Below are 144179 nucleotides of genomic sequence, written 5' to 3' on the forward strand. Positions count from 1 at the left end.
TATCCGGATATGATGAAAGACATTCGGATATGAAGAAGGCTCATCCGGATACACTGACATTCAAAGCAGAAGCTATTCGGATATGTTGGAAGTATTTGGATATGAACTAGGACATCCGGATATGATTCTAGTCATCTGGATATCTCACTAATGCATTCAGATATAACTGGGAACTATTCGAATGAAAAATTTAACTTTTGAGGGAGGCATTTGGATATCAGGCAAGACATTCGGATATTATCTTGACCTTTCCGGATGTATAAACAAACCATCCGGATATCATACTCAAAAAACTTTAGATACATCCAGATACGATACAAGGTATCCGGATATTAGAACTAAGAGTAATAGAACTTGCAATCCAAAATGGATAAGGATTAATAAAACTTGCAATCCAAAATGGATAAGGATTAATGGAACTTGCAATCCAAAATGGATCAGGATTAATGGAACTTGCAATCCAAAATGGATGAGGATTAATAGAACTTGCAATCCAAAATGGATAATGATTAATGGAACTTGCAATCCAAAATGGATGAGAATTAATAGAACTTGCAATCCAAAATGGATAAGGATTAATAGAACTTGAAATCCAAAATGGATAAGGATTAATGGAACTTGCAATCCAAAATAGATAAGGATTAATAGAACTTGAAATCCACAATGAATAAGGATTAATGGAACTTGCAATCCAAAATGGATGAGGATTAATAGAACTTTCAATCCAATATGGATGAGGATTAATAGAACTTGCAATCCAAAATGGATAAGGATTAATGGAACTTGCAATCCAAAATGGATAAGGATTAATAGAACTGGCAATCCAAAATGGATAAGGAGTAATAGAACTTACTCATAACTTCACTGTTATACGCATATATATATATACGCCTCTGCTTACTGATATAAATCTGAAAACTACAACGAAGAACTGGAATAATCTGAAATCAAAACTGATATGAACCTGTAATGGAAGGGATTACAGGAAGAATACTTGCCTGATAGAACTCTCTGATCGAACCCTGGAGCGATCCTGAAGACTCTAGCAAGCCTCTGCTATCTCTTGGCCTTTTTGTTCTTCACACGGCGTGAAGAAAAGCTAAGCTAATGGGCTCTATATATAAACATAAAGTCCTAGATCTCTTTCCTTTTATAACTTGGAATCCATCTCCTAATTGAACTTGGAGACTCTCAAAACCTTCTCCTATTGGGACTAGGAGACTCTTAATCCAAATCCATCTCATACATGGATTCTCATTCTTCTTTAAATACATAGTCCCACTTAATTAATAATAATACAAAAATTATTATTAAAACTCTCAAATAATAATAAAACTCCAAAATTATCTTCATGCCCTTGCATTTAATCCACAAAATAAATGCCTTTTAAATGCTATTTAAATACTATTATCTCAATTAAAAATCACCAGTTTGCCACCTTGGCAAATTCTTTAACTCCAAAATTAAAAAGAAATAAATGCTATTCTTTTCCTTCAAAATCTCTAAATTGCCACATTAAATAATTAATTGGCAAAATCGCTTAATCAAATATTTCAACAATTAATTAAATCATTCTTGAATAAATACTGGGCCCTCTAATAGGTCGTTACATATCGTGAGGTTTTGTTCATGTAATACACTTTGACATATGTTAATTGATGGCTTGTGAGCCTATGAGATTGGATATTGATATTAAATTTATATGCACATTTGCATACTGGTACATGGTGGTAGATACATTTAACTTGGAATTGATTAAGTCTTCAATTGTGAAATTGTATACAACTGTTGAGTTATGGATTACTCTCTTTTGGTGTCACCTTATTCTTGGTTCTTGTTCACTGTTTATTATCCTAGAACTTGCTGTGCCTTGTGGCTCATTTGATCTTCTTTGCCATTCAAGGTAAAGGGAAGGCTATTATTGGGGGTGAGTCTAGTGGGATAAGGCCTAAGGATAGTGGTGTACGGGGACGCGTCCTAACTTGAAGATCCTATTTAGCATTTTGGTGAGGTTTGAGATGAAATGATTTTTATTTTGTTAGTTAACATTAGAGCCTCTTAATTATTTGGTATGGCCTTTGAGCCCCAAACTTGTGAGATACTGGAAGTGTAACCGAACCTTAATTTAGTTTTCGCTGCTAGTAATGAATTGAGTTGTTGTTTTATTATGGTTTATTTTGTATTATCTTTATGATGACCTTCTTTCGAATATCCTATACTAGCGGGAATATTCGAGAGTGGGCCCTTACAATTAGTGCAGGTGAGTGATTGTTAGTCTTGGTGCCCTAATGCTAGATTTAGATGGCATCTGACATTTATAATCATGGGACTAATGATGTAATTCTTGTAATATATATATATGACAAAATGTGTTTTCATATTTTGAGGTTATATCTTCATTCATAGCTCTCTAATCATTATATATGAATGAGTGCTTAGATTTCCTATTGAATGTCGTATTATTAACAATTAAGAATATCTGACAATTGACCTTTGTAATAAGGATATCTTAATGTTAATTCTCAGTCCTTAGACTTCTCAGATGGGGACTATGATTATTCGAGTACAAAATGACACATGGGATACTACCTTTGATTAGTATGAGATGTTAATGATAAAGGATGGTGAGTCGCATGCCATAATCCATGAGATGGATATAGTATACATGTGGGTAGGTATTAGTGGAACACTTACTGAATATGACACACGTTATAGATCACATGGCTGAGAGGATCTATGGTCTATCACAAGCTTTGATTCTATCCCTGGTCCTTTGACTGGAGGCAACATAGTTGTCTCATGTGTCGATGCCAGGGATTTTTCGTTGCCAAGAACCTTCCGATTTACGGGTGGGAGATGCACTGTGTGGTCATGTGTAGTGGCATATGGAGGCATGTGCTGTTGTACTTTTTGTATATTAGTTTTGATGATGAAAAACATATTTTGTTTAATCCCTAAGTCATGAGTCAAGGTTTTGTTTTCAACATAAATCAATTTCAATATCAAGTATTACTTTGTGAGAATGAAAACCAAATGAATTTCAAGTATCGAGATTTCAAAGTCATATTTTTTCTAAGTTTGGAAGGTTAACACCTTATAAGGAGACCTATAAGAAAATGTTTTCTTTTTAGAAAACTATCTCCCGGTATTTTGATATATAGTATTCATTGTTGTTAAAACGATTTTTAATGAATTTTTCAAGAAATGAAAAGTATGTATTTTAGAGGTGGTACTATTGCTAAATCTTGAGTTTGTACTAAAACCCAAATTCTACTTTCTTATTAATAAGAATTTTGATTTTCTAAATATTTTTATTGAATCCAAATAGGGGGTACTTTGTTATTTACATTTATGTATTAAAGTAAATGGAAGATAAAATATAAATTAAGGAAAATGAGGACATATTTCTAGATAAAATATGTTGTAATGTATTAGATTGAATTTTCTCTTGATTGGTCGACTAACAACATGCTCATTTACCTTTAAATCTTGACTTGGTAGACTAAAGCTATGGGATATGTTGACTAACAGTGTGTTTGTTTTTGCCTTGGTCAACTAACAGTATATATGTTATGGTCTTGGTCGAATAACCTTAAACCTTTGTCGACTAACAGTGCTTTTGATATGACTTGGTCGACTAACTCTTTGAGTCTGTCAACAAATGAGTAGCCTTGGTCGACTAATTGCCATGCCTATTTTTGTCTTGGTCGACTAAGTGCCTTGTTGTCTTTATGACTTGATTGACCAACCTATTTTCTCTGTCGACTAAGCTTGTTATTTTTTCTTCATTCTGTCGACTAAGTTTCTTTCGCAGAAAGCACAACGACTAGTTTTTCAAATCCGAATGGTCACAAATGGCTAGTTTTCTCTTAGATCTTGTGGGATGCCTATATATATAACTCAAGGATGATCAAGAAGAGGCTAATTTATGGGAACGAGTTGATCTAAAGAGTTCAAATCATTTTTACTCAAGCTTATAAAATTTATGCTTTCATTGTTGTATTGTTTTCTCTCCAAGGATTCGTTCTGTCATTGTAAAATTATTCTTAAGCCTTGTTTTCACTGTGAGAGAACTTGTAACTAAGAGTGTTAACTCTTAGCTTCTCTTTTTCATTTATACCACTCTTATTTTCCTAGCTTGTTGTGCTAGAGGACTTGCTCTTTGAAGCAAGGGGTTGAATTCCTAGCTAGGTGCTAGAGGGCTTGCTTGTATAAGCAAGATATTTGTAATTTTCTAATCTTAGACTAGAGGGCCTACATGGTTAAGTAGGAGGTTTTAGTGGATTGTTTGCAAAATCCTTAGTAAGGAGCTAAGGTAGTGGATTAGGCTTGGGTTAAGCCGAACCATTATAAATTCTTGTGTTCTTTTGTGCTTGCGTTCTTTGATCTATTTATCTTTCCAAGCATTTCATTATTTCTCACTTAGTTCACTTATTTATGTTTGCAAACTTATATTTGTCATTTTATATGCTTTACGTTTTTAAATCACTAAAACCTCAATTTGTATCAAAAAGTTTTTCAAGTTCAATTAAGTTTTTAATTCATCCAATTCAGCCTCCCTCTTGGTGTGTGCCATAACACTTCCCAGTTTGACAATTGGTATCAAAGCCTAACTCCTTATTTCAAGGTCTAACAACCTGAGGAGAGATCCATGGCTCTTAAAAAAGGTTATCCTATAAATGTGGCACCGTATTTTGATGGCTCATTCTATGATTTTTTGAGAAAAAGAATTTGTGTATTCATGACATCCATTGATTGTTATTTGTGGTATATTGTGGAAAAGGGCTTTGTTTTAAAACCAAAGATGGAATGGGATGATTGTGATAAAATGAATTTTTCTTTAAATATTAGAGCTATGCATATTTTACAGCATGCCCTAAGTGATGATATTTATGTTAAAGTTTCTAAGTGCTCTAGTGCTAAAGAGATATTGAATACTCTTGATTCAATTTATCTCTCTAACAAATCTTGTGAGCATGTTGATGAAAATTTACAGGTTGAAAATCCATTGAATAATCAACAAAGAGAGGATGAAGAAAGCTCTAATCCTATCTCGTGTTTCGTAGCTGAAGAAGAAGAGGAGGTAACCTCTACTTCTATTTATGTTATTGATGATAATGATGACAGTGAGAATGATTTTTCAAATGAAGAGCTATTGAATGCCTTTAATGATTTATACGTCAAATTTGAAAAGCTATGTTTGAAAAATAAAACTATTCAAGAGCAATTAGATTTACTGTCAACTGAATTGGAAGGTTTGAGATTAAAGAATGAATATTTGATTACTTCAAACAAAGAATTTTGAAAGGAAAATGTTTTAGAAGAATTTGAATTGAAATCCTCAAACAGTGCATTAAATGAGAAATCCATTTTAAAAGAGGAGATTTCAAATTCATGTGATCATGACAAAGGTATTCAAAATTCTTATTGTGAAAGAGCTAATGTCAAGAGTTCATATTCACACACCTCTCATGATATTAAATGTTTTTATTATGGTAAATTAGGTCACATTGCATTTTGTTATCCTTTTAAAAGGAAATCATCTAGTAGTCCTAATTTAAAATGGATTCCTAAGGGAACTAAGGTGTCTAATATTTCTCATATTAAACCCCAAGGATCCAAGCAAGTTTTGATACCTAAAAACTCTCATTTTAAGAGGAATGTGCACAAGGATAAGAAGCAAACAATCTTCATAAAATGGAAACAAAAATCCTTTGCTTCACATCCTAGTCATTGGTATCAATTTATAAACAAAAGTTTCATAACAAAGCAACCACATAAGCTTAAACAAATTTGGGTTCCTAAAGAGGAGCTTTATGCTAACATTGGTGAACCCAAAGTGGTTTGGGCACCAAAAGCTTGTGGATAGTTATTTGTGGAGGTTGCTTGACATCCAAATGAACTTTAAAGAGAAATTTTTATGAATGAGTCTAGCATGAAGGAAAAGGGGACGAAAAGAGATTCAACTCCAAAAGATGTATTGTCATCCAAGAGTAAGATTTTATTAAACAAAATCTTGGTGGTATGTTTCTATCCCTAACCTCTCTATGCTTATTAGTTTTTGGTGATAATGAATTATGAGTTTTCACTTTATGATATTGTTGAAAACTTGTATTTATTTCTAAAAATTAAGGGAGAAGTATAATGTTTTGATATATGCTTATGAGTAAAGGGAAAATAAAGTTTATTGATATATGCAAGAAATGCTTTCTTGATAGATGTTCCTAACTAGCATAAGTCAATTATGTGATAAGAGATATAAGTATGCTTTAATGCTAATTCATGTGAAGTATCTTGTCATAAAGCAAATGAAATGAAGATCATAGAAAATAGGATAGAAATTGTGCATAGACTTATTATCATCTAGTATAAGAGAAATGCCTAGTATCATTCATCTCCCATCTATTTATCTATGGCATAAAGAACTAAGTCATGCAAACATGAATATGCTTCTATAATCTATCCAAACATGATCTTGTTGAGAAATTGCCTAAAGCTTAAATATGAAAAATATTTGAGGCATCCATGAAAGGCTAACAAATAAGTATATCATTTAAACTTTCAAATAAAATCTCAACCTCTAGGTCTCTAATCTTAATCTATTTAGATTTCTTTAGACCTATAAGAACCCAAAAGCCTAAAGTAAAGAAAAAAAAAAGAAAAACATTATATCTTGTCATTATAGATGACTATTCTAGGTAATCTTGGGAAATATGTCTTGTATCTAAAAGTGTCATTTAAGTCATTTGAAATGTCTTGTGAGAGAATTCAAAAAGGACATAGGTATAAGCATTTTCAAAAATTAGAGGTGATCATTTAAGTAATTTTGAAATGAACAATTCATGCACTATTGTGAGGAAAATGGTGTTAATCATAATGCTTCTAGTGCTAGATCATCTTAACAAAATGAGGTAGTTGAAAAGAAAAATAGATCTTTACAAGAAATGGCTATAATTGTGCTATAGGACAAAATTCTGTTTTGGTCTAAGCCATTATCATCTCATGCTATATGTTGGAAAGGATTTCTATAAAGCTTATCTTAAAGAAAACCCCTATGGGTTATATAGAGAAAGGAAACCAAATATTTTATATTTTCATTTTTTTTTGGTAGTACATGTTTTATCTTTAACAATGGTAAAAACTCTTTAAGAAAATTTTGATGTTTAGAGAATAGGATCTACTTTAGGTTATTCCACTCAAAGTAAAGAATAAAAAATGTTTAACCCTTGTAGTAAAAGAATCAAATCAAGCTATAGTTGATGATGAGAGTGTTGGAGTTCCAAATTCTAATAAAGATTGTGACAATGAATTAGAAAAAAAATTGAAAAATTCTCATTAGAATCAAATTTATCAAATGATAATATGCTTAATTGCTTAATGAAGAAAATGTAGCTCATGAAAAGAGAAAATCATCATTTCTAAGAGAAAATATGTGCAAGATAATGAGATCATAGAAAATCTTTCTAGAGAAATTAGAACAAGATCTTCTCATTAGAAATAAGTGTTAATATGATGTCTGTATATCTCAAGAAGAGCCAAAAAGCATTAAAAAAGCCTTGAATGATGAAAATTGGATCATTTCCATGAAGAGCTAAATCAATTTGAAATAAATGAAATGTGGCAATTGGTTCCAAGACCTAAGGATCACCTAATCATAGTAACCAAAAGGGTTCTTATAAATAAAATTAGAATTAAATCTAGATTAGTAGCTCAAGGGTACAATCAAGAAAAATGAATCGATTATAATGAGACTTATGCCCTCGTAGCTAAGTTAGAAGCATTGAGAATATTGTTAGCGTTTGCATGCCACAAATCTTGTAAGTTTTATCAAAAGAAGTAAAGAGTGCCTCTTTAAATGGTTATGAGGAAGTGTATGTGGAACAACCTCCAAATCTTAAGAATCCTCAATATGAGAACCATGTGCTCAACTCACCAATGCACTATAGCATTTAAAACAAATCCCTAAGTCATGATATGAAAATCTAATGCAAAAGAGAACTTGAGATATGTATAAATATCAAGAAGATAAAGGAATATATATATCTTAAAGAGATCTTCTTAATAAATTCAATATTCATAAAAGCAAACCATTAGCCACCCCTATGAGTAGTGCATTGTACTTAGGCAAAGATGAGATAAGTCAAGTTATGAATAACAAATTATATGGAAGTATGATTGGATCATTGTTATAGTTGATAGAAAGTAGGTTGAACAGCATGTTTAGTATTTACCTATATGCTAGATTTCAATCTAATCCTAAGAAATCCCATCTTGAAGGCAATATAGCTGAAAGCAACACTAGTGGCTCATGCAATTTTTTTTAAGAAATTTCCTAGTGTCCTAGTTTAGAAGGAAGCAAAATACCATTCCATTCTCTTTCACTAAAGGTGAATATGTAGTTGCTCAAATCTTATGGATGAAACATCAAGGCTATGGCATAAAATCCCCAATATTCCAAATCAAATGTGCCAATACTAGTGCTATAGTCCCTAACAAAAAATCTGGTTTTCATGCTCAATATATTGAAATCAAGCTTCATTTCATAAGGGATCATGCTCAAAGAGAAAATATCACTGGAGTGTGCAAAGTTTGAACACTTTAGATTGTGTCTAAAATTGTTAGAAATTAAATTCTAGATAAATCCCTATCAATCTTTGAGTTCAAGTGTTTTTATTTGAAGAAGTTTCGAAACATCATATCTTCTATTTCGAAACACAATTTCCAAAGAGTTTTATTTCGAAACATATTGTTCTAAGTTTTGAAACCTTTGATTTCAAAGATAGATCAACCTTTCATTTCTCTCAAATCCATCACTGGTTGAATCAAAGAACAATGCTGTCAGACTCTTAGATCTTTAAATGATATATTTTGATGGCATATGGTATTCATGTCTTAAATCATTTACAATGCTATTTTTTTTTTTTTTTTGTATGAAATAGCTTGCTTATGTTTATAACAAATGAATACTTGAGTAAGAATTTTTACTTTATCTTTATTTTATTAAAGGATCATCTTGCTTCTTGAAGTAATCTATATGTAATGATCCTATGTGATTACAAGTATGGTTATATTTATCAAAAGACAAACATATGTTCTTAAAGCCTATCTTTAATGTCTCTTGCACGAAAAATCTACCATGATGTTAGTTATGCCATAACTTGTTTAGAGTTATACTTTTAGATGACCACTTATTTTTGAATATATGGAAAGTAAGTTCGTGTGGTTCATTCCTCAAATCTATGGCCATTGATATGTTTGTGAAAATATTTTGAATTGAGACAATTACTATTGCTTATATGAAAAATGTCTCTATGGCTAAAACCTCTCGTATAAGTTTAAGGGGGAGTTTTTTTTTTTCAAAGAAAGTCCTGTCTATTTACTTGAAATGATATATTTCACTCTTATATTGATCATTTGATCTATATGCCTCTTTTATGATGAATGTTATGCATTTGATCTAGCGCTTTGATTGTTTAAATATGAGTGATTACTTGAAAAGATATAGTTTGGCTCTAATATGATCATGAGTATGCAATATGGTATGAAATTTTATTTGGCATCTCATGGGAAAGATTTATGTATATGGCATGTGCTCAAAAATCTATCATGATGTGATTTATGTCATCTTAAGGAGTAGCTATGTGAAATCTTTTTTCATGTTTTATTTAAAAGTAAAGTTTTTTAAACTATTGTTGGGGGAGAGTTAAAAAGGGGGAGAAAGATTGTTTCTTTAAAAGAGGAGTCTCTTTTAAGACTTACCTTTTTGATTTATGACAAAAAGGGGGAGATAAATATATGAAATTGATTTCATATTTTCTCATCCTCAAAAAGGGGGAGATTGTTGTTGTACTTTTTGTATATTAGTTTTGATGATGAAAAACATATTTTGTTTAATCCCTAAGTCATGAGTCAAGGTTTTGTTTTCAACATAAATTAATTTCAATATCAAGTATTACTTTGTGAGAATGAAAACCAAATGAATTTCAAGTATCGAGATTTCAAAGTCATATTTTTTCTAAGTCTGGAAGGTTAGCACCTTATAAGGAGACCTATAAGAAAATATTTTCTTTTTAGAAAACTATCTCTCGATATTTTGAGATATAGTATTCATTGTTGTTAAACCAATTTTTAATGAATTTTTAGAGGTGGTACTATTGCTAAATCTTGAGTTTGTACTAAAACCCAAATTCTACTTTCTTATTAATAAAGATTTTGATTTTCTAGATATTTTTATCTTCCATTTACTTTAATACATAAATGTAAATAACAAAGTACCCTCTATTTGGATCCATTTACTTAAACTAAAGAAATATAAATATGTTGTAATGTATTAGATTGAATTTGCTCTTGATTGGTCGACTAACAATATGCTCATTTACCTTTAAATCTTGACTTGGTCGACTAAAGCTATGGGATCTGTCGACTAACAGTGTGTTTGTTTTTGCTTTAGTCGACTAACTATAGGCATTGGTCGACTAACGGTATATATGTTATGGTCTTGGTCGACTAACCTTAAACCTTGGTCGACTAGCAGTGCTTTTGATATGACTTGATCGACTAACTCTTTGAGTCTGTCGACAGATGGGTACCCTTGGTCGACTAACTACCATGCCTATTTTTGTCTTGGTCGACTAATTGCCTTATTGTCTTTATGACTTGGTTGACCAACCTATTTTCTCTGTTGACTAAGCTTGTTATTTTTTCTTGATTTTGTCGACTAACTATTTTCATCTGTCGACTAAGTTTCTTTCGCAGAAAGCACAATGGCTAGTTTTTCAAATCCCAACGGTCACAAATGGCTAGTTTTCTCTTAGATCTTGTGGGATGCCTATATATATAACTCAAGGATGATCAAGAAGAGGCTAATTTATGGGAACGATTTGATCTAAAGAGTTCAAATCTTTTTTACTCGAGCTTATAAAATTTGTACTTTCATTGTTGTATTTTTTTCTCTCCAAGGATTCGTTCTATCATTGTAAAATTATTCTTAAGCCTTGTTTTCATTGTGAGAGAATTTGTAACTAAGAGTGTTAACTCTTAGCTTCTCTCTTTCATTTGTATCACTCTTATTTTCCTAGCTTGTTGTGCTAGAGGACTTGCTCTTTGAAGCAAGGGGTTGAATTCCTTGCTAGGTGCTAGAGGGCTTGCTTGTATAAGCAAGATGTTTGTAATTTCCTAGTCTTGGACTAGAGGGCCTACTTGGTGAAGTAGGAGGTTTTAGTGGATTGTTTGCAAAATCCTTAGTGACGAGCTAAGGTAGTGGATTAGGCTTGGGTTAAGCCGAACCACTATAAATCCTTGTGTTCTTTTGTGCTTGCGTTCTTTGATCTATTTATCTTTCCAAGCATTTCATTATTTCTCACTTAGTTCACTTATTTATCTTTGCAAACTTATATTGTCATTTTATATGCTTTACATTTTTAAATCACTAAAACCTCAATTTGTATCAAAAAGTTTTTCAAGTTCAATTAAGTTTTTAAATCATCCAATTCACCCCCCTCTTAGTATGTGCCATAGCACTTCCCAGTCTAATAGCATGTGATTGCTAATGGAATCTATCGACCTCTAGCGTGAGGTGAACATCTTATGCGATCAGTGGAGGTCTTGATTATAGGAACCCCTGTCTAAGGTACACTTGATTGAAAAGTATTCTAATATCGAAAAATGTTCTGATGTGTCATCTCAATCTCACCACACTGATTCTAGCATAGTCATCGAGTTAGTGAGTTTGATCAGTTTATGACTCTCACTCGATCGGGATGATAACCCATTTCGTTTCAGGCCATAATCTCCCACATTCTCTCTATCTAGCACAAGGAGAGATTGGTGGGATTCGATCATTCACTGGAGGTGGACTTGATAGGCCCTCCGTAGTTTCGCGGGACGATTCAGTCTAATCGGAAGGAGATTCAGGAGCGATTTTTGGAGCAAGAGTTGATGCCTCGAGTGGATTTCAACCCTACATCGGCCTTCAATAGTTGAGAGGTAAAATAACTAAACCCCCTATGGCATGGTTTGGTTTCAATTTTCATATGAACATTGGAAACGGTTGCAAGGTGTTTTTCGATATTGTTTTCGCTGCTATCTTTGACGTTTTTGAAAAATATTTTTTAAAATAGTTAAACCCTTGCATTGGTACACCTCATAATAGCGTTCCTCATCAACAGGAGTATCAACATCAAGGACATAAAAACCATTACGTACTGTTATAACTCATTTTTATAAAATGAACAACTATTGTTTTTAAATAAAAATGAATATCCATCATTGTCTAAATAAGAAATAGAAAGTATATTCCTAGTCAAAATATGATTGTAGTTAATAGTTATATAACTCCAATACAAGCCCTGTGGGCAATATCAATAATTAGGTCCCTACAACTAATGGAACAACTCTTGATCCATTTCCCACGTGTAGGTATACTTATACTTCTCCCACTATTAATCTCCTCGTACTCCTAAGCCCCTGCACAGAAGTGCAAATATGAGCACTAAATCTAGTATCTAATATCCATGTGGACTAATCAGAAGTAGATAGATTAACTCCAATAACATAAATACCTGAAGTGCCCTGAGTAAAACTCTTCTTACTCTACAGCTCCTAGTTTGTTATAGTGGAAACAGACAACACCCTCCTTGCCCTTTTGGATTTTGGTCATCTGAACTCTTCCAAATAACGCTATGGAAGAACTCTTCTTCCTTTTGGCTTTTTTACTCTTGGGCTTACCCTTATGCGCCTTGGGCTCTTCAACTAAGAGTACAATTCCCTTGGCTTATTATCAATTTTGGGCTCGGCCTCCCATAGTATGGACAATAACTCTCCAATAGTCTCTTCCATAACTGTTAGGGAGGGATTGTAGCACCAAATCTAGGGTAAGTGTCTGCATTTATACCCAAGTTCAGCTCTGACATCCTGTCGATAAAACCTATCATCTTCATGACATGCTTCTCAATGGAGAATCCTTGAGCCTAGCCATGATCTCATAGGCGTCATAACTCTTATGTTGCCACTTATGCCCTGGGATCATGGTAGCCAAGGTGATACACCAAGTGATGATCATATCACCCTCGTGCGTCCTCCAGGCCTCATGTGCTACTATTTCCTCAATTGATGGTTTCACAAGAAGAGATCTCTCTATCGCATAGAAAATCTTATCATACGCGAGGACTATCCTCAAGATGATCTCCCAATCATAGAAATTAGTCTTGTTGAAGGTATTATTACACTCGAGTATCAATCTTATTGACATGTTTCCAGATATTCCAAATCAACAACCGAATATAGAGGTATTATTATAATCATATTGAATTACGAAATCGTAAATTGCAAGAAGTAACATTTTATGATTGCTGCCACTATTTTTTACTAGTTCACCACCCTCAGCACGTAACTCGAGAAATCTCGTTGGAAGATTTCCTAGTGGGCTAGGATCCCATCTTCTCTCGCACAACCTTGAGTGACTCAACAAATTGTGTTAGGATCAATTAGGTAGGTACTTGCTACCAATTGCATCTCCATGCAACTCCTAGATGCGTTGGGTTGACAACTCCTTGTCATGCACATCTCATGTGACCCCCAACCTTTGCCTCTGTACTCAGTGCGCCTTAAGTGACTCAACAAACCCACCTTTCTAGTTAAGTCGGACCCATCATTCAGGGACATCTCATGGCCCATGAAACATAAGTATCATAGGTGACACTTGACCTTGAGTGACTCAACAAATCAAGTGCCAGCTAGAAACCTAATGCCTCATAATAATGGAAGGCAAGTTGGATTAATATTAACGAGGGATTTATTATTTATTTATTTAGGTCTCATCACATGCAATTAATCAAATTAATAATGAATAATAAATGACTCAAATTGGTGTATGGTATGGATAACTATGGCTAGCCCCCTTGGGCCATAGAAAGGAAGCTAGTGGGTCAAACCTAGGTGAAGAATTATAATCTGATTCTCAAGAACATTCTTCAATCATTTGTTGGTCTTCGAATCTTGTCTTCAACTTGGCTCCATCTCTTGATCTTTAAACAAACTATAACTATCACTACTCTATTCTATTCTACATACATTATATAAAATCAGAAATCTCGAGTTATATTCAGGAGGAATGGGATGAGAACAGAATGTACATCAGAGTATAAGATAGGCAGGACATGCAGACCCTATTTTAAAAACCAAATTTGCAAGCATTCATTCCCAACATAAAATAAGTGGTCAATTCGATCCATACCATACACCCATGCAATCAATCTCATTGATTCATTCAAATTGAGTTAATTAATTGTTGCATCAATCTCATTGAAACGTTTTCAATAAATTGAAATTTGTATAATTTTTTTGAAAAACAAAATTGGTTCAATTGTATTTAGGCTTAGGCTCTATCCATTAGTCCAACTAACAAGGCTCAATAGGCCCTGGATCAACCAATACATGTCATACATGCACTAGTAGCCCAATAATTAATAAAATACCCAATTGACGGCCCTGGCTTGTTTCAATCACGACCCATAAGTGTCGAAAACTCATAAATTGGATTGAAAAAAAAATAAAAAATGTCAAATAATTTAGTCGGGCCTCACCCAAGGGCATGGAACACATTAGTCCATTTAAGGATCGGCCCGAGTGCTCGTTATGCACCCCAGGGAAGGGTCAAAACATTGCCCAAGGTAGCGGGAGGGGCCGCACAACTACTGGCCTCGCTTGTCGCATAAGGTGCTAGCAACCTAGGCCACAGTGGCCGCATGTAGGTCTGTTGTAGGTCCCTGGTCGCATGCACGGGTCCCGCATGGCTGCGACTTTCGACCCTCCTATGCATCTGTATGCACCTCGAATTCCCGTTTTGCCCTTTTCATGTCACATGATCATTTTACCCTTCAATAAGAAACGTTTTGCAATCCAAAAATACAAAAATACAATAATATTTATTAATTTCGCAACTATTAACATAATCGAATCCGCACGTATGGAACTGAAAAATTTCGACGATGGCTCTGATACCACTGAAAGTAAAGCAAGATCGCTATGAGGCAAGCAGCGTAGTTCAAAAATTTAAAACCTAGCCCCGATCCCGATGATTGGATTAACGTCGAAATCATAATATTCACATACAAAATAAAATAAATGTAACCTTTAGATTTTCGAGTCATTAGTAGATTCGAACCATCCAAGTGTCTGGCCTATAACTCGTGATACGCTGTAACCGTCCGTTGGCAAGGAGAGCAGAATAGGAGTGATAGCTCCTTCTCCTTTTTGCAGCTTGTGTATGGACGTAAAGAAGCTCCTGTTTCCTAACAATGCGGAATATAAATAGGAGAGAGTGAACGGCAATTTTTTTTCAACTCTGGAAAAACCACACAACCATTAGTTACTTTAGGTAACCCTTAAAGAAGTATTTATAAAGGAGCCCCCTAGGGTTTCTTAGACCCTAATGGATATGGATCGGCCCATTTATTCTAGTCCAACTAGAAACTTAATTAAATGGGTTTATTCTAGTTCGACTAGAAATTTAATTAAATAGCTAAATTCAATTATAAGTTTAAATAAAATATTTAGCTCAAATCTAATTCAAACCGAAATATAATATTTAATTTAAAATTTGACCCAAATACTTTATTTAACCCAAATATTAATTTAAGCACAATATATATTATTTCCTATTTGTCACTCCAACAAATAAAAAATTATTAAATTAAAAATTCCTTTCTAATTTAATCAATTACCATTTTAGAAAACTTTTTCCTTTATGACGATCCATTGTCATATTGATGTCATTACGTATATTTGTTCTTTTGTAGTGAGAACCTACGACAACACAACTTCTTGCCGAAATGTCCCACTTAACCGTAGGTCCGCTCTCCTGATTTAAGCCAGGAATCGTACCTATTGCTTATGACTCATGCCTACCCAATTATTCAGAAGGATTCATAATCTGTGAATAACTTTTCCCGAGCATGGTTACCATGTAATTCGATCCTCTAGTCAATGTATCTTCTGTGATCTCAAGTTTGGCGATGTGTTGCTTGATTACGATCACATGAGTTTTCTTCGGTCATCCGAATATCTTTACTTAATAGAAAGTGAATCAATAACTACTTATTGATCTCTTTCACCATGGCCATGGATTTAAAGTGAATATCCACCGAAGACACCTTAGATACATCATCCTTTATCAAAGGATAGACAAGTCCCATCTTGGTTATACACCTATCTTCATAAGGCCCACGATATGCCCAACGATCGCCCACGTGCAACTTTTGTCTAGGCCCATCGAAATGATGTCAAAGTATATCGGTCTTCTTATGAGATGACCATGATAACCTCAAATCCAAGGATTAGTTACACCTATCTCGTATGAGAATACCATCAACATATAATCAAAATGGATTCTCATGGCGAGTCATGTCCAGTGACATGTTCTCCAATATTGGTCACCTATGTACTTGTCTAGGCATCCCCATGCCTACAAGTGTGAGACCCCCATTGCTATCACATAGAAAAAACATAGCACATACAAGTCTTACCTCAATTGTCAATGTCCATTCTTGACATTGCTATGACTTGGGACATTTAATGATGTCTACAAATTGTGATGCATCATCTCACATCTTTATAGATTAATCATAGTATATATCATATAGACTTCTATCTAGTTTCATCCAGTCATTACAATAATAACAAGAAACTAATAGAACGACTTCTTGTGAAATTGAATAACTCTTTATTCAATAATAAATATGATTACAAATGTCAGTATACAATTTGCCCAATCTGATTGGGTCTAGAGCACCTACACTAACAGTTATCATGTGTGATCTATCTATTAGGAATTACGACCATGCAGCTTTCAATTCCGTCTAATTCCGATCCGTAGAGACGCAAGTACGATCTCCTCCAAGTTAGTCCACACGATCAATCCTTCCACAACGTCCTTAGTCGTGTTAGCAACCCTAGACATCTTTGAGAGAAATCAATTTTTCTTCACACGTTTTTAGCTTCTTAAGTGGCATATATATAGAGTTCAAAAAACCCTAATCACTCCATAGAAAACCCTAAACACTTTAGGCTTGACCCCTAATCACATTGGGTTAGCTCTCTCTTCTTTTATTTTAATTGTGGAATGTGCTCAATCTAAGTGTGTTACCCCTTAGGTCCACTATTAGACTAGATTTAAGCCATAATTCTATTGGGCTACATTGGGGCCCAACTCATTGGTTTAATTAAACACATCTCATGGGATTCTTAATTAAACTCTTTAATTAATAGTTTTAGAATTAATCAAATTAATTCTAAAATTCCTACATATCATGATTAATGTCTAGCAACATGCCATGAATACCTAGCCAATGATAAAAAACATGGACTTTTCAATTACAATTACTGTGTAGTAAAATTCTTTCATCAATCAATGTCCCGATTGAATTTAGGGTATGGTTATATGACGAAACACTAATCATTCAATAACTATGTATACATTCCAAATTTATGACTTGATAGGTGAAATCAAAACACCTTTTGATTTCCACCTCACCTTGGCAAGGATTTCCTCAATCATTAAACCATCGGAATACATAGGACATTCTCTCATCATGACGATAAGTGATGAATCTTGTATCGACATTCATAAGCGTTCATATGTAACAAGGCCACACCTAGTGATAGTTTGTCAATGACTGCATGATGTCTCAAGTCTAAGGATTAATCTACACAATTGCAGCATAAGAATTCCAATTCGACATTTAAACAATAACCATTAGGAATTCTGTAGCGGGTCAGTTTAGTGTACTTATTCTTATAATAAGCACCCACATTCTCCTGATTGAGCATGCATTATATGTGCTAGTTTATCTGAGTTATTAGTATCCATTCCTAATAACTCTATTTGAAAGTAAAGCAATATCGTTATAGGGTAAGCAGCGTAGTTCAAAATTTTTTTGAACCTTACCTTGATCCCAACGATTGGTTCAACATCAAAATCAAATCATTCACATACAAATAAAATAAATCTAACCTTTAGATTTTCGGGTCGTCCATGGATTCGAGTTGTCCAAGCATCTGGCCTCTAACTCGTGATATGCGGCACGTGTCCGTGGGCAAGAAGAGCGGAATAGAAGTGCTAGCTCCTTCTCCTTTTTACGGCTTGTGTATGGACGAAAAAAAAATGCCCACGTTTTAAATCGATGCCAAAAAGAAATGGGGAAGAGTGAATGTCATTCATTTTTCAACTCTTAAAAACTACACAACCAACCATTAATTTTGGGCAACCCATAAAGGGATATTTATGTTAGTGTAGGTGCTCTAGACCCAATCAAATTGGGCATGTTGTACACTGACAATTGTAATCATGTTTATTATTTGAATAAGGAGTTGTTCAAATTCACAAGAAGTAATTCTATTAGTTTCTTGTTATTATTGTAATAACCGAATGAAACTAGATAGAAGTCCATATGATGTATACTGTGATTAATCTGTAAAGATGTGAGATGATGCATCACAGTTTCTAGACATCATTAAACGTCCCAAGTCGTAACAATGTCAAGAATGGACATTGACAATTGCGGTAAGACTTGTATGTGCTATGTTTTTGCTATGTGATAGCAACGGGGGTCTCACACCCATAGGTATGGGGATGCCTAGACAAGTACATAGGTGACCGATGTTGGAGAACGTGTCACTGGACTTGACTCGCCATGAGAATCCATTTTGGTTATATGTTGATGGAATTCTCATACGAGATAGGTGTAACTAATCATTAGACCTGAGGTTGTCACGATCATCTCATAAGAAGACTGATATGCTTTGACATCGTTTCGATGGGCCTAGATAAAGGCTGCACGTGGGCGATCATTGGGCATACCGTGAGGCTTATGGAGATGGGTGCATAACCAAGATGAGACTTATCTATCCCTTGATAGAGGATGATGTATCTAAGGCGCCTTCGGTGGATATTCACTTTAAATCCATGGCCATGGTGAAAGAGATCAATAAGGAGTTATTGATTTACTTTCTAATTAAGTGAAGATATCCGGAAGACCGAAGAAAAAAAAAACTCATGTGATCGTTATCAAGCAACACATCGCCATACTTGAGATCACATAAGATACATTGACAAGAGGATCGAATTACACGGTAACCATGCTTGTGAAAAGTTATTTGCGGATTATGAATCCTTCTAAATAATTGGGTAGGCATGATGCCTTGCTAGAGGCCAATCTTGTCTTATGTGTTTGTACCGACACATTGCCAACATATTCGGAAGCCTAATGAGTCATACGCAATAGGCATGGTCCCTGGCTTAAACCAGGAGAGTGAACGTATGGTTAAGTGGGACACTTCAGCAAGAAGTTGTGCCGTCGTAGGTTCTCACGGAAAAAGAACAAATAGACGTAATGACGTCGATATGACGAGGAGTCGTCATAATGGAAAGAGTTTCCTAAAAATGGCAATTGATTAAATTAGGAAGGAGTTTCTAATTTAATAATTTTCTATTTGTTGAAGTGGCAAATAAGAAATAAAATATTTTTGGGCTTAACTTAATATTTGGACTAAATTAGATTTGGGCCAAATATTAAATTAAATATTATATTTGGACTAAAATGGATTTGGACCAAATATTAAAATAAATATTATATTTGGACTAAATTAGATTTGGGCCAAATATTAAATATTATATTTGGAGCAAATTAGATTTGGGCTAAATATTAAATATTATATTTGGGCTTGAATTAGATTTGGGCCAAAATATTTTATTTAAACCTATAAAAGGATTTGGGCCATTTAATTATATTTCTAGTTGGACTAGAATAAGCCCACTTAATATTCTAATTAAATTAGAATTAATGGGCTAGCCCAATCCATTAGGGTTTTAGAAACCCTAGGATATTTCACTATAAATATCCCTTTATGGGTTACCCAAAATAGTAATGATTTTTGGTGTCGTTTTTCAAGAGTTGAAAAACGTATTGCCGTTTACTCTTCCCCATTTCTTTTGGCATCAATACGAAACGAGGGCGTTCTTTTTCAGTCAATACACAAGCCATGCAAAGGAGAAAGAGCTAGCACTCCTATTCCGCTCTCCTTGCCAACGGACGCATGCTGCGTATCACAAGTTAGAGGTCGGACGCTTGGACGGCTCGAATCCGCGAACGACTCGATAATCTAAAGGTTAGATTTATTTATTTATTTGTGAATGATTTGATTTCGACGTTGATCCAATTGCCGGGATCAGGGTAAGGTTCAAAAATTTTGAACTACGCTGCTTGCCCCGTAGCGATCATGCTTTACTTTCAATTTATAGAGTAAATATTCTAGGGTTTCTTAAACCCTAATGGATTGGGTTAGCCTGTTAATCCTAGTTAAACTAGAATCTTAAGTGGGTTTATCCTAATCTAACTAGAAATATAATTAAGTGGCCTAAATCTATTTATAAAATATTTAGCCCAAATCTATTTTAAGCCCAAATATTTATTATTTAGTATTTGGTCCAAATCTAATTTAACCCAAATATAATATTTAATATTTGGCCAAAATCTAATTTAGTCCAAATATAATATTTTATTTAATATTTGGTCCAAATCCAATTTAGTCCAAATATTAACTTAAGCTAAAATATATTTTATTTCCTATTTGCTACTCTAACAAATAGAAAATTATTAAATTAAAAAACTCCTTTCTAATTTAATCAATTGCCATTTTAGGAAACTCTTTCCTTTATGACGACCTCTCGTCATATCGACGTCATTATGTCTATTTGTTCTTTTTTCGTGAGAACCTACGACGGCATAACTTCTTGCCGAAGTGTCCTAGTTAACCATACGTCACCTCTCCTAGTTTAAGCCAAAGACCGTCCCTATTGCGCATGACTCATTAGGCTTCCGAATATGTTAGCAATGTGTTGGTACGAACACATAAGACAAGATTGGAGCAAGGCGTCATGCCTACCAAATTATTCAGAAGGATTCATAATCTGTAAATAACCTTTCACGAGCATGGTTACCGTTTAATTCGATCCTCTCGTCAATGTATCTTATGTGATCTCAAGTATAGTGATGTGTTGCTTGATTACGATCACATAAGTTTTCTTCGGTCATCCGGATATCTTCACTTAATAGAAAGTGAATCAATAATTCCTTATTGATCTCTTTCACCATGGCCATGGATTTAAAGTGAATATCCACCGAAAGTACCTTAGATACATCATCCTCTATCAAGGGATAAATGAGTCTTATCTTGGGTATGCACCCATCTCCATAAGCCTCGCGATATGCCCAACGATCACTCACGTGCAACCTTTATCTAGGCCCATCGAAACGATGTCAAAGCATACTGGTCTTCTTACGAGATGAGCGTGATAACCTCAGGTCCAAGGATTAGTTAAACCCATCTTGTATGAGAATGCCATCAACATATAACCAAAATAGATTCTCATAGTGAATCATGTCCAGTGACATGTTCTATAACATTGGTCACCTATATACTTGTCTAGGCATCTCCATACCTATGGGTGTGAGACCCTCATTGCTATCACATAGCAAAAATATAGCACATACAAGTCTTACCGCAATTTTCAATGTCCATTCTTAACATTGCTATAACTTGGGACATTTAATGATGTTTTGAAACTGTGATGCATCATCTCACATCTTTATAGATTAATCACAGTATACATGATATGGATTTCTATCTAGTTTCATCCGGTCATTATAATAATAACAAGAAACTAATAGAACGACTTCTTTGTGAGATTGAATAACTCCTTATTCAATAATAAATATGATTGCAATTTTCAGTGTACAACATGCCCAATCCAATTGGGTCTAGAGCACTTACACTAACACTATGACTAGGAACATTTAAGATCAAGGCTTATAAGGAATATGTTTCATGATCGCCATCTCTATGCGTGACCATATTCCATGAGCCTATTTGATATATGGACTTTGTCAAGTATAGATCGCAATAAATAATGATGACAACCATCAACAACAAATAAAACATAATGCCTTGTAATGAAAATTGATTGAAGATAAAGAATGCCAATGTAAAGTATGATCAATTACATAAAATATAATTGGCTTGTAGGACATAACTCTAACACTATCACTATCACATGGGCCTGTGTAAGGGGGCTACCTTGTGCTTGTTTAACGGGGCTATCACGCCGGCCACTACTGCAGCCAGCCGTCCTACCTACTGCATGACCACCTCCAACGGTGGCCACCACCGTTGCCATCAGCTGGCCTCCCGTCCATAGCATGCACGTATAGCAGCATCGCGGTTGCCCAGCCTTCTTTTGTAGCCAACAACCATCTCCGACGCCCTTAGCTGCTTCGCTGTGACCACTGTTGACTGAATCCCTCGTCATTATAGCTCCGCTCGCTACTGTCTCCAGCACTGCCCGACCTTCATTGCCAAGCAACCATGGTAGCTGCTCGGCATTGCTACTATCATCGATCTCCCCAGTCGGCCACCGATCGACCATCTCCTCTCTCTCTCTTGCATTTGCTCTCTCCTCATCTCTGCTTCTCTCAGCCCAAGCTCTCTCTTGAGCCCTCTTTTCTCTCTTTGTTTTGATTTCAAAGAAAAGGGTCATTGTTGAAGACTTGACCCCCAATCCACTACATATATATATATATATTACACAAATTATACATTAATTCCTCATTAATTTTCTTAATTCCACCTAGAAAATTTTTTATTTGCACTTGGACCCTCCAAGGCCTTAAATTAATTATCATCAACCCATTAAACAACTTGATTTCTTTAAAATTAATAACCGACATTCACTCGGAAAGACCGATTTTATCCCTATGCCTGCACATGACCTTTATTCCACCCGAAAACACTTTAGGGTTGTCTCACACGCATTGGCCTTGCCTCGAGACGCTCGCCAATCTCATGCCATCTTTCCTAGACATCCAAGTCCTGGGGCATTCTTTGTTGTCAATTCGATAATTTTATTAAGTAATTTCTCCAAACCACTTTCTGGGCTCTCTGAACCCCTCAAGATCCTTCAAAAAGAATTGAAAATCTTATATTTTCCAACACCATGTAATACTGAGTATTACATCCCCCCGTGTTTTGATCTTGCAACCTGCCCTTAAACCTCCATCTTCTTAATAAAATTATGCAAGGAAACCCTAGACATCATATAACGTTTTATAATCTTCAAGGGGGATTATTGCTTCTCGGAAGTAATAGGATAAATCCCAAATGATAAATAATGCTTAGAGACATCCCTTGACCCCCCAGAGCTATGTCTGAATAGGCCCCCTAGAGGCCAAGAACCTGCTTTAGCAGCTCACCATAAGGCCAACCTTTTCTTGGAAGACTCCCTAGGTTGTTTAGTCCTCCAGGGGGGGATTCCTCTTAAACCCATTCGAGTGCTTACGACATGCATGCTCATCTCCAATGTTTGGTAAAATACTATGGCTAGTCCATTCCTTATTGGAAAAGGTATATCTATTTTATACTCATTGATGGCATCATTTATTTATTGCAATATTTTCCTCTTTGTATTGTCTTACGCATCGGAGGGCATACATGGGTGACGAGTCCCTGCGTGTCTTCTAAATTGTTCTTGTGAGTGCAGTTATGCCCCGAACACACAAAAGACTACTCTTAGATGGATTAATTTAGAATCCAAAATACCCCCAAGGGTATACTGGAAACTCTAGCCAGATAATTCGAGACTAACACTACTCGATGTACATTTCCACAAGCAGACACCTGCCAGCTGTTTGCTTCTCTTTGTCTTGACTCCAGCATGCCCGCATTACAAATTCTAATTGTTGTATTTTTGGCTACAACACTTGTATTTTTGAGGGACCCTTCGGTCTAATCGAAGAAGTTTTAGGAGTTATTTTTGAAGTAAGGAGTTCCTACTACCGGGAGGATTTCATCCTCTATAATGGCCTTTAAGTGTTGAAAAGTATTGTTGTGTCGTGGGAATCTGGGAGTAAGAAAATGAGAATTTTAAAAATAAAAATGAAAATTAGGATCACGGCAGTATGAGGCAAGCTGGTGGTAGGGTGCTCAAAAGCTTGCGACAGCTACTGCAAGCCTCGCCGCAAAATGATGGGCAAGGGACCTTACGACAAGCCCGCAAGCCCTTGTCGCAAGTGCCTTACTGCAAGCCCCCTACCATGAGCGCCTTGCGGCAAACCCGAAGGCCTCACGACACATTATGCATGGTTGCCTTTGTGGCACCCTAGGCCTTGTAGCAGGGCGCCTCTTCCAGGCGAGACTAAGAGCCTTATTTATCAAGCGCCATGTGTCGCACCAAGCATCCTTTAGAATCGTGCCCTATAAATACCCAGCTACAAGACATTGATGGGACTTTTGATTTTGATAAAATTTAGACACATTAACTATATTTTTACTATTTTCGTGAATGGTTATCTAAATCCGATACTAACTTAGGCATCAGAGGGTTGTCGCGGGCGAGGATTCCCGCGAGCTTTCTAACTCATTTCTGAGTATCAACAGGGTTAGATCCTTCAGGCAAGATCCTTGCAGTTAGATCATTGTGGAGAAGATACATCCTTGCGGCAAGATCCATGTGGTGATGATACATCCTTGCGGACAAATCCTTGTGGCGAGAGTCTCAAGATAAAGGAGCTTGAGGTAAGATCCTTGCGGTGAGATCCTTGTGGCGACGATACATCATCGCGGCAGGATAGATCCTTGTGGAAAAATCCTTGCTACGAGAGTCTTAAGGTAAAGGAGGTTGAGGCAAGATCCTTGTGGCGAAATCCTTACAACGAGACAGATTCTTGTGGAAAAATCCTTACAGCGAGAGTCTTTAGGAAAATGAGCTTGAGGCAAGATCCTTATGGCAAAATCCTTATGGTGAGACAGATCCTTATGGCAAAATCCTTGCAAACAAATCCTTGGGGCAAATACCCTTACGACGAGCATCCTTGTGGTAAACATCCTTGCAGCAACTTCTCTCATGACACCTTACTTCACCTGACAGAGAGCTCGAGTGGACCCCACATCATAAAATTTAAATTTTGTATTTTTGGCAACAACAATTTGGTGTCGTCTATGGGAAATGAAACTAAAAGCCAAATGTTTACGCAAGATGTCGAGAGGGTTGAGATCAACTGGTTTGGCAAACCCGCTTAACCCTACCCAAAGGAGTGGTCGTACCAGGACAGGAGACCCTAGCCAGGTACACCTTATGGTACCTAGACTTTTGGAAGATCACTTAGATGATGAGGTGCGCTTGGGAAACATTCCAATGCTCTAAGGAAATCAGACTACGAGATTAGGGGCTATGGAGCACTCCGAACAAGGGGAGGTACACGCCGTTGGATTGGGGAGATAAGTAGTAAGGCAAGGGAGGCAGGTCCTGCCCCTAATACCAACAAATTAGGAATAACACTCCCTAGGACAATCCTCAATTCCTCGAAGGAACCTAGCGGCAACTTCAATACCTCCAAGACCCTTGGGGTAGCTCCACTCACGGTCCCACTATTAGATTATGAACAACCATAGAAGAATTTTGAGGAGTTGAAGCACCAGAATGATAAGCTCAGTACAAACAATGAAGAGAGTATGAAAAAACTATAAGGGATTACTGCTCTTTTGCATGGATTGATGCCATTCATCCACATTCCCCACATGGGATAAACAGGTGTAGGGGGAGAACACTGGAGATCTCAAGACAACTCTCCGAGGGCCCCACGGCGAGGGATAAGGATGGGGACTCCCAGGCCTAATGACCAAGTCCCAAAAAGGGAAAACCTGAGGGAGAATTATGATAAGAGGCCAGGGAAATCCCCTATGTATGAAGAGATGGCAAAAAACACCCACTCAAAAGCTCTTTGCATCCCGTCTCCTTGCAAGAACGAATAAGAGAAAGAAATGCTCAAGGTATCTGACATCAAACGCCTCATAGAGGAAGTATTAGAGCAAAAACAAGTTGTGATGACGCCAAGGGAAGCGCCAAAGAGGGGTTCCCTGTGTTCAAAGAACTCTAAAGGCAACCGGTTCAACCAGGGTTCAAGATGTCGTAGCTCTCAGTGTACTTACAGAAAGAGGACCTCGAAAAGCACCTACAACACTTTGTGGCAATGGCTATGTTACATGGGTGGAATAAGGTCACCAGGTGCAGGGCTTTCCCACTCTCCCTGGCGAGACAAGCTCAATAGTGGTTCACTGAATTACCAGTAAGACATATCCAGTCATTTGAACAGTTAAAGAAAGAAATCCTAGAGGCTTTTTTTGCTTACATCCCGAAGAAGAAGAGTGTTATGTTCTTGATGAGCTTATAGTAGAGGCCCAGTGAATCCCTGAAGCAATATATCGAGTGGTTTAGAGCTGCAACGCAGGAAGTAAGGGACCTCCCTGTCAGGTTGGCGGCATTAGCCTTACTTAATGGAACTACGTACGCCTTGCTCAGAATGTAACACCCCTCTCCTAGAACTGCCCGAGAAGAGGTGTTATAGGAAAAATAGATAAAATAAAATAAAACTCTAATAAACTGAATCTAAAATCATCAATAACTCAACTAATCAAAACTGGAAGCGTCTCAAACAACTGAAATTGAACTTTGAGTCAATATAAACTGAATACTATAAACTATGTCTAAGGGATAATCCCTCAACAGAAATATAAAATAATCCTAAATTAACAAGACACTATAAAACTAACAAACTCCCAGACATCTTCGATCTTGAGCGGCTCCACGCACACACACTACTTATTAGTGCAAGTGCTCTAGACCTAATCTGATTGGGCATGTTGTACACTGACAATTGTAATCATGTTTATTATTGAATAAGGAGTTATTCAATCTCATAAAGAAGTCATTCTATTAGTTTCTTGTTATTATTATAATGACCGGATGAAACTAGATAGAAGTCCATATAATATATATTGTGATTAATCTATAAAGATGTGAGATGATGCATCATAGTTTCAAGACATCATTAAATGTCCCAAGTCGTAGCAATGTCAGAGAATTGATATTGACAATTATGGTAAGACTTGTATGTGTTATGTTTTTGCTATGTGATTTCAATGGGGGTCTCGCACCCATAGGTATGGAGATGCCTAGACAAGTACATAGGTGACCAATATTGGAGAACGTGTCACTGGACATCACTCGCCATGAGAATCTATTTTGGTTATATGTTGATGGAATTCTCATACGAGATGGGTGTAACTAATCCTTGAACCTGAGGTTATCACGGTCATCTCATAAGAAGACCGGTATGCTTTGACATCGTTTCGATGGGCCTAGATAAAGGCTGCACATGGGCGATTGTTGGGCATATCGTGAGGCTTATGGAGATGGGTGTATAACCAAGATGGGACTCTTCTATCCCTTGATAGAGGATGATGTATCTAAGGCGCCTTCAGTGAATATTCACTTTAAATCCATGGCCATGGTGAAAGAGATCAATAAGGAGTTATTGATTCACTTTCTATTAAGTGAAAATATCCGAATGACCGAAGAAAAACTGATGTGATCATAATCAAGCAATGTTAGACCGGGAAGTGCTATGGCACACACCAAGAGGGGGGGTGAATTGGTTATTTTAAAATTCTTGATATAACTTGAAATCCTTTTGATGGAAAAAACAGTTTAATGCAAGTGAAGATAATGAAATGATAGCAATGATAAACAAATCAGATAACACAAGCAATAGAAGAACACAAATGATTTATAGTGGTTCGGCTTAACCCAAGCCTAATCCACTACCTTAGCTCCTCACTAAGGATTTTCAAAACAATCCACTATCAACCCCCTACTCAACCCAAGTAGGTCCTCTAGTCCTCGACTAGGAAATTTACAAACCTCCCAATTAAATGGGCCCTCTAGCTACACAAGCTAGGAAATACAAGAAATGTATAATTAGAGAGAATCTAAGAGAAGAATCTCTTAGTTATAATGTCTCTCAAGATTAAACAAGGCTTAAATGAATGTATACAGATTTAGATCAAAGCCTTGAAAAGAGAAAAATACAACAATGAAAGCATAAATTTATAAACTAGAGTAAAAATGATTTGACCTCTTTAGATCAACTCGTTCCCACCCATTAGCCTCTTCTTGATCATCCATGAGTTGTATATATAGGCATCCATAAAGATTGAAGAGGAAACTAGCCGTTTGTGACCGTTGGAGTTTGAAAAACTAGCCGTTGGAAGTTTTGTGTAAAAGATATAATCGACAGAAGAAAATGCATAGTTGACTATATTTTCAAGTAAAACTAAGCATAGTCGACAGACAAGAAGGCATACTCGACTATCTTATAACACAAATTTTCCATAGTCAACAGACACATAGACATAGTCGACAGAAGAAAATCCATAGTCGACTATCCTTACATGATAGTCGACAGATCAAACCAGCATAGTCGACTATTTTTAGACATAGTCGACGGCACTAAACCACATAGTCGACTATCCACAGACATAGTCAACAGAACATAAACACATAGTCGACTATTCTTTTTCTAAAAACTGAAACGATAAATGATAACATGAAAAAGAATATTTTAAATCATAAAATTCTTTAACATTGAAATCTCATAACTTTATTTCATCATCAAAATACAATTGTTTTTCATCATCAAAATTATATCAAATGTAAAACATCAATCTCCCCTTTTTTTATGATGACAAAACATTTTATGAAATACCCAAAAGTCTCCCCCTTTTTCTCATAAATCAAAAAGGATATATTTGAAAGAATTTTAACACAAGATTAGGAGGGGATTCGACAAAACATCAATGGGGTAAGAGTACATTTGAGAAAAGATAAATTTTTACAAACTCCCCCTTAATAACAAATCAAAAAGATTTATTCTCCCCCTTGATCAAAGCATAAAATTTGAGAATCAATTTAACACTATAACTCCCCCTTAATTTTAGAAACTAATAGATTGAAATTTTGGATATACATTCTTAAGTAAAATCATAAAGGCAATACATGATTCAAAATCATTATAAATATCATAATCATGGAGAGTTTAAGGATAGAAAATATACCACCAAGATTGAGTTTAACAATCTCTCTTACTCTTGGTTAGTAAAATGAGAATCTAATGGAGTTGATTTTCTCCTTCATCCCCCTTTTCTCTTCATGCTTGATACATCCATACAAATTTTACTTTAAGTTTCATTTGGATGTCAAGCAACCTGCAAAAAGAGATCATCCACAAGCCTTTGGTGCCCAAACCACCTTGGGTTCACGAATGTTAGCATAGAGTTCCTTCTTAGGAACCCAAATTTGTTTAAACTTATGTGGATTGTTTCTTTCAAAGCCTTTGTTTCTAAAATGATACCAATAGCTAGGATGTGAAGTAAAAGATTTTTGATTCCTTTTTATGAAGATTATTTGCTTCTTATCCTTATGCACATTCCTCTTAAAATGGGAATTTTTAGGTATCAAAACATGCTTGGATCCTTGGGGTTTAATATTGGAAACAGTAGACACCTTAGTTCCCTTAGGAATCCATTTCAAATTAGGACCACTAGATGATTTCCTTTTAAAAGGACAACAAAATGCAATGTGGCCTTTCTTGCAACAATAAAAACATTTAATATCATGAGAGGTGTGTGCAGGTGAGCTTTTGACATTAGCTCTTTGACTAATACAATTTTGAACACCTATTTCATCATCATAAGAATTTGAAATCTCTTCTTTTAAAATGGATCTCTCATTTAATGCACTGTTTAAGGATTTTAATTCAACTTCTTCCAAAACTTTGTCCTTTGAAAATTCTTTATTGGAAGCAAGCAAATATTCATTCTTTGATCTCAAAACTTCCAATTCATTTGACAAAACTTCCAATTCTTTTCCTAATCACTTCACATCACATCATCCTATGCGGTACGTCTTGTCTGCAGTGCATTTAATGTGCACATTTCCCATAACTGCTTAATCATTATGTCCGCGAGCGCCAAAGACCTCGCGTACCACCATTGGATCTGGGGCAGCCCATCAGTTTCTTCATCCAACGGCGGAATGCTTCAAACTATAAAAAAGGAAAGGAAATTGCCCACATCTTTACCGTGTCATTTTGAAAATACCTTTCGCTTCCACAACCTTGTTCTTCTTTCCAACTCCAAAACTTCGTTGCTAACGGCTCCGAAGCTTTTTGTCCCTCGTCGTTGCTTTCTTGTCGGTTCTTCGATTCGACTCCTTTTAGTAAATGCTCATGATCAGTAAGTTTCACATAACCTCTCCTAGTCCATTTCATCTCTGCTCTCACCCTTTCTGTCGATTCAGTCTCCGCGCCTCACCTATTGGCGACGGATGTGTGTTTTTTAAGGCTAGCTTTCATTTACTTTAGGAGGTTTTATAGGCCTAGAAACTCAGCCCCCTTTTCCTTCGAGCCATTCCCTGTTGCGAAGTGCACGACCTGATAGGTAGAAAGCGTCCTTAGGAACTTCGGTTTGCGAGGGTCGATTTGTTCTCAGTGACCTGATACTCTTTTTTATCTTTTCATCATAGATGTCTACATCAGGTCAGAAGCACCACAATCACAGGGTAGAGGACGATGGCACATCTAGCTCCTCGGAGCACTGAGAAAGGGTGTTGTTGTGATCTATTCAAGAAGTGGCTTCGTCTGACTCCGAGGTCACTGAGAGAATTCCTCAACGCACCGCCCCTGCAGTCGCCCTGTGTAATACCCTAAAACTTGTAATCTATTTCTATTTAATAAATTAAACGATTTCCCGATTTTCTTTAGGTTCTCAAAGACTTGGGAATTTGTGAGATTCAAGGATCTTTAGGGGACTTAAGGGCAATGGACTTCAAAGTTCATTTAAACCTAACTTTGGATTCCAAAACGATATCAAAAGTGGCTGTGGATTTCAAACCCGAATTAAATTCAATTAATGGACACATGTCATCATATGGATGGAGACACATGGGTAGAAATGATTACATGGACACGTGGCGTAATTTGGATGGAAAATTAAAAGTAATAATTAAACACCAATCTCGAGGGACACGTGGCACCGTAGGATGGAAGCAATGATGAAGGCTCACATCTTGAGGGACACATGTCGTAGTAGGAAGAAAGTAATAATGAAAGCTCATATCTCGAGGACACGTGGCGCCGTAGGATGAAAGCAATCATTACGGCTCAAATCTCCATAACATGTGGCGAAAATTCATTCGTTAAAGGGTTAAAAATGTCATGATAAGGCTCATATCTCAAGAGCCACTTGTCACCATGGGAAGAAAGCAATAATTAGGGTGTAAATCTCAAGTGCCAAGTGTCACCATCTTAGAAAGCCAAGTGTCACAATCCTATGGATTTAAGGGCACTATATAAGAATGCCTTGGGTTGGGTTTTTGGCCACCAAATTAAGGGGGGTAAGTTGCTTATAAAGGAGGGGAAACTCTGCTGTAAAGAAGGGAAGGAAACCCTGCCCGAGTAGGAGCCAAAAGCAAGCCGTTGGAAGGCACGAGCCCCTTGAAATCCGTGCAAAACAGTAACCAAAACTGCAAGGTAAGCTCATCTTCTTTCTGTAACCACGTAGAGGGTTGAAAGAGGAGTCCGTAGGTTCAAACGGCACTCGAATCGGAGTTAAAATGAGAGAGTTATGCCCGTTTTAATTTTCAGGGTCGGAAGTCCGTCTGGCGCGTGAGCCGCACGCGCCCAACAGAGCTGCGCGTCCAGGCGCGTGGCCGACTTTGTGGGAGCGCGTGTGGGCGCGTTTTAGGTCTTCTTGGCTTGAAATTTTTCATGAAAACTCCTAATTTTAGTGGCTACTTATATATCTAAACTTATTTTAGGTTTGGATACAAAAAGGTCTCGGTTTTTATAGAACAGTCCACTTGGAGCGACGTTTGGCCGTGAATTTGTGCAACCAAGAAGTGGGAAGCTTCGGTGAGTGGTTTCTAAACTGTATTTCTTACATGTTGTGCATATTATTGAGCATGATGGCGGTGATTACATGTGCATATCATGTTATTTCGTTTGATACGCATGTTTCTTTCCATTTGTTCATGCATCACTACGTGTGGCTTGTGACTAGTTGTGAATATCATGGGTGAAGGGAGTCTTCACTTGGCCGTGTTGTTAGGCTGTGTTACATGATAAGGTTGGCAGGGGTGATTGCAACACCCTGGCGTCACATCCACCTGGAGCATGCATCTCTGCATTTTGCATTTGCACGCATGAAGTTATTTTAACCCTCACTTAGATTTAACGATCTAACCCGGGTGTTCATACCCCTGGAATATTCAAATGTTCCAGATCTGTCAGGCTCGGGCTCAAAGGGAGAAGGCCTAGAGGCGGCGCGAGTGTAGTTATCTTGTTTAGGCGTCTCTTATGATGTTGTAGTATGTTACAAGATTTGTACTCTTAACTTTGACAATATTTTGTCTCGTGGAGAATGAAGTCTACTTTCCCTGCTATCTTGATAAATTGTGTGTGTGAATGTTTATTTTATGGAAGTCCCAACATTTCAGGTTACGATCCTTACTGTAGTATATGGGATTTCCTTAACGCCCGTGTAAATATTATAGTACCTTATATACTATCTTGGGGTTGGGGCGTTACAGTTGGTATCAGAGCCCTATAATTTTGATTTGGGTTTAATGAGACTAACTTTGGAGATGTTGCCCTATATCAGGAATGGATCCACGTCAGCAGGGCAGCTTGTTTATATGTACGAACGATAGTAGTAATGAATAAGGATATGTAAGTGTATTTGTTGTTAGATGAAATCTCGTGGCCTACCAATAAACGTGACGAAGAAGTTTAAGCGATTATTGGGGATCTAGATTTTGAAATATTTGGGGAATGAGGAATATGTTCAAGTACAAATCCGAGATTTTAAGAATTAGGAATAATGGCTTTTGGAAAATCAGGCGGCCATTTTTGGGGATTTTCAAGGGATTGCAGGATCTAATTGAGGATGAAGGTATTGGATTTCCTTTAGGTATGACTCATTAAATCTTAAGATTAGTAGAATTGAAAGACACTAGAACGACCAGAATGGTTAGTGCCTAGGGAAACTTTTGGGATTAGGGACACCATATGAAACTGGGCAAAGGTTAGGTAGGCGCAACTTAAGTACTGATGATAGCATTTGGGAATTTTCCGGATACATGGTGGTATGCTTAGTTTACTCATTTGTTGTAGATAGATCGTTAGAAGCCACACGTTAACAATGCTAGTCTTATGATTTCTTGTGTGGATGTTTTCAGATGGTGAACACCCGTCGGACCCGGAACTGTAGGCAAGGAAATGAAGTTCGGGAGGAAAGGACAGAGGCACCCCAGGGTAGCCAACCGCATGAGAGGAATCAAGAATATGGAGATCGGATGACCCGAGTCGAGCGGATTCTTGAGAACATGGTTGTCGTCATGCAAGGGACACGACCTACACAGCCAACGGGGCATATCAATCCCCGAAGTCCAGATATCAGCGACCGATTTCAGCGACTGAATCCACCCATTTTTCAAGGGAAAGCAGGAGCCGATCCTTGCGAAAGCGAGTATTGGGTGGAACAAATCGAGAAAATCTTTGACTTCATTGGCTGTGATGAGGAGGATAAGGTTAGTTGTGCCACTTTCCAACTTCGAGACGAGGCAGATCAATGGTGGAAGACGATGCAGAGGGCCTTACGAAGTCCTGAAGGGCAAGGTGAGCCAAATGTTTCGTGGGCGCGATTTAAGGAACTTTTCAATGCTAAGTACTTTCCTCTGTGCAAGAAGATGGAGAAAAGCCGAGAGTTCATGAACCTGCGACAGACCGAGGGCATGTCAGTTGCCCAGTATGAAGATAGGTTCACACGTCTCATTAAGTATATGCCTATCTATAATTTGGACGAGGAGGCCAAGGCTCAAAAATTCCTGGGAGGATTGAAAATGGAAATTCAACAAGCCTTGAGTTCTGTCGGGCCACGCACGTATGCAGAAGTAGTCTTTCAAGCCCAGACTGTGGAGAGTAATCATGAGAGGATGAACTCCTTGAGAAATGAATCCCAAAACCCAACAGACAGGAAGTTTGATAGAGGGTCTAACTTAGGACCTCGAGGGAAAAATTTCAAGAAAAAAGAGAATTGCCCTAAATGTCAGAAGTCACATTCAGGGAAGCCATGCAAGATAGAGACCCCAAAGTGCTATAATTGCGGAGCTAATGACCACATGATCCGTGAATGTACGAAGGGACGGGTGTGCTACAATTGTCAACGACCCGGCCATGTTTCCAAGGATTGTCCGCAAGGGAAGGGACCAGGTCAGCAGGGAGCAAATAAAGGGAGCCAAGGATTTCGCCAAGGTCGCGTATTCAACCTGTCAAAGGAAGATGTGACCTTAAATCCAGCAGTAATTCAAGGTACGATGATCTTTCTTAATACCTCGGTACAAGTACTGGTAGATCCTGGATCCACGCATTCATTCATATCTCATGCATTGACACGATGCTTAGAATTGGAGTTGGAAGAACTTAGTTACCCCATGGTGATAGCCACTCCTTTAAATAAAGAGATGGAAACCCGTTTGGGTTATAAGGATGGGAAGATTTCATTTGGAAATGGTGAGTGGGCAATTGAGCTTATATCCCTGGACATACAAGATTTTGATCTAATCTTAGGGATGGATTTCCTATCTAAATATAATGCCAAAGTGGATTGTCGTAGAAAGGTAGTAAGCTTACAAGACGAGTGTGGAACTTGGGTGAAATTTCGAGGTCAGGATAGTATTGGGGAAATCAAGCGAATAACTGTGCTTAAGGCCATTAGAATGATGGAAAATGGTGCTTATGGGTATCTAGCTTGTGTCGAAGGGGTTGAGAATAAGAAATGGGAATTAGGTGACATACCTGTGGTAAAGGAATTTCCTCAAGTTTTTCCAGAGGACCTACCAGGATTACCCCCTCATCGGGAAATTGAATTTGCTATAAAAGTTGTACCTGGGGTAAACCCGATATCTATACCACCTTATAGGATGGCCCCAGCAGAGCTAAAAGAGCTAAGAAGTCAGCTCCAAGACCTTTTAGACAAGGGTTTTATTCAGCCAAGTGTGTCACCTTGGGGAGCCCCAGTATTATTTGTAAAGAAGAAAGATGGGAGCTTAAGGATGTGTATAGATTACCGCCAATTAAACAAAGTTACCATCAAAAATAAGTATCCGTTGCCAAGGATTGATGAACTCTTTGATCAGCTACAAGGGGCGAGGGTGTTCTCTAAAATTGATTTGAGGTCGGGATATTATCAACTGAGAATTAGGGCAGAGGACATTCCAAAAACTGCTTTCAGATCACGGTATGGACACTACGAGTATTTGGTAATGCCATTTGGGCTAACCAATGCACCTGCTACTTTTATGGATCTAATGAATAGGGTGTTTAAATCTTACCTGGATCAGTTTGTGATTGTATTTATTGATGATATCTTGATTTACTCAAAGAGTGAGGAAGAACATGAGCAACATTTAAGGATTGTTTTGGAGACTCTTCAGAAACATAAGCTTTATGCTAAATTTTCGAAATGCGAATTTTGGATGAGAAAGGTAGCTTTCTTGGGTCATGTCATATCGGAGGATGGAATAGCAGTGGACCCCACTAAAGTCGAGTCAATAAAAAGCTGGGGGTCACCTAAGACGGTGACTGAAATAAAAAGCTTTTTAGGGCTAGCGGGTTACTATAGGAAATTTGTGGAAGGATTTTCCCGTATAGCTATGCCCCTCACACGACTCACCCAAAAGGGAGTTAAATTCGAATGGAGTGAAGCTTGTGAGCAAAGTTTCAATGAGTTGAAAAGGAGGTTGATTTCTGCACCCATCTTGTCAATGCCCAATGGGTCAGGAGGATTCATGATATATACTGATGCATCAAAAAACGGATTGGGATGTGTCCTTATGCAATATGGGAAAGTGATAGCTTACGGATCTAGACAGTTAAAGCCACATGAACGAAATTATCCCACGCATGATTTAGAATTAGCTGCGGTGGTGTTTGCCTTGAAGCTCTGGCGGCACTATTTGTATGGTGAGAAATTTGAGGTCTTCACGGATCATAAAAGCTTGAAGTATCTGTTCTCTCAGAAAGACTTGAATATGAGGCAGCGGCGATGGATGGAATTTTTGAAGGATTACGACTGTACAATCCAGTACCATCCTGGGAAGGCAAACTTAGTGGCTGATGCACTAAGTAGGAAAGGGCCTATGTTGATGGCCAGTTTGATGTCTCAGGAATGGGAACTGGTGGAGGCTTTTAGCCAGTTGACAGTGAATGTGATGCCTAAAGAAATGTCTGTTTACGTCGCTAGCCTAACAATTCACTCTCATCTTCTAGAACAGATTCGGCAAGCTACTTCTGAGGATTCGAGGATAAAGTCTTGGGTGGATGACCAAGGGCGAGTTAAGAATCCTGATTTTGATTTCTCGAATGGAGTGCTTCGATTCCAAAATCGAGTCTACGTGCCCAGAGATAAGGATTTGAGGCAAGCAATTCTGGAAGAAGCACATCGGGCTAAATATACTATTCATCCCGGAGCTACCAAGATGTATAAAGACTTGAGGGATTTGTACTGGTGGCCAGGGATGAAGAAAAGTGTTGCTCGATACGTAGCTCAATGTGATACCTGTAAACGAATAAAAGCTGAGCATCAGAAACCTGCTGGAAAACTTCAACCGCTAGAAATCCCCGAATGGAAATGGGAGCATGTGACCATGGATTTCGTAATAGGATTGCCAAAAACACCCACTGGAAATGATGCCATATGGGTAATAGTAGACAGGCTAACTAAATCTGCGCACTTCTTACCCATGAAGGTTGGGCATTCAGTAAGCAAATTGGCTCAACTCTACATTAAGGAGATAATTCGATTGCATGGGACGCCGGTCAGCATAGTCTCCGATAGAGACCCGAGATTTACTTCTCGATTTTGGGAAAGTTTGCAGCAAAGTTTGGGAACACAGTTACGTTTGAGCACTGCTTATCATCCCCAAACTGACGGACAGTCGGAAAGAACAATTCAAACATTGGAAGACATGCTACGGGCTTGTGTAATTGACTTTTCAAGGAGTTGGGAAGAGCACTTACCATTGGTTGAATTTGCATATAATAATAGCTATCACAGTAGCATCGGGATGGCGCCTTATGAAGCCCTCTATGGGAGGAAGTGCAGGACACCGCTTTGCTGGACGGAAGTGGGTGAGAGACAACTTTTGGGTCCCGAATTGGTACAAAGGACCAGTGAAAAGATCAAAATGATTCAAGAACGAATGAAGATTGCCCAAAGTAGACAAAAATCCTATGCGGATAACCGAAGGAGAGATTTGGAGTTCAAGATGGGGGATAATGTATACTTAAAGGTTTCGCCTTTCCGTATGATCTCCAGAGGAAAGAAGCAAGGAAAATTGAGCCCGCGGTACATCGGGCCATATGAAGTTTTAGAACGGGTTGGACCAGTCGCATATAGATTGGCCTTACCCCCAGCACTATCTAACATTCACAACGTTTTTCATGTATCTCAATTGAGGAAATTCGAGCCAGATCCATCTCAACAGACATCTGCAGAAGTAGTCGAGCTGCAAGACAATTTGTCATTTATAGAGGAACCTGTGGAAATTCTTGATCGAAAGAAGCAAGTGCTGAGGAATAAAGCAATACCGCTAGTAAAAGTGTTATGGAGACATCACAACCTTGAAGACATCACATGGGAAAGAGAACAAGAGATGCGCCAGAAATACCCTTATCTTTTTGATGTATTAGAGAATATGGAATAAATTTCGAGGACGAAATTTTCTTTTAAGGAGGGGTGAATGTAATACCCTAAAACTTGTAATCTATTTCTATTTAATAAATTAAACGATTTCCCGATTTTCTTTAGGTTCTCAAAGACTTGGGAATTTGTGAGATTCAAGGATCTTTAGGGGACTTAAGGGCAATGGACTTCAAAGTTCATTTAAACCTAACTTTGGATTCCAAAACGATATCAAAAGTGGCTGTGGATTTCAAACCCGAATTAAATTCAATTAATGGACACATGTCATCATATGGATGGAGACACATGGGTAGAAATGATTACATGGACACGTGGCGTAATTTGGATGGAAAATTAAAAGTAATAATTAAACACCAATCTCGAGGGACACGTGGCACCGTAGGATGGAAGCAATGATGAAGGCTCACATCTTGAGGGACACATGTCGTAGTAGGAAGAAAGTAATAATGAAAGCTCATATCTCGAGGACACGTGGCGCCGTAGGATGAAAGCAATCATTACGGCTCAAATCTCCATAACATGTGGCGAAAATTCATTCGTTAAAGGGTTAAAAATGTCATGATAAGGCTCATATCTCAAGAGCCACTTGTCACCATGGGAAGAAAGCAATAATTAGGGTGTAAATCTCAAGTGCCAAGTGTCACCATCTTAGAAAGCCAAGTGTCACAATCCTATGGATTTAAGGGCACTATATAAGAATGCCTTGGGTTGGGTTTTTGGCCACCAAATTAAGGGGGTAAGTTGCTTATAAAGGAGGGGAAACTCTGCTGTAAAGAAGGGAAGGAAACCCTGCCCGAGTAGGAGCCAAAAGCAAGCCGTTGGAAGGCACGAGCCCCTTGAAATCCGTGCAAAACAGTAACCAAAACTGCAAGGTAAGCTCATCTTCTTTCTGTAACCACGTAGAGGGTTGAAAGAGGAGTCCGTAGGTTCAAACGGCACTCGAATCGGAGTTAAAATGAGAGAGTTATGCCCGTTTTAATTTTCAGGGTCGGAAGTCCGTCTGGCGCGTGAGCTGCACGCGCCCAACAGAGCTGCGCGTTTAGGCGCGTGGCCGACTTTGTGGGAGCGCGTGTGGGCGCGTTTTAGGTCTTCTTGGCTTGAAATTTTTCATGAAAACTCCTAATTTTAGTGGCTACTTATATATCTAAACTTATTTTAGGTTTGGATACAAAAAGGTCTCGGTTTTTATAGAACAGTCCACTTGGAGCGACGTTTGGCCGTGAATTTGTGCAACCAAGAAGTGGGAAGCTTCGGTGAGTGGTTTCTAAACTGTATTTCTTACATGTTGTGCATATTATTGAGCATGATGGCGGTGATTACATGTGCATATCATGTTATTTCGTTTGATACGCATGTTTCTTTCCATTTGTTCATGCATCACTACGTGTGGCTTGTGACTAGTTGTGAATATCATGGGTGAAGGGAGTCTTCACTTGGCCGTGTTGTTAGGCTGTGTTACATGATAAGGTTGGCAGGGGTGATTGCAACACCCTGGCGTCACATCCACCTGGAGCATGCATCTCTGCATTTTGCATTTGCACGCATGAAGTTATTTTAACCCTCACTTAGATTTAACGATCTAACCCGGGTGTTCATACCCCTGGAATATTCAAATGTTCCAGATCTGTCAGGCTCGGGCTCAAAGGGAGAAGGCCTAGAGGCGGCGCGAGTGTAGTTATCTTGTTTAGGCGTCTCTTATGATGTTGTAGTATGTTACAAGATTTGTACTCTTAACTTTGACAATATTTTGTCTCGTGGAGAATGAAGTCTACTTTCCCTGCTATCTTGATAAATTGTGTGTGTGAATGTTTATTTTATGGAAGTCCCAACATTTCAGGTTACGATCCTTACTGTAGTATATGGGATTTCCTTAACGCCCGTGTAAATATTATAGTACCTTATATACTATCTTGGGGTTGGGGCGTTACACCCTGCAAGCTTCCAAGAAGAGCGCAACCCGCGAAGTCTTCAAGCATTATCCTTTGAAGATGACGATTAGCGAAATGAAGTCGTGTGCCTCGGATTATAGACTTCTCTATGGCACACGCCTCATGGTGCCTTCCCCTGGTGACCATGCGGCTTTTCCTCCCGCAGGATTTGTGGCCATTAGTCCTCAACATCTAGAGTTCGGTTTTAGGTTTCCACTCCATCCTTATCTCATTGCCATTTTAAAAGATCTAAAACTTGCCCCTTTCCAACTAACTCCCAATTCTTACACCCAAATAACCTTTTTAGCTTTACTTTTCAGAAAAAATGAACTCCCTTTTCCAACTCCCAAAGTCCTTAGGTGCCTTTATTCTTTCAATGGTACCAAAGACGGGCTGTATTATATGGTAGCTCATTCTTCTGACTGTAAGAAGCTCCTGCCTCATGGGAAGGCCAAGGGCAAATCCAACGTAGGGGACTACAAGTTCCAGTGGTTTTATATTTCTTGCTCCTCCCTTAACGACCTCAATAATTTTAGCTTTGTCCTTATACCAAGTGAGTAATCTCTAAGCTTGCCCTTGTAACCATAATTTATTTGTTCACTCCTTATTCACGGATCTCCCCCTTTTTTTTTTTTTTTTTTGGTAAACGTCGTTGGTGGGAAACCCGAGCTGACCATCTCCGAGGCACAGGGACTTCGAAAGGCTTCCGAGGTGAAGACAGATGAGGATGACTATGAGTTCACTGACTTCCTAATCTGAGACTACCAGCTTGCTCCTTCTCTCGACCAACATTATCGAAAGCAATGAAGCTCCAGCTCGAACGACCCGGCTCTTCTGCGATCCCAATCATACCTAAGGTCATTCGTGCGCCTTTTTCTCCTGATAAAGTCCAAGGGGTGGGAGCTCGCACTGAGGCTACCGGCTCAAGTCGTAACCTCGTCACTTTTCCTGGTTCTGACCTTGCGCCAACTGCTACAACTTCATCAGACCCGGTTTTGGCAAGTACTTCCTCGCAGCGGGGGGTGGCCATAGCTACTACGAGTCATGGGAAATCAGTAGTTTACGAAAAGGCTCCTGGGACTAAAAGGAAAACCACTCTGACCTCGCAGGCCGCTCAGCCTACTCAGATTGACAAAAGGAGGAAAACAAACACCTCTGTAGAACCGAGCGCATTTGAGGTCGTTGCTGGTGGGACGTACTTTGCGCCCCTCCTCGATAGCTTAGATGAGGTTCTTGGTAATTATGCCAAGAGCCTTGACTGGAGAGAAGTATCGGGGGAGACGCTTGATGACTATGTCACTCGTCACGGTCTTCTGGTAAGGTCCTTTACCCACTCTCATACTTATTGCTTTATTTCTTTTAAATGTACTGACCTTTCAAATCTTGTAGGCTTCTCTTGGTGTCTTCAAGAAGAAAGAAGAGAGAACTCGAGCCGTCAAGGAAAAAGAGAAGCTCGAGGCTGTCGTCGAAGTGCTGAGGCAAGACAAGAAAAAACTAGAGGAGAGTCTAGCCTTTGTGACTAACGAGTCCAGATAATACCCGAGCTCGAGTACGTCATGCTTCTAGCTTATCACTTGGCAACTTTCCTTCTTGCAAATAGTCAACGATGGGCCTCATCCATGAATCCAGCCTTAGTTCGAGTGCTAACGTCTTATTTTGCCTATTTGTGCTTGGTATGGCTAGGGATCCACGGGGATGACCCCCAATGCGTCTGCATCTCCTACTAATGCTAAGTGAGCAAGGGCATCGACGTGAGAGTTTTGGCTCCATGGGACTTGATTCAATTGGCACTCCTCGAAGAGGCAGAATAACTCCTTGACTTTCTGAAGATATGCTGCCATCTTTGGGCACTTTGTCTGATACTTCCCTTGTATCTGACAGACCATGAGCTGGGTAGCCAGTAGCGCTTCGTACTCGACTTCATTGTTAGTCACTCTGAATCCGAACCTTAACCCATAAGGAATCTTGTAGCTTATTAAGAGCACGCTAACTCCAAATTCATGTTTGCTAGAGGAACCATCTACGAATAACTCCCAGACTGGAAGTACTGAGGAGGCGGGCTCTTCCACCGGTCCTGTGAATTTTGCGACGAAGTCCGCCAGCACTTGCCCCTTAGTGGCCGACCTTGGCTTGTACTTTATGTTGAATTGGGCGAGCTCAATAGCCCACTTGAATAGACGGCCGGATGAGTCAGGCTTCTGCAAGATTTGCTTCAATGGATTTTTTGGTCAGTATGCCAATCTAATAATCTTGGAAATAGGGGCGTAGCTTTCTGGATGCGACCACCAAGGAAAATGAGAGCTTCTCCATGCACCTTGTTTCAGCGTTAAATAGTCTGTGGCTCACATAGTATACTGGGTACTACACCTGGTCTTCTTCTCACACTAGTGTGGCACTGATAGCATATTTAGACATTGTCAGGTAGACAATCAATTCTTCCACTTCCTTTGGCTTTGACATAAGGGGAGCCCATTCGATATATTCCTTCAGCTGTTGGAAAGCGTTTTCACATTCCTGCATCCACATAAAGCTTTTTGCTTGCTTCAAGACATTGAAGAATGGGATGGACTTATCAAACAATTTGGAGATGAATCTGCTAAGAACAGTGATCTGGCGATTAAGGCTTTACACTTCTTTCGCTTTGGTAGGTGATCGCATATAAAGCAGAGCTTAGATTTTCTCAGGGTTGGCCTCGATCCCCCTTTCATTCACCATGAACCCCAAAAACTTTCCGAAAGCCACGTCAAATGAACACACTACAAAAATAATGACTTTTAGCGGCGATTTTTTTTTTCATTTAGAGGTGGTTTCTAAGTAATTTAGCGTCGATTTTCAAAATTGCTGCTAAACTAGCCGTCGCAGAGTATTTAGCGACGATTTTCGCAACCGTTGGAATAATCGCCGCTAAGTAACATTTTTTGCGGCGGTTTAAGAACCGCCGCAAAATATGTGATTTAGCGATGATTTTTAAAATATTTAGCGACAGTTTCAAAACAGCCTCAAAATTAAAAAATTAATTTTTTAATTTTAGCTAGGTCGACCGCACAACTGGCCGCCTGAGGGCCCTAGCCCTCCTTACGCACCCAAGCACATGCGCGTGTGCTGCCTCGCGTGTGGGACTAACTCCTTTGCGCCACGTGGCGTTGCTGGAAATTAATTCCAGCCCTTCCCTTCCCCAAGTTTCAATCCCCAGACCTCCCCTATGCACACGCATATGCGAATTGCCTGATTTGCAAAGCCACCTTGTATTATATGCGCACATATAATTTATATACTAATACAATCATTATTCTATAGAATTATATTTTATATATTTTAATATAAATTAAAAAACATTAATTAATTGATAATTTTTTAAAATAATAAAGGAATAAATTAAAAATAAATTAATTGATTTAAATTAAACAAATTAATTCATTAAAAAATAAAAAGAAGATTTTATATATTTTCAAAAATTATTAAAATTTTGTTAATTTTTTTTTATTTTTTAAATTAAATTTTTTAATGAATTTTTTGATTAATTTAAATTAAATTTTAAATTTATTTTTAAGATTTTATATTTCTTATTAATTTAATTTTTAATTATTTTCTTAAGGAATTTTTAATTTTTTAATGAATTTTATGAGAAATGTTAATTTAATTTTAATATTAAATTATTTAATTATTTTTTGAATTTAGCGGTGATTTTTCAATATCGCCGCAAATATTGATTTAATTTTAATTTTTAATTTTATTCTTTTAATTTTAATTATTTTATTATTTAATTATTTTTGAATTTGACAACGATTTTTGAAAATCGCTGCGAATATTGATTTAATTTTAATTTTTAATTATTTAATTATTCTTTGAATTTAGCGGTGGTTTCTCAAAAATCGTCGCTAAATTCAATTTTTTAATGAATTTAGCGGTAGTTTTTCAAAACCACCATGAATATTGATTTAATTTTAATTTTAAATTATTTAATTATTCTTTGAATTTAGCAAAGGTTTCAGAAACCACCGCTAAATTGAAATTTTTATCAAATTTCAAATGTTATTTAAATTTTAATTATTTAATTATTTTTTAATTTAGCGGCGATTTCTAAGAAACTGCCATGAAATTATATTTAATTTTTCAATTATTGAATTATTTTCTTAATTTATCAACAGTTTTCAAAAACTGCCGCAAAATTAAATGTTTTAGTGAATTTTGCGACGATTTTTGAAAATCACCCCAAAAATACCATGTTTTGCGGCGGTTTTCTAAACCACCGCAAAAAAATCAATTTTTTTGTAGTAACATTTGAGTGGATTCAATTTCATGTGGTACTTTCTTAAAACCTGGAATGCTTCTTCTAGGTCGCTGACGTGGTTGGCGACCTGTCTGGATTTCACCAGCATATCATCAACATCGTGTTGACCAGCCGTTGATACGTTGCTCTTGCATTTCTTAGTCCAAAAGGCATTACCTTATAACAGTATAGCCCCCAATCTGTCATAAATGATGTATGTTCCTCCTCGACAGGGTTCATATGGATCTAGCTGTACCCTGAATAGGCATCCATGAAGCTCAAAAGCTGATGGCTTGCTGTTGTGTCCACGAGCTGGTCAATTCTGGGCAGAGGAAAACTGTCTTTTGGGCAAGCCTTGTTTAGATTTGTTAAGTCGACACAGGTCCTCCACTTTCCATTCTTCTTCTTCACTAGGACCGGGTTTGCCACTCAAGTCGAGTAATGAGCTTCCCTGATGAACTTGCTGGCCAGGAGTTTGTCTACCTCTTCCTTCAGGGTTGCGTAACGTTCAGCCGTCATGGGTCTCCTCTTCTGGCGAACTGGATTATAGTTTGGATCGATATTGAGTCGATGTTGCATTATATTTGGGTCTATTCCCACCATATCTTCGTGGTTCCATAGGAACACATCCAAATTTGCTTTAAGGAAATCAGTCAGTTGGGACTTTACCTCAAGGGAGATGTGGCTGCACTCCTCACCCTACAATTTAAATAGCGTTAATCAGTTTTGGATGTTCAGTGTTGAAATGGTGAGGAGGTTTAAACTCACCAGTGTGTGAGTGTAGTTGTAGCACAAATATAAATTTCGGACAAGTCCGGGTCGATTCACTGGGAGGTTTATTTAACAAAAGAATGGTTCATTCGGATTGATTTATCCAAAGAGAGCTAAGTTTTCCTGATTGTGAAAAGGTTTTTTTTTTTTTTTTCAATATTAAAAAGGTCTTGGGTTGAGGCGAGTTCAGAACCAATGCCTTATAAATCGCTTATAGTAATTTAAACAGGAATATTAATCTGAAATAAACAGAGGATCGTTTCGTAGTTATAATTCAAGATACGAATGATTCTTAGCTAAGCAACCCTCATACATGATATGATGGTTCTGGGTTAAGATATCATTGTAAATTTTATTATACTAGAGACTATGATTTGATCGTCTGGGCTTGGGTATATCTCATCTCCAATTCTAGCAACTTTCATACATGGCATGAGAGTTCTAAGTTAGGATGATGACCCAATCCAAACTCACAAAATCATTTATACACTCAACTCGAGTTTAACTCAGATAAATCTTGCATTCATCGAGGTTTGGCTTATCTTGAGATTCAAGAACATTGGACACTGTCCTCGCCTTAACCCAAGATTAGATTTAGCTACTCATTTCCATTTTTAAAATAAATTGGCAGGAATTTAAATGACGGGAATTAAAAGACAGTATTTAAAAGACTATTTTTTAACCGACCATATAGGCGGTATATAATTTAAAGACAATAATTGAAAGACTATTTTTTAACCGACCATATAGGCGGTATATAATTGAAAGATAATAATTGAAATTGCAAGAATTTAAAGGCAGAAATTAACCGACCATTTAGGCGGTGGATAATAAAGTAACAATAAATGACATAAGAATTTAAATAAGAAAAAGAAGAAGTAAGATTTGCAAGAGAAAATAAAAAAGAACAAGAGCAATTAAAACAACTAAAATTTCATTCAAGAATAATCCCCCCTTACAAGTGCACCTAAGTGCTCTATTTATAGGCTCAAAGATGTAATGGAAACCACTTAATTATATAATTTAATAATACAAAATATCTAATTGATGATGTAAGCAATGATGTCATTTTAACCATGATGTAAGCAATGATGTCATCTTATCCCATGATGTAAGCGATGATGTCATCCTATCCCATGATGTAAGCGATGATGTCATCATATCCCATGATGTAAGCGATGATGTCATCATATCCCATGATGTAAGCGATGATGTCATCATATCCCATGATGTAAGCGATGATGTCATCCTATTTGTGGGTCTTGGGCTTTTCATGTTTTTGGGCTTTGGGCCTTCTTTGTGTTGGGCTTGAGCTTGGGCTTGGGCTTGGGCCTTCCTTGTGTTGGTTTTGAGCTTGGGCTTGGGCTTGTCTTATGTTGGATTCTATTTGATTGTTGGGCCAAGTGCACATGAAACATCCTCTAGACTCCATAGTTGGCCCATGATTTTGAGCAACAATAATGGGTAATCCAACGTCTTCGATTTATGCCCCTAATTAATTGTAGAAGACAGCTTTCTTGCTTCATCCTGTAATAATATATAATGCAAATAATTATTTATTTTAAGCATAATTATAAAGCCAAAATAGGGATATAATTCATTAGGATATAGGAAATATTGACCCTTATCACACCCCCAACTTGAATATTGCTAGTCCCTTAGCAATTAGATTATACACCAGCCATGATCTAATCGCAATACTTGCATGAATATAAAAATTTCAAATTCGAAACCAAAATGCGTATAGTAGAACATTCAAAATAAGTCGAACATTCAAAATTAGATTTATGGTTAAAGGTCATACAATCTTAGGAATGGCAATCAGGATGATCAATACACAGATTTACTCCCTCGAAGTTTTGACTTTAAACCTTACTATGGATTTTCCCTCTAATAAAACGATTCCTCAGGTGTACACACAAGGGGGTGCACCGTTATAAGAGTAAATGTATAACAAGTTCAAACTCGGTGTCATCCCAAATACAAAGAACGTATTTTCATGAAAGAACAGGGAAATTAACATAGCTTCATGACTGGAATAATGCCATAGATAAATAACTTCTGAATTTAAACAGAATTCCCTACTCAGAACTCGAATCTTGAGATCACATGATTTATAGCATCAAGAGAGACCAAACTAGGTTGTAATGGGGCTATGAGGTTAATACGGGTTGTCAAAGAAAAGGGTAAAGTGTGCAAATGGTGTGTCAGGATTTTTTTTTTTTTTTTTTTGGCACTAATCTCAAATTAGACATATTTTTTGTTTCTTCAGCATTTATTTTGAAACACTCATGCTGAAAAGCTAAGAGAACTTCCTTCTTTTTTTTTTCTTTTTTTTTCCCTTTTTTTTTTATATGAAAATACCGAGATAGACTGATTCCTAGAAACACACCAGGCTGGACAAACTTCATATGGTTACAGGTTTAGACGAAGGTAAGGAAAGAAATTGTGCTAAGAACAGCTCAAATGGGCTAGTAATGGAGGTTAATGTAAAGAAAGAAAAAGGTTAATAGGCCCAAATTGAAAGAAATTGCTCCCCCTATCATACTTCTATAAAACAATGTTACTCAGTCAACTAATTCAGAGTTTGAAACCAGCCAAATTCATCCGCTATCATACTAGACATTCAAAGCTAATTGATGCTTTGAAGCTATTGAAAAGATGAGATAAACAATAAAGCATATTTAGAGTAAGTGTTATTTCACTCAGAAGTAACGATTATCAGGCTCAAACACTTACTCGGGTAATAGTCTCTACTTCTGTTGAGGGATCATGCAGTGTGCTAATCAGCTAATTACCATTGCCTTTGACTTTATGACAGATAAACCAATTTCTAATTATTGAATACCCGATGCATGCAAATCATCTATTCTAATTCCATACATATACGTTTTCAAATAAGAAATTAATGCATTCATGATTCATATTGCAAATTCAATTGGCTATCAGTGTACAATTCCAAAGCTTTAGGGATAGCATTATTTAAAGCACACACATTTTTTTTTATTTTTTTTTTTAATTCACACAAAACTACAAGCATGCAATTGCAAATTCACAGTTAAACATAGACCAGATAATTCATAAATATACCTTACTCCCCCCAACTTGAATTGCAGTAATAAAATAGGGTTGTTAGGAATACCTGTAACTCCATAAGTCCATAGATTTACTGTGAACTGCTAAAACTCAAACAAACAAATGAGCATACCATATATATATTTTTATATTTTCACACCAAAATAAAAATTTCATACAAGTCATAAGATAAACAGAATGCGTCTCAAGAGTACAAAGTACTCCTTACTCAGCCATCTTATCATAGACTCGCCTAACAACATTCCACAGTTTTTTTATTTTATTTTATTTTTTTTATTTTTAAGAACACAAGAAAAGAAATTTTGTACAAGTCATAGGAGATGCGTCTCAAGAGTACAAAAAGTACTCCTTACTCAGCCATCTTATCATAGACTTGCCTTACAGGGATAATTCTAAATTAATCGAACCTTTTTGCCGCTTGTTTTTGATTGCCTTAGACCAATCTATCCGAGGCTCATAAGGATCGTTTTGTGGAACATAAGTATGTAATTTCTCTAGCAGCTCCTCGACGGTGGATGCAGAAATAAGAATCTTTCTTGCTGAAGGAGAAATGAACTGTTGGTCCACAGCCTGATCAATAAAAGAGAGCAACCCATCGAAAAAATGGTTAACATTTAAAAGTCCAATGGGTTTGGTATGCAGATTGCTCTTAGCCCAAGAGATTATACAGAAGATTTCTTCAAGTGTACCAAAACCTCCTGGTAAAGCGATGAAAGCGTCTGACTGATAAATCTTACAAGCCATGCGCTCAGACATAGAAGTCGTTTCTACAAGTTGACCGCGTGTAATCCCAGAAATACGTGGTTCAGCCAAAGGGATTGGCATTACACCTACCACATATGATTTTCCAAAAAGTGCAGCTTGTGAAACATAACCATTCAACCCACGACTTCCCCCTCCATATACCAAATTAATCTTTTTCTCTCCTAATTTTTTGCCTAGTTCGCTTGCTGCAAGTGCGTAACAAATATCACTCCTAAGTTGAGAGCCACAAAGTACACATATAGTTTTGATTCGACGAACTAACTGGCCTTCCATGTTTGTTTCTTTTGTATGCCCTGGAAAGAGGTTTGGCGATCAAAAGTAGCTATACAACAATTCAACAAGAAATAAATACAAACAAAAATCATGCGTATGTACAAGTAGTTGTGATTGTGGCTCACATCTTCCTCTGGTTTTACGTCCAGAAACGGCTTAAACACTTTCTATGAAGCGAGGATAAGCTTCCCATCCAATTTTCTTATAGATTGGCAAATAGGGTCGTTTTTAGTCAGATTCCCAAGACTATAGCGTTGGTGGTCACTTATGAACTGGGTCCATAAAGCAAGAAGTTCTCTTTGCACTATTCCACATTGATGCATCTCAAGAGTCAATCGGATATCATCCAATGACTCCTTACTCAGTCCATCCTTTATGAAACTAATTTTATCTTCTCGATTTACGGACGTAAACCCCACAGATTTGCATCGAGTGTTACAGGTCCAACGAGCACACTTGTGACAACCATTCACTCTTTTAGCTCTTCGTTTCTTTGCAAAACTACTCTTCCCTAAGCCCGGAAAGTGCTTAAAACTAGGTGAAGTTTCGTCAGCTAATCGAACTTTTGCTTCGATCAGCCAACGAATATCTTTAGGGATGTTATTACGCATCAATATCCTAAGTCTTTCACACCTACCAATATAAATTTGTTTCAAATCATTCACTGGGAGAGATGGATAGTACTTGTGGATTTTTGATAGTTGAAGATCCATTTTTTTTTTTTAAATCAAAAGACAACTATAATAAGAGAAAAGTAGAAACTATAAATCTTACAAAATGAACGAAAATACCTGATCGAAGAACAACACGAAGGAGAGGAAACTGAGCTTGCTTGCAGAAGTGTGGTTTGGCTCATACAGATATAGAGTCTCTTATAGAGCAATGGGTGTCACTATTCTATACTTGGCTCGAGGCACGCCATAATTGTAGGGTCAGGCGCGTCTCTTTTTTCAATGCTTGGTGCCTCCTTTTTCAACATTTGGCAGTGTACCTCTTCCTTTTTCAACTTTCGGCGTTTCTTTTTCAATGCTTGATGTTTCTTTTTCTTTATAGGATATTGTGTCATTTTTCTTTATAGGGCAGTGTGATTGCACTACCCCAGAAAAGTGGTTGCCGTCAGCGATATGTCTGTCTCCCTCTTTTCTCTATTTTATTTTATTATATATTTTTTAAATATTTTTTTAAGAGTTTTTTTTTCTTTTCTTCCAGTTAAGAATCAAATAAGTGGTTGCCCACCTATTCGTATAATAACTCCCATTCATTACACCAGTTTTAAAGTTATTTTCAAAATTATGTAAATTGATTTTTCTCATAAATGCACATATATATTTTGAAAATATGTCATCCGAAGGTGTTGGCTTTATTACATTAGAATACAACACATCAATTCGCACAAACACTTCACACATGTTTGGTTTAATTTGATCCCCAATAATATAGACTAGCCCAAAAGACATAAATTTAGGCTCAAGTTTGGCTAGGCCCATGGTATCTTCACATTTGGGCTCTTGGGTTTTATCCTCTTCTTTCTCCCAGGCTTCTTCTTTTCTCACAGCATTTTGGCCCAATTTTTCTTCTATGATTGCTCGTACCATCCTAGGGTCATCAAGTCTCTCAATTGATTCATCATTCCTAGGGATGGGTATAGATTGGACCGACTCTTGACCTATGGGTGCATTGAATGACGATTCCTCCCCAAGACATTGGCCTATGGAATTTTGATTAGGTTGGTTTGGAAACTCTCCAGGTTCACTCACGCTCAAGGTCTGTGTAAACTCGGTCAATTGTTCTAAAATGTCACCTATGGCTCTAGTGGTTTGTTCTTGAAGTTCGACCACTTGTGTATTAAAACTCATTTGACCTTGCATAAACTCCTGAAGGGTGTCCTCTAAACATTTTTCATCCTGAGGTTGATAAGCATCAGATCTAACCCCTTGTTCTAACTCAAATTGGTGAGGTGGTGGAGGAAAAGGTTCATGAGATTGGAACACAGAGTCATTGTTCCAAGGATAATTCCAACGGTTATAGGAACTGGGGTATTCAACGTAAAGATTTGGGTCATAGCCCAACAGATAAAAATTCTCCCTCTGACTCTGGTCAAAAGAAAACCTCCCCTTACCGGGATCAGGATGGCCAAATGCATTAGAAGTCACAAACATGCTAAAATACTGAGACATAGAGAATATGGAATGACAATTCAACGGCAGATAATGATGCTAATAAATCAATTAATGTTTCAATAATCATACCTGACTGTAATCTCTTGCAATGTTTAGTAACTAAAAGTTATCAAAATATTTTTTTTTAAATTTAATTTTTTTAATTATTTATATATATATTTTGAAATATATATATTTTTTTATTTTTTATTTTTATTTTTATTTATTTATTTATTTATTTTAATTTTTGGGTTAGTTAAATTTTTTTTTTTTTGTGCTTAATAAAATCATATATACCACACAAAGCATTATTATCGAGTCAAACAAAATTATTTGCACAATAGATTAAATTCAAACACCAATAAATGCCTAAGTACACCTTACCCCCCAACTTAAATTGCGCATTGTCCTCAATCGGCAATAAAATGATAGAAGATAGGCATACCTGGCGATCTTCAATGCATGAACTCGTATGCAAAAAATTTTATTTAGACCGTGGAGTGAATTTTTTTCTTCTGTTGTACCTCCCCGGCAATGGCGCCAAAATTTGGCTGCACTCCTCACCCTACAATTTAAATAGCGTTAATCAGTTTTGGATGTTCAGTGTTGAAATGGTGAGGAGGTTTAAACTCACCAGTGTGTGAGTGTAGTTGTAGCACAAATATAAATTCCGGACAAGTCCGGGTCGATTCACTGGGAGGTTTATTTAACAAAAGAATGGTTCATTCAGATTGATTTATCCAAAAAGAGCTAAGTTTTCCTGATTGTGAAAAGGTTTTTTTTTTTTTTTTTTGAATATTAAAAAGGTCTTGGGTTGAGGCGAGTTCAGAACCAATGCCTTATAAATCTCTTATAGTAATTTAAACAGCAATATTAATCTGAAATAAACAGAGGATCGTTTCGTAGTTATAATTCAAGATACGAATGATTCTTAGCTAAGCAACCCTCATACATGATATGATGGTTCTGGGTTAAGATATCACTGTAAATTTTATTATACTAGAGACTATGATTTGATCGTCTGGGCTTGGGTATATCTCATCTCCAATTCTAGCAACTTTCATACATGGCATGAGAGTTCTAAGTTAGGATGATGACCCAATCCAAACTCACAAAATCATTTATACACTCAACTCGAGTTTAACTCAGATAAATCTTGCATTCATCGAGGTTTGGCTTATCTTGAGATTCAAGAACATTGGACACTGTCCTCGCCTTAACCCAAGATTAGATTTAGCTACTCATTTCCATTTTTAAAATAAATTGGCAGGAATTTAAATGACGGGAATTAAAAGACAGTATTTAAAAGACTATTTTTTAACCGACCATATAGGCGGTATATAATTTAAAGACAATAATTGAAAGACTATTTTTTAACCGACCATATAGGCGGTATATAATTGAAAGATAATAATTGAAATTGCAAGAATTTAAAGGCAGAAATTAACCGACCATTTAGGCGGTGGATAATAAAGTAACAATAAATGACATAAGAATTTAAATAAGAAAAAGAAGAAGTAAGATTTGCAAGAGAAAATAAAAAAGAACAAGAGCAATTAAAACAACTAAAATTTCATTCAAGAATAATCCCCCCTTACAAGTGCACCTAAGTGCTCTATTTATAGGCTCAAAGATGTAATGGAAACCACTTAATTATATAATTTAATAATACAAAATATCTAATTGATGATGTAAGCAATGATGTCATTTTAACCATGATGTAAGCAATGATGTCATCTTATCCCATGATGTAAGCGATGATGTCATCCTATCCCATGATGTAAGCGATGATGTCATCATATCCCATGATGTAAGCGATGATGTCATCATATCCCATGATGTAAGCGATGATGTCATCCTATTTGTGGGTCTTGGGCTTTTCATGTTTTTGGGCTTTGGGCCTTCTTTGTGTTGGGCTTGAGCTTGGGCTTGGGCTTGGGCCTTCCTTGTGTTGGTTTTGAGCTTGGGCTTGGGCTTGTCTTATGTTGGATTCTATTTGATTGTTGGGCCAAGTGCACATGAAACATCCTCTAGACTCCATAGTTGGCCCATGATTATGAGCAACAATAATGGGTAATCCAACGTCTTCGATTTATGCCCCTAATTAATTGTAGAAGACAGCTTTCTTGCTTCATCCTGTAATAATATATAATGCAAATAATTATTTATTTTAAGCATAATTATAAAGCCAAAATAGGGATATAATTCATTAGGATATAGGAAATATTGACCCTTATCAAGATGCTTTTGCCCACCTGGAGGTGCCTCTCAACATCGAGGTTACTGACTACAACATCTTCCAGTTTGTCTACTGGGCAAGCAGCTCGATTGCAATCCACGTCGCGCGGGTCCAGATCGTGGGTGACTCCCCAGTTACTAATGACTCGAGCTTCCCCTCCAAAGACCATATTCACCTTTTTTCCTTTGAGCCCTATTTTCAGTGCCTTCTCATAGTAGCGTCTTACCGAATACTGCTCGCCCCTCACACATTAGGTCCCTTTTGGGGTTGGAAACTTGATGGCCAGGGCCTTGGTTGAGACAACTAGGTCCAGGTCATTCATGGCAGGTCTCCCCATGACGACTTTCTATGCGGAGGGACTATCAATGATAAGGAAATTTGCCATTTCTATGTCCTTTCGGGATTACTGCGTCGCTAGTGAATCCATATAACGATATTGGGGAGGCTATTAGCTGGTCTGGCCCCAGTCCCATCTGGTCAAAACATCTATTGTACATGACGTTTATCGAACTACTTGTGTCCACCATGATTCTTCGCACCTCCATATTGCCGATCTGAGCTCAGACCACAAGGGCATCATTGTACAGCCAGTGCACATCTCTGGAATCATCCTTGGTGAAGGCGATATCATCAGAAGCTATTCTGGCTCTCTTAGAGGGTCCTTCTTGGCTGTTATTCCCAACGAGCAAGAGGTGATTGGCTTCCCAAACTTATCATTCATGGGACTTGTTAGAAGTCCCTGCAATATGAGGCCCTCCATGAATGGTAAAGATGGTTCTCACCATGGGTGTTTGGTCCGGCTCGGGAGCTTGGCGAGGACGTGCTTGGGCCGGCTGCTTGGACTGTTGATCTCTTGGGTGCACCACATAATCACGCAAGCGACCCCTCCTGATTAGTTCTTCAATCGTGTCCTTTAGCGCCCAACATTCGTAGGTGACATGTCCTGCCTCATTGTGATAGGCATAGAACTTGTTCTTGTTTCTATATTTATCGGGGGTCCTTAGAGGATTAAGCCTTCCAAAGTCTTCCTTGCTCCACTCTGTGGCAAAGATCCTGTCCTGGGAGTTGGATAGGACATTATAACTTTCATACCAACCTTAGCGTACAGGTCATTCCACTCCTTGTCCATATCTTGCCTTCTTGGCAGTCTGATCGTTGGGGCTCTGTCCGCAGCCTTCTTTTTGGGTGTCTTCATCACCTCTTTTCTTACTTTAGCTGGTGCCTTCTCCTCCTTTTTTTTGATCACTTGGTCTTTTCAAACTGAAAGCCTCCTCCCATCGGACCTCATTCGAAGCTCGCTGGTAGAACTCGCCTAGTTCTCTTACGGGGGACTTGTAAATGCTTTCGTAGAGCTTCCCATCCTTTCGAAACCCAACGGGGATCATGGTCAAGATACCCTAGTCGGAAGGGCTTTCCCATTCTTTCTGTATAATTTTTCAAAGATTCGTTGAACCGTTGGAACACCGTAGCGAGGTGGCATGTTGGGGCGAGCTGCCTTCTGAGCAACCTGTACTGGTCTATAAATTTCTTCTGACACTCCTCCCAACTGCAAATACTACGAGGGTGGAGCCTTCTTAACCATGCCCGAGGTATGTCTCCCAAGGTTGCAAGAAAAGCTCGGCATTTGGCTAATGGGCTAGAAGTTTGTAGGTTTATCTGGACATTGAAGGCATCCAGGTGATCGTATGGGTTGCTGTCCCCATTGTACTAAGGAATATTGGGGACCTCAAACCTGCAGGGGAGAGGCTGTAGCTCGATTTCTCTAGAAAATGGGGTCCTCTCTTCATGGCTTTCCCTTCGGTTATGTACCCCATGTCTCACCTCCAACTGCTGGATCCTCAGCAATAGTTCCCCCACTATAGGGTCCTGGTTTGTAGACCGCCCAGTGAGGGGTTGTTTTTCCCGTGCAATGTCTTGCTCTAAGGGATGGCGATCCCGCAGAGGAGGTTGCCTCCTATTCTCACGATTAAGGGAGTAGCGGTGGGCGGCGTAACTAAGGCTAACCCCGACCGAAGAATCCCCTCGACGTGGATTCCCACGTCGTCGACTTCCTTCATAAACGCCTTCATAGCGATCCCTGCAAGGGCTCGCACCAACCCTTTGTTTGGCGAGATGGACCTCTGACTCCCCATCATGGCGTCGCCGCTCTTCCGTCCTTCGAGAGTGCAAGTTAGAGGAGCGAACTGATCCAGCTTGCTACATATCTCTTTCGACTTCTTTTTCATCTAGAGAAGGCCTTCCACCTGGAGGTCGAGAAGCCCCCACTTGCGCATGTGCTATCTGGACTTGCATTTGAGCCAACGCCTTAACTGTATCAGCGAGCTGCATGACAATATTCTCCAATATTTCTTAACGTTGCTGCTAAGTCTGCATCGCTTCTATACCAGGGGTAGGAGCCACGGGTGGATAAGAACACCACGTGGGGACTCCAAGGATAGATCCAGCTGGAGGACTCAACTGGCTGGCATGGTTCATAGGTCGTTGGACATTACTTCGGAACCTCTTATATTTCTTATTTTCAGTATTGGTATTGACTAGAGCGGGCCCTCCTTCTAGCACCAAAATGTCGACATTCAGAATTGGTCGATGGTGATTCGTTGGCCCGCACTGGTATGGTGGATCCGAGAGAGAGAAAATGGGATATCTGGTTTGATTTGTTGAGTCGTCGGCCCGTCCCTATAAGGTACTCCAAAGCTCAATTCAGTGAACAAGTAGGTAAGTGTGTAAGATATTAGTAAGTCCGCAGAAGAAGAAGCATATTGTGGCTTTGAAAAGAGCTGGTTGATATATATGAGAAGATACCCTCCTACATGTGCTGTACGTATGCAGATGATGGGATAGAATAGCCGGCATCGGCGGGAACATCCATGCAGCAGCAAGGCGCCAATGAGACCCTCATTAATATGGATGGGATATGTTATTAATGAGGATGGGATCTGAGGTGAATGCATGGAAACCCAGGCGGGACTGTAATGATGTTATCGCAAAGATGCCAAGATGGGATTAACATGGGCCAGTCAAATGGGCCGAGAAAATAGGCCTGAATGATCCAACTGGGGCGGCCCTTGACCTACTGGTATCCCGTGGCATACGACCCTCTCGTTATGCGAGCTGATCGACTAAGCTGACGAATTGCAAGTGTCACTGGGAGCTCGCTCGAAGTGTAGTTGGGAGCTCGCTCAGATAAGCTGATGAACTAAGGGTATTTCTGGAAGCTCGCTCTGTCCTGCAATCTGATCTCCGGCTCCGGCAAGGTATGAGTTCGCTTCGATGAACTAAGTTCGGGGCCTACTAGGCTTTCCATAAGGAGTATAGCGGGAAATACCCGCAACACAATCTAAATTAGAGAAGGAGTAATAGAACTCGCAATCCAAAATGGAGAAGAAGTAATAGAACTTGCTCATAACTTCACTACTATACGCATATATATATATATATGTCTCTGCTTACTGATATAAATCTGAAAACTACAGTGAAGAACTGGAATAATCTGAAAATGAAACTAATATGAACTTGTAATGGAAGGGATTACATGGAAGATACTTGCCTCAATAAATCTTGATTGACTCACACGATCTCAACCAGAAATCTCTTATGCAAAATAACTTTTACAACTCACAAACTTCTTGGCTCTCTGCTCCTCACACAGAGTGAAGAAAACTATGGCTTATGTGCCTTTATATAGAGAAAGAAATTGTAACGCCCCATATTTTCAATCCACAAGGTGGCTATGTTTAACATTTTCAACACTTGGGCGATATTGGAAATCCTTTATCAACGGAAGCAAATACCGAACCTGAGAACTTAAATAGTTAGGATTTCCATGAATTATTAAGGATGCATACATATGCTTAGGTGACTTCCAAGTATCTTAACAACTATTCACAATAGACCACTACGACATAATTGCGACATCACGAACACATGTATACCCACACACAAGTAGAAGTAACACCAAACACAACCCTTCAATTTTAAGATGTACCCATCTAAACAACAGTAATTCCCCAACCACAACATAACCTTCTCAAGATCAAAGAAATAAGTACAACATACAACTTCCACACTCTTATAGGATTTAAAAGTACATCACTTGAGACATATGTTTACAATACTTTAAGTTAGATACAATGAAAACTAAGTCTCAGCCACCTCCTTTCCAGTTCTTTTGCTTGTCTCCCTAGTACCTGGCACAATTATCATACTTGGAACGTGGAATGTTCCAGGGGTATCAAACACCCAAGTTAGATATTGACATCTAAATGAGATGGTTCAAAGGTGGTAATGCGTGCAAATGTAAAATGCAATGTGAGAATGAAGTCTCCTCAAACACCTTAGTCCACCGAGGCACGTGATTGGAGTCAGATGTCCTTAACCCTTCCGAGGGCACCGGACTCCTTAGCCCCACCGAGGGCACTAGATTCCTTTCCCAAATCACCACATCCGCCTCATCAACCATCCACAACACCGAAGATGCATGCAAGAACGAAGAAATATGCCTTGTCGGTTTACCTTTCGGAGTTACTGTTCACAAGGTATCGGCCTTGGTTTTGCTTTCAATTTTTCTGGCAGTTGCAGGTGTTTTCCGGTGGTTGTCCATTTTTCGAAAACCCTCTCGTTCTCCTCCATCTTTCACCTTTTTTCTCTTCTGCTTCTTCCAGAATTTCCCCCTCTACAATTCTCACCTTCACACCCCTCAATTTCCCGATATTTTTGAGAGATTTTTTTAGCTAGTTTCCCAATATTGCGATTTCGACCCCAAGGTTTCCACAAATTTACACTTTCACCCCTAGGTTTCTAAAAACTCACTTTGTCCCCTTGAAATGTCATTCTTTTGTTTCTCAAAAATATTTTAAGGCCTCTTCTAGGATCCTTTACCCTTGAGTGCCGACCAATGACTCAAAACAATTCTCCAAATATTTTTAAAAAATCACATTTTGTCCCTTATTTCCAAGAATTACCCATTTTGCACTCAGGATTTTCCTCATTTCCTTTGCATATCATTTCCTTTAAAATAGACAAATCCTATAAAGAGTTTAGGTATTACAGAAATAGCCTTAGAAGCCCATCTCCTTCTCCTTTTATAATTGGGAGTCCTTATTCTTAATCAATTTGGAGACTTCAAACCTAAACCTTCTCAAGTATGGATTCTCTCAATTACATAATATCTCTAATTAAATAATTTTTAATAATAAAAAATTATTATTTAAAACTCTAGAATTACCTTCATGCCCTTACATTTAATTTTCACATAATTTAAATTCCTTTAAATGCTATACTCTCAATTAAAAATTCTAAATTGCCACATTAAATATTTAATTGACAAATTCTCTTAGGAAAAAAATTAGCTAAATAATTCTCAATAATTCTAGGCCCTTATGACGGGTCATTACATAGAAAATCCCTAGCCTTTTTTGAGCTGGACTAAATGATCGAATTGTTTGCCCGAGCAGAACAGTTTATCGTCCAAATAAAAATTTTAGAAGTATGGGAAGATAAACGAAGAGGAAGTCCAAATGACGTTGGATCAGACAGAGCAATGAAGATACAAAGGAGAGAAGAGCCCCTAAAGATGCAATTTCGGAGCTTCATCCCCCTTATTGAGCCAAGAGCTGCTGATCGGACTTAATTGTATGCATATTTTTATCTTAACCTTGTACTATTTTTCTCACAAAAAAAGTATGTTTATATGAATTTTACATTATTTTAATCTTTCTGTAGGAATCTAGCAAATGAAATAAATTTGAAAATTTAGGTATAAAATAAAAAAATAAAAAAATAAATATTATAAATAATTAATATTATAATATAAATAAAATTAATATAATCAATAGCATATTAAATATTATATTATCTATTATATTATTTATATATATTATATTATACTATATTATACATTATATATTATACATTACATTACTTATATATATATATTATAATAATGTTATTAAGGAAAGTGCCCTGAATGTGCAGGGGAGGGCTAAGCCCATGTGTATATGTATATATATATATATATATTATAATATGATGAGTGTAAAGAGGGATTTGGAGAGCAGAGAATTGGAGGCAGCGGTAGGAACGTAAGGATTTGGCAGAGAACTTGCGCATGGAAACGTCACAAAGAAAAAGAAGAAATTGGGTGGCCATGCAAAGCAAAGCAAGAACACGTTGCTCCTCCAAAGCAGCAAACGGATGCAAACAACAGATCTGTTGGATCCGCTCCGAATCAGATTTGATTTCAGATCTGGACAAGGGAATTCCTTCATTCTTTTAAGTTTTCCTTTTCTATTTTCCTTTAATTGTTTAGGATTTCAATTATACAGTAACTCTTGATTGATTTTGAGAATATTTTATTTCTTATGAATGGCCAAAATAATTATCTAGGGCTTTGAAAGGATCCTATGCATTAAAACTTTATTGGTTACTCAATTTTTGATTGTGATTGTTACATCAACTATGTTTATTTTGTTATAAACTCAATGCTTGTAATTGTTTGATTATCAATTACATGATTTGAGATTTCTTATGATGCTAGACATAGATAAATAAGAAATAGACTTTGAACAAAATAACATATGTTAATTGGGGAAGATATTCACTTGATTACATGTGTAATTTGTGATTATATTTGAAATGAATATTTTCATATAATGAGTACTAATTCACATAGACACATAGTGGGTTAGGTTAGTTGAATAAACTTGTTAGACCTAGACTTAGGCTAACAAAAAAATTAAAGTGCTCTATTGACATAGTTTGTAATCTAATCAACCAAAAATTGAGGTAATTTGATAAAGTGCATTTATTAGGTGAATTTAGAAAACCCTAGGTCTTAACCAATTAATTTTTAATTCTTAGTTAATTGTTAGTTATATATTAATTATGTAACGACCCATTAGAGGGATTAGAATTTATTTAGCGTTAATTAATTATTTATTAATTATTTAATTAATTTTTAGTTTAAGATTTTTGCCAACTAATTGTTTAATGTCCCAATTTAGAGAATTTTTAATTGAGAAATAGCATTTAATTCTTTTTAAATTCTGGGAATTAAAAAGCAAGGACATGTTGGTCTTTTAAAGACTTCCTATTAGAACTTAAATAATTAATGAGAGTTAATATGATTAAGGGATTAGATGATCCATACGAGAGGATGATTTGGATTGGAAGTCTCCAAATTGAATTAGGAGAAGGAGTCCAAGTTGTAGAGGGAGTGTGATCTAGGGCTTTAAGGTATATATATACATATATATAACCATTAGCCATAGTTTCTCCTCACGCCATGAAGGAGCAGTAAGCCAAGAACAGAGAGTTCATCAGTTGCAGCAATCTTTGATTTTCATCAGTAGCGTTTGATCCAATCGATCATGAGCCAAGTTTATTCTCCTTGTAATCCCTTCTTACAGGAGTATATTAACATTCGATCTCAGTTATTCCAAATTGATTGCTCTAGTTATCAAGTTGTATCAGTTCCAGTTTCAGATACGTTATATATATATATATGCGTATATAGTGAATTTATATCAATTCATGTATGATTTCTTTACAGCGATTCAATTAAATATCATCGTTGACTCATCCTTAAAGTTGTTTTATATCAGTTGGGATTTGTTTTCTCAAGTCCTAACTCAGAATGGTGTAGTTTTATTAAGATTTGTTTAGGAACAGAGTCTTTGTGTTCATTCGTTTCCGGGTTATCAGGTTGCAGACATCCGGATAAGTTCCTTCATATCCAGATGGATTTTTCAGAGCATGTGAGTAGCATCCAGATGGGTTAAAGGCTATCCGGATGAGTCAAAAAGATTCATGTGAGTGGTATCCGGACAACTCTTGTTCATATTCGGATGGCCCAGTGATATCCGGATGCTTCATTTTCATATCCGGATGTGTCCAGCAGTGATTGTGAGTAGCGTCCGGATGCCTTGAGTCATATTCGGATGTGTCTAGTTGTCTGTGGGTGAAATCCAGATGCTTCGTATTGTATCCGAATGAGTCTAAGGCTTTTTGTGAGTGATATTCGGATACTTTGTGTTGTATCCGGATGTGTCCAAATATGTTTGTGCCTTATATCTGGATGAGACCTTGCTCATTCAGATGGCTCTCACAACCTATCCAAAGTTCATGTATCTTGTATCCAGATAGGCCAATTCCATATCCAAATGGGCTTATAGTGTATAACACTCACACTAAATTTCCATCCTTCTCATATTTGGTTCCAATATTTTCAAAACTCTAAAGTTAAGTGTGCTCGAGTGGGAGTAGTTCTATGATGGGTGACCCCCCTCAGAAGTCTTCATGTTGCAACTCGCAAAATAACTAAATAATTAAATAAATAGCAATAAATTTTGTATTTCAAAGGAAAATACGAGTAAATCTTTGTATTTCAATATAATTGATGATGATCATAAGACACATTTAGCATTATTATATGACATGTGTAATAATATGTGCACACATTCTAGTATGAGCATTAAGCATGATTTTCTATGGAACACTATATATCGTGTGCTAGCATGTATGTGAGAATTGCATTATGCACGCTAGGCGGCTAGTCCGTGGGGATCCCACCAGTTTCAGTTTCAGTTTCAGTTTATGTTTTACTTGACTGATTAGGGATATACCCACAATTTTTATGTATGCAGAACTCGGATCAAACATGTATGTGTTATCAAATTATGGGGTCCTATGAGCCAAAATTGCATACCTGCATTTAGTTTACAGTTTATGTACATTACATTTTTTAAATGCAAACAGATAGTGGTTATATTCAGTACAAGTTCAGTAAGTATTTTATTAGTATCGATATTCTTTGATTCAACTTCAGTTATTCTTTCCAGCTTATTACTTGCTGAGCTTTGTAGCTCACCTTGTACTTTTTACCATTCCAGGTGCTAGTAGGGGAGTACCAGATGTGGAGCCTAGCAACAGTGATTAGTAGTATGTGTATGGCCAGCGATTGTCGAACCGCTCCAGAATTAGAGATCTATGAATCTCTTTTCTAGTTTGCAGCAAAGTGCACCCTAGGTCATCTCTCACAAGGAGCCTCACCTTCTTCTACCAACAAAGAGAACCAATACCAATAACAGTTTGTTTAGGGGGGGTTGTTTTGACAGAAAACTAATTGGCAAAACAGAAAGATGAAGATGGATGAAAAATCAGTAAAAGGAGTGCAACCGGCTGTGTATTTGTCTCCTATGTGAAATCTTCCTTGTCCACTCTATATATCTTGGTTTGCTAGATGCTTTGATCTCCGGAAAACAAACTCAAAGGATCCCCAACAACCGTCCAAGGATTAGAATGATTGGAACAACAAAATGGATACAGAAATCTCTTGTAAACAAAATGCAACCATTCACTCTCTATTCAACCTATCCGGACCTATGCAAGAACAACCGTTCAAGCACATAATATTCATTTCCGAGATGTTATACCAACCGGCTATAACATTCTGTTCTCTTAAGCACTTAACAGAATATGAAACCATGCAAATTCACACAAACCTGCCATGAACTCCATGCATTCACAAATCTGCTCAAACTAAACCAAATAGAAATGAATAAGAAACAAACAACAAACCAGATTCTTGCAGCTCATCCGGGACTCAAATTCCACATGGATTCAAGACACACAACCGGTTACAAATGCTCTAGCCTATCATTATAGAAAGGAAAACAAAATGGAACAAAAGATGTAAAAAACAGGAAAGTGCTACAACAACAAAAACGGGCAGAATCCTCTCTATTTTCTCCTCTCTATCTATATGATGATCTCTGGAAATTCATGTTAAGAGGCCTTAAATACATGGCTAAGAAAGGAAAGGCTAGGGAGGCTAGGGAGGCTAGGGTTGGGCCTAGCCCAACAGAAAACAAGTGAGCCCAAAAACAGCACAATGAGTAGCCCAAGTCTGCTCCTTGAAAGTAGGCCCAAGATCCTTTAGTTGAGCCACTTCTCTAGCCCATCCAATATTCTCTAAAGCCTGGATCCATAGAAGTAAGATAGAAAATAGTGTAAGGACAATTTGAAGCATAATAAAATAAAAACAATGAAATATCAGCAAAAATTACTTCAAATGGCCTAAAAAGAATGAAGTGAAATGCCAAAATATGGTATAAATATGCATGCTATCAGTGTACGTGGAGCAGCTCAAGACCAAAGATGTCTGGGAGTTGTTAGTTTTATAGTATCTTGTCAGTTTAGGATTATTTTATATTTCAGTTGAGGGATTGTCCCTTAAACAGAGATTATGGTTTTCAGTTTATATTGACTCAGAGTTTTTATTTCAATTTGATTGAGATGTTCAGTTATGGTATCAGATTTTAGTTTATCAGAGAGTTTTAGTTTATTTTATCTATTCTATCCGTAACACCTCTTCTCAGACAGTTCTAGGAGATGGGGTGTTACAAATTAATTTTCTTAATTAATCAATTGTCCAAATATAGTTAATTGTGAATAATTTTAGTATTTAAAAGGTTAGTAACCAATCTCAGTGGAAACAATATCTTATTCATCACTTTACTTATCTTGACCGCATATACTTGCGTGTTATTCGTGGGTTATATAAAATCATGAACAACTGCTATCCTGTCATCCATTGCACACACCTGGCTCATTAACTTTCCTCCACATTCCAGCCAGCTTATGGACAGGAACATTGATACTTTCTACAAATTTCACGAGTCCCCGAAACACACTATAGAGTACTGACGAGAGTTATGTAACCAGATTGAGCAACTGATATAGGATGGGAAGCTTGATCGATTTATATTGTATTAGCCAAAAAATCAATAGAGTAAGGGAGACGGATCCAGGAGAAATAATCAGAGGAGGCCTTCTCATCCTAAGAATGATGCCTCGAGCAAAAGGGAAAACTAATAGCCTCGACAGAGGGAAGGGGAAAGAAACAATCCGAGGAAAGAAGAAGTTGGATCAAGCCCAAGAGAAAGTGACAACAAGCCCGTTATGGAGAGGATACACGTGATCTCAAGGGGAGAAAATTTGGCAAGCGATTCCTCGTCCACCAAGAAGGCCTATGCACGTGTTGCACATGGACTCGGTGGCAAAAGTTCAAGAAGACGAAGATCCCATCATTTTCACACCTGAAGATGAAGGGGATGTGCTGCTCCCTCATGATTATCCTTTGGTTATATTCGCTATTATTGCTAAGCACCCTATTAAGAGAATTGATGAATCACATGATAGATATATGATTCAAATATAAAGACTTTAGTTTTAATGATGAAAAACATCTCTTGCTTTTACAAAATCTCTTCTATTGAAAACAGTTTGTCATTATCAAAATCAAAATATCTTCAAAGCATAATCTTTTTCTAAAGGTTGTAAAAGCCGTTAGTCATTTCATTCCAAAAAGAAGCATTTGTTTCAAAATTCAGTAAGCCATTTGTCGACTAGTTAATATGACCTGTCAACCATTTTTCAAATTTTGGCTCAACTGTCAACCGATGGTTTTCATCTGTTGACTGGCAGAATGATTGTCAATTGAAAGACCTTCATCTGTCAACAGTTTCCTTGTAATCTATCGATCGATCCTTTGTATTGACCTGCATCTATTGATCGATGCCTACGCATCTGTCGACTAGCAGTATATCTCTTCCAAAGTATGGTTTCATCTGTCGACCAATGTTTAAACATCTGTTACCAATCTTATATCTTCACAAGGAACTATCAACCGATGCTCTTGCATCTGTCGACCGGCAGAATGACATTCCTTGTTGCTTCTTTGGTGGGCAAGCCATCTATCGATCGATGTCTATGAATTTGTCGACCAACAGAATACTTGCACAAGGAACTGTCAACGTCTCAAATGATCTATCTACTGATGCCTTGCATCTGTCGATTGTTTGCTTCACAGAGACACATAACAGCTAGTTCATCTTTTCCACTCAAGTGCTCTCTCCACTAACAACAGCCTGATTCAAGCATAGGCTTTCAAGAGGCTATACATTTAAGTCATTTGGCGATTTCAAAATACCCCAAGCAATCAATCTACAAGCTCCCAAGTGCTAAAATCATCGTTTGTGCTTCATTGGTAAAGTTGTTCTCTTTTAAAGGCATTATATTTATCTTGTGTAATTCTTTTTCATGCCTTGTCTTAATCTTTAAGAGAACTTGTAACTGAGAATATTGTTTCTCAAATCCTCTCGTATATTGTAACAATTTGCATTATCCTAGCTTGTCTTTCTAGAGGGCCTACTTTGTTTGTAGGAGGTTTTTGGGATACCTAGCTTTGCCTAGAAGGCTTGCTTGTTCAAGCAAGAGGTTTGTATCTTCCTAACTTAGTGCTAGAGGGCTTATCCAGTGCGGTAGGAGAGTTATAGTATTTTGCTTGAAAATCCTTAGTGAGAAGGTAAGGTAGTGGATTAGGGTTAGTTAAGCCGAACTACTATAATTCCTTGTGTTCTTTTGTGCTTGTGACATTTACCTCTTCATTCTTTTAAGCATTTCGTTATTTCTTTCTTGGTTCGTATATTTAAATTTTTCATTAAGAAAGATTTCATATTTTTCGTTCTTGTGTTATCCATTATCAAAATGAGATTGTCTTAAATACGGTTGATACTTCATCGTGCCATTTCAAGGTTTTGAGGTTTAACAAAGTCGTAATCTTCATAGACGACATCTCTTTTTATCAAAAGAATTTTTTTTAAATATACCAGTTCACCCCTCTTAGTACTTACCGTAGACTTTTCAAACCTAACAAGAATATTGGTGGATAGCGGAAGCTCTGTCAATCTGTTATACTAGAATTGCTTTGAGAATATGCATATCGCTCATAACCGACTAAACACAGTCACTTTCCCTTTGTATAGCTTCATGGGAGAAGCGATACCAATGGTGGGATCGGTTCAGCTACCCACTACTGTAACACCCCAATTTTCTTGAGCGTGTTATAACTTAGGATTTTGGGAATATAAAAATTTTTCATACCACAATCACTGCCATACATCACACAATATCCCCAAAAAAACCTAATTTTCACCTTCTCAACTTAACAAACCCAATATTAAATAGCTAAGACAGGTGTTAAAATTTCAAATGCGGAAGCTAGATCGAACCTGATATGGTTCACAACCATAACGCTTTATTTATCATAAAATTGTTTAAGACGTTTACAAAATGTATTACATCATCTCTCGCAAGTGATAATTGAACATTTTAAACATATCCAAAATTACATAAGTTCGCACATAAGCAAAAATATGCTAAACATACAACAACAGTAAATTAAGCTTATTCTTCTGCTACCTCTTTTCCTTTAGAGTCGCTCGTCGAACCTAGAACGTTTGAATATTCCAGGGACATAGTCCAATTAGAGGATGAATCTTTTAGTGAAAAACTCCAAAAAAATAGTTTATATCGATGCATGATCAGGTATAAAATGTATGAGAAGATAACGAGAACTACTCCAAAGTGCCTCGTGAACACGTTAGCCTCCTCCAACGAGAGCTTTCTCAATGGCGCACGCATAGCGCCTCTCGGGAGGTCCCTAACCGTGTCACTTCGGCCCGACCTCATAGCACTCATGCAAACACCACATCCGTTGTTCCTTAGGCTCACGGTCTTTCCCACGAGAGCTTTCTCGATAGCGCACGCATAGCGCCTCTCGGGAGATATCCGACTTTTTCCCTCGACCAACAACAAATAGATACAACAGTATAGCCACACGAATTTTATAAATGCAACAGTTAAAAAGCCAACAGCATATAATTTTCAGAAAAATACATTTCATATAAGCATCATGATTTCACGTAAGAGAATAACAAGCGTTTATGTGTAAAAACTTCACGAAACACGTCTCATGCAATAGAAGTCTCTCATAAGAGAATAAAAAATAGGATTTGGAGTATAGGAGTCTCACCTTGTTGGTTTATCTCTTCGACGGTATAATTTCACAGCAAACGGCCTAGGTTTCTGCAGAAAACATGCGTTTTGGTAAACCTAACCTTAAATATTTTTACATAGGGTTGAAGGGTATTAAATTAGGGGCATAACTGGAAAATTTCATGGCAAAAGGACCCCTCACGCACCCTCACACGCCCCAAGAAGGCTAGCCACGCGCCCTCACGCGCAGCTATTATCCGGCGCGTGTATCTCAAGCGCTGCACAGCAGTCTCGGACTACTTCGCCTCGGGTTGGTATTTCGGCCATAACTTCCTCATTTTAACTCCGATTCGACCCCCGTTTGAACCTACGTGACCCTCTCTTCGTCCTCTACAAGAATATCAAAAAAAAGGACTTACCTCGCTTTTTTTCTGACTGATTTTGGAAAATTTCGGCGAAGACCCGCAACTCCGATGAGGCTCATTCTCCGCCGCTTCTTCGTCGCTTTCTTCCCGCCTTCTTACCGAACTCCCTTCTCTCTCTTTAGAGCAAGCTCCTCCTCTTAGAGTGCTTCACTCCTCAAACTTGGTTGGAATGATTTGAGAAGAACCCATGGTGCCTTTTTATAGATTTCTCAAACCAATCATATTATGCCACTTGTCAAAATCTTAGCCATGGACTCCAAAGACTCAAAGCCATAATTGAGTGGCTTTTGAAATCCAAAAATAGAATGAATTGATCTTTTGAAATCCAAGCTAAAACCCCAAACTTCTTTCAAATAACACTTTGGCCCTTATTTCAAGTCCTCAACTTTAACATTTTACCACATAAGCTCTTAATTTTTATCCTTATTTTGTTTGGAAAATTCTCTAATTACAATTACACCCTCAGACATCAAATTTATCGAGATACTTAAAATCCCAAAATTAATAACTCAAAATTACTAAATATATACGATTTTTCGGAAGCCCCTTACCATCATTCGATCTTTTTAGGCTACAACTTAGCTTAACCGAAAACCATTTCTGATTTGATTTCTTTCAGCGTCATAAATCTCGCCTCGAGATGCTCGTCAAAAATATACCTTTAACCTTAGGTATCTAAGCTCTAGGGTACTCCTTGCGACTGATTCGGTCACTTGTTGCCATTTCAAACATATTTTTTGGTATTTTAAACTCACTTAAAATACATGGCAATTTCACAAAAATATGGGGTGTTATAACTACACTCTGGAACTACCCCCAAGTGATCACTTGGCAAGTTAACTTCATGGTAGTCAAGACTTTCTCCCCTACCTACAACATGATCCTGGGACGTTCCCTCATTAATGCTATGAGGGCCACCATTTCTTCGGGGTATTTGTTGATGAAATTCCCTACGTCATAGAGGGTAGGTGTAACGGCCCGCTCCCACCTATGGGCGCTACCAGTGAATAATTAACCAGATTACTCACACACAACACCAAACCAATTGAAGAGATGGACTATGTTTCATCAGGAAACGTCCTAGGTGGGGCTAGGCTTCGTCCTTCCCTTCGCTCCACTCGAGAAGTGGGTCCCAAAACATAAAAAGAAACACAATGAATGGGACCCGAAACTCGAGTGAGCTTCACCTTTCTTCAGCTCGTCTCACCACAAGCCAAAGGTGACCCAGGCACAAAACTAGCACAACAAATATCTACTGAGTATTGGGGATTTATGGGAAGTACCTCTTTGATTCTTACCCGATCCTAAAACTTGGCTCCACCAAATAAGCTATTATCAACCAGAAGTCTACACAGTCAATACTACATTATACCGATTACAACAAACGGGATACCATTCAGTGCCCAACAACATACACAGTCACCCACAAGGACGTATACATACCACCACATGAATACATACAGGAGATAATAAAATTTATAATGCAGCAACAACACTAGTCACCACTTCAACCTCCCAACATAATCCTTGCTTGCATCTGGACTTGCAACATCTACAACACGAGGTAAAACCTCATGAGTCATAAAGACTCAATAAGAGTGCAAATGAATGTAAACAAGATAATATATGAGATACAATAACAAGTAGGTATACATGAATGGCGAGGCATCATTGCCCTCTGAACCCATTTGTTCAAGGTAATAACCTCCCAAATTTCCCCTAGCATGCGTCTAGTCTCTCCCATGGCCATAAGACTCCACTAGCCTACCTATAGAAAATGCACAACACACAACTGCACACAATATATATTTAACCATATTACCAAACATTCGCATGGTCGCCACCATTGGGGCCGTCCCTTACCTGGCTCGAAGCCTTATCTCTGCCACGGGCGAGAATTCTAGCCCGAACTTTGAACTCTCCTAGGATCACCCCCTCCTCGGTCGACCCTAGACGCAAATCAAAAAACCTGTAACAACCCACCTCCACTTACGGGCGCCACCGGTAAATAATCGACCGGATTACTCACCCGACAAACCACAACTGAAGGGTTGGACTATGTTTCAACAGGAAACGCCTTAGGTGGGAACTAGGTTTCGTCCTTCCCTTCGCTCCACTCAGGAATCGGTCCCAACTCAAACAAGAAAAATCCAGAGGACCAAGACCCGAAACCCGAGTGAGCTTCACCTTCCTTCAGCTCACCCCATAACAAGCCAGAGGTGACCCAGGCACAAATCTAGCATACAAACACGTCGCTGAGTATTGAGGATTTATGAGAACATACCTTGCTGATCTTTGCTCGATCCGAAACTTGGCTTCTCCAACTAAGCCATATACCACGAACAATCTCACAATCATTTATCACACTACGATGATTTCAACAATTAAGTACATCTAGTGCTCAATATCGTTTACATTCAAACCCATGAATACATATAAAAGAATACATGAGATTACATAACAACACATCTCAGGCAACAAGCTAATTGCCACAACAGCCTCCCGGCACCATCCCTGCTTGCATCTGGACTTGCATCATCTACACATGAGGTAAAACCTCATGAGTCACAAAGACTCAGTAAGGGTGCAATGCATGTAAATATGAATATAATCATGTTTATGTATGCCAAATGCATGCAAATGAGGCTAGGCTCACACATCCTCACAACCCACTAAGGTTTGAGGCATCAACCTATCAGCCCCTACCACACTAGTCCTCCATATGGCCATTGGTCTACTAGGTCTTGCATCACACAAGATATAACCACTACATGCCAATGCAACATAAAAACATTATCAAACATATTTACCAACTTGCGAGGCCACCTCCACATGGGGTTGTCTCTTACCTGGCTCGAAGCCTCATCTCTGCTTCGGCACGAACTCCAGCCCGAACTCCGAGCTCTTCTAGGATCACCGTCTACCCGGCCAAACCTAGAAGCAAACACACACACAAACTCAACTCCATTAACATTCGGCATTAAACTAATGCCATCAACTTCGCCCCACACCGCAAAACCATCCATCAACAAATTTCAAATCAACTCCACCGAGGGTTCAATCCAACCAATACAACACAATTCATTATCTCACATAATGAAAATAACTCTAAAATAATTAAATTAATTTACCTCAACTAATTTGAAGGAGAAAACCGATCAGACACCCACACCGGCGTTGGCTCCCGAGCTGCCACTTGCGCCCAAAACCCCATTTTTGAGCTTCCGACACGCTTTACAGGCCTTGAAATAATTTTTAGAATTTTCTGGAAATTTTTGGAAATTTTTTCCAATTTTTCCTTATTTTCCAGATTTTTCCATATTTTATATATTTCTTTTCTTTTCTTTCTATTCCTTCTTCCCCTTTCTTCTTCTCTCCCACGCCTGAGCACTATTCCTCCTTCTTCTTCGCGCAAGGCAGTCGCCACCCACACCTGGCTCACCGACCGTCGCTACTACCCGCGGCCACAGGCTAGCCACCACCTCCGCCGCGATTCGCTGCAATCGGAACCAGCCTTCTCGCGCGCCTCAACCATTGCCATCGTTCGCCCACTTCGCTGCTTGCAGCAGCTGCGCGCTGCCATGGAAGCCTAGCTGCTGCAACAGAAGCTTCACGCTGCTATGGCCGCGCCGCCGCAACTGCCATCGGCCTCCCCCGTGCATGCCCTGCCTATGCGCGACCAGCCCCGCTGCAACCAGCGGCCATTGACGGCCGTTGGAGCTTCCAATGCCACGACTGAAGCCTCTTGAAGTTGCTGGCACCGCCGATCCATTCTGCTACTGCAACGCTGGCCTCCATCACAAGGCCTTGACGCGAGCCTCCCGATTTCTGCTGCCTCCCTCACGCGTCTGCCATGGCTGCACTCGATCGGCCATCTTCCAGCCGCCGGCCATCACGGCATCTCCCTCTCTCGACTACTCTCGGCCCGACTCTTTGATCTCCCTCTTTCTCCTCTCTTCTTCTCACTCTCTGCTCGCTCATTCCCACTCTTTGTATGACCATTTCAAATGGCAGAAGGATGCACGAAGCTTCAAGGAAGCTTCCTCACGCCTGCCACTTTATATATATATATATATAAACTAATTACATAATTAACCCCCTAATTTCTCATAATTTCACTTAAAGAAACATTAATTGCACTTGGGAATTCTAATAATTACACTTGGACCTCCAAGTTCTAATTAATTATCATCAAAGCCACACAATAACTTGATTTCTCAAAAATTAATTGACGACATTTACTCGGGAATATTGATTTCATCCCTGCGCCTGCATGGGACCTTTATTCGACCTAAAAACGCTTAAGGGTTACCTTATTCTCAAAATCGGACCACCCCAAAGGTCCCCTCAGCTTCCCAAAGGTCCCCTGCAGCCATTCAGTATTGACACCCATTTGGGCTTATACCGAAATTATTCTGAAAATGATTCCCGGTCGGACCGCTTCCAGCGTCATTAATCTCATCTCGAGACGCTCATCAATCTCTTGCCCTCTTCCCTGGACATCCAAGTCCCGAGGCACTCCCTACCGCCAACTTGGCAATTTATATTAATTAATTTCTCAAAATTTACTCTTGGGCTTCCCGGGCCACCCGGGATCCTTTCAAAATAATCAAAATTATTTATTTTTCATGCCATGTAATACCGGGTATTACATTCCACCCCCTTAAAGAATTTCGCCCTCGAAATTCACTTTACTAGAACTTCCTGCTCAAGACAATCCTATTCTCAGGCTACTATCCGAATCCCCTACTCGAGAATCCCGTAGCCGAACCATTTCTCAGCCTTTACCTCAGGTTATTCCCATCTCAAGGCTTCACTTAAGCATTTGGGCCTCCAACTCTCGAGGACATTTATCAACCAAATACCGTTTGGCCTCCAGCCAAACCGCACCACTAGTAGCTGGTCGTGCTTACTACAACGATGTCCATCTTTGGATGAATTTTCTCTGCCTTGAAGCATCACTTTGCATTTACTTCCCATTTTCCCATCAAATCAAACGAACTCTCTCTAACATTGCATCACTGATCAGTCTACCACGATTTTACACCGATCACACACGACAATGTTTCCCATTGCCAAACACACATGGCCACGATTTTACGCTGGTCCAACTAGCAATGTTTTAGCACTGACCATCAGCCGCAATGTCACTTCTAGTGCCAATAAGACACTCTGACACCTATGCCACCATGGCATACCGCCATTAATCACAAGCATGCACAGCTTGAGTTGATCCTCATGGCAACTTCTCATTATCGATCAACTAACCATGCTAGCACTACATGGGAAGCAACCATTTGGCTCACCCAGCCAACTCAGACCATTTCATACATGGTCTTCTACCTTGACCAACCGACCTTTATTTGTCAATACGATTATGCATAATCGATTTACCCAACACCATGCCAGGCCATTTCACATTTCAACTATACACGCACTTCCCGAGTTCACCTCGAGCTTAGCGATGCACGCACCATTATATTCTCACCTCGAGCTTAACCATACTCGGGCCACAACCTTCTTCAAACTAGAAGCTCTTCGCATAAGCACACAGAGATACTTTGGCCTTTCTTACTGGCCGATATTGCACGTTAGTAAGGGTCTCATACCCATAACAGGGAACTCTTCACTGAGCAACCCCCTACAAATCTTCACCTCATTTTGGCCTTCACAGTCATGCCCCATGCTAGGCCTTACCTTGGCTGTTTAACCCTACCACGAGTCCAGGATCCTACCATTGCGCTTAAGGTCGCGAAACCAGTAATCGACCCTCATCATCACCCACGGTGCGTGGCACAAGTGATTGGCTTATTACCATCTGCACAATCACTTATGCATCACACTTGTAGGATGACTCGTGCCTTTGGTCCACACCACAACAAGCTATCATGGTTACACCCCTACTCTTGTAGCAGTCTTCTAGCCAAATTTACTCGCCCAGCTTCAATTTCATTGGAACTTTTCAAATCTCACCATTTCTCAACAAAGCCTCTTACTCTAGAGGCATGAAACTTTCAGCCATCCAAAATCAGGTTCATTCTCAATCCTCATTTGACACCTGATTTAAACCATGCATAATGGTTTCTTTTGTTCTCCTCGGCAAGGACAACACTAGAATAGCAACGAATTTTCCTTACACGGTCGTTGCATCTGAAATTTTACAGGCACCAGCCTTCATGGCCATTCACACTCGGCTTCAAGGTCTTACCATGCAAAATGGTTATCTTTAACCTTCCTGACATCTTTTCCCTAACAGCGACGATGACACTACCATGCCATCTCAAAAGACTCATTGCTCCATGAATCTCCCTGCTCAACGCAACCGGCACGACCCCACTCTTAGGCCGCCTTCCTCATATCACTTTGCTATGCTTATAGCAGCTAGCTAATACCCTGAGAGACTCTGGCTTCTCTCAGACTTCTTATAACTTTTGCTTCAATCAACTCACACCTCAGTGAGCGACCACATTGGCTCTAATGTCATCATCATCAACTAAGACGACCTCTTTCCATCGCTTAGCGCCACATCCAATCGCAACCGCGACTCAGGAGCCACCTATGCCACTGACCGACTACTCTCACGACGCCCCACGACCCTGGCCGGCCGCTACATTGCTCCTGCTGCTATCATCGGTCGGCGTCTTCGGTCGCCATTGGCTACCCCTAGCCGGTCACCAATCGGCTCCCCGGATGATTTCCCCTCACTCTCATTAACCTCTCTAACCACGAGGCTAAATCTCATCAATTGCCCACACCAAGGCATCACCCTAAGTATAGCACTCACAGCTATCAAGTGATTTCATCACCTAAACACCATTTCTGGGAACCAATCTCGTCCCACTAGCTCTTCTTTCGAGCTCTCGTCACCCACTAGCAACATCTTAAATTCACCCTCATCTTCCATCTAACCAACTCGATTAGCTCAAGCCGGATCGCCCGGCTCACAACCAACACATGCTTCCTCCAGGCACTACACTTAAAATCATCGACTATGACTTCGATTTAAACTCCACCCATTGGAAATCACCTCAACCAATCATGTGGAACACACACTTCCACTTGATGCCGTAGGACTCCTCTTCCTACTCAGGCACTCACTATTACTCTGGCTTTTCCCGAGTGATCCCTCCTGATAGAGTTATTGTACCTTAGGAGGTTCATCTAGTGTTGTGACCCCATACCCAACTTTTCTTGGGAGAACATCTCAAGTTCTACCTAGGCCACATTTCAACACTACCATCTATAACTCTTGCTACAGAGTAGCACTCCTTCAAGTGGCACAACTTTTCCTTGACCAACCATCTTTTATCACCTTGGATCTCTTTCTCACAATTCGCCTAGTCTAACCACCAGGACCCGCTGAACCTTTATATACACGGTCAATCAACAAGGCTTTACGTCACAGTCTTTGAGCCTCAAGCTCCCACCATTGCCATCAGGTGCTACCACCTGGCAACTAATCTTGTGTCATCAACCGGAAATCCATCCAGTGCTACATGAGGATACTTCCTCATTTTCGCATCGACACATCAGGATTAACACTAGACTGTGCACTTGCGAGCCTTCACGGATTTCTAAACCATGCCTTAACCACACGTTCAGCCTACCACAACTCACATCACATGATTAGAGATCCTCATACCTGAAACTTTTGCACGCTTCAATAATACCATCTCATGGTTGGCTTCTAACTCGTAAGTCTCGCCCTCCACGACACTTACGTAACATTCTAGAGCCATTTACCGACTCCACCAATCGACCCATCTTCTTGCATCACCGCAAGGTCACACAAGGTCCATCCTCTCAATTTACCATAATCATTTCGGTTAAATTTAACCACAACTGCGTTAGCATCCTTTAGCAAGGAGCATCGCCGCACATCTTGTTATCATATCACAAGATATCACCCAATTGATTCACAAACCTTCTGTTACCATAACAACAAAAGACACTACCAGGATTCTTCAACCCTCACGGAAATTTTAGGTCTGGCCCAAACATAACCTACAGCATACCCCAAGTCTTCGGCGTCTAACGGTCTCCACCGCAGACAAGTTACTCCACATAAAGGGCTGCAGTCCCTCCCGTGAACTAACCGTTTATATCCAGTGGTCCTTAGCATTAGACCCGTCAACAATAGGCATCAACTGTAGCGTTATTCCCACGCTAGACCCGTTTCTTTTTCCCGGGTTTCTTTCTCAAACATCCCGAGACACTAAACCACCTCAACACTGCTTATTACTCACAGCTAAGTTGCGGAACTGACTACAGCTTTCGTCACCCTTACCGTGCATCTCACAAATCTTTAGCCCCTGACCACCTGCATAATCACTGTGTTGCCCTGTGCTTTAGGCGAGCCAACACCTGGTCATCATTACTATGTCACTCCCATACACTGGCCCAACACTGGTTCCCCATCGTGTTGCCCTGTGCTTCGAAGAGTCAACACCCAATCATTATTACCGTGTTGCTCCCTTACACTGGCCCAACAACAGTTTCCAACAGCATGGCTCAGGTCCCACTCTGATCTATTTCGCACCCCATAATGTGACTTTCAGCCTTCCAGTCACACTTCTGATATCAAACCCAGCATGACTACCTCGCCACGCTCGTAGCCTATCCTTACCAGGCTTCCTACTCGGCAAAATCTATCGAATCATTACCGTGTTCCACGATTCCTTAGGACTACCCTAGATGTCCTATCCCTTGCAGGAGATTCTCGGTCTCACCTGATCAAATTTCTTAAGGTGCTGCTCTAGCTCTTCGGGATCTGACCATCACCGGCAGTTCACTAAATTGCTCAGGCCCATGGGCCACTTGCCCTCAACACGAGCCAACTCATTAGTCCTCTGCCACACGGTCCATAGCATCAAATCCGTCACTATGAGCCTTGCACCCATAGCATTGAAGCTACTTAAAGCCTCCCAAGCTACGATGGTTCCACCACCCTCGACCAAAACCATCTTACTTGGTTATCCTTGCCTTGATAACCTCAAGCTCATACCATGAGCCTCACTTCTTCAGACTCTACATCTCTTACCGCTTACGAGACTCTCAAACCACTTTTCCTCTTGAGGCCTCATGATCTTACCCCACGAGATCATACCTCAAGCTCCGGCACCCATAACCATAGGGCACCTACCATTACTTTCTAGGTAAATCGAGACCTCTCGTCTCTCCTTGCACACCCACAGTGCATTTAGTCACGACGCTCGGCCTGGCCTTCCATAACTTGGAATTTACAATTCGGGGCCTCCACATTGCTCACCATGCCCTTGTCTATTTAGCATTCGAAGTTGGCATTTCCATTACGTGCATAGCCTATGGATGTCCTGTTGCCACACACTCATCACCCTCGGACCACACACACCCGTTCATACCCTTCATTGGGTGACCTCCGCGTCTCCCATCAAGGGTCTCGAGACCTTAGGCGTCATCACGACCCCAGGCATCATGATAAGGGTCTATTCACCTCTCATCTCCCTACCTTAGGCGTCCCACCAGAGCCCAAGCGTCATAACGAGAGTTTTGATTAGCCCCTCATCCATCAATCACATGAACGGTCACTTAGCCCTACATAACTAGGACTTCTAATCCAATGGCTCTCACGTGCATATCAACGCATGCCCAACTCCATAATCCCAAATCTGGATCCCCCTGGATTCTAGCTCAACTCACTTGGGACTTCCATCTCATGCAAACACCCACTAGGGTCCACTTGCCACACGCCTATCATTCCCAAAGATAAACCTCGCCTCATCGTGAAGCCAACTAGGGTCCACTTATACCCTAGGCACGTCCCCTCTAGGATCATCATAACAATACGATCACATCGCATCACATACATTTAGCATCCTGACTCCCCTCATAGTCCTTCCGGATGCTACTTACTTCATGCCGTCATTGGCCATGACATACAGATGCATTACATGCACGCTCCCCATAAAGCCTTACTACAATTAACTTTACTCCCAGGAGCTCGTCACATAGTCGATTAACGACTGTTTTCCTTGAGCCCTGAGCTAACACCCACTTTAGCTCATTTTATCTCAAGCGCACACGCCTTACTGCACCGCTTCCAAGGGATAACTCTATTCCCTCGAACATGCTCGGCGAATCCTTGACATAGGGACGCTCCTCTAATCCCTTCCCGAACTAGTCATGCCTCGGCTTCGTGTCCCCACACAAGCCTCGACACTTCAACTTCAAGGAGTTATCATCCCTAGAACACTTAATATTACCCAAAATTCAAAAATTCGGGTTTCTTGACACCACACCCACACTTGGGTTTTCGGTTCCTCATTGCTCAACCCGTATACCTCTCACAGGTATATCATCTCAATCGAGGGTATTTTCTCATCCCAAGAACAAGGATATCCAAACATACCATTGTAGGCCTCAATGACTTGACCCAATCCCTTAGGGTCTTCGGTCCACATGTCCAACTTTCAAGGTTATCGGACCAACCTCACATTGAAATCTCAAAATTTCAAATCAATTATTCTCGACCCCAACTTAGCAGTTAAGACATTCCGACTTACATTCTAATCATGCCAGACAACCCTAGACTCAATACTCTAGCAGTCTCTCACATCAATCACTTAATCGACCACACTTAACACTTAAGCACGCTAGCCTTCCTCACTTATATAGCTAGCCATGCTCTAATACCAACTGTAACAACCCGCTCCCACTTATGGGCGTCACCGGTAAATAATCGACCGGATTACTCACCCGACAAACCACAACTGAAGGGTTGGACTATGTTTCAACAGGAAACGCCCTAGGTGGGAACTAGGTTTCGTCCTTCCCTTCACTCTACTCAGGAATCGGTCCCAACTCAAACAAGAAAAATCCAGCGGACCAAGACCCAAAACCCGAGTGAGCTTCACCTCTCTTCAGCTCGCCCATAACAAGCCAGAGGTGAGCTAGGCACAAAGCTAGCATAAAAACACGTCGCTGAGTATTGAGGATTTATGAGAACATACCTTGCTGATCTTTACTCGATCCGAAACTCGGCTTCTCCAACTAAGCCATATACCACGAACAATCTCACAATCATTTATCACACTACGATGATTTCAACAATTAAGTACATCTAGTGCTCAATATCGTTTACATTTAAACCCATGAATACATATAAAAGAATACAAGAGATTACATAACAACACATCTCAGGCAACAAGCTAATTGCCACAATAGCCTCCCGGCACCATCCCTGCTTGCATCTGGACTTGCATCATCTACACATGAGGTAAAACCTCATGAGTCACAAAGACTCAGTAAGGGTGCAATGCATGTAAATATGAATATAATCATGTTTATGTTGTTAGAGTTATGCCCCACAAGCCAATTATATTTATATGTAATTGATCATATTTTTTCATTGTGACTCTTTATCTTCAATCAATTATTATTGTAAGGCATTATGTTTTATTTGTCATTGATGGTTGACTTTATTATTTCCACTCTTGACAAAGTCCATAGATCAAATAGGCTCATGGAATATGGTCGTGCATAGAGATGACGATCATGAAACATATTCCTTATAAGCCTTGATCTTAAATGTTCCTAGTCATAGAGTTATTAGGATTGGACACTAATAACTCGGATAGACTATCATAAATGATGCATGCTCAATTAGGAGAATGTCTTGTTTCATAGACATTGGTGTGTGGACACTAGTGCATATATGTGGGTGCTTATTATAAGAATAAGTACACTGAACTGACCCGCTACAGAATTCCTAATGGTAATTGTTTATTGTCGAATTGGAATTTCTGTGTTGCAATAGTGCATATTGGTATTTAGACTTGAGACATCATGGTAGTCTTATATTTGACTGGTTACGCTTTGGTTCTTTTTTGGATTCTAATGGAGTCATTAACAAATTATTACTGGGCGTAACCTTATCACATATGAAGGCTTGTGGATGTCAAAATAGAATTTATCACTTATCGATAAGATGAGAAGATGTCCTGTGTATTCCGATGATTTCATGACTGAGGAAATCCTTGGCCAAGGTGAGGTGGAAATCAAAAGGTGTTTTGATTTCACCTATCAAGTCATAAATCTGGAATGGATACATAGTTATTGAATGACTAGGGTTTCGTCATAAAACCATACCCTAAATTCAATCGGGACATAGATTGATGAAAGGATTTTACTGTACGGTAATTGCAATTGAAAAGGTCCGTGTTTTTCCATCGTTGGCTAGGTATTTATGGCATGTTGCTAGACGTTAACCATGATATGTAGGGTTTTAGAATTAATTTGATTAATTCTAAAACTATTAATTAAAGAGTTTAATTAAGAAGCCCATGAGATTAGTTAATTATGAAGCCCACAAGTTTAATTAAAAGGTTTAATTATTCTATTCAGTTGGGCCTTCATATAGCCCAATAGAATTGGCCCTACATCTAGCCCAATTGTGGACCTAAGGGGTCACACACTTAGATCAAGCCCGTTCCACAATTTAAAAGAGACATTCGGCCCAATATGATTTTGGGGTCGGGCCTAAATTGTTTAGGGGATTTCCAAGGCACAACTAGGGTTTTTAACTCTATAAATATGCCACTTATGAAGTTAGAAAAGAAGAAAAAAAAATCGAATCTCTCATTGGAGGCGCCTAGGGTTTGCTAGCACTACTCGAGGCGTCGTGGAAAAGGGTCGATCGTGTGGACCGACTTGGAGGAGTTTGCGCTTGCAACTCTACGGATCAAAGAAGGTGGAATCAAAGCCACACGGTTGGCCGGTTCCTAACATATGTATGCCAAATGCATGCAAATGAGGCTAGGCTCACACATCCTCACAACCCACTAAGGTTTGAGGCATCAACCTATCAGCCCCCACCACACTAGTCCTCCATATGGCCATTGGTCTACTAGGTCTTGCATCACACAAGATATAACCACTACATGCTAATGCAACATAAAAACATTATCAGACATATTTACCAACTTGCGAGGCCACTTCCACATGGGGCCGTCCCTTACCTGGCTCGAAGCCTCATCTCGGCTTCGGCACGAACTCCAGCCCGAACTCCGAGCTCTTCTAGGATCACCGTCTACCCGACCGAACCTAGAAGCAAACACACACACAAACTCAACTCCATTAACATTCGGCATTAAACCAATGCCCTCAACTTCGCCCCACACCGCAAAACCATCCATCAACAAATTTCAAATCAACCTCACCGAGAGTTCAATCCAACCAATACAACACAATTCATTATCTCACATAATGAAAATAACTGAAAAATAATTAAATTAATTTACCTCAACTAATTTGAAGGAGAAAATCGATCAGACACCCACACCGGCATTGGCTCCCGAGCTGCCACTTGCGCCCAAAACCACATTTTCGAGCTTTCGACACGCTTCACAAGCCTTGAAATAATTTTCAAAATTTTCTGGAAATTTTTTGAAATTTTTTCCTATTTTTCCTTATTTTCCATATTTTTCCTTATTTTATATTTCTTTCTTTTTTTTTTCTTTTCTTTCTATTCCTTCTTCCCCTTTCTTCTTCTCTCCCACGCCCGAGCACTATTCCTCCTTCTTCTTCGCACAAGGCAGCCGCCACCCACACCTGGCTCGCCGACCGCCGCTGCTACCCGCGGCCACAGGCTGGCCACCACCTCTGCCGCGATTCGCTGCCACTGGAACCAACCTCCTCGCGCGCCTCAGTCGTTGCCATCGTTCGCCCGCTTCGTTGCTTGCAGTAGCTGCGCGCTGCCATGGCCGCCTAGCTGCTGCAACAGCAGCTTCACGCTGCTATGGCCGCACCTCCGGCCCTCTCTGACGATTCCCCGCGCCGCCGCAACTGCCATCGGCCTCCCCCGTGCATGCCCTGCCTATGCGCGACCAGCCCCGCTGCAACCAGCGGCCATTGACGGCCGTTGGAGCTTCCAATGCCACGACTGAAGCCTCTTGAAGCTGCTGGCACCGCCGATCCATTCTGCTGCTGCAACGCTGGCCTCCATCGCAAGGCCTTGACGCGAGCTTCCCGATTGCTGCTGCCTCCCTCGTGCGTCTGCCATGGCTGCACTCGATCGGCCATCTTTCAGCCGTCGGCCATCACCGCATCTCCCTCTCTCGGCCCGACTCTTTGATCTCCCTCTTTCTCCTCTCTTCTTCTCACTCTCTGCTCGCTCATTCCCACTCTCTGTTCGGCCATTTCAAATCGCAGAGGGACGCACGAAGCTTCAAGGAAGCTTCCTCACACCTGCCACTTTATATATATATATATAAACTAATTACATAATTAACCCACTAATTTCTCATAATTTCACTTAAAGAAACATTAATTGCACTTGGGAATTCTAATAATTACACTTGAACCTGCAAGTTCTAATTAATTATCATCAAAGCCACACAATAACTTGATTTCTCAAAAATTAATTGACGACATTTACTCGGGAATATTGATTTCATCCTTGCGCCTGCACGGGACCTTTATTCTACCTAAAAACTCTTAAGGGTTGCCTTATTCTCAAAATCGAACCACCCCTAGGGTCCCCTCATCTTCCCGGAGGTTCCCTGCAGCCATTCGGTATTGACACCCATTTGGGCTTATACCGAAATTATTCTGAAAATGATTCCCGGTCGGACCGCTTCCAGCGTCATTAATCTCATCTCGAGACGCTCATCAATCTCTTGCCCTCTTCCCTGAACATCCAAGTCCCGAGGCACTCCCTGCCGCCAACTCGATAATTTATATTAATTAATTTCTCGAAATTTACTCTTGGGCTTCCCGGGCCACCCGGGATCCTTTCAAAATAATCAAAATTATTTATTTTTCATACCATGTAATACCGGGTATTACAAAACCCAACAACAAAAATTAAACTAGGGTTTATATTTTCACTATACACCGTAAAACCATTCATCAACAACTTCCAATGGACCCCAACCGAGGGTTTAATCCAACCTATAATTCACATTATATCATCTCACATAATGTAAATAAGTAGAAAAAATTAATTATTTTACCTCATCAAATCCAAAGGAGAAAATCGGCTAAACGCTCACACCGGCATCGCCTTATGGGATGCCACCTTGCGCTCAAAATCCCATTTTCGAGCTTCCAGTATGCTCCTCGAGCCTCAAAATACTTTCCAAAACTTTTCCCAATTTTCTGAAATTTTCTAGCTATTTTTCCTCATTTTTCTAGATTTTTCTTTATTTCTTTTTTTTATTATTCTATTTTCTTTTCTTTTCTCTTTTTTTTTTCTTCCCTGCTTTCCTTCTTCCTTGCGCCTGGTCATCCCTACGCATGGCAGCCACCCACCCACGCCGCTGGCCCTCGACGGCCGTTGCTGCAGCCATCCCCGCCGCTTCCGGTAACTACCGGCTGCATCACGGGCACCATCGCCGGCCGCAGCCACTCGCGTGCACCAGCCGCACCAGCATGCCGCCACTATAACCAATTAGCCCTCTGCCAGCCACCAGCGATCATCATCGACCGCTCTTCAGCCACCGAGAGCTGCCTCTGCCTCGACCTCCGTCGTTGCACCTCGGCCGCTATTGCTCCAGCTTCCATCGCCATTGCCGCCGACCTATGCTCTCACCTTCAACCTGCTCATCTCTCTCTCGATCTCGATCTCTCTTCTCCCAAGCTCTTCTCTGCCTCGTGATGCCTTGGCTAGGCTCCCTCTTACTCTCTTTCTCTCTGTGATTCGAATCCAAAGAAAAAAAAGCCACTGTGGGAGGCTTGCTCCAGCTCACGCATCCAATGCACCCACACACAAACACACTATATATATATATATATAATAAGGGAGGATGGTTTTTGAAATTGGGAGACAAATGTGAGGGAGATATTTTTTGAATGGTTGAAATTAATTTTCAAGAGATTTGATGGCTGAGATCAATAGTTTTTCCCCCCAAAATGCATCTCATCCTCCCTTTTTACCCACCCAACTCACTCCCTCTCTACAAACCCACCCCCTTTCTCCCCCCCCCCCATCTCTCTCTCTCTCTCTCTCTCTCTCTCTCTCTCTCTCTCTCTCTCTCTCTCTCTTCTCTCTCTCAAAGCCCCTGCATTGTCGCCATTGCCGCCCACCGCCATCACGCCCCGCTCCATCCCATCCTCCCCCTCTGTCGTCGCCCCTACCACCCACCGTCGTCGCCCCTACCCAGCCACCGCTGTCAGCTCCCGCCAACGCCACCTGAAGCTCCGCCTCTAGCTCAAAGGTATATATGTGTATCTCCATTTCATTTTACTGTGTGTGTATATTTCTTATCTCCATTTCACTATGTGTATCTGCCATCACTATGTGTGTATATTTCTTATCTCTCATCCCTTATCTCTCTCTCCTCACTGTGTATGTATATCCCGCCGCCGCTGAAACTCCATTACGACTGTGTGTGTTTGTATGTATATAGTCACTATGTGTTTGTGAGCACACAGTGACTGTGTGCGTATATATTTTTTTAGTTTGTGAGCATATCCAATAGTCACTATGTGCGTATATATCCAATAGTCACTGTGTGTAGTCAGTGTTTTTATGTTTGTGAGCATATCCAATGTGTGTATATAGTTTTAATGTTGCGACTGTGTTTGCATTGTGTTTGTATCGTGTGTGTTTGTAAGCATAGTCACTGTGTGTATATATTTTTTTAATTTGTATATAAAATTTCAATGTGTGCTCGGCAGCCTCTAGAGAACAATTCTCCAAGCCCATTTGTCTCCCACTTCAAATGTGCCTCCTGCCAGCCTTGAACTAATTGTTCTGGAGAATTATCTCCCACTTTCATATGCATGTGTGTACAATATAACATAATTAATTAATTGTCTCCCACTTCAATGTGTGTACAAAATAATTGTCTCCCATTTATATAGTTGAACCAGAATAAATCTAACAATTTTATTGTCTCCCACTTCAATGGAAATGTTCGGCAGCCTCTGGAGAACAATTCTGCAAGCTATTACTCATTTCAATTTCAATTCTCAGCATGTAAGTGTGCCTCATGCTAGCCCTACTAACTTTGTCTCCCACTTCAATTGCCAGTAACCTTTTAATAATTTCATTAATTAATTATGAGAACATTTAATGATATTTCTAATTAATTAATTATGAGAACATTTAATAATAATTTAATTATACACATAATATTATGAGAACATTTCTAAGAAATAATATTCTACTAAAAATTTTCAACAGATTAATTAATCCTACCACTTAATAAGTCAGTCATTCAAACAGATTGATTGCACCAAATTAATTAAATAAAAATTAAAAAAGAGAAATCACAGGTAAATAAAATTATACTTTAAGCTTGAGTGAGGGGATTAATTATTACTATAAATGATGCAATGAATTCGTTCAACACCTAAATTTAGCCTTTGCTTTCTATTTAAAAAAAATTTAATTACTGTAAAAAATTGTTGCTTTCTACAACAATTGAAATTTTTAAAATAGAAAAAGACACCAACAATAGACGACTTTGTTATCTGTTAAAATATTATTATTTATATTTATATTAAATAATTAAAATATTTATTTCTTTTGTCATTTAAAAATTTATAAATTGTTTATAAAATGACTAATAATAATTATATTATGAATATTAATAATGAATAATTATATATGAATAATCAATAATAATGAATAATTATAAATAATATTTATAAATTTAATATTTGTTATTTTACTAAAAAAGAATATTTAATTTATTGAGTTTAATAGAAATTAGTTAATAGAAATTTGTCAAATATTAAAGTTTAATAGAAATTGGTCAAAAATCTTCTTGCTTTATAATAAGAGAATTTTTTTTTTACTATCAAAGTTTAATTTACTAAGTTTAATATTTAATTTACTATCAAAGTTTATTTTATTATAATAAAATCTTTTTTAATTAAAACAACATAAAAAAAAAACATATTCTCCGACCAAGAATTCCTAACCCATAGGGGTCAGAGAACACAATGGTTCTCGACCACTCATTGTCATGATCGCAGCCATGTGTGTTTGTATATATATTATATCTATATAATAAAGTAAGAAGATTTTTGAATTGTATAACACAAATATAAGAGGGATATTTTTTCAATGGTTGAGATGGGTTTTGATTTTTCATCAATGGCTAAGATCAATCTATGTTTCCCCCCCCCAAAACCATCACATTCTCACATGCACACACTCTTTTTATATGTATACAAATTTTGGAATTAAATTTTATATGTAGGCACAAAAGCAATAAATTTTGGAATTAAATTTTCAATATAATTTTTTTATATTTGATATTTATATTCACAAATTATAATTTTTTTTTATACTGATATGTATTGTTTGATATTTAACTTTTAATTTAATTTGTTTAAATTGTAAAGTAACTTTTTTAATTTAACTTTTTTATTTTTTGTTATACAACGTTAATAAATATACACGGGCATTCCCTAGTAAATATATATATATCACACAATAACCCTTCAAAATTCCTTAACTTCACTTGAGGAATTTGATAATTTAACTTAAGAATCTATTAATTACACTTAAACCCTCCAAACCTTAATTTAAGTACCCTTAAAGCCGCTTAAAATATCGATTTTTCTCAAAATTAAGAATCGGCATTTACTCCATAAAATTGATCTCGTTCATGTGCCTTCATAGGACCTTATCTCAACCTAAAAACACTTTAGGGTTGACTTATTCATAAAATCGAGCCATCATTCGGGCCCCTTTGACTTACCGGTAATTTCCCTGTTGGCCCTCACAAACATTTGGTTCAACCAATAATTTAAACTTATACAACAACTGTATCGAAAACTATTCCCGATCCAACTTCTTTTCAACGTCATTAGTCTCATCTCAAAACGCTCAATAATCTTTTACCCAATTTCCTGGGCATCTAAGTCTTAGGGCATTTCCTACATTTGATTCGGCAATTTGTTACTTTACTTCTCAAAACTGCCCGTAGGGCCCACCAGACCGCTCACTATCAAAATTATCAGAATGCCCCTCCCTAGGGCCCATCATTTCATTTCTCGCCTCTTTCTCAAAGAGCACTCTTGAAATTTTATTTTATTTTATTTTTTTAACACCAGTAACACAGGGTGTTATAGTAGGCCAGGTGACTGCGCTTAACTTTGTGCAATTAATTAAACAAATACACAAACAAATAAAGAAAAAAAAACCAAACATGCAAGCACAGAGCTTTTATACTCACCAATGTACGAGTGTACGTTGTAGCACATATTTATTTACTAGATAGGAGTCTAAATCGATTCACTAGGAGATCTTTATTAAAAAGGAAATTGAAGCAGCAAAAATTTTTATGTGCTGAACGGATTTGTCAGACCAATTCAACTGATTTTAGGAAAAAGAAAATTGAATGTGTGATTGAAAACCAAACGTCTCAGATCAAAACAATTTCAGTGCCAACCCAAATATTTTTCAAGACTCACAAAAAAGGGTATCATTGAGTTAAATTAATTTTAAAATATTTTTTAAGACTCACAAAAAAGGGTATCATCGAGTTAAATTAATTTTAAGATCTTTGCTATTTATTACATTTTGAGATAATGATGGTTCTAATTCTAGTAACCAACATACATGACATGATGATTCTAACTTAAGCAACCACCATAAACCGAAATGTATATATAATACACTTAAGCTTGGGAATGATGATATTTCCAAGTTGGGAAACCCACATACATGGCATGAGGGTTCCAAGTTAGGCGTATATCCCAATCCAAATCCAAGTGTTTGGCAAAAATACTTAAAATTAATGTAACACCTCAACTTACAATAAAGTTCGGCTAACTTGGGAAATTTTGGCTTTGAACATCGTCTTTGTCTTGACCCGAGAATTATTAATCACACATCTTCGTCAATTAATCAAACCGAAATGAAATAAACAGAATGGGATTAAACAGAAAAGAAACGGACAGTAATTGGAACAGAGTAAGCAGTGAACGTATTGAATCGGAAGAACAGAGGCAACAATTAACGAACAGTAAATGAAATAGAAAAAAAGCTAACAAGCATTGTATTATAAATTCTACCTCTAAGCATTTGAAATGGAAATAAGAACAGAAGTGACAATGCGTTCAAATAACATAAGTTAAAGGAACTAACAGAATAACATGAAAAACGGAATGTAAAATCAACACAATGGAATAATAGAACAAAAATTAAGATTGAACGTAAACTCTGAGTAATGGAATATCAGAACAGAAAATGAATAACAGAGGAGAAATGAATAGTAGATTGCTATTTCTACTTCTACGCTACTGAAAACCTTTATGGAAGCTTTATTGTAAAGAAATTTCTATGCTGATGGCTCTCTAATGGCTACTGGCTAATCCCCTCTTATTCTGGACATAAATGGCAGATGGGGCTCTAGAGCTCTTCCAGTGCACTGGGATATATATATATATCAATAATTTATGCCAGCCCTCATTGCCCTTGAAGTTTGAGATATTACCAAGAAGGGACCGCCTCTGTTGTGCGCCATCCTTCTCCGGCTTTAATTCCATGCACTGGGTTTGGGCTTCAAAATGGGCATGTGGCTAGGCCTTTAATTCCTTTATTCACTTTGGCCTTGTGCACATGTGGGCTTGATTAAATGATTGAATTTGGCCTCCAAGTTCACTGCTTCACGGCTGCATGCAAATTGAATTGAATATGTATGGCACGCATGGGGTATATGTATTATGTTTATACATGTATTATATATATTATATTATATCTATTTCTTTATTATTATTATTTTAAAATTTTCAATATGCCCTCGATATTGATTTAATCTTCATTTTTCATATAAACTTGCATTAAATCCAATTTTAAGATTAAAATAGAAGTGTAATTATTAACAAAATTTGTAAAATTGATCGTTAATCACCAAGTAAAGGGTAATAAAAAATAAGCCAGGGTATGTTATGTGAGCTCTACCAAAGGCGCCAAGGGGAAGGAAAAAAGTGACTGAAGATACTTTAATGATCAGTGAGCAGACTCTTGAAACTAACAAGTCTCAGCCAGTAGAAATGCTTGAAACAATCCTTCTAAACCTTGACGATAGAAACAAACAGGTACGTGTAGGGAACAAATTAGAGGGTCCGGAAAAAGAGGAGGTCATCAAATGTCTACGATCCTATGCGAATGTATTCGCTTGGACGCCAATCAACATGCTTGGGATTAACCCAAAGATCATATCCCACCGACTGAATGTCCGTCTAGAGGCTTGGCCGGTCAAGCAGAAGAAAAGACACATCACCCTAGAGAGATTGAGGTACCTGGAAGAAAAAATAGATAAACTCCTTGAAGCAAGATTCATTAGAGAGGTCCAATACCCCGAGTGGGTAGTGAATGCCGTGATGGTACTTAAGGCCAATGGGAAATGGAGAGTATGCAACGATTTTACCAACTTGAACAAGGCTTGCCCAAAAGACTTCTACCCACTCCCTCAAATAGACATGCTAGTTAATGATACCTTCGGATATGTTGTGTTGAGCTTTTCGGATGCATTCTCGAGTTATCACCAGATCAGTATGTATCCACTCGACGTTGAAAAAATGGCCTTTATCACAGAAAATGGGACATATTGATTAGTGATAAATTGTGTAAAAATTTGTTATAATTTCACCCTTATTTTGATCTTAAAATGGTTTAAATTGAATATTATTATACATTTTGTGATTGCGTGCAGGTTTAAAAATATTAATATAAAAATATATATAAAATAAAAAAAATTAATAAAATATATGGATTGCAAATCCAACACAAGGAAGGCCCAAGTTTAAAAAAAGGAAGGCCCAAACCTAAAACAAAGAAGGCTCAAACCCAAAACAAGTTGGTATGATGTCATCGCTTACATTATCACTTACATCACCGCTTACATCATGGGTTAGTATGATATCATCGCTTACATCAAGTCACGAAATTCCAAGACTTACACTTTGGCCCGAACTTTTTGAGTAATTAAATATTTTATTTATATTTGTATTTTTAAATTAGGTATTTTTTATTATTAAATTCGATATTTTGTATTATTAAATTATATATTTTGTGTGGTCTCTATTGCACCTTGTGCGCTATAAATAGCTCACTTGGTTGCATTTGTATCCATCCAATTTTTCATATAATGAAAGCATAGTTGTGTTCTTAGAATTTCTCTCTCAAATTTTCGACTTTAGTTTCTATATAGTTTTGTTTTTAGAATTTTTCTTTCAAATCTTCAACTTTAGTTTCCATATAGTTGTGCTATGTTATTATTTTTGTTATCTTTATTATCCACCGCCTATATGGCCAGTTAAATATTATCTTTCAATTAATATCTCTTAATTATCCATCGCCTATATGGTCGGTTAAATATTGTCCTTTAATTACTGTCTCTTAATTATACACCGCCTATATGGTCGGTTAAATATTGTCTTTTAATTATTATCTCTTAATTATACACCGCCTATATGGTCGGTTAAATATTGTCTTTTAAATACTGTCTTTTAATTCTCGTCATTTAAATTCCTGCCAATTTATTTTCAAATGAAGATGAGTAGCTAAATCCAATCTTGGGTTAAAGCAAGGCCCGTCATTTAAATTCTTGCCAATTTATTTTCAAATAAAGATGAGTAGCTAAACTAATCTTGAGTTAAGGCAAAGATAGTGTCCAATGCTAATGATTCCCAAAGGAAGTTGCGCTTCAAATGTGTAATATTAATTTAATTTAATTTAAGCAGCGTGTGTATAGTGTATCTTTGAGTTTGGATTGAAGCATAAGCCTAACTTAGAATTTTCATGTCACGTATGGAGATTGCTAGACCTGGAAATGTTTTCATACCCAAGCCCAAATGATTAATCTGTATTTATAAAATCTGTTTGTAAAATGTAATTCAATTTATGGTAATTGCTTAACTTAGAATTTCCATGCCATGTATGGAGATTGCTTAAACAAGAATTATCTTTATTTTGAATTAAAATTACTGATAGATCTGCAAAACTTAATTCAGATGAATATTACTGATCTTTTTTGTTGGTCCTTTAGGGTATGACCACTCAAGAAGGGGGTGAATTGAGTGACTAAAATTTTTCTCAATTTTAATAAATATTATTGATTAATGATTTTATTGAAAAATATATATTTGATAAATATAATAAATTATATTTGAGATTAATAATAAATGTAAGGCACAAGATATAAGAAAAATAAATAATATGAGGCACAACATAATTTATAGAGGTTCGGTATTTCCACACATACTTAATCCACTCTCCCAAGGTCTAATCATCCTTGTGGTTCCACTAAATCAAAATCACCAAGATTTTCACGCTAGCTCACCTTGGAAACTAGATACACACCTAAATTACAATGGATTCTAGGTAACCACTATACCAAGATTTTCTCCCTAACTTACCTTGGAAACTAGATTCACCTAGATTTTAACGGATCTAGGAAACCTATACAATACTCAATAATAATTTAAATGTTACAAATAATTTGTCCACACTTAGACATAAATAAGCAATTAAAAACAAATTATACAAGATAATAATATTTAAATAAATAAATAAACAGTGACCTCAGTTTGAATGGAGAAGATCGGATTCGACTTTGCGATCTCTTTTTCTCCTCTTGCCTTGTGGCTCTTTGGTAGATGAACAATGAATCTTTGAGAGTGTTGGAATGCTTGGAAATTAGATTGAGAGCTTTTGGGAGTTTTGAATGTGCAATATGTGCAATAGATATTCAGAAAATGAGTTTGGGGGGTATTTATAAGCATTTTAGCCACTAAAGAAATAATTAATATGAAATTTGAAATTCAAAAAATGTTTAGACTTTCGCCAACAATAAGAAAACATGTCTTACCTTTTATTCAAAACAAATTTATTTTTTGTATGAGAAATCAAGATTTGAAAATTCAAATATAAGTTTTTGAGACATAAATGATTAAAACAAGAAAACATATCTAAAAGCAATTTCTTTTAATTCAAAATAAATTTACTTTTTGTATGAATAAAATAAAATATGTCTAAAACCAATTCTCTTTAATTCAAAATAAATTTACTTTTTGTATGAAAAAGAGAAAACATGTCTAAAAGTAATTCTCCTTTAATTCAAAATAAATATACTTTTTGCATAAGTAATAAAAGCATTTATCAATAAATAAAAATTCAAACATAAACTTTTGAGACATAAATGATCAAAAGAAAGAAACATGTTTAAAGACAATCCATCTTTAATTCAAAATAAATTTATTTTTATATATGAGAAAAAAATACATTTATGTCATAAAAATATTTTTGTTAATCATCAAAACTTAATTAATATGTGCAAATTGGCTCAACATTTTCTATTAAATTCGAAATTAATTGGTTTTAACACTGAAATTGTCTTGACCCAAACTGCTTAAATTCAGTGTTAGTTTAGTTTTAATTATTGCCTTTAGATCATCTTAATCATCTCCTAAAACCAAATATTATGTGATTTTTGTTTTCAACCATAAATAATATCCCTGTGAACCGACTCGGACTCACCGAAATATAAATTTAAAATTGTATTACACGCACACTCGCACACTGGCGAGTATAATTGCCCTACACTTGCTTTAATAAGAGGATTGACATTTGATGAATTTGGTTGTAGTTTTGATGAATAAATGTGTAGGGTACCGTAGCAGTCACATACTACTACCAGGTGATGCCTTTTGGCTTAAAGAACCCACGTATCAAAGAATGGTCAACAAGGTATTCAAAGACTTACTTGGGGAAGTAATGGAGGCCCATGTGGATGACATGATAGTAAAAATCAAACAAGGCGAGTCGCACGCCAAACAACTTGAAATTTTTTTTGTTGTGTTTAGAAAGAACAATATGTACTAGAATCCTGACAAGTGCAGATTCGGGGTGAAATCAGGAAAATTCTTGGGATACATGATTACCCACAGAGGGATAGAGGCTAACTTGAAAAAGGTACAAGCAGTAGTTGACATGCAGTCCCCTTCCTCAGTAACGGAGGTTCAGAGGTTGATAGGTCGCCTGATGGCCTTGAACATATTCCTCTCGAATATGTTAAACGTAGCCTTTCCTTCTTTAAGGCCTTAAAGGGGGTAGAAATTTTTTGTGGACCCCTAAGTGTGAGAAGGCCTTTCAAGAATTGAAAGAATACTTAAAGAAGATTCTCCTGTTGACTCGACCAGAAACCAGAGAAAAGCAATGTCTATATTTGGGAATCAACCATCATGTAGTAAGTGCAATTCTTGTCAAACAAGGGGAGCAGTGTAACGCGCCGCTCCCACCTACGGGTGTTATTCACGAATAGCCAGCTTACTATTCACACGCTAGGGAAAAGATGAAGAGATGGCTACGTTTTAATGAGAAACGACCTAGGTGGGAAATAGGCTCTGCCCTCCCTTCGCTCCACTCAAGGATCCGGGAAATATCGAAATGACTCCACGATAATAAAACCCAAAACCTCGCAAAGTGTCACCCCTTCTCAAGCTCTTAATGAAGAGTTAAGGATGACTTCCTAGGATCGACAAAATAACTAACTCACTCGCTTCATATAAATTATGGCATAAGGCCTTAATTATAAGAAAATAATTTTTCTTTGCCCCAACTATTAACCCATTTATCTCACCTCCAATTCCCTTAGAAAAGATTTGGATTAATATTTCTTTGAAAAAATTTAATAAAATTTTTCGTATCAAATCTCCATTGATTTTTCTTTTTAATTATTTCAAAATACCTCAAATTTCCAACCCTTAGGAAATAAATTTTTGAAATACAAACCTCAAACATCCTCATCCATTTTTTCAAAATTTAAGGAAAATACTCTCTTATTTATTTTCCCAAAATATAGGATTTTTTCCCACAATTGCCTCAAAATTTATATTAATTTAATAATTAATTTGGATGCTTAAATACTCCTTTATTTATTTATTTAAACATAATTTTATTTCAGAAATTCCCCAAATATCATATATAATTAAATAAACATAACATAAAAAAAATAAAAAAAAATCTCAAAACAGCAGCAGAGGGGGCGGGCAGCAGCAGCCAGGCACGTGGGCCGCGTGTGCGCTGGCCGCTTAGCCGTGTGCGAGCACACGCACATGCTGGGCGCGGCCGTGCCCAGTCGCGCGCCCTGCACCAGCACACTGCCTCCAACCTTTTTAATTAAAAAAAATATACATATATATATTTTTAAAACCAAAATTTCCAGAATGCCTTTACACCTCAAATGGCTTCTAAAACATCCAAGTTTGCCACTATTCAACCACATTAAGCATTCATACATATTTAACTAAAATAAATACAACATCATCTACTAAATCCACAAAATACATACAACTTCACATGCATTTCCCTTGCTCCATTACCTTCAACCTTCCAAAACTCTTTTTCCTTTAGATGATTCCCCACTTACATAGAGGTCAAGGGACCTTATGAGCCAATGCTCAGTAAGGGTGCTATGCAAATGTAAATGTAACATGAGAAATAAACATGTAATGCAAATGCAATGCATATAATGGGTAGTCCTCCATGCCCTCATAACCACATAGGTTAAGGCACCAACTAATCCCTCCCTCATCACTAGTCCTCCATATGGCCATAGGTCCACTAGAACACAAAACATACAATATAACCATTACATGCAACTCAATCAAAACAAAGACAAATGCAAGCAAACCCCACCACTTGGGGTCATCCCTTACCTCTTTATCCTTGAAGCTTCAAGCCCTCACTTGCCAAGACTTTCTCTTTGATTCAAGCCACCTTAGAAGAAAGAATGCAACCTTAGCTCACATACAAAATCAAAAGCTACTTCATGAGAGGGAAAGAAGGCTTACCTCTTGCTTGCCTTTCTTCTTCCTTCTCCTAATCTTCTTCTTACTTTCTTTCTCTTAACATATGGGAAAACCTTGAACTAAAATCTCAACTCCCTATTCATAGAGATTTCCTACTCAATCCATGCCAAAACTCAAGATTACATCTTAGCCATTGATTTTTCTTTAATTCAAGAGACTCAATCTCAACCCTCAAATACAAGCACAATCCTTGTGTCTCTCCTAAACTCAATCTTAGCCTTTGATTTTAAGGGAACCCATCTCTACTCAAAAGAGAAACACAATTCAAGAGACCTAGGTCTCTTTAAATCTCATCCCTTGATTTTCTTTGGAGGTTAAATCCTCACCCTCCCTTATCTTTCTTCTTGAAATTATCCTATCCATGTGGCAATCCATGCCATTGGTAGGCTTAAATCCCAACCATTGGATTTCTTCAAATTTCAAGACCCAATCACCACCATAGGACCAAGGCTACATTTCCCATAATTCTTCAGTTTTTAAAATTAAGAAATAATGACTAATTTCAAGATTGACTATTTTCTCCATTTTTCATTTAATTTAAATCCCATAAATTTTCAAGCATTTAATGGAGACTAATATCTTTTCTTTTTGGTTTAATTTAAATTGCTCTTGAAAGACATAATTCCTTTATATTTATCATTTACTAAATCCACCATTTTTCCACATAAATGCATGACTAATTTCCATTTAATAAAGAATTTCTTTAATTCTCTCCATAATGACTCTCATTTAATGCTTGAGAGACTAATTTCCTTTTCTTTTTGAATTTCTTTAAATCCCACTCTTGCTTCACAAGATCATTCCAAGTGTCCCACTTACACTTAATCAAATTAATTTATTATTCTCAAATTAAATTAAATCCCATTCCATGAGATCTTGCCAAGTGTCACCAATCTAACCTACTTGGCTTCCATTTTAATTTCTAATTATCCATGCTTTTAAACAAGAATTAAATTCTCCAAAAATCAATTCTCCAATATAAATAATTTCTCCAAAACTAATTTATCTTTTTATGGGACGGAACTCCAAATTACTGTTTTGCCCCTCTTAAGGCATCCTATATATTATGTGCCTTCTCTTTAATTCAAGGGCAATTATGAAAATTTTCATATACCAATATTCTCTTAATTGATAATTTTATCATAACTCATCAAGGGTATTACAAGTAGGCCGATAGGTTAGTCTATTACGTAAGTAAAGTGTTGTAGGAGGCTGAATCACGATACCCTTACACTGAAAAAGTAACTCTGGCATTAGTGATAATAGCAAGGAAATTGAGACCCTATTTTCAGGCACACTCTATGTAACACCCGGTGTAACCGGTGTTAAGAGAATAGGAAAGAAAGTAAGAAAAATTCCAAAAATGCCCTTGAGAAGGTGTTGAATCCTTGAGATTGAGGGTGCCCTATGAGAGGGACATTTTGGTAATTTGGATAGCAAAGTCCAATAAAAGGGTAATTTGGTACATTGGAGAAAATTCCAAGGTGGAATTGAATAGGGAAGTGAATTAGTTCCCATTTTGCATTATGTGGAAATAAATGGGATTGAAAATTCACAAAGGGTGTTTTGGTAATTTTGGAGAGAAATTTCATAAAGGAATTAATTATGAGAAAAAGAGGAAATTAATTATGGGAGTGGAAATAATTAATTGGTAAATTATGTTTATAATTAATGGATGGGTGAGATGGATGACTTGGAAGCCAAATTTGTGTCTTAGAGTGACACTTGGCATGGTCTTATTCAAGCAAAATTAAAGGATTTAAATAAACCAAAAAGAATGGAAAAGATGAGCCATTTAGCCCATGTGAGTGTAATGATTTTGTTGCAATAAAAAGAAATTGCAAATGAAAAGAAAATGGTCAAGCATTAATGGGGGAAAATGGGAGATTAAAATAAATGGGAAAGAAAAGCATTTATGTCTCTCCAAGTTGTCTTTCATATTTAATGTGGTGAAATTAGTCCCAATTAAATAAATGAGAAATGGGATATTTATGGGATTTGAAGACTTGATCCAATGGTGGAAAATTAGTCTTGAAATTGGAATTTATCTAATGGTAGAGATTTAAGGCTTTATGTTGGCATGGATTGCCAAATGGGATGTAAGGATCCAAAAGAAGAATGAAATGGATGGTGGAGATTGGATCTCCAAAGAAGTCCATGGCTAGGATTCATTCTTGAGAAACACATGGATTGTGTTAATTTGGATGGTGGGGATTTAGTCTTCCAAAATGCATCAAGGGTTGAGATTAAAGAAGACTAAGGGCTATGGATTGTGCTTCTTCCAATGGTCAAGATTTATTCTCAAAAGTAAAGGAGAAATGAAAGGCTAGGATCAAGTCTTGCAATTGGGAATATCAAGGCTAGGAAAATAAATCAAAAAGAAAAGAGAAATGAAAGTGTATAAAAAGGGAAGTGGACCTTCAAGCTCAAGTTTTTTCCATTTGAAGAGTCTTGAGAAAGAAAAGAAAGGAAGATGGAGGAAGTCTTCCCTTTAGCCATTTGAAGGAAATAAAGAGGAAGGAAGAAGAGAGAAAGAAGAAGAAAAAGGAGAAGAAGAAATCCAAGAAGCCTAGAGGTAAAGGTTACATAATTTTCTTGTATTTCTCATTTTAAAGGATCTCTTTATAATCCTAGGCTTGCTTTTCATGTAAGGAGTTTGAGGAAATTAAAGGAAGTGATTTTGGAGGCTTGAAGTTGTTGGAAACTTGAAGATCCATGGAGTATTGAGGTAAGGGGAAAGCCCCAAGTGGATGGGGGCTAGCATGACTCTTGTATGCATTTTAACATTTTTGTGCTTGCTTTGCATATGCTTGTGTGCATGAGACTCATGGCCATGAAATTGTGTGTTGGATGGGTATGTTGAAGCCTTTAACCTTGAGGGTTGAGGTATTGGAACCCTAGGCACTTGCATATGGCATTGGCATCTATATTGTTAATTTCCATACTTTATGTCATTGCACCCTTATTGAGCTCTTGGAGCTCATGAGGTTTGTTTGACCTCTTGTAGGTATTGAAGCATGCTATGGAAGGGTTTGGCAAGAGAAAGAGGCTTGAGCATGAAGACATTGAATTTTTTTTTCAAATGGTGTAATTTATGCTTAAATTGTATATGCTTTGTGTAAGGGTTTCTTTAAGCCCAAAGGGTATATTTTGATGTGTATGTATGGAAAGGAAAATCTGGAGAATTTGGCATTTTTGGGGTGTTGGAAAGTTGGAAATTCAAAAAAAATGGGTTGCTGGAAAATTTTGGGGAGCAGCAGGTCGGCAGGCAGCAGGGGGCGCGCGGGCGTGCGCGGCAGCGCGGCCGGGCAGGCGCGCGCGGGTGCGTGCGCGGCAGGCGCACGGCCGGCCCGTGCGGCCGCTGCTGGGCCAGCCCGCGTGGCCGCGGGCCGCTGCCGCCCCAGGCGCACGCGGCCAGGCCCAGGGAGGGCCCAGCCGGCCTTGGGGCCCGCGCGCGAAAAAAAAAAAAAGGGAAAAATTTCAAAATTAGGGGAATAAAAGGGGAAATAATAGGGCCCAATTTTGGGAGATTTTGGGCTATAGAAGAAATTATAAAATCCCCGATAGAGTCCCCGAGCGATGAAATGTTGGAAAAATTGGAGGATTTTTCTAAGTATGAGTTTTCCCCTTAGTCTAGCCCGGTGTTAAGAAGCATCTTGAAGCCCTTGGGCGGTGTAGCGGGTTATTTCTTCATTCATAAGAAACTCGCGAGGTCCTAGGGTGTTTATGGATCCTGGGTAAGCGAAGGGCCAGACAAAGCCTAGTTCCCACCTAGGGCGTTTCTTCTTGAAACATAGTCCGCCCTTCACCTCAGATCGGGCAGGTGAACAGTTCGGGTAATTGTTCATGAGTAACTCCCGTAAGTGGGAGCGGGGCGTTACACTCTATAACAGTATTAACAGACCAACCGTTAAGACTTGTCCTGCAAAAGCCTGAATGCTCGGGAAGGCTAACCAAATGGGCCATTAAACTCAGTGAGTGTAATACCCGGGAATAAATTGAGGATAAAAATGATATTTGATAAGGGGCATAAATGGAATTTTGAAAAAATAAGACTATAGGGTACACTAACACAGCTTTGGATGACCGAATTAGTCAGAGGGAGTACCCCGAACCCTAGATAGCCAAGAAAAATGGTGTAGTATCGACGAGTGATTTAAATTATGATTTTTAGTGATAAAAGAAATAAGATCGGGAATAGTTTTCGGTACAACAAAAATACAATTGTCAATTAGGTTGTATTACCGAATTATTATAGACGATGTCCGAAAAATCAATGGAGCATTTTTAGGACTAATATTTGATGTATAGAACAACCCTTAAGTGGTTTCAGGTTGAATTGAGTGGATTTGAGGTCAAAACGATCAATCGGGCCTAAGTGTAATTTTCTAAATTTGCCCGAGGGAGGTTAAAACAGTAATTTTTCAAAAGTTTCAAAGGAGAAATGAGAAGTACTAATCGTGTGGGTCTTATTGGTATAGTTGGATAATTAAGGGGCTTGAGGATAAGGGCCAAAATGCAAAAGAAAGTTTCTAAGGGGCTAAAGTGCAATTTTCAAAAATCTGCTCAAAAATGGCAGATCTGGCCGCGATTTGTGGCCAAAAAATTCAGGGATTTGCAGTTGTTCTTCGACAGGGCATGGCCAAGGTAGCGTAGGGGCGAAGTAATGGCCTTTGATTGGTCAGAAAATCGGACGAATTTGGCTATAAATAGCCAAGTTTTGATAAGAGTTTGCATCAAAAATTTTACTTCGGATTTCTCACTTTTGGGTGTGAATTAGAGGTCGGGGATAAGGGGATTTTGTTCCCCAGGTTGTGAGGAGCAATTCTGGGAATTTTGAGGGTTTTTGGAGTAGTGTAGGGAGTGTTTTGGCATATATATACATATTGCGTGAAGTATCAAATCGGGTTGTAGAGTGATCGATCGAATGATCTATTAAGGGGCTTTTGGTCGCAAGGCTATGGGTAGAAAATCTGGAAAGTTTCATGTCAATCGGAGTTCGAATCGAATGCCAATTTGATTCGTTGGAGTTCGGTGGCGGGATAGCTTTGGCTGACTGTTTTCAGCCAAATCGGAAGGTTTTCGATGATTTTTTCCGAGCAAGATGGGTACCATTGGGATCGACTAAGGGAGAGGAATAGCCTGGTGTCATCGCTTCAATTTTCCGGTGTGTCGTCGCCGGAGAAGATGACCGGAGGTATTTTTTGTATTTTTTAAATGCGGAAAATATAGAAAATTCGATAAAAAAAAATAGAATTAAAGGAATTAAAATTCTGAAAAAATATTCAGAAATTCAAGAAAAAGGAATAGTTTATTTTGATGAATTTTTATCTTGAAAATTTCTTGAGGAGATAATTATTCTGGATTTTTGAAAGGAAAGGTAAATAGAAAATAAATAGGAGGAATTTTTATAAAATTCTGAGAAAATTAAAGAAGGATAAGGAATTTATTTTATGAATTTTGGTGATTTTTCTTGAAGTAGATTCGAAGGAAATCAATGAAAAATATTTTTTTCTCAAGGAAAAGTAATTATGAAAATTTGAGAAAATAGGAGAAGAATTTAGAAAAAATGCTTGAAGAGGTATTTACTTGAAATTATCAAGAGAAAAATAGGAAGAAATTAGAGAAAAATAATGAGAAAATTAGAAAAATAGATATTGATTTCCCTTTGAATGCATATGATGTCTAGGGTATCGTTGAGGCTCGAATTTGAACTATAGAGCGCTTGGCACGAGAATCGAGGTCGGGCACGCATTTTGAGGAATTTTGAACTTAGCCCAAAGGTGAGCGGTTCTATCGAAAAAACTCGTTTGTGGCATATGAATGGTTTACTGTGAGTGTTCATCCTCATGGCTAGGTTTATTAATGGTTTTATAAATGATTACTTAAACCTGTGTTATATTTCGTACGGTAAATTACATACATTGAGATGTTGATTTTATACATGTTATGATTTTTCAGCATTGGCATGTTGTGTTGTCCATGTGGGACGTGGGTTGTTAACCTGTGACGTAGCTCTCGAGTGTCAGCACTCGGAATGCGTGCCAAGGGTTAATGCTATGTGACCCACTTGGGACGGGGCTGAGACGGACTTCACCCTACGGTACTCAAGTGGCGGGGTTGAGAGTGGACACCACCCCAGGTTCCTTTGAGCAATAACATTAAGGCCGAGGTGTCATGGATTTCGGGGATAGTGCTGATGTGACACTCTTGGGGCTAGGGTTACATGGGGTTTTGGAATACTTTTGAGTAGGAGCGTAAAGCCTAACAATGACAATGGGGCGATTCCCGGGTTCATATGTCGAGGTTGTCCCTCTTAAGCATGATTGGTTTGCCAATGGGTCGGTGTGGCCGTGTCGCCTTTAGAGAGATTGCATTTTCCCCGGTTAAGGTTAAGTGCTATGTGGGATTCTCTTAGGCTGGGGCATGTCGGGATTTATCGATTTTACATATGGTTTTGCATATCTGCATGGAAATGTTTTTGAACTCTCACTTAGATGATTCAGCATCTAATTCGGACTATGTCCTTGAAATATTCAAACGTTCCAGGTGAATGCAGTGGCGCTAAAGGAAAGAATGTTGTCAAGATGTAGCTGTTATGTTTAGTTTTCGTAGGTTTTTGTCGATGTTCAGAGGTTATGTAATATTTTGATATTTTCATGTAAAACATCGATTTGGTTATTGTAAAAGGAATTGTCGGTTATATATCATTGAGGTTTCGATCTTGCTTCCGCTAATGTGATTGATAATACATGTCTTATTCTATTAATTATTAAATTTTGATATGCTAAGAAGGTACGATCGGGATTATCGAGAAATGATTATGATGAAGGTACGTGTATCGAGAGGCTTATGTTGTGTGTTTGATGTTGAAATATATATATATATATATATATTCCCAAAATCTCGAGGTAATGCACGTTCTGGGAAGACGGGACGTTACAGTGAGTATGATATCAGTTTCGAACCTAAAAGGGCAATAAAGGGGTAGGCATTAGCAGACTTCATAGTAGAATGGACTCACTCACCACCAATAGAAGAAGTCCAAGGCAAATAGTGGATGTTGTTTGTCGATGGAGCATCAAATGACAAAGAATGTGGGGCAGGGATAGTGTTGATTTTCCCTGAAAAATAGATCTTAGAATATTCCTTATGCTTCACCTTCCCCAGCTCAAACAACACAACAAAATATGAGGCTTTATTGGATGGAATGAGATTAGCATAGAAATAGGAAATGAAGAACCTGAAAGCCCACAATAATTCTCAATTGGTGGTGCAACAGTTCCAAGGAGGGAGCTGATATTGGCCCGCTACCTGCATAAGGTGAAAGAACTTGTTCACAGGTTTGAGCATTTTGAACTAATTCAGATCAACAGGTCCCTTAATCAGCACGCAGACGTGCTATCAAAATTGGCTCCTGCCCGAGACATTCCTGGATGCCTAATTAACATGGAAGTCCTCCAACAACCCAGCATAGGAGAGGAAGATGTAGTTGTGAATTGCATTATAGAGACCAAAGATTGGAGAAGCCCGATATTGAAATATCTGCTTAGTCAAGAACTGCCAGAAACCTTTACAAAAGTAAGAAGATTAAAAACGAGCACAACTCGTTTCATAGTAATCGGTGAAAAACTGTACAAAAGAGGGTACTCCATACCGCTACTAAAATGTTTAGGGCCCAGGAAAGTTTAACAAATCTTGGAAGAAGTGCATGAGGGAGATTGTGGTGAACACCTCGGGGGAAGGGCATTGGCTGGGAAGATCTTACGAGCTGATTTCTTTTGGCCCACACTAAGGCAAGATGCAGTTAGGAAGGTTAGAACCCTCTGACGGTAAAACCTCCTACCCCCATCCAATCGATATTGTAACCTCTATCGTTCACGCAATGGGGTTTAGACATACTGGAGCCATTCCCAGTGGCATCTGCTCAAAGGAAATTCTTGCTGGTAGCTCCGAATTATTTCACAAAATGGGTAGAAGCTAAACCTTTGGCGACCATCACTGAAAAGAAAGTGGAAGGGGTGGTATGGAAGGACATTATTTATCATTTTGGTATGCCCTGTATACTCTGTAACACCTCATTTCCTAGAACTGTCCAAGAAGAGGTGCTACAGGGAAAATAGGTAAAATAAAATAAACTCTCTAATAAACTGAAATTGAAATCATCAATAAGTCATTAAATGCATCATGAAGTTCTTCAAATATAAAATTAGAGATTGAAGCAGGATGCTGAGAAGTTACCTTATCTTCAATATTGGCCATAAAGCAAATGTTGGCAACTTCATCATCTTGTGATTCATCACTTGATGAGAGCTCCTCCTCACCCCATGCAGCTAGAGCCTTTTTCTTCATTTTTCTGTCGTTGCAATCCTTCTTTTTCAACTGAGGATAGTCATTTCTCATATGACCTAACTTTTTACACTCAAAGCATCGAATCTCATTAGAGGGGTTAGTTTCACTTTGATCTTTATCCTTCTTAAGACTTTGTTTTTGATTAAATCTTTCCTTTTTAACAAATCTTCTAAATCTCCTAGCTAGTAGAGTAAACTCATCATCATCACTGTCCTAAGAGTATTTTTCCTCATTTTCAACTTTAAAAGCTACATTCTTGTCTTTCTTTGGTTCAGCATTATCACTTCGTTTCATCATGATTTCATAAGTCATTAATGATCCTAGCAGATTATCAAATTCAAGTTTGTTTAAATCTTTTGCCTCAGTAATAGTAGTGACTTTAGGATCCCATGATCTAGGTAGACTTCTTAGAATTTTCCTAACCTTTTCACCATTTGTAAAAGTTTTTCATGGAGACTCTAAGGTTGAAACAATATCATTAAATCTGGTGTACATGTCTTTAATAGATTCATCTTCTTTCATAGTAAATAACTCCTAGTTATGAACTAGAATATTTATTTTTGTTTCTTTTACCTGGTTTGTACCTTCATGAGTTACCTCCAGTTTATCCCAAATTTCTTTAGCTATCTTGTATGTTGATATCCGGTTGAATTCCTTAGGGCATAGTGCACAAATCAATGTGTTCATTGCTTTTGCATTTGTCTCCATACTCATTCTCTCTTCAGTTGTCCATTTGTCCATTTTTTCCATGTAAGCCAAGGTGACTCTTTTCTTAATAGCTTGCATAAGGCTTGAGTCCTGCATAAGATAGATATTCATTTTTTCTTTCCAATAATTGTAGTTAGTACCATCAAAATGAGGTGAACGTGAAGTGCTCTGTCCTTCATGATGAAAGGAACTAGCAAAGTATGCCATTATGTGGATCTTGACCCTAGGTTATTAGACCTAATTGAAAACAACGGGAACCAGGCTTTGATACCAATTGATAGAATTGAAATGATATGGCACACACCTAGGAGGGTGTGAATTGGTATATAAAAAAATTCTTTTGAAAAATAGAGACGTCGTCTGTTAAGACCACGGATTCATTAAACCTCAAGATCTTGAAATGGCATGATGAGGTATCAACTATGTAAAGACAATCTCGTTTTATGAAAAATAAAAATGAAATCTTATGAATGAATGAACGAAATAAGTAGGGATAAAAATACTAACATAAACAAATAAATGCAGGAAGCACAAGAGACAAAGATTTATAGTGGTTTAGCTTTTCAAGCCTAGTCCACTACCTTAGTTACCTACTAAAGATTTTGAAGAAACTTCACTATCAACCCCCTACTCAACACGAGTAGGTCCTCTAGTTCGTGACTAGGAAATGTACAATCCTCCCAATCTAATGGGCTTTCTGGCTTATGCTAGGAAAATTACATAAATCGTGAGAATGAGAATCTAAGAGTATAACTCTTAGTTACAAGTTCTCTCTAATTGAAGAATATAGACTTATAATGAATGTAACAGTGAGATACAAAAAGCCTCAGAAATTAAAATACAGAGAGAAAAATTTAACGCTCGATGTAACAGAGAAAGCTCGGTAGTTGAAGATATTCAATGTGTTCAGCAACCGTAATCAATCCTCCCAACCCATATTTATAGTTGATGGTGGATAAGTTTAAAATTTGGACCGTTGTGGGGTGGTTGGACGAGCATTAATTGTGCAAAAAACTAGCCGTTACAAGTTTTTGAGAAACAAACTATCAACAGAAAAAATAGGTTAGTCGATTATATTTTCAATTAAAACAAGGCATAGTCGACAGATAAAAAAGAATAGTCGATTATTGTTCAACAAAATCTACTAATATTCGACAAACCATTTCACATAGTCGACAGATCAAAAAATACAAAGAAATTTTATAACATCATACACATACATAGTCGACAGAAGAAAATTCATAATCGATAGATCTTGCATAATAGTCGACGAAACATAATATAATCGATAAAAGCCATACATAAAGGCTTTTAACGAGGGAAAATTAACAAGAGTACAAATACCTCGTCGTTGAGAGCATAATTTTTATAATTATAACGAGGAATTATTTATACTCTAGCTAAATGTGGTGTAAAATTAACTTTTTAACGATGAGTTTTTGAATTTCTCACCATTAATTAAAAATCCCGTCGTTATTGAGTTTAAAAAATCAACAAAAATATTTCCCTCCAAATATATATATGATGTGTGATTTTATGCACAATTAATTCGGGCAAGTGTACCCTAGTCAAATCTGCATATAGTGATGAAAAGATGTCGATCCCACGATGACTAGATCACAATACCAAAACGATTCTAAATTAACCTAAGTTGAACCAATTAATTAATCGATGAATAAAAAGAAAAATAAATAGAAAACCTGAATTCTTTGGGAGAAAGATTAATTAATGAATGCACTAGGGTTTAGATTTCATTTAATTTGGATTATCTAATTATCTATTCAACCCGATTCAAAACCACAAATACCTTTACAATATTTTATAATTATTTGCATGTGATGGTGGATTTCCCTCAATTAATTAATAAGTTTTCTCAAATCATATTAATCATTTATTAATTCAATTTCATTGTCAGATTTCTGAGCAGATATCAACAAAATAAATAAGCATTAAGTTATTTGGAAACCTTTAATCTTGGAAGGGGATTTGACTCACTAAGCTTCCTTGATTCTCACACATGAGCTAATCATCTTTCGATTTCATAGTTAAGTATGTGATTTATATTGCCTATGAATCTAATTTATAACAATCCTTTAGTCAGTCATGCATAAATCATTGAATCATTAAAAGATGTTCAATCTTTTAAAGCATTAAACGCAACAATATAAATTCCTCATGTAAATAATAATCGACTTTTAAATCAAACTAAACAAATAATCACATAATCCCATAATTAAAATCCATCCAAACCCTAGCTAAAACAATTTAACTAGACACTACTAAAATAAAAATAAAAACTGAAATTGAATGGAGAAAAATATTCCCTGCCCAGATCTGTTTCAGATCTAGGTGTGGCTGTTGCTGGGTGTGAGGCATCCCTGTGCGCGAGGCGTGCGTGAGACGTTTCTTCAATTTCTCCTTCCATGTGTCGTCCCCAGCAGCCTCCAATCTCTCCTCACTATGCCTAAGTGCTCGGCTGCTGCTTCAATTTATTCTCCCCTTCACAGTGCGCCTCAACCCAATTGCTTCATTCTCCATCCCCCCCTTTTGGATCTTCACATATTATTATATATATATGTGTGGCGTGGGCCGCCCTAGCCAAGCCCAATTCACGCCACTGTTAGATTCTTATTTAATAATATAATATTAATATATATAAAATGCATATGGCATGTCCTATTCTTCACCTTCACGCCTTCATGCCATTTATTAATATATATATATATATTATATATAATAGTTAATATATTGTAACTTTAAATATATTATAATATTAATTATATAAATTATTTATTTATTTTTTATTATAATATTAATTTTAAAATTCACTTTATAATATTTTTTTTCTTTTTATGCCCAAATCTTCGAATTTATTTCCTTTACTGGATTCCTACAAAACAAGATTAAAATAATCCAAAATCCATATAAACACATAATTATGTAGAAAAATTAGCACAAGATTAAGATAAAAAATAGATAAAAATATATATACAATTAAGCCCTATCAATATATATAATTCAAATTAAGTAATATTTTTTTATTAATTTTTCTCTTTACACTTAATCTTCCCCCCCCCCCCCCCCCCCCCCGCCTCTTCCTGTATCCCAATCTCCCTTCCCTGTCTCTTTCCCTTGCTACCAAATCCCTAGCTACCAAATCCAAATCTGAAGTCGCCTTTCCCATCAATCCAAATTCACCTTTTTCTTTGAGCTTCAAACTACTACCAGAGGCGAAGGCACTCCAAATCGAGAGAAACTTGTCAGAGGCAAAGTCACTCCAATAACTCTTTTCTCTTCCAGGTAGGTACATTTCGAGCTGTTTATTTACATCGATGCGTGTTTATATATTTTTATGAATTCTTCTTGACCTAGGGTTCAACGTTATTCTATTATAATCTGAAGTCTTGCATTTGAGAAATTTAAAATTATTTTGGATGTATTGAACTCTCTTGTGGTTAACGTCAATCAGATTGCCATTTTTAATCACATTTCGTGATTTACTTTTGAAGTATTTATATCATAATAGCATAATAACTAAGATTTGCCGTCAGATTTGTGTTTAATATTGGATCTCTGGTGTGTTTTTGTTCTTGAAGAATTTGAGAAAAGTTTTCCCATTTTGGAGGTTTAGATTAAAGGTGATTTCGAGATTTTTTTTTTTTTTTTTTTTGTGAGGGCTATCCGTTGTTGTCGTTGCTATAATGTGGCATATTTTTTGAATCCAGAAATATTGCTTCCTAGATCTTCGTTTTGTTTTATTTCCATCTTTGGCGACTTCATCACGAGAAGTTCTGTTTCTGCTTTCTATTGCTTTCACTTCCTATGCTCTCTGTTTGGTTGCTGGGAAAATAAGATACCTAAAGTCTATAGTGTTTTGCACTCTGTTAATTTTAAATCCTAAGAAACTAAACTCATTTTTCAATTTTAGCTTGCTTCTGGCTATAAAGTTCGTTAGCCATGGACGTAGTTTTTCCCTATTCTACACAGCTATTCGATGTATCTTCAATTTTATAGTAAGGTGTGAAAACATTTATATATAGTAAGGTGTGAAATATATATATATATATATAGTATGTTGTAAGTCCAAGTAGAGGAATTACAATTGGAATGGAAAAGTGGGTGAGTGAGGATTGCTGAATGCAAGATATATATAGATATAATATTGGATTTTATTGCTTTAGTAAATACATATATGGAATAAGATATTTGTATGTGAATGTAAATAAAGGGAAGATGGAGGCTCTGAGGTGTGTTTAGAATATATATAATATATTGTAATGTTATAAAATATTATAGCAACAAGATATATAAGATGTTATAATATGTTATAAAATATTATACACAATAATATATATATAATCTTATTTTAATCATTTTATATTTTAGTAAAAAAAACATCTTAATTTTATCTTAATATAACTTTATCTTATTTATTTTAATAAACGTTACCTAAACAGTGTTGCCTGTCCTCAATATTTTAGTGTAAAACTTATTTTTTATTTATTTAAAATTTGTAATGTTTGATTCAATAAATTTTGGATAAGTTGTTGTCGATGACACATTTGTCATAAATTTTAGATAAAATAAAACTATTGTTATTATATTATTTTGATAATTTTAGACTATTACGATAATAATTTTGGAACCTAATCATAAGAACTCTATCTACTATTATATTTGATTTAAATCATAATTATGTCAACAAAATGTTCTCAAATATTAATCAGTGTTTACTTTGCAAATTGGGTTGTTATTTAAGTGATATTTCGATCACACTTTTTATTTTAAAAAAATGTAAAAAAAAAAAAAAAGGATATAAGCTTTATGTCATTTCCTCCTCCTTCTCCTCCTCTCAATATATTATATTCTAGATAATGTCATAAAAATTGTAATTTTTTAATTTAATTAAAAAAATAATAAAAATAATATTAACAATAATAACTAATGACGGTATCATCAGTTACGTAGCACCTTCTTATTAGAAGAGGTTAGAAAATATTTTAAGGGGATGATATTGATGTCTATCTCCAACCTTTAATAGAAGAATTACAAGAGTTGTGGAAGTAGGAGTTGAAACATTTGATGCATCGGTTCACCAGAATTTCAAGATGCATGCAACTTTACTATGGATCATTAATGATTTTCTTGTTGGAAATGTATGCCCTAAAGACACGTTTTGTTTAATTTATGGTAATGATGTTTCTTTTAGTCAGTTTATGGCACATATATTATTTGCATTTAATTGTTGGAAAAGTGTCCATGCTATTAAGTAAGTGATTCATGTGATGGGTCGTTCTTCACAGTTAGGCATGAATCATGGGTACTTAATAAGCAAGAAAATATTACTCTTGATCTTTTGATAGAACTGGGCATTCTATCATGATAAGATCATTGTGCAATAGATCCTAATGGAGGATGGCTTGCCTTAGCCAGTAAATAGTCCGTTTACTCTAATTGTATAAGCGCATTCGGAATGCGTAGAGTGGACCTGTGATAGAAGCTAATGACAAAGTACTAATTATCATGGAGCTAGTCTATCACTGCTACTACGTGGACGAGTACTCTAATACTTGAGTATTAGTTGGTGGTCTAGTGAACCTAGAGCTATATTCTTAGATTCACTGTAGGTGAGGTCTATCAAAGATCAATAATCTTTTGAGTTGGGAGTATGGTTTCTAATTAGCTAAGACAGACTAATACAAGATAGTTTATGTGATTCACCCCCTTGTGATTGTTCAAGAATAATCAAATAATCCAGGGCCCTAGGAACGTGACTTAAGAGTGTGTGCTTCTGGGTAGCTCCCAGTGATAAGCAAGTACATTCGAGTAGTCACGGATTATTGGACTAGTGATCTAAGGATGGTAGAAATCATTTAGAGAGGTGTTAGTACATTATTCCTTTCTAAATGATGGGTGTTACGCAAAGGGGTATTTTCGTCATTACACTAGTAGGTCAAAGACATGGCATATGCAAAATTATTCGTGGGGTCAGTGTTACCATACGGTGATAGTTGGAACACTTAGAATGACAAAATATAGCTACTAGGTAGCAGGGATATTTTGGTCATTTTAGTAGCCGTGAATAATTTGTCTTTTGGTCCCCGAGGTAGCTCGATATAACTCATGTATTATTTAATACATTTGGCTTGTTGGGTGAATTACATTGAGAGAGAATTATTTTATTCAAAATGGTCCATAATTAATTGGTCTAGAATAAAATAGTAGTTCATTAGTTTTTAATTAATTAATTGGGCTAACCCAATTAGAAAATTAATTAAATGGACTTGGCCCACTAGGGTTTGGCCCACTAGGGTTTTAACCCTAGGGTTCTCCCTATATATATTCTCTCTTTGGTTGTTTTTCATCTAAGGTTCTTTTACTCTTCTTCACCAAAAGAGGCCACGAGTTTTGAGTCATACCTTGGAAGATCAAAAGAGGACCTTCAAGTTCTGATGCGAAGGAGCCAAAGGATTGCAGGACAACCGTCGTCTCCACCACGTGAAGAAGCTCCCGCCCATCCTCCGCCTGTCGCCTCATTCCGTCCGGTAATTCGAAGAAAAAGTAAGTTTCCTAGATTCTAATCAATACGAGGAAAGTTTTTATTTAAAAACGCTTCCGTTGCATGCTATGTATCCTCGTAATGATCCTTCATTTCTTGTATATGGAAACTTGTCAGATTGGGGCACTAAGGGTAAATTGGCTTGTCCTTGTTGTAACAAGGATGCCTTTTCTATGAGGTTAAGCAATAGCAGAAAGCAATGTTTCATGACCATTGTCGTTATCTTCCAATAAATCACAAATGGCGCATTGACAAGAAATCATTTGATGGCACGAAAGAGTATGGATTACCACCAAAACATCTTACTGGTTAGGATATTCTAGATCAAGTGAAAGATCTTGAAGGGCTCATTTTATCTAAAGATGCTAGTAAAAAGACCAAAGTTTCACATGATAATAGAAGGGATAATTGGAATAAGAAAAGCATTTTTTTCAAACTTCCACACTGGAGTAGTCTTTTGTTGCGACATAATTTGGATGTGATGCATATCGAGAAAAACATATTTGATAATGTGCTTGGAACAATTATGAACATTAAAGGGAAGACCAAAGATACTATTAAGTCTCGTCTTGATTTGGAAGCAATGAATATCAGTCCAGAGTTGCACCCAATACAAAAAGGAGATAAGTTTGTGTTGCTAGCTGCTACTTACACATTAACTCAGGAAGAAAAGCATACATTTTGTAAGTTTTTAAAGCAATTAAAAGTGTCAGATGGGTTTTCATCTAACATTTCACATTGTGTTAGTATTAAAGAACATAAGATTTCAAGCTTAAAGAACATAAGATTTCAGGCCACGTGATTCTTATGACTTGCCTTTACAAATGGATGATAGTTGTGATGAGATGGATAATGTTAGTGAATCATATCAACAAGGGGAATCATTCAATTATAAAGAGGCAAATCCCATTTCAACTACAGTAGATAATGAAATCAATTGGGCAAGGGAAAATGTGGAGCTAATGGCGGTTGAAGTGGCAACTAAAAGAAAGAAAAGAAAAAGAAGATGTTAGAAAATTCATTTTTGTCTTTCATAAAAGTAAGCTATTATATATATATATGCAAATATCCTTTAAAAACTTATTTTTTTCTAGCACTTTAATCTGTTATGTGTATTATTTTTAAATCAAAGTGTATTTTTTTTGTCCTATTCCAGGTTTAAGTAAAAGATGCAAAAGATCAAAGTTGGAAAAGGGTTGCCATCCAAGGAAAATAAGTTTATAGCCCCAGGTGCATTGGCTAAGAGACAAGTATAGGGATTAGAACAATTAAAGCCAAGAAAAGATATAAATGGTGTTGCAGATTTACTAAGATGAGGTTCGAGTGGTGCTAGTTCAAGTAAATATTATGCAGTTTCTAATTTCTCTAAATGGTTAAACTTCTAATGATTGCATTGCATTTGTTTTTTTAGGTGAACTCACATCCCACCGTCTTTTTGTTCACTTTGGTGAACTACATTATATAGACAATGACTTCCAACAAGATTGTAGCTCCTTCACTAACATTTTAAGTATGTGTGGAAAATTCTTGGACATATACTTAGTTGGTGTGAAAATCTTTTATAAGGATGGGAAGCAACTAAATGGAGATGCTGATGTCTATGCTATGTTTATGATATTTTACTCTTAGTAATAAAATGGTTTTGATAATGACTATATGAAAATCAATCTCTATAATATGGATTACATAAATGAGAAAATAACTTTTATAATATGAAGCAAGGCTTGGATTATATAAATGAGAAAATAGCTTTTAATATGTGAATTGTGAATGAGAAAACAAATTTATAATACATGAATTTTGAAGCAAGATATGAAATCCTATAGAAGAAATATTGAGTTTGGTTGAGTGATATTTATGTTAAAAATATACTTTTGATAATCTCAACTTGCTTTCAAAAAGATCAAAATGAGGATGTGTTTAAGTTTTCTATGTTTTCAAAAGGGTAGTCGACTATGTGTTTCATTCTGTTGACTGTGCCTTAGAATAGTCGACTATGCTGTTAAGGATAGTCGACTATATATAAAGATAGTCGACTATGGTGGTTTGATCTGTCGACTATGTGAGGCATCTGTCGACTATTTCTTAATCTATCGACTATCAAGTAAGGATAGTCGACTATGGCTTTTCATCTGTCGACTATTTTTGTTCTATAAATTCAAAATTTTCTTCACATTTTCACATCTGTCGACTATACACTTGTATCTGTCGACTATGGGATTTTTGTATTAAAAGATAGTTGACTATCACTTTCTGTCTGTCGACTATGCTTAGCTTTATTTGATAAAATAGTCGACTAACCTATTTTCTCTGTCGACTATGTGTTTCACAGAAACTTATAACGGCTAGTTTTTGGCTCATTAAATGCTCGCCCAACCACCCACAACGGTCCAAATTTTGAACTTGCCCACCATCAACTATAAATAGGTGGTTAAAGACGCATTGAAGGCTACTGAAAACACATTGAATATCTTGAACGATCGTGCCTTCACTGTTACATCAAGCTTTTAACTTTTCTCTCTATATTTTCATTTAAGAGGCTTTGATATCTTACTGTTCTATTACTTTTAAGCCTTGATCTTTCATTTAAAAAGAGAGCTTGTAACTAAGAGTTGTACTCTTAGAATCTCTATTTCATTCTCTGTATTTTTCCTAGCGGTAGCTAGAGGGCCCATTAAGTTGGGAGGTTATAAGCTCCCTAGTCAAGGACTAGAGGACCTGCTCGTATTGAGTAGGGGGTTTGAGAGTAAAGATTGGTTTTAAAATCCTTAGTTGATAGCTAAGGTAGTGGACTAAGCTTGGAAAGCTGAACCACTATAAATTCGTGTCTTCACTGCTTTCCATACTTTTCTTACTTACCTTTGCATTTCTGTTTCTACTGACTTTGATTGTTCATTGATAAGATTCCATATTTACTCTTCACCATTTGAAAGTATCTTTGCTTCTCAAAAGAATATTTTTTTTAATTATACCAATTCACCCCCCTTCTTGGTGTGTGTCATATCAGTTCAATTCTATCAGTTTAATGACCACAAAGGTATAAGTGACATCCATGTTTATGTTGAGGAAGATAGAGAATTGGATGTTGTCCCTTTTAATCTGGGCTAAAATCTGGGGAAAAGCTTCCAATTATTTTCTACAACAATTGAGCAGTGGAGGAGAATCATCAATTTTGGTCAAGGCACTTGGGAAGAGTTGTGTGTGATTGAACCATTTGTCCTGTACGAGTGAAAGCTTGGAAAGAAATTGGGGAAAATGAAAAAAATCACATGTGGGAAGCGGTTAAGGTAAATTATTCTTTTTACTCTATCTTTTATTTTTATTTGTACTTAAAACATTGTCATCTTTTTGGGGGATTTAAAGAAGCCTTAGAGTCTTATTAGAAATAAAGAAATTTAATATCATATGAAGATAGTCTTCGATGTCCTAACAATTTTACTAATTATACATCATTTTCAATAGGAAAAATTTGAGAACCCTGACATAGAGTTGTATCGTGACCACACCTTGGAGCATATGAATGTCTTGTGGTTGAATTGGAGATCAAGTTTAAATACTATATATGTTAAATGTTGCAAACCTGTAGCTGAGGCTTTGAAAAATAAGCCACAAAGTATGGATAAGGAGGATTGGGAATGGCTTCTGACTAAACACTTTTTAACTGAGGATTTTCAGGTATGATCTAATTTTAAAAAAACAAATGCAAAATGGTTTTAATGTTGTGATTCTTTACTGTTACATGTCTCTAATTATAATTATTTTTTGGTTCTCATATAGAAAATAAGTTCTCAAGCCTCTCAAAATAAAGCTAAATCTTCAATGCCTCATCGCACGGGTAGTAAGCCTCATAGAGAGATCATTTATGAAATGGTAATAAATACCAATTTATCTATTTATGATGTTCAATGTCCAATATAATTTTTTTGATGATTTTCTATATAATTGCCAAAAGGGAGGAAAAGAAGGTAATCCACCTGATATGGGAAAGATCTTTTTTGAAACTCGAAAGAAGAATGGAAAGTTGGTTAAGCCTAAAGTTGAAGAAAAATATGTATGTTCTACTATTAACTTTTATTAAAGTTTCTCTGAGTACTATTCTCCTATTCTATTGTAAATCTTTAAATTTTGTAGGATCAAATTGTAGAGACCATTCAAGCAGATCTAACAATTTCTAATATTGAGATAATTGAAAAATGTTTTGGAGTGTAACGTCACAGCCATGTGTTTGGGTATGGCAGTGGAATCTAAAGGGAAAACTTTAAAGATCCTAGCAAAAAGAAGATGTAAGAGCTTCAAACTAAACTTAATGACAAGGATGAAGAAAATCACATCCTAAAGAGGCGCATTGTAGAGTTTGAAGACAGATTGCAAAGGCTTGAATCTTTTATGCAAAAGCCATCTACTCTTGACGAAGATGTTCAGGAGGTTCTTTTCACTTCATAGTTTTGATCCTAAAGTTTTTTTTTTTTTCTTTTTAACTGATTGGTTTAAATTTTTTGCAAGACAATGTTCAAAGCTAGAGTATATGACAACTTTTTCGGTAACTTTTTACTAAACAGGTATTACATTCTTAAACCTCTTAATCTTTGGTTTTGTGTATTTGCTTCTAATACTTTTATTGAAATAAAGTGTCATCATAGTGTTGGTCACTTGTCATTCATAATTTATTGAGTCTGATTATATATGCAGTTGAAAATATTGCTTTGACTGCTAATATTGCTTTTGTTGTTTATTGTGGCTGAAATTTGAATTAGTTAGGTGAAATTGCTGCCTATTTGTTTTGATAATGAAAAAAAGGGGGAGAATGCTTATGATGGTATATATATAGTTGAGACTTTGGTTGATTGAGCTTATTTGATGATTATTGAGAGTTTGGGTGATTGAAAGTATGTTGGAATTTTGAATGAGTTGAACAATTTTATGATGATGTTATATATGTGTTGATATATGCTAAAATTTTGTGTTGCAATGGTGGTTCGTTGTGGACAAAATTGTTTAAAAAATGAATTGATGATGTAGACTTCGTTAAGAACTTGATGAACAGTAGCTTTGTGTCACAAAACAAGGTGAGATTGTGTATACAACTTGCGTGTTCAGGCTCATGGAATTTTGAATGAGCTTATGATTGTTGATATCTAGATTTAAAGGGCTTCTATATGTGTTGGCTTTCCTTGTATCTTGTTGATGTAATTTTTCTGAATCAAAGAAAATTAAGGAGTTATTTACTAGATTTGTAAGTAAACCATTTGAGCATCAATTTATTTTCAGCAAGTGACAACAACGACTAAATGTTGAATGTTGATGCTTTTTTGAATATTCAACATTTAAGATAAGTAGTAAAGCATGAACTTGTTCATATGATGATTATAGGGGCACTAGACATGATCCATATGTTCAGTGAAACCATATAGCAACGAACAGACATACATCTTTATTCTTAGAGCTAATGCATTATAAGTTGTTAAATATTAGCTTTTGAATTGAAGTCTATTTTGTTTTTGCTTTTATATTTGATTACATTATGACTTATGATATTTATGTTTAGATCATCATACAATGCTGGAGAATGGCGAGTAATATGATTTTGTTTCTTTGCAATTTGTAGGTATTTGAAAATATAAGTTGAGTAGGAAACTCTTGGTATTAGTTGTGAATAATACGTAGATTCTAGCCATACTTGTGATAATTTTTTGATTTTCATTATAGGGACAGATTAGAATAATATGGAACTCATAGTTTTTTTTTTCCCCTCATTTTTTATGATTGTGGAGGATATATAGGCTTTTATGATGATTATAATCAATACATAATGAATGCCAATGGTCGTTTTTTGTATATATCTTGTTTTCTACTAAATTAATGTGATGATATTTTTATTATTAGTATCTTTATTGCCAAAATTAATAAGTATAAACTAAATTCTTATATAATAATAAAAATAGTCATTGGAATTGTAATAATAATAATAATAATAATAATGATAGATAAATATATATAATGACGAAAATATTGATTATTGATATTATTTTTAGTGATTGATAAATATAGCTATAACAACAGGACTATTCATTATTGATATTATGTTTAGTGACTGGTAAATATTGTAATAACGATGGGAATATTCATCGTTGATATTATATTTAGTGATTGATAAATATTGCAATAACGATAGGAATGTCCATCGTTGATATTATATTTAGTGACCAGTAAACATTGCAATAACGGTGGGAATATCCATAGTTGATATTATATTTAGTGACCGGTAAATATTACAATAACGATGGGAATATCCATCGTTGATATTATATTTAGTTACCGATAAACATTGCAATAACGACGGTAATATCTATTGTCATATATTATTATCAACGACCACACACATTGTTATAATGATGGGAATATTCATCGTTATTATGAGTTTTAACGACAGGACTTATGCCCTTCACTACTTATATTAATGACAGTATTTTCTTTTCCATCGTTAATACTTTTAAGGGCGAAAGCTTTAACGAAGGGAGACGACGAGATTTTTTCAATCGTTAAAACTCTTTAATGAATGGAAATTGACTTTTAACGACCACTTTTCCCCTTGTTAAAACCCTTTTTTTTTTTTTTTTGTAGTGATAGTCAACAGAATATGCAAGCATAGTCGACTATACTCAGACATAGTCGACTATCCGCAGGCACATAGTCGACTATTCATAGACATAGTCGACAGCACTTATACATAGAGTTGACTATCCATTTTGAAAATTTGAACACTTGACATAACCTAACTTTGTTTCATTTGAAAGCAAGTTGAGATTATCAAAAGAATATTTATTTTGAGTTTGAACACACTCAACCTTACTCCTCATAGAATTCAAGATAAATTTTCATAAACTTTGCTTTCAAACTAATTCATATTTAAAGTATAGTATAGATTTAAAGATTGATTTTCATATAGTCATTATAGAAATTACTTTATTTTCCAAGAGCAAAATATCAATCACCAGGTTGCCACCTGTCACGCATCCAAGGGATTACCAGTCACAGTCTAAATAACACCCTCACTTTCCAAAAAAAAGGGCCCTCGAATCTTGAGGCCACGCGCGACGCAGACTGGCACATAGAGAACATTCCTCCGCTTACTCATCTAAGGCCGACCTCAAAATGGCCCAGAGTCGTCACCCTAGCAAAAACAAAATTGGCTCATACCAACCACCTTGGTCCCGCCTAATCCGACCCTCACAACGGCCGAGCACAGGAAAAATCGCTCAAGCTCCCATTTTCTATCTTGAATGCTTGTTACTTGAGCATCCGACCTGAGCGGCTGTGAACTGTCTAGGCCCAATCTCGACCCTTCTCTCAGGCCCAATCTCAGCCCTTTCTTTGGGCCCAATCGGGTCTTCCCCCTAGGTCTGGCCTTGGCCCAGTGCCACAACTGCCACAGCATCATTGCAATCCTACTGGATATTCGCGCAGCAACCCCAGATCCTGCCCTCATTAATGGCGAATCCCATCTACATCAATGAGGGTTCCGTCGCCACCATACTACCACTTGGGAACCTCCACCGGCGCTGGATACCCAGTCTCATCACCTACAAGCGCATGTCTTATGTATGCAAGAGGACATCTCCTTCTTTTATATCAGTTAGCTCTCATCAGAGTCAATGTATGTTCTCACCTCTGACCTGCCTCATCTTACTCTCTTACTCACTCGACCATCGGAGTCTTTGCAAGTGCTAGCTGCCCCCCGAACGGACCCGTCGTCGGAGCCCGTGCCCCGCCTCTGATCATCCCCCTATTTTGGTTAGGAAGGAACAACACTAAACAGGAAACCAATATTATTAAGAATATAAAATAATCTTTAAAATTAATTAAGATTTGTTGCTGAAAATCTCAACAGTAATAATAATAGAAAACAAGAACTTGATATCTTATTTCTTTTTATCAAAATAGTTTGCACTTCATCATTTCCTCTTTTACGGACAAATAGAATCGACCCACTGTTGATACAAACAAGATGTTCATTTCATTTGACAAAAGTTAATGTTATATGTGGGTGGGTTTCTTAATTGACTCGCTATGACCAACTTTAAAAAATTATATGTGGGTGGGTTTCTTAATTGACTCGCTATGACCAACTTTAAAAAAGAAAAAGAAAAAGAAAAAAAAAAAAAAAACAGTGACTCGAGGCCTGATTTGAGTCGGTCATATCAAATGCATAAACTTTTTAATTCTTATAGCTAGCAATGGCATTAGCAAGTTACAAAGGAGCTTAGAAATTCCAGGATATGCTCCCGTATTTTCAATTAATCTTAAAATTTTCAAGACTTTTTACTTTAGAGCTGATTTGAGTTGGTCAAATCAAATGCATAAACTTTGAAAAGTAACCCACCACCCCATTTTTGCTTTCTTTATTAGCAGATAGAGCTAGCAGTGGTGGGGTGCCGGAGAGAGAGAGAGAGCATCTTATCTTTTCTTTTGTTTTGTTTGGGCTTTGGCTTTGGCTTTGGCTTTTGGCAAAGCAACTAAGCAAAGCTTCAGAGTCCCACATATCAGCAGGAAAATGAGAGATTCCTCCAACCCAACCCCACCCCGAGTAGTCCTAATAACGCCAACAACAATTGGCTTTGGAGTGGAGTGGAGTGGGTGTGGTGTGAGCAGATGATCCATTATCAACCTTTTTGTCATATATGTATGCTCAGCTCAGGCAGTTCTGTCGGCCCCCAACCCATGTTATGTTTTTCCTCCAAATTTAGGACAAAATATATTTTTATTAAAAAGAAAATCATAATAACGCCGCACAATTAGTCATCAGGACTGGCAGTAAAATAAATAAATAAATAAAAAATCAGTGGGTAAGTTGTACCACTTATGGATCATCACCAACATCACACGGGAGGTGGTTTGTATAGCTCGCACGAATGATGAATTGGCATCCAACTCATTATCTACCCCACAAGCACAGCCTCCGCTCCGCTCCGCTCCGCTCGTCTCCACTCCGCACTCCGCACTCCGCTCCAGAACCAATTAGGACATTGCCACCATACATACATACATACATACATACACACGCTCATTTGGATCCGAGTGGCTAAATCATCATCATTGTTCCATTTATCTAACTTAAAAAAAAAATTATTATTATTATTAATAATAATCATCGTCATTGTTAATTATTTAGTAATGACGCCAATCAAATCATTATAAACTGTATGGGCCGGCCGGTCCCCAAAACAGCTTATAATCATTCGTTCATATTTGGCACTTTTGAAATTCAAAACTCAAAATCAAACGGTCATTTTTGTCCTCTCCTCCTCCTTTTGCTACTTTTCCCACCCCCCACCCCCACTCTACTGTCTAACTCTCCTTCCTTTTGCTTTCTCCGGAATCTTGATGTTTGCGCATGCAGATTAATAAGACCAAAGTAGTTGTTGTATAGCTCCGCTCGCTCCTAAAACCGAAATCTGTTTCTAACTGCAGCAGCAGATCTCACCAGAAAAAGAAAAAGAAAAAGAAAAAGAAGGAAAAAGAGTTAATGTGGCAGCTGCTGCTTCATGCTCAAGCTCTTATTTGTTGTGCATTTTCTTTCTTTCTTTCTTTTTTGTTTTTGTTTTTTCTCACCCATCCATCGTCTCCCCAAACTAGCTTATCAAACCGATCCAACTTATAATATATATATATATATATATGAACTGCAGCTACTTTATTAATTACTGTATTGAATATACAGTTACTTTATTTTCTTTTTAGTTTTTATAGTTTTATTTATTTACTCTCTATCGTAAAGGCGAGAATTGGGGCTGATGATTGGCTATGTATAAATAATTCATTTTTTAAATTCAATATCAGTATAAATATATAGATAGATAGACAGATACACTGCGGCAGCAGCAGCAGCAGAAGAAGAATTATTTAGTGAGAGAGAGAGAGAAAGAGAATGGCAGGGAGTGGGGGAAGAGGAGGAGGACAAGCTCATTCACATTCATGGAAGCTGAAAAAAGCAGCGAGGAAGATTGTACAAACATGCGGCTCTTTCTCACGCAAAGACTCCCCTGCCCCTGCTGCCATCAACGATCCCCTTTCCCTCCACTCTCCTCCATCTTCATCGCCATCTCCTAGTGTCGTTGTTCCTCCTGTTCTCACGGTGAGTCACATCTCTCTCTCTCTCTCTCTCTCTCTCTCTCTCGCGACTTTTCCCTTGCCATTTCCCCCAATTTTTGTTTTCTTTGCTCCAAATTGCATCTTCCTATATCAAATCATCAGTGCGCAGCAGCATTTTCCCTAATTTTCTGTTGGACCTCTCTCTCTCTCTCTCTCTAGCTCGCTCGCTCCTTGAACGTACGGTTCGATTCTTGTGCTGTTGTAAACTTTAATCTTCTTTATCTCATTTCTCCTAAGTTGCAGGCATTTTCGCGCTCATCATCCACTAATATTATTTTTCCTGCTCCGAAGGCAAGGAAGGCAGCTAGCAGTAGTAGTGATAAAATGTCAGAATGTGGTGTTGCTGCAACAGAAGCACGAGCAGAAGAAGTGGCTTATTATGCCACCCAACCTCCTTCTTCCTCTACCACAAAGGTACTCTACTCTAAACTCTCTGTGTTTATTGCGCAGTACTTGTCCCATCTATCTTATCTATGCATGATTCCTTCCCATTTACCACAGATAGATGTGTTTCCTTTACTCAAAAATGAATTGAGCAAACAGCAATTAATTGCTACTTCTGTCTTCTTCTTGTTTTTGTATTTTTGGCATGTATTTGCAGAAATAAGGGGTAACACAATTATCTTTTTTTATCTAACTTAACAACAAAGGGACATTAATGCTCTAGAAATATGGGTGGAAGGAACTAGTTTCTTGGATTAATGCAAGCACTTCATCTCTAACCAGTTATTTGCAACTTCTCTCAGCCTCCATCCTGAGGTAAGACGGACATTAAGTAAATTATCCACTAGTCCACTCTGAATCCCTTCCCCATTCATCTTCACCCGAAAAAGTTAGTTATTTGACGCTTAAGCAGCACTCTCATTTATTATGAAACTTTGCCTCTTGAGCTTAATTTTCTTGTGATACAAATTCTTTTTGCCTGTTTGTCCCTAATCCCATTAAATAGTTAATCGTCATGTTACTTTCTGTATATGAATATAGACTGTCTGTCTGTGTGGGTGTGTGTCTCTCTGTATATGTTTTCAAACAGAACAAAAAGCGCTTTTACTCAGTAGATTGAAGGAGTAATGGCCAATTGTTTGACCTGCATGACCTCTTAAATCATGCACTTTCATACTCAACAAAAATTACTGCTTTTTCTGGGAGGGCACAACAAACAGTTCACACAGACAATGCTTCACTTTTGTGTAGAAAACGTGCAACACACCACTTATGAAAAGGTTTTCTAAAAATTTGGCTCAACTTTGTATTCATCATTAAATGGAAGCGCATTCCAGGGATTTGTACTCTGCCGCAAGCACAACATAATTCAGCATTCTTGCAATCAAAGATCAAATATGTGGAATTACCTACTGTTCTTTAGGTCTCAATCATGTATCCTCCTGGGAAAAAGGACCAATAAGGAGACATACCCTAGGGCACTTATGGAAGCATTAATTTAATTATCCAAGGCACAACATTCTTTCTTCTCCATTATTTAATTAATTGTGCTCTATATACATATAGTTGTTGGCCCAAAAAGAAAAAAAGTTTCTGCATTTAAGCTTTTTGATTGATGAACTTTATCAATTTTAGGTCCCTGACATTGGGTTTCATGTGTGGCATGCAGAATCTGTGTGCAATATGTCTTGATCCTCTGAATTACGGCATCGGCACTACTAGCCCATGCCGAGCAATATTCACAGCCCAATGCTCTCATGCGTTCCATTTCGCCTGCATCTCCTCCAACATCCGTCACGGTAGTGTTACCTGTCCCATTTGTCGTGCTCACTGGACACAGCTGCCTCATAGCTTGAATCCACCACCTTCTTATCCATATTCTTTCAACCAAACTGACCCAATTCTCCAAATCCTTGATCACTCCATTGCCACTTTCCGGGTCCAAAGACGATCCTTCCTGCGCTCTGCTCGGTATGATGATGATGACCCCATTGAGCCCGACTACGGGCCGCCTAATCATCCCCGTCTCCGCTTCACCCTTGTGCGTGTGCCGCCGCTGACTCAGCACCCCTGTCACCCGTCTTGCTCACATCATTATTTGCAAGTGACCAGACCAGGTTCATCACGTCGTGGTTCCCATATTGGAATTGCTTTGCCACAACCACCTCGCTCTAGCATCAGCAGTAGCTCTTATTCTCCATTAGCAGCAGCAGCTCCGGGAACTACCGTCGGCCAATATTTTGGTGCCCCAGATAGACGAAAACCTCATTATCCGTGTTCCACTAATAGAGCATATCTCTCAGTAACATTAGCACATCAGCCAGCAACTGACTTGGTCTTGGTTGCGAGTCCCAATGGACCTCACTTGAGGCTTATAAAGCAAGCCATGGCATTAGTGGTTTTCTCGCTTCGACCCATGGATCGGCTGGCCATTGTCACCTATTATTCTGCCTCCTCTGCAGCAAGAGTGTTTCCACTAAGGCGTATGACATCCCACGGAAAGAGAACGGCATTGCAAGTCATTGACCGCCTTTTCTACTCGGGACATGTAGATCCAACCGAAGGGCTAAGAAAAGGGGTAAAGATACTTGGCGATCGTGCCCACCAAAACCCCGAGTCTTGTATTTTGCACCTATCTGACAATCCAATGACAACAAGATCCTATCATCAGGTTCAGCAGATTGATGATGATGATGATGATGATATGAAAGCAGCGTCGTCGTCATCCTCGTCCATTCCAATCCATCGGTTTCATGTGGGATTCGGCTTTGGCACCACCTCAAACGGATTGGTAATGCTTGAATTCGAAGAGTTCCTGGGCAGAGTATTAGGAGGGGTGATCAAAGATATCCAGTTGAGGATTAGTATTATGAATGGTGAAGAAGAAGAAGAGCCCTCTTGTAGGAGGAGGATGGTGAGGCTTGGAGAAGTAAGAGGGGGCGAGGAGAGGAGAATCCCATCAGTTCTAGGCAAGTCGGGGCATGTTTCTGTGGAATATAGCTATAGTGAGTACTGTGGGGTTGATGATGATGATGATGAGTACTGCTGTACTAGGACAGGGGAAACAGTAGTGGGAATAGGGGGGGATGAACATGAAAGAGAGAGAGTAGTCGATGATGATGATGGCAATGGAACCTTTGCCTTTGCCTTTGCCTTTGCCTTTGCGAGCGGCAGCAGCAGCGAACAAGCTGGTTGGGGGCATAATATTGTTTACCACCATCATGATCCTTACAGGGCAAGAAGATGGGCCAAACTTCTGCATGCGTATAGGCTCTGATGAACAAACAAACAAATCCCACTTCAAATTTTGCTCTTACCAACTGCTACTTGCTATCGATCGGCGCCTCCTCCTGTTTTCCCGAAAAATGACCCAATTATGCTCCCAAGAATCAATGGATCAATATAATTAATATATTATCTTTGTTCCCAGAAGAAGTACACTTTTCTATACATCTATTTGTGGCCAAAGATTTCAAATCTCTAATCCTCAAGGAAGGGTGGCTCATCTCTCCTAATAATTATGAGATTTTAACTTTATGCTCGTTAACGTGAATAATTTTTTTTTTTTTATAATTTCTTAACTATTTATGAAAGAAAATCAAATGCTAGCTTTGTCATCGTGCTTATTTTTGAAACATACATATGTGTTAGTAGAATTTATCAAAAATATGTTGTTCCTAACTTGCTGGTAATATTACAGCTTTTGCTGTAGTACTGGACAATTAATTAAAACTGTAAATGTTTACAACATAAATAATCTTCTGATAATATTACAGCAATAACATTTACCTTTTTCTTCATATCTTTATTAGTCAATTTTGAAATTCATATATTTTTGTTATATATATTATCATTGATGTTGATATAAATATAATTGAAATTGTCCTTCCTTGGTAATATTAATATATATAATTTGTTCTATAGATATTATTATCCATTGTATTACTGTGATATTTTCTATATATTATTGGAAATATTATTATTTAACTTAAAATTTATTTTTTATCATTAATATTTGATATTTATATACATACAATCAAGATAACTTTTAGCAACACTAATTAGAAATCATCACCTTTTTAGCCCTTGTAGTATTTGTTGTTGCTCAATGAAATAATAAATTTCTTGATGCGGGAGAGAGTGTTTCAATCTTGATGTAGGTGACCTATTTACAAGTGTCTTGAAAAAATGAAATCGGTTAGAGGCGTAGGTTGTTAGTGTTGTGTACCTGTAACGCCCCGCTCCCACCTACGGGTGTTACTCGTGAACAATCACCCGAATTGTCCACTTGCTCGGCCTTAGGCGAAGGGTGGGTCGTGTTTCAAGACGAAACGCCCTAGGTGGGATCTAGGCTCGTCCTTCCCTTCGCTGAATCCCAGGATTCGCTAGCGGAATTGGGCTTTAGCCACACAGCATTGGCTATAAGGAAAATCTCCTTCTGGCGCCCAATCGCCATTTTCTCGTTAATTCTTTTTCATCGAAGAATTTTATCGGGCTCCAAAAATCACCATTTAAACCAATCCATTGATGGATCACCAATTTTGGAGGAAAAACTCATCATTTCAATTTTCCAAATTTTCGGTGTTTTCTCCAAAAATGCCCGAAAATCCATTTGCTTTGAAAAATTCCTCCGGGGCCCAAAATCGATTTAGAAATGCCCCAATTTCTCCCAAAATTCTAATTTTTTTAAAAAAATTGGCCGGCGGGGCCCACTTGCCTGCGCAGGGCCCGCGCGGGGCCCCGCTGGGCGCTGGCTGCGCGGGCTGGCCGCGCATGCCGCTCGCCCGCCCGCGCGCGCCCGCCCGCGCGGCCGCCCCCCCCGCGCGCCCGCCCGCGCGCCCGCCCCCGCGCGCGCCTGCCCGCGCGCGCGCCTGCGCGCTGGCACGGCCGCCCGCGCGCGGCCGCAGCAGCCCGCGCGCAGGCTGCGGCCTGCTGCTGCTGACTTCCAGCAGCTGGTTCCCTCCTTTTCTCTTCCCTTTTCTTTTTTTTTCTTTGGGCTATAAAACCCCAAGTTTTCCAGAAATTAAATTTAAATAAATAACTTCACATTCATCTTGGTTTGCCTCTAATTCTCCATAATTAAGGCTTAATCCACCTCTTGATGAACACACAACATATCATACCAAAGGGAAGTTCTTGCCTAGGCTTCAACATGCCATAAGCCTCAATCTCATTCACTAAAAAAAATCAACCCTTCAAGGAATATACACTCCAAATATACACTTTGGGCTTAAGAAACCCTTACTTAAAGCATATACAATTTAAGCATAAATTACACCATTTGAGAAAAATATTCAATGTCTTCATGCTCAAGCTTCTTTCTCTTGCCAAACCCTTCCATAGCATGCTTCAATACCTACAAGAGGTCAAATAAACCTCATGAGCTCCAAGAGCTCAATAAGGGTGCAATGACATAAAGTATGGAAATTAACAACATAGATGCTAATGCCATATGCAAGTGCCTAGGGTTCCAATACCTCCACCCTCAAGGTTAAAGGCTTCAACATACCCATCCCAACACACAATTTCATGGCCATGAGTCTCATGCACACAAGCATATGCAAAGCAAGCACAAAAATGTTAAAATGCATACAAGAGTCATGCTAGCCTCCATCCACTTGGTGCTTTCCCCTTACCTCATACTCCATGGATCTTCAAGTTTCCAACAACTTCAAGCCTCCAAAATCACTTCCTTTAATTTCCTCAAACTCCTTACATGAAAAACAAGCCTAGGATTATAAAGAAATCCTTTAAAAATGAGAGATACAAGAAAATTATGAAACCCTTACCTCTAGGCTTCTTGGATTTCTTCTTCTCCTTTTTCTTCTTCTTTCTCTCTTCTTCATTTCTTTCTCCAAATGGCCAAAGGAAACCAAGACTTCCCTTCTTGCCATTTTATACTAGTTCCCTCATTTTTCAAGAATGCATCATAGCCATTAGATTTATTTGGTGAGAATAAATCCTCACCATCCAAACTAACACAATCCATGGCATTAAGTCTTGTTTAAAATCCACCATTGGATCTTTTCTCACTTTACAAGACAACATCTTAGCCATCCAAAGGAAGCACAATCCATGTGCTTTGCTAGGTTTTAATCCTAGCCTTTGATTTAATTTGGAGATTAAATCTCCACCTTCCAATCATTTCCCTTCAAAATCTCTCCACCCATTTGGAAATCCATGCCAACTTCCAAGATTATCTTTTCTTTCCCATTTAAATTTATGGGACTATTTTCATAACCATCACACTTGAATGACATAAATAAATTTCTTTCCCATTTAATTTAATGGGACAATTTTCCACTATCACATGAGAGACCACTTTGAAATACATAAATGCTTTCTTTCTCATTTAAATAAATCTCATAATTTCCAAAGCATTAATGGGAGACTATTTTCCCATTTTCCTTTTTATTTATTTAATCCACCATAATTTCAAACATTAATGGTGACTATTTACCATTTTCTTTTGGATTTTCTTTAATCCATCACCATAATGTCTCTCATTAAATGCTTGAAAGACCAATTATCCTTTCTTTTTGCATTTAATTAAATCATTTCCCAACTCATAAATCCACATATATAATTTCTCTTAAATTTCCAAGATTATGCCAAGTGTCACTCTAAGACACAAACTTGGCTTCCAATTCTTTATCTTGGTCCTCCATGTGGCATTACCACATTAATTCACTAACTTAGGGAAAATTAAATTATTCTCCTCAAATAATTTATTATCCACCATTTTCCCTATTTCCATAATTAATTTCCTTCATGGAATCCCCCAAAATTCCCAAATACTATTTGTGAATTTATTAATCCCACATATTTCCTCATAAATATCATATTGGGATTTTTATTCACTTATACACCTAATTCCACATAGGAATTATTTTTAATTTATCTAAATACTCTTTTTATTGGATTTTCCTATCCAAATTACCAAAATACCCTTCTCATGGGCATTCTCAATCTCAAGGATCATCACTTCCTCAAGGGCATTTTTGGAAGTATACTCACTTCCTTTCCTATTCTCTTAACACCGGTTACACCGGGTGTTACATTCCACCCTCCTTAAAAGAATTTCGTCCTCGAAATTCACCTTACCATAATCTCCTGCCCAAGATAATTGCATTCTCGGGCTACATGGCAAATTTTTTTTTTTTTTTTGGCGCTCGAAAACCTCATAGCCTAATCATTTCTCACATTTACCTTGGGTTACACCTACCTCAAGGCTTTGCTTTAGGCCTTTGATCCTTCTATTCTCGAGGACATTCACCGATCGAATACCGCTTTGGCCTCCCGCCAAATCGCACCTTTGGTCGCTGGTCTCGCTTATTGCCACGCTGTCCATCTACAGATGGATTTTTCTCTTCCGCGAAGCATCACTTTGCTGACCACTTCCCATTTTCCATCAATCAAACAACTTTCACTAACATTGCTTCACTGATCAGTCTACCACGATTTTACGCCGATCACACACGGCAACGTTTCACACTGCCAAATCACATGGCCACGATTTTACGCTGGTCCAACCAGCAACGTTTTAGCACTGATCATCCACCGCAATGTCTCTTTTAGTGCCCACAAGACACTTCGACACCCATTCCTCATGGCATACCGCCATTATCACACGCACGCATAGCCTAAGTTGATCCTCATGGCAACCTCTCATTACCGATCAACTTATCGTGCTAGTACTACACTGGAAGCACCCATTTGGCCTACCCTGCCAACTTCGACCATTTCATACATGGTCTTCTACCTTGACCAGCCGACCCTCATTTTCGATATGATTACGCAAAATCCACATACCTAACACCATGCCAGGTAATTACACCGTTCAACCGTACGTACATTACCCGAGTCCAACTCGAGCCTGGCGATGCACGCACCATTACAATCTCACCTCGAGCTTAACCATGCTAGGGCCACAACCTTCTCCCAACCAGGAGTTCTTTGCATTTAAGCACACAAGGTACTTGCTAGCCGATATCACACGCTAGTAGGGGTCTCTTACCCATACAAGGGAATTCTTCACTGAGCAACCCCTCTTCAATTCTTCACCCCATTTCAGCTTTTACAATTATGTCCCCATGCTAGGCCTTACCTTGGCTATTTACCCTACCACGAGTCCAGGATCCTACCATTGTGCTTTTAGGTCGCAGGACCATTAATCGGCCCTCGTCATCACCCACGGTGCGTGGCACAAGTGAATGGCTTGTTACCATCTGCACAATCACTTATGCATCGCACCTGTAGGATGACTCGTGCCTTTGGTCCACACCACAACAAGCTATCATGGTTACATCCCCACTCTTGTAGCGATCTTTAGCCAAATTCACTCACCCAGCCTCAATTTCATTAGGACTTACAACCCTCACCATTTCTCAATAGAGCCTCTTACTATTGAGGTATGACACTTCCAGCCATCATACCTCAGGTTCATTCTCAACCCGTAATAGACACTTGATTTAAACCATGCATAATGGTTCCTCTTGTCCTCCTTGGCAAGGACATCACCATAACAACAACGAATTTTTTTTTTTTCTCCCCCACGATCGTTGCATTCTAAAATTCACCGATACCAGCTTTTATGGCCATTCGCACTCGGCTTCAAGGTCTTACCATGCACAATGGTTACCTTTGACCTTCCTGACCACTTCTTTTCCCTAACCGCGATGACGACACCACCATGCTATCGCAAGGACTTGCTGCTCTTTGAATCTCACTGGTCACCACAACCAGCACGACCCTACTCTTAGGTCGCCTTCTTCACCTCACCTTTTATACATCTAGCATCTAGCTAAATCCCTGAGAGACTTTGGCTTCTCCCGGATTTCTTATACACTTTGCTACAGCTAACACTCACCTCTCGGTGAGCAACCACATGGCTCTACACCACAACAGCTTCACTAGCCGATTTCTTTTCACAACCATTAACCTTAGACGCGAGGTTAATTTTTATTAATTGCTCACACTCCAAGGCATCCCTTCAACTGCATCACTCACAGCCATTAGGTGATTTCATCACCTCGACACCACTACTGGAAACCCATCTCGTCCCATCAGCTCTTTCTTCGAGCTTTCTTTACCCATTGGCGACATCTTAAATTCGCCTCAACTTCCATCTAACCAACTCGATTAACTCTAGCCGGATCGCTCGGCTCACAACCCACATAACCTTCCTCTAGGCACTGTACTTGCAATCATCGATCACCACTTCGATTTAAACCCCAATCACTGGAAATCACCCCTGCCACTCCTGTGGAATTCACACTTCCATTGGATGCCGTAGGACTCACCTTCCTACTCAGGCACTTGCCATTATGCTGGCCTTTCCCCGGTGACCTTTCCTGATAGAGTTGTAGCTCCTTAGGAGGTTTATCTCACATTGTTACCTCATGTGTAACTTTTCTTGGGAGAACATCTCAAGTTCTACCCTAACCACAATTCCACTACCATTAATAGCTCTCATTCCAAAGCCACACTCCTTGGAGTGGCACATTTCTGCCCTGACCAACCATCTTTTGTCACCTCGGATCTGTTTCTCGCCTGGTCTAACCACCAGGGCCCGCTGAACCTTTATATTGCATACACAACAACCATCAAGACTTTACCTCATAGTCCTTGAGCCTTACGCTCCCAATCATTGCCATCAAGTGCTGCCACCTGGCAACTGATCATGTGTCATCAACTGGAAACCTTCCAGTGTCACATGAGAACACTTTCTCATTTCACATCGACACAACCAAGACTAACACCAGACTGTGCAATCGCACACCTTCACAGATTTCAAACCGTGCCTTAGCTATATGTTCAGCCTACCACAACTCACTTCACTGGGTTAGAGATCCCTTTATTCGAAGCCTTCACGCGTTTCAATATTCCCATCTTATGGTTAGCTTCCAACTCGTAAGTCTTTCCTTCCACGGCACTCACGTAACATTCTCGAGCCATTTACCGACTCCACCAATCGATCCTTCTTCTTGCATCACCGCAAGGTCTCACAGGGTTCATCATCTCGATTTACCCAATCAACTTCGATTATATTAACCACCACCGCGTCGGCATCCTTTAATAAGGAGCATCACCACACATCTTGTTATCACACCACAAGATATCACCCCCCCCTTAATTCACAAACCTTCTTGTTGCTTTGACACCAAAGCACTACCACCATACTTCAACCCTTACGGGATTTTAGGTCTAGCTCAAGCATAACCTACAGCATACCCCAGGTCTTCGGTGTCTAATCGCCTCCACCACAGACGTGTTATTCCACGTAGAGGGCTGCAGTCCCTCCTGTGGACTAATCGTCTGCATCCAGTGGTCCCTAGCATTAGACCCGTTAACGATAGGCATCAACCGTAGCGTTATTCTTTGGCTAGACCCGTTTCCTTTCCTCGGGTTTCTTTCTCAACCATCTCATAGATCTTCAGTCCTTAGCCATCTGCATAGTCATTGTGTTGCCCTGTGCTTTAGGCGCACCAACACCTGGTCACCATCGTCGTGTCACTCCTATACACTGGCCCAACACTGGTTTCCCATCGTATTGCCCTGTGCTTCGGAGAGTTAACACCTAATCATTATTACCGTGTTGTCCCTTACACTGGCCCAACAACAGTTTCCTACAGCATGGCTCAGGTCTCACTCTGATCTGTTTCGCATCCCGTAGTGTGACTTTCAGCCTTCCAGTCACACTTTTGATATCGAATCCGGCATGACTACCTCGCCACGCTCGCAGCCACTATTCTTACTAGGCGTCCTACTCGACAACAAATCTATCAGATTCCCTAACGCGTTCCGTGATTCCTCCTTAGGACTACTCTAAATATAATCCTTTATAGGAGATTCTCGATCTCACCTGACCAATTTTTCCTAAGGTGCTGCTCCAGATCTTCAACATCCGACCGTCACCTGCAGTTTACTAAATCGCTCAGGCCCACGGGCCACTTGCCCTCAACACGAGCCAACTCATTAGTCCTCTGCCACACGGTCCATAGTATCAGATCCGTCACACCGAGCTTTGCACCCATAGCATCAAAACAATTTAAAGCCTCCCGAGCTACGATGGTTCCACTACCATCTTACCCGAGCCATCCCACTTGGTTATCCTCGCCTTGATAACCTCAAGCTCGTACCATAAGCCCCGTTCCTCAGGACTTTATCACCTAAGAGACTCTCAGACCACTTCGCATTTTCAGGCCTCATGATCTTACCCCACAAGATCATATCTCACGGCTCTCATTCCACATTTGGAAGCTTCAATTTTTCCATGACAATGAACTCAAACCATCATGATTTATTTCATCACCTAGCTCATCCCAAAAGCTTGGTTATCAATGATCTCTCAGTCCACAACTGACACGCTGAGCTTACCCGAAGCTCCTGCACCCATAACCATGGAGTGCCTTGCATTACCCTCTAGGTGAATTGAGACCTCTCATCTCTCCTTGCACACTCACGTATACACTCAGTCACTATGCCCGGCCTGGCCTTCCACACGCCTCGCTCGGGCTTTCTTGACTTGGAATTAAAATTCCTGGGCTTTCACCTTGCTCACATGCCCCTGCCCACTTGACATCCGAAGTTGGCATTTCGTATGCGCGCATAGCCCACGGATGTCCTGTTGCCACTATTTACTACCCTTGGCCACACACCGTTCATACCCTTCATTGGGTGACCTCCGCGTCTCCCATCAAGGGTTTCACAACCTTAGGCGTCATCTCGACCCTAGGCATCGTAATGAGGGTCTCTTCACCTCTCATCTCCCGATCTTAGGCATCTCGCCTGACCCCAAGCGTCAATGAGAGTTTTAATTGACCTCTCATCCATCATTCACATGAACGGTCACTGGGCCTTTCATAATTAGGACTCCTAATCCCATGGCTCCCACGCGCATATCTACACATGCCCAACTCCTTTATCCCAATTCTGGATTCCCTTGGATTCTAACTCGACTCACTTGGGATTTCCATTTCGTACAAACACCCATTAGGGTCCATTTGCCACACATCTATCCTTTCTTAGGATATATACTATTTCATCATGAAACCAACTAGGGTCCACTCACACCCTAGGCACATCCTATCCAGGATCTCCCTAACCGTACGATCACCTCGGACCATATGCATCCCTCATGCATAACACACACCCAACTCCCCTCGGAGTCCTTTTGTAAGCCACTAACGTCTCGCCTACTCTGGCCATGACTGGCATACACCTCACATGCTTGCTTCGCCTCGAGCCTCTTTACAAGCAACTTTAGCTTGCTCCATTCCTGGAGTTCGTCACACGACCTGTTGACGATTTTTTTCTTTGGGCTTCAAGCTAATTTCAACCTTAGCTCACCCTAGTTCAAGCACACAACCCTTAACACGCCATCCATACGGGAACAACTCCATTCCCTTACACATGCTTGACCATATCCCCAACATAGGGATACTCTGCTAACCCATTCACGGATTAGATATACTTCGGACTCTCCTTGTCCCATCACGATTCTTATCATGATTCGGCTTTGTGTCCCCAAACAAACCTCAACACTTCAATCACAAGGACCTCTTATCCTTAGAATACCTCATGAACCTCCAAATTTCCACATTCGGGTTCTTAATACCAATACCCACACTTGGGCATTTCACTTTTCACTGCTCGACCCGTATATCTTTTACGGCATATCATCTCAAACATGATATTTTCCTTATTCCCATAGTAGGAATATCCGAGCATTCCATTCGCATCACTACAGTCCTCCATGTTTCGACCCAACCCTTAGGGTCCTCGGTCACTTGTGGTTCTACTTCCAAGGCCTTCCGATCAACCTTCAATCACATTTCTCCAAGCATCCTCTACTTGATGCTCCAACCATGCTCTGATACCAACTGTAACGCCCCGCTCCCACCTACGGGTGTTACTCGTGAACAATCACCCGAATTGTCCACTTGCCCGGCCTTAGGCGAAGGGTGGATCGTGTTTCAAGACGAAACGCCCTAGGTGGGATCTAGGCTCGTCCTTCCCTTCGCTGAATCCCAGGATTCGCTAGCGGAATTGGGCTTTAGCCACACTGCATTGGCTATAAGGAAAATCTCCTTCAGGCGCCCAATCGCCATTTTCTCGTTAATTCTTTTTCATCGAAGAATTTTACCGGGCTCTAAAAATCACCATTTAAAACAATCAATTGATGGATCACCAATTTTGGAGGAAAAACTCATCATTTCAATTTTCCAAATTTTCGGTGTTTTCTCCAAAAATGCCCAAAAATCCATTTGCTTTGAAAAATTCCTCCGGGGCCCAAAATCGATTTAGAAATGCCCCAATTTCTTCCAAAATTCTAATTTTTTTAAAAAAATTGGCCGGCGGGGCCCACTGGCCTGCGCAAGGCCCGCGCGGGGCCCCGCTGGGCGCTGGCTGCGCGGGCTGGCCGCGCATGCTGCTCGCCCGCGAGCGCGCGCCCGCACGCGGGCGCGGCCGCCTGCTCGCGCACCTGCCCGCGCGCGCGCCCGTGCGCTGGCACGGCTGCCCGCGCGCGCGCGGCCGCCCATGCGGCCCAGCCCGCGCGCAGGCTGCGGCCTGCTGCTGCTGACTTCCAGCAGCTTCCAGCTGCTGGTTCCCTCCTTTTCTCTTCCCTTTTCTTTTTTTTTCTTTGGGCTATAAAACCCCAAGTTTTCCAGAAATTAAATTTAAATAAATAACTTCACATTCATCTTGGTTTGCCTCTAATTCTCCATAATTAAGGCTTAATCCACCTCTTGATGAACACACAACATATCATACCAAAGGGAAGTTCTTGCCTAGGCTTCAACATGCCATAAGCCTCAATCTCATTCACTAAAAAAAATCAACCCTTCAAGGAATATACACTCTAAATATACACTTTGGGCTGAAGAAACCCTTACTTAAAGCATATACAATTTAAGCATAAATTACACCATTTGAGAAAAATATTCAATGTCTTCATGCTCAAGCTTCTTTCTCTTGCCATCCCTTCCATAGCATGCTTCAATACCTACAAGAGGTCAAATAAACCTCATGAGCTCCAAGAGCTCAATAAGGGTGCAATGACATAAAGTATGGAAATTAACAACATAGATGCTAATGCCATATGCAAGTGCCTAGGGTTCCAATACCTCAACCCTCAAGGTTAAAGGCTTCAACATACCCATCCCAACACACAATTTCATGGCCATGAGTCTCATGCACACAAGCATATGCAAAGCAAGCACAAAAATGTTAAAATGCATACAAGAGTCATGCTAGCCTCCATCCACTTGGGGCTTTCCCCTTACCTCATACTCCATGGATCTTCAAGTTTCCAACAACTTCAAGCCTCTAAAATCACTTCCTTTAATTTCCTCAAACTCCTTACATGAAAAACAAGCCTAGGATTATAAAGAAATCCTTTAAAAATGAGAGATACAAGAAAATTATGAAACCCTTACCTCTAGGCTTCTTGGATTTCTTCTTCTCCTTTTTCTTCTTCTTTCTCTCTTCTTCATTTCTTTCTCCAAATGGCCAAAGGAAACCAAGACTTCCCTTCTTGCCATTTTATACTAGTTCCCTCATTTTTCAAGAATGCATCCTAGCCATTAGATTTATTTGGTGAGAATAAATCCTCACCATCCAAACTAACACAATCCATGGCATTAAGTCTTGTTTAAAATCCACCATTGGATCTTTTCTCACTTTACAAGACAACATCTTAGCCATCCAAAGGAAGCACAATCCATGTGCTTTGCTAGGTTTTAATCCTAGCCTTTGATTTAATTTGGAGATTAAATCTCCACCTTCCAATCATTTCTCTTCAAAATCTCTCCACCCATTTGGCAATCCATGCCAACTTCCAAGATTTAATGGCAACCCTTGGATCACTTTCCCATTTCAAGAATTAATCTCATCCCTTGAAATATCCTTTCTTTCCCATTTAAATTTATCGGACTATTTTCATAACCATCACACTTGAATGACATAAATAAATTTCTTTCCCATTTAATTTAATGGGACAATTTTCCACTATCACATGAGAGACCACTTTGAAATAGATAAATGCTTTCTTTCTCTTTTAAATAAATCTCATAATTTCCAAAGCATTAATGGGTGACTATTTTTCCATTTTCCTTTTTATTTATTTAATCCACCATAATTTCAAACATTAATGGTGACTATTTACCATTTTCTTTTGGATTTTCTTTAATCCATCACCATAATGTCTCTCATTAAATGCTTGAAAGACCAATTATCCTTTCTTTTTGCATTTAATTAAATCATTCCCCAACTCATAAATCCACATATATAATTTCTCTTAAATTTCCAAGATTATGCCAAGTGTCACTCTAAGACACAAACTTGGCTTCCAATTCTTTATCTTGGTCCTCCATGTGGCATTACCACATTAATTCACTAACTTAGGGAAAATTAAATTATTCTCCTCAAATAATTTATTATCCACCATTTTCCCTATTTCCATAATTAATTTCCTTCATGGAATCCCCCAAAATTCCCAAATACTATTTGTGAATTTATTAATCCCACATATTTCCTCATAAATATCATATTGGGATTTTTATTCACTTATACACCTAATTCCACATAGGAATTATTTTTAATTTATCTAAATACTCTTTTTATTGGATTTTCCTATCCAAATTACCAAAATACCCTTCTCATGGGCATTCTCAATCTCAAGGATCATCACTTCCTCAAGGGCATTTTTGGAAGTATACTCACTTCCTTTCCTATTCTCTTAACACCGGTTACACCGGGTGTTACAGTACCCTAATAATAGATTTGAATGATATTTAACAGGCGTGTAACTAATCATAGTTATTGTTTGTATATATTTATAAAATGTAAGATTCTTCATTTATGAGCTCTCTAGTTTAACACATGAATGAGTCCCTAAATATTTTGTTTGAGAATATTATTCTCAAGGTGTTGAGACTATTTAACAGGATTATTTGGTAGCAGGATGTTTTAAATTATTCCTAACACTTAGATTCGTTGGATGGAGACTCCGATTAGTTGAATATGGACTAACACAAGGGTTACTTCCTCATTTAGTATAGGATACTGAGGGGAGGGTGGTGTGTCACATGTCACGTGACATGGATGTCGCTAGTAGACCTGTGGATGGTTGTTGGGGAATAACCAACCAAATGTGATGCTAATAACATACCACATGACATGGTGGATAATGTCTTTCTCGTCAGGCTGGGATGGTATGTTGATCCTCAGACTTGAATCAGTAAGGTTATTTTGTATATTGGTATGTGAGATTTGCTAATGGGTCGAACCATCCAATTAGGAGATGGAGAGGTTCATCTATGTGGTTCTGTATTGCTGGTATATGGAGACAAGTGTTGGGGATATGATCCATCATTCTTGTTTATAATTGATGGGGTAAACGTCCTATGTGATTTATTATTAGTGTGACATGACAGTCTTTGTTCAGGGCACATTGAATATCAGGAAAGGGATTTCCTGAGGTGTCATTTAGTCACATTCATGAAGCCAGACACATAGTTACTGAGTTTGTGAGTTTATCACTTCATGACTCTCTCTCAGTCGGGATGTTAGGTGATGAAAGGATTATAGCACATGATAATCGTAAGTCGTAATAGGTTCACTTGAAGTGAAACTTTACTGCCACCTATACTATCCTGAATCGTATCTAGGCGCTATTCAGGAACTCTCGGATGGTAATCAGGATATGGAGAGATTCAGATGATGGGTCAAGGAGGTTGGCCAGTACTCAAAGGGGTTCAGTATTATCTGATTGCTAGTGGGTAGTGAACCTAGAAAGTCACACCTCATAGAGTGTCATGTCTACTATCAGCATCGTGTGCAAAAAGTGTCTCAGGGATTAGCGAGTCAAACATTGACTTGCTAGCCTAGAGGATCGACCTTCCTGTGGCAGAAGTTGACTTTCGGGGTAGCAAAAGTCGACTTCTACCTCTTGGAAATTCGACTTTCTATGCCACCTAGTGGCTGCAATTGAGTGACACGTGGCGTAAAATTGGGAGAGGTTGGGGGCTTAGTAGTGGCTAATTTCGAGCAAAATAAATTGAAGAAGCAGTGTATACTACTTCATGCTTCTGTCATCTTTCGCTTCTGCTGTTTCTGTAAATTTTATGACTGCCAGGAAATTAATATGTGTAATAGTTTTTTTTTTCTCTATAAGTAAGAATTTTATAAAACAAAAACCAACGTTGAAGTCATTACAAGCGAAGGATAAGACATACGCCAGACCACCAAAAACCAGGGGGAAAACAACAACAATCACCCTATGAACCAAAGAAAAACAAAAACAGAAACAAAAACATATACAAAGGCTAGAATATAATCATTGAAAGCATCCAAAATAAACATGGCTAATCCGCTGAGATGATCACCAGCAAAGGCAGGACTGAACATAACACAAGCCCAAAATAACAGGGTAGCAGGGGAAAAAACAAAAAACACACGAGGCACTAGCACCAAGCATGAAATCACAACATCATATCGATAATCCTCTAGAAGCAAAGAAACAACTTATCAGGGAATAAAAGGTTGGTCCCTCGAGTGTCACCAGACATGACAAAAGGTGTGACTCTATAAAGACAATTTGAAGTGAACAATCGCTAAACGGGTGTAACGCCCCGCTCCCACCTACGGGTGTTACTCACGAATAGTCAGCTTACTATTCACATGCTAGGGAAAAGATGAAGAGACGACTACGTATCAACGGGAAACGACCTAGGTGGGAACTAGGATTTGCCCTCCCTTTACTCCACTCAAGGCTCCGGGAATTATCGAAACGACCCCTCGAAGATAAAACCCGAAACCTCGCAAAGTGTCACCCATTCTCAAGCTCTTTAATGAAGAGCTAAGAATGACTTCCTAAGATCGAAAGAAATAAACTAACTCGCTAGCTTCATATAAATTATGGCATAAGGCCTTAATTATAAGAAAATAATTCTTCTTTGCCCCGACCATTAACCCATTTATCTCACCTTCATTCCCTTTAGAAAATATTTGGGGTTAATATTTCTTTGGAAAAATTTAATAAAATTTTCCTTATTAAATCTCCATTGATTTTTCCCTTTAATTATTTCAAAATACCATAATTTTCCAATCATTAGGAAATTAATTTTTGAAATACAAACCTCAAGGCATCCTCATCCAATTTGAAAATTTAAGGAAAATACTCCATTATTTAATTTCCCAAAATATAGAAATTTTTCCCACAATTGCCTCAAATTTATATTAATTTAATAATTAATTTAGAGGCTAAAATACTCATTTATTTATTTATTTAAACATAATTTATTTTAGAAATTTCCAAAATATCATATTATATTTAAATAAACAGGGAATATAAAAAAATAAAAAAAAAACAAAAAACAAAAAAATCAACAGTAGCAGGAAGGGGGGCGGGTAGCACCAGCTGCGCCCCCTGTGCGCGTAGGCCGCGCGCGCTCGTTGGCTGCCTGCGCGCACTTTGCTGCGCCCGGCCGCGCCAGTCGCGCCCAGCACACTGCCCCTCATTTTTAATTAATATATATATATATATTTTTAAACCCAAAATTTCTAGAATGCTTTTACAATTCAAATGGCTTCCAAAACATTCAAATTTGCCACTATTTAACCACATTAAGCATTCATTACATATTTAACAAAATAAATACAACATTCATCCACTAAACCACAAAATACATACAACTACACATGCACTTCCCTTGCTCTATTACCTTCAACCTTGCAAAACTCATTTTTCCCTTAGATGATTCTCCACCTACATAGAGGTCAAAAGACCTTATGAGCCAATGCTCAGTAAGGGTGCTATGCAAATGTATATGTAACATGAGAATATAAACATGTAATGCAAATGCAATGCATATTATGGGTAGTCCTCCATGCCCTCATAACCACTTAGGTTAAGGCACCAACCAACCCCTCTCTCATCACTAGTCCTCCTTATGGCCATAGGTCCACTAGAACACAAAACATGCAATAAGACCATTACATGCAACTCATTCAAAACATGTACAAATGCAAGCAAAACCCCCACCACTTGGGGTTATCCCTTACCTCTTTCCTTGAAGCTTCAATACTTTCACTTGCCAAGACTCTCTCTTTGGCTTTTAATCACCTTAAGAAAAAATCCTCAAAGCATTAGAGATCTTTAAGACTAAAGAAAGAATGGAAAATGAAAACTTCCCTACACACTTGAAGAGATTTAAACTAAGGCTTACCTCTTGCTTGCCTTTCTTCCTCCTTCTCCTAACCTTAGCTCTTCTTGCTTTCTTTCTCTTCACAAGTGGGAAAACCTTGAACTAAATTCTCAACTCCCTATTTATAGAGCTTTTCTACTCAATCCATGCCAAAATTCAAGATTACATCTTAGCCATTGGTTTTTCTTTAATTCAAGAGACTCAATCTCAACCCTCCAATACAAGCACAATCCTTGTGCTTCTCCTAATTTTCAATCTTAGCCATTGATTTTAAGAGAACTCATCTCTAGTCTCTAAAGAAACACAATCCAAGAGACTTAGTCTCTTTAAATCTCAACCTTTGATTTTCTTTGGAGATTAAATCCTCAACCATTGGATCAATCTCTAATTCCCATAATTCTCCCATTTTCAAAATTAATAAATAATGACTAATTTCAAGATTGACTAATTTCTCCATTTTCCATTTAATTTAAATTCATAACTTTTCAAGCAATTAATGGAGACTATTATCTTTTCTTTATAATTTTATTTAAATTGCTCTTGAAAGACCTAATTCAATTTACTTTGGCATTTAATTAAATCCACTATTTTCCCACATAAATGCATGACTAATTTCCATTTAATATGGAATTTCTTTTAATTCTCTCCATAATGACTCTCATTTAATGCTTGAGAGGCTAATTTCTTTTCTTTTTGCATTTCTTTAAATCCCACTCTTGCTTCATAAGATTATGCCAAGTGTCACCAATTACACTTAATCAAATTATTTCTTATTCCTAAATTTAATTAAATCTCATTCCATGAGATCTTGTCAAGTGTCACAAATCTAATCATACTTGGCTCCCATTTTAATTTCTAATTATCCATGCATTTAAACAAGAATTAAATTCTCCAAAAATCAATTCTCCAATATAAATAATTTCTCTAAAAATAATTTACCCTTTTATGAGATGAAACTCCAAATTACCATTTTGCCCCTCCTAAGGCATCCTATCTATTATGTGCCTTCTCATTAATTCAAGGGCAATTATGGAATTTTTCATATACCAATATTCTCTAAATCGATAATTTTATCATGACTTATCAAGGGTATTACAACGGGCCTAAACAACACACTAAGATTTGATACACCAACTGAGAAGCAGATATGTCCTGATCCTAAAAGCATATTTTCTTACCCTTCCTCTAGATGAAATACACCAAAGCTTGAAGCACTAGCTTGTTTGTAACCTACCACATACCCTTTCTACTCTACTCTATCTAGGCAGCCGCCCACAACACCTTGATATCCCATCAACACCATAACCAGCTAAATTTCTTTGATCTACAAAAAAAGGATAGCACATCTTGGGAATACGGACACTCAAAAAAAAGATAGCTATGTCTCTCCACATCTGCTCTACAAATGAAACATCTATTCAGGAAAAGACAAAAAATAGGTTAATACGATCAAGAGTAGGTAAACGCTCGCAGATTGCTAACCACAGAATGAACATATGGGAAAAATACCCATAGATGACCAAACTAGCCTATACCAAGGGACTCAGGCATACTGACCCTAGAGCTCTTGGAATGTTGCCCTAATAGAAATGACCCCGTTCAAGGCCAAGAGCCAACAAAGCTCATCATGACGCTCAAAGCAAGGAAGGCTAGGGAGATGGCTACGGATATGAGCGGACTCTTAATAAATAGAATTCTCTGGCCAAATCCAAGAGCTATCATTAATAATATCCATGACCCTAGCTAAAATTGAAATGCCTAATCACCGAGGCAATTGGCAAGATAAACGATCAATGAGCACACCTAAAAAGTGCCACTGATCATGCCAAAGGAACATACTACGATTGTCCCCAATCTTCCACCCAAATTGGGACCTCAAAATGCTCCTAAGCAAAAGCAACTTTGTCCAGTACCACGGACAGGCATAGGGTAGTATGAGGAGCCAAAAGAAAGCCCCTTTAACCAGATAGGTATGAACCCATTTAACCCAAAGTGACTCCTTATCACTTAACATCAGCTGCCAAATTAACTTGGTCACCAAGGCTTTGTTCTAGATATATAGGAGCTTAAGACCCAGGCCCCCATACTCTTTGCTACAACAAATCTCTTTCCATGCTACCTTCGCTTTAGTGGAATCCACCTCATTACCACTTCAAATGAAATTCCTGCTTAATTGTTCAATCTCTCAAATCACGTGCTTGCGCAGGATGAACACAGAAGCCCAATACAGATAAATGCTAGAAAGAACAGAATGAACCAGCTAAAGGCTCCCCCAAAGGAGAGCAACCTACTGCGCTATAAGAAAAATCCTATTCTTCACCTTATTAATATGATGGGATGACAATCCCCATAGTATAGCTTGGTGGAGAGCAGAGGCACCCCCAAGTATCTCATAGGCAGGATACCTTTCCGGAACCCTGAAGGATTGAGAATAACCTCTCTTAGGGATTTGTCCCTACATGAGACAAAGTAATCACTCTTTAAGGAATTGGCCCTAAGGCCAAACAAAGAAGAGAACCTTTCCAAGCATGATTTCAAAATGCTCACCAAAATAGGGTTACCATAGGAGAATAAAAGCAGATTATCCACGAACATGAGCATCGCCATTCGAGTTTGCTTGCATTTATGGTAAAACTGAAAATCATAAGACCTAGAGTAGTGGCTCATAATACCATGCATAATCTACATCACGAGAACAAAAGGATAAGGGGACAGAGGATCCCCTTGCCTCAGACCCCAACCCCCGGGAAAGAAGCCATTAATTGCTTGTTAATCTTAACTGAAAGTTAAGTAAGATCGCTACCGGGCAAGCAACGTAGTTAAAAAATTTTGAACCTTATCTCGATCCCGACGATTGGATCAACGTCGAAATTAAATCATTCACATACAAATAAAATAAATCTAACCTTTAGATTTTCAAGTCATTCGCAGATTTGAGCCGTCCAAGTGTCCGGCCTTTAACTCGTGATACGCGGCACGCGTCTGTTGGCAAGGAGAGCTGGAATAGGAGTGCTAGCTCCTTCTCCTTTATACAGCTTATGTATGGACAAAAAGAACGCCCACATTTCAAATCGATACCAAAAAAAAAGGGGGAAGAGTGAACAGCAATACATTTTTCAACTCTTGAAAAACTACACCAAAAACTTTCTAGTTTGGGCAACACATAAAGGGGTATTTATAAGGAGCTCTAAGGTTTCTTAAACCCTAATAGATATGGGCCAGCCCATTTAATTTAGTCCAATTAGGAACTTAATTAAATGGGTTTATTCTAGTCCAATTAGAAATATAATTAAATGGCCCAAATCTTATTATGGGTTTAAATATAATATTCAGCCCAAATCCAATTTAGCCTAAATATAATATTTAATATTTGGCCCAAATCTAATTTAACTCAAATATAATATTTAATATTTAGCTCAAATCTAATTTAGTCCAAATATAATATTTAATATTTGGCCCAAATCCAATTCAGTCCAAATATAATATTTAATATTTGGTCCAAATCCAATTTAGTCCAAATATTACTTAAGCCCAAATATATTTTATTTCCTATTTATTGTAACGACCCGCTCCCACTTACGGGCGCCACTGGTAAATAATCGACCGGATTACTCACCCGACAAACCACAACTGAAGGGTTGGACTATGTTTCAACAAGAAACGCCCTAGGTGGGAACTAGGCTCCGTCCTTGCCTTCGCTCCACTTAGGAATCGGTCCCAACTCAAATAAGAAAAATCCAGCGGACCAAGACCCGAAACCCGAGTGAGCTTCACCTCTCTTCAGCTCACCCCATAGCAAGCCAGAGGTGACCCAGGCACAAAGCTAGCATACAGACACTTCGCTGAGTATTGGGGATTTATGAGAACATACCTTGCTGATCCTGACTCGGTCCGAAACTTGGCTTTACCGACTATGCCACATTCAACAAGCAATATTAAAAATACATAACTCGGGCAACTCAGCTAGTTGCCACAACGGCCTCCCGGCACCATCCCTGCTTGCATCCGGACTTGCATCATCTACACATGAGATAAAACCTCATGAGTCATAAAGACTCAGTAAGGGTGCAATGCATGTAAATATGAATATAATCATGTTTATGTATGCCAAATGCATGCAAATGAGGCTAGGCTCACACATCCTCACAACCCACTAAGGTTTGAGGCATCAACCTATCAGCCCCCACCACTAGTCCTCCTTATGGCCACAGGTCCACTAGTTCTTGCATCACACAAGATATAACCACTACATGCCAGTGCAACATAAAAACATTATCAAGCATATTTACCAACTTGCAAGGCCACCTCCACACGGGGCCGTCCCTTACCTGGCTCGAAGCCTCTATTCTGCCTCGGCACGAACTCCAGCCTGAACCACAAGTTCCTCTAGGATCACTGCCTTCCCGGTCAAACCTAGAGGCAAAACACACAAAACCCCAACTCCATTAACATCCGGCATTCAACCAATGCCCTCAACTACGCCGCACATCGCCAAAATCATCCATCAACAAGATTTCAAATAACCCCAACATAGGGTTTAATCCAATAATTAATTATTCTACATTAACTCGCTTAATGTAAATAATTTGGGAAGAAATATTAATTTACCTCAGATAATTTGGAAACGAAAATCGGCCAACTGCCCATACCGGCATTGCCTCTCGAGCTGCCACTTGCGCTCAAAATCCCATTCTCGAGCTTCCAGTATGCTCCACGAGCCTCGAAATGATTTCTAGAACCTTTTTGGAATTTTCGGGAATTTTCTCCTATTTTTCCCATTATTTCTTTATTTTCTTTTTATTTCTTTTTCTTTTCTTTTCTCTTTTTTTTTTCCTTCTTCCTTCTGCTTTCTTCTTCCTGCGCGCGAGGGCTCCTGTTCATCTTCCTCATCGCGCCTGCCTGCGCGCATCGCCGGCACTCGCTGCCAGGCCACTGTCGACCGCCGTTGCACCAGCTCGATCCCCCGCCAATCGTCGC

The 144179-nt window shown here is 38.2% G+C and overlaps 3 protein-coding genes and 2 long non-coding RNA genes across 9 annotated transcripts; 4 read left to right on the forward strand and 1 right to left on the reverse strand.

The window, feature by feature from the left end:
* The first annotated feature begins 31336 nt into the window (after nucleotides 1-31336).
* Nucleotides 31337-32570, forward strand: LOC127795420 (uncharacterized). The gene is made up of 3 exons (XR_008021793.1): nucleotides 31337-31475; nucleotides 31763-31856; nucleotides 32226-32570. It is a non-coding gene; the product is annotated as an uncharacterized LOC127795420 (long non-coding RNA).
* Nucleotides 32571-33082: 512 nt separating this feature from the next.
* Nucleotides 33083-35033, forward strand: LOC127794770 (uncharacterized). The gene is made up of 3 exons (XM_052326017.1): nucleotides 33083-33088; nucleotides 33182-34894; nucleotides 35022-35033. The coding sequence occupies exons 1-3, from the start codon at nucleotides 33083-33085 to the stop codon at nucleotides 35031-35033; spliced, it is 1731 nt and encodes a 576-aa protein (XP_052181977.1).
* Nucleotides 35034-37789: 2756 nt separating this feature from the next.
* LOC127795421 (uncharacterized) lies at nucleotides 37790-39591 on the forward strand. Its single transcript, XR_008021794.1, has 3 exons — nucleotides 37790-38579; nucleotides 38867-38960; nucleotides 39330-39591. It is a non-coding gene; the product is annotated as an uncharacterized LOC127795421 (long non-coding RNA).
* A 4180-nt stretch (nucleotides 39592-43771) lies between these two features.
* On the reverse strand, nucleotides 43772-81559 carry LOC127794321 (uncharacterized). Of its 3 annotated transcripts, none has more exons than XM_052325322.1 (3): nucleotides 80747-81559; nucleotides 80465-80549; nucleotides 43772-51534 (listed from the first exon to the last, which is right to left on the reverse strand). In XM_052325322.1, the coding sequence occupies exon 3, from the start codon at nucleotides 50985-50987 to the stop codon at nucleotides 49992-49994; it is 996 nt and encodes a 331-aa protein (XP_052181282.1). In that variant the 5' UTR covers nucleotides 50988-51534; nucleotides 80465-80549; nucleotides 80747-81559; the 3' UTR covers nucleotides 43772-49991. The 3 variants fall into 3 exon arrangements, 2 of the variants coding, with proteins under 2 accessions (XP_052181282.1, XP_052181283.1); XR_008021638.1 differs by lacking the exon at nucleotides 43772-51534 and adding an exon at nucleotides 63192-78712; XM_052325323.1 differs by lacking the exon at nucleotides 80465-80549.
* Nucleotides 81560-119754: 38195 nt separating this feature from the next.
* Nucleotides 119755-123630, forward strand: LOC127794320 (E3 ubiquitin-protein ligase WAV3-like). 3 transcript variants are annotated; one of them, XM_052325318.1, is made up of 3 exons: nucleotides 119755-120031; nucleotides 120286-120462; nucleotides 121661-123630. In XM_052325318.1, exons 1-3 carry the CDS (start codon nucleotides 119825-119827, stop codon nucleotides 123266-123268), a joined length of 1992 nt encoding a protein of 663 aa, XP_052181278.1. In that variant the 5' UTR covers nucleotides 119755-119824; the 3' UTR covers nucleotides 123269-123630. The 3 variants fall into 3 exon arrangements, with proteins under 3 accessions (XP_052181278.1, XP_052181280.1, XP_052181281.1); XM_052325320.1 differs by having other exon boundaries at nucleotides 120292-120462; nucleotides 121661-123627; XM_052325321.1 differs by having other exon boundaries at nucleotides 120340-120462; nucleotides 121661-123627.
* The last annotated feature ends 20549 nt before the right edge of the window (nucleotides 123631-144179 follow it).

Source organism: Diospyros lotus, chromosome 2 (genome assembly GCF_014633365.1).
Source record: "Diospyros lotus cultivar Yz01 chromosome 2, ASM1463336v1, whole genome shotgun sequence".
Classification (NCBI taxonomy): Eukaryota; Viridiplantae; Streptophyta; class Magnoliopsida; order Ericales; family Ebenaceae; genus Diospyros; species Diospyros lotus.

Bases quoted from the DNA above. Each gene is read 5' to 3' on its own strand.
- LOC127794321 (XM_052325323.1), bottom strand. From the start codon at position 50,987: ATGTCTCAGTATTTTAGCATGTTTGTGACTTCTAATGCATTTGGCCAT.
- LOC127794320 (XM_052325318.1), top strand. From the start codon at position 119,825: ATGGCAGGGAGTGGGGGAAGAGGAGGAGGACAAGCTCATTCACATTCA. The intron at 120,032-120,285 runs GTGAGTCACATC...ATTTCTCCTAAG, and splicing joins TTGTTCCTCCTGTTCTCACG to TTGCAGGCATTTTCGCGCTC. The intron at 120,463-121,660 runs GTACTCTACTCT...TGTGGCATGCAG, and splicing joins CTTCTTCCTCTACCACAAAG to AATCTGTGTGCAATATGTCT.